At 30.2% G+C, this 144,179-nt stretch overlaps 12 protein-coding genes across 19 annotated transcripts in view; 8 read left to right on the top strand and 4 right to left on the bottom strand.

Moving 5' to 3' along the window:
* Positions 1-711, bottom strand: part of LOC114175274 (tubulin alpha-3 chain) — a 2,398-nt gene extending 1,687 nt beyond the window's left edge. Inside the window, exons 1-3 of the mRNA XM_028060055.1 lie at positions 439-711; positions 139-353; positions 1-65 (exon numbers count right to left, since the gene is read on the bottom strand). The exon at positions 1-65 is cut by the window's left edge and continues 644 nt beyond it. Coding sequence (XP_027915856.1) covers positions 1-65; positions 139-353; positions 439-551 — 393 coding nt within the window. The 5' untranslated portion in view covers positions 552-711. The remainder of the gene's footprint in view (positions 66-138; positions 354-438) is intronic.
* A 30,869-nt stretch (positions 712-31,580) lies between these two features.
* On the top strand, positions 31,581-35,076 carry LOC114178187 (mitogen-activated protein kinase 7). Of its 2 annotated transcripts, none has more exons than XM_028063946.1 (4): positions 31,581-31,810; positions 32,198-32,315; positions 32,807-33,232; positions 34,090-35,076. In XM_028063946.1, exons 3-4 carry the CDS (start codon positions 32,810-32,812, stop codon positions 34,771-34,773), a joined length of 1,107 nt encoding a protein of 368 aa, XP_027919747.1. In that variant the 5' UTR covers positions 31,581-31,810; positions 32,198-32,315; positions 32,807-32,809; the 3' UTR covers positions 34,774-35,076. The 2 variants fall into 2 exon arrangements, with proteins under 2 accessions (XP_027919747.1, XP_027919746.1); XM_028063945.1 differs by having other exon boundaries at positions 31,774-31,944.
* Positions 35,077-44,450: 9,374 nt separating this feature from the next.
* LOC114179085 (bZIP transcription factor 44-like) lies at positions 44,451-45,779 on the top strand. Its single transcript, XM_028065300.1, has one exon. The coding sequence runs from the start codon at positions 45,065-45,067 to the stop codon at positions 45,545-45,547; it is 483 nt and encodes a 160-aa protein (XP_027921101.1). The 5' UTR covers positions 44,451-45,064; the 3' UTR covers positions 45,548-45,779.
* A 6,938-nt stretch (positions 45,780-52,717) lies between these two features.
* Positions 52,718-55,474, bottom strand: LOC114176385 (pentatricopeptide repeat-containing protein At5g44230). Its single transcript, XM_028061424.1, has one exon. The coding sequence runs from the start codon at positions 55,403-55,405 to the stop codon at positions 53,552-53,554; it is 1,854 nt and encodes a 617-aa protein (XP_027917225.1). The 5' UTR covers positions 55,406-55,474; the 3' UTR covers positions 52,718-53,551.
* Positions 55,475-56,821: 1,347 nt separating this feature from the next.
* Positions 56,822-67,410, top strand: LOC114179364 (probable acyl-activating enzyme 18, peroxisomal). The gene is made up of 14 exons (XM_028065687.1): positions 56,822-57,349; positions 57,418-57,547; positions 57,636-57,895; positions 58,151-58,352; positions 59,014-59,054; positions 63,754-63,888; positions 64,060-64,133; positions 64,213-64,433; positions 64,694-64,788; positions 64,860-65,076; positions 65,245-65,370; positions 66,168-66,266; positions 66,699-66,905; positions 67,032-67,410. Exons 1-14 carry the CDS (start codon positions 57,081-57,083, stop codon positions 67,143-67,145), a joined length of 2,190 nt encoding a protein of 729 aa, XP_027921488.1. The 5' UTR covers positions 56,822-57,080; the 3' UTR covers positions 67,146-67,410.
* An 867-nt stretch (positions 67,411-68,277) lies between these two features.
* On the top strand, positions 68,278-71,273 carry LOC114176023 (thioredoxin-like fold domain-containing protein MRL7, chloroplastic). Its single transcript, XM_028060917.1, has 5 exons — positions 68,278-68,464; positions 68,633-69,508; positions 70,316-70,400; positions 70,627-70,738; positions 70,861-71,273. The coding sequence occupies exons 2-5, from the start codon at positions 68,697-68,699 to the stop codon at positions 70,962-70,964; spliced, it is 1,113 nt and encodes a 370-aa protein (XP_027916718.1). The 5' UTR covers positions 68,278-68,464; positions 68,633-68,696; the 3' UTR covers positions 70,965-71,273.
* A 3,575-nt stretch (positions 71,274-74,848) lies between these two features.
* Positions 74,849-78,442, top strand: LOC114178704 (mitochondrial dicarboxylate/tricarboxylate transporter DTC). Its single transcript, XM_028064758.1, has 6 exons — positions 74,849-75,150; positions 75,318-75,401; positions 75,678-75,739; positions 75,929-76,290; positions 77,733-77,947; positions 78,047-78,442. Exons 1-6 carry the CDS (start codon positions 75,025-75,027, stop codon positions 78,101-78,103), a joined length of 906 nt encoding a protein of 301 aa, XP_027920559.1. The 5' UTR covers positions 74,849-75,024; the 3' UTR covers positions 78,104-78,442.
* Positions 78,443-80,796: 2,354 nt separating this feature from the next.
* Positions 80,797-82,093, top strand: LOC114175161 (heavy metal-associated isoprenylated plant protein 28-like). Its single transcript, XM_028059931.1, has 3 exons — positions 80,797-80,876; positions 81,397-81,472; positions 81,676-82,093. Exons 1-3 carry the CDS (start codon positions 80,871-80,873, stop codon positions 81,981-81,983), a joined length of 390 nt encoding a protein of 129 aa, XP_027915732.1. The 5' UTR covers positions 80,797-80,870; the 3' UTR covers positions 81,984-82,093.
* A 5,043-nt stretch (positions 82,094-87,136) lies between these two features.
* LOC114178025 (putative lipase YDR444W) lies at positions 87,137-97,664 on the top strand. The gene is made up of 11 exons (XM_028063698.1): positions 87,137-87,596; positions 90,790-90,931; positions 91,295-91,362; positions 92,194-92,264; positions 92,381-92,644; positions 94,953-95,116; positions 95,200-95,255; positions 95,357-95,409; positions 96,891-97,059; positions 97,147-97,244; positions 97,335-97,664. The coding sequence occupies exons 1-11, from the start codon at positions 87,446-87,448 to the stop codon at positions 97,437-97,439; spliced, it is 1,341 nt and encodes a 446-aa protein (XP_027919499.1). The 5' UTR covers positions 87,137-87,445; the 3' UTR covers positions 97,440-97,664.
* A 3,858-nt stretch (positions 97,665-101,522) lies between these two features.
* Positions 101,523-105,092, top strand: LOC114177912 (14-3-3-like protein C). Of its 3 annotated transcripts, none has more exons than XM_028063512.1 (7): positions 101,523-101,787; positions 101,979-102,285; positions 102,367-102,454; positions 103,165-103,274; positions 103,396-103,544; positions 104,651-104,700; positions 104,785-105,092. In XM_028063512.1, exons 1-6 carry the CDS (start codon positions 101,715-101,717, stop codon positions 104,698-104,700), a joined length of 777 nt encoding a protein of 258 aa, XP_027919313.1. In that variant the 5' UTR covers positions 101,523-101,714; the 3' UTR covers positions 104,785-105,092. The 3 variants fall into 3 exon arrangements, with proteins under 3 accessions (XP_027919313.1, XP_027919312.1, XP_027919314.1); XM_028063511.1 differs by having other exon boundaries at positions 104,777-105,087; XM_028063513.1 differs by having other exon boundaries at positions 104,782-105,073.
* An 11,621-nt stretch (positions 105,093-116,713) lies between these two features.
* On the bottom strand, positions 116,714-118,206 carry LOC114176959 (cyclic dof factor 4-like). Its single transcript, XM_028062161.1, has 2 exons — positions 117,563-118,206; positions 116,714-117,045 (listed from the first exon to the last, which is right to left on the bottom strand). The coding sequence occupies exons 1-2, from the start codon at positions 118,023-118,025 to the stop codon at positions 116,945-116,947; spliced, it is 564 nt and encodes a 187-aa protein (XP_027917962.1). The 5' UTR covers positions 118,026-118,206; the 3' UTR covers positions 116,714-116,944.
* Positions 118,207-123,624: 5,418 nt separating this feature from the next.
* Positions 123,625-131,740, bottom strand: LOC114176704 (protein SCAR1). 5 transcript variants are annotated; one of them, XM_028061828.1, is made up of 10 exons: positions 131,209-131,740; positions 130,062-130,225; positions 128,813-128,936; positions 127,922-128,054; positions 127,748-127,812; positions 124,759-127,647; positions 124,560-124,674; positions 124,375-124,488; positions 123,989-124,096; positions 123,625-123,910 (listed from the first exon to the last, which is right to left on the bottom strand). In XM_028061828.1, exons 1-10 carry the CDS (start codon positions 131,361-131,363, stop codon positions 123,860-123,862), a joined length of 3,918 nt encoding a protein of 1,305 aa, XP_027917629.1. In that variant the 5' UTR covers positions 131,364-131,740; the 3' UTR covers positions 123,625-123,859. The 5 variants fall into 5 exon arrangements, with proteins under 5 accessions (XP_027917629.1, XP_027917630.1, XP_027917626.1 ...); XM_028061829.1 differs by having other exon boundaries at positions 124,375-124,458; positions 131,209-131,739; XM_028061825.1 differs by having other exon boundaries at positions 124,560-127,647.
* Between the last annotated feature and the right edge of the window lie 12,439 nt (positions 131,741-144,179).

The raw sequence follows: 144,179 nt of genomic DNA, 5'->3' as shown, positions 1-144,179 counted from the left end.
ACCGGTACAGTTGTCGGCGAGCTTGCGGACACGGTCGAGGCACAGATCTACGATCTCTTTGCCAACTGGAAGGGGGGAAATCGAAAATTAGGTTGGATTAAGTGAGTGAGAGTGTGAGAGAGAGTGAGAGATGGATACCGGTGTAGTGGCCTCTGGCGAAGTTGTTGGCGGCGTCTTCCTTGCCGGAGATGAGTTGTTCAGGGTGGAAGAGTTGGCGGTATGGTCCGCATCGGACTTCGTCGATGACAGTGGGTTCAAGATCGACAAAGACAGCGCGCGGGACATGCTTGCCGGATCCGGTTTCGCTGAAGAAGGTGTTGAAGGCGTCGTGTGCGACTCCGAAGGAGGAGTCACTGCGATGGCATAAACCGGAAAATTGTTAGAATGCGCGAAATGAAGAGAAGAAGAGAGAGAGAGAGAGAGAGAGAAGAGAAAAACCTTGGCATCATGCCATCGGGCTGAATGCCATGTTCGAGACAGTAGAGTTCCCAGCAGGAGTTTCCGACCTGGATCCCGGCCTGACCGATGTGAATGCTGATGATTTCTCTCATTTTGAGATTCGGAGCGGAAGAAAGGGGAGAAAGAAGAAAACGAGGGTTAGGGATTTGAGATTTGAGGAAAGCTTGTGTGTGTCTGTGTTTACAAATATGACCCTTAAAAATGGGATTTGATAAACGTTTAGAATCCGGGCCTCTTCACACTCCGTTTGGCGCCAGCCTATCCGACCCCACTAACCTCGCATCCCATCCTTTCCGCATCTCATACATCACTGTACATGCTCTGTCCCAACAAAATTTTTTCCCTCTTTTTTTCTAAATTTCACTTTTGCTATTAAATTTTAATTTTGCCTAATTATTAAACTTTTTTCGTTTCAATTTACCCTTTTTACTACACACTAAGTTGACTCCAGGTAACATGGAAACATTTCATCAAAATTTGTATACATCCCGGTCCAATCTAACTCGATTTATTATGGGTTTATTATTTAGTGAATTAATTTAATCTGGTTCACTTACTAGTAAATTAAAAAACTTTCAATCTGACTACTATGGGTGATAGGTTAAACGGGTTGGTTCACGAATTCATGTTACTAAAAAAATACAATTTTTTTTTTTAGTCAAAACTATATTATAATTCTAATTAAAATCTAAATAAACTTTAATACAATCCACATACAAATCAAAAATCACAAAAATACAAATTATCTATGGTTGATTAAAAAAAAACCTAACATGACTCAAATACAAACTCCAATTTAACAAAAAATACTTGTGTGACAATTTATTTACGGGTTAACGAGCCAATCCGGCTCACCACGGGTTCAACCCGGGTGAGTCGGGTCAAAAATCAACCATATTGAAATTTGTAAGAAAATTTCAACCCAACCCGGCCCAAACCGTGGTGAGTCGGTTGACTCGCAAGTTCCAATCCATTTTAACAACTCTAAAAAAGAAGATGATTTATTTTATTTATAGAATAATATTAATTATTTTTCTTTATTTTGAATTGTAGATAAGTAATTGCATAAGTACAATGTCGGAATGACAAACAATTCGAAATTAAATTGTCATTTTTTAAAGTTTCAAGTAAAATATGTATGATTAATTTACTTAATCGAAAATAATAGTGTATAAATCTAATAATGTGAGTAAAGAAAAGGAGAAGAGGAGGAACCAAATAGGTTGAACGAGGGATAAGGTTGGACAGAATATCTTAACTTCAGTTTATTGTTATCAGTGAGGGAAAAGAGTGTGAATAACCAATATTTTTTTTTTATTATAGTTAACCAGTGAAGTAATTTTAAAATGACGAACTGTAAAATTTATAATAATGTCTGATAATGAATTTATTTACAAATAATTTTAAAGTATTATATACGTATATTGTGATTTGAATTTATATTAAATAATTGATAGGTCATGTAAGGTCGTTTTATGTAGTGGTTAAAAGTAGGGATCACGTCAAAAATAGGCGTGCTAATTTGGTTATATATGTATTTGTTTCTAAAAGTAAATTTATGTCGATATTTGATGGTAATAAAATTTGATATCAAACATTAATGAATAATTTTTAAATAAGTAAAAAAAATATTATTATAAAATCAATATTAAAATAGTACCCATTTTGTCAGTATTATTCACAACCAAAATGTATAATAGCTAAAATTTCAAAATAAAATATTAAATACTACTTAATTAGAACAAATAAATATCACTCATTTTAATACTTATATTCTAAACATACATTTATTTATTATGATAACTTATTTAAGCATGGATTATTATTATTAGGAGTGTTTAAAAATTATTTTAATGGTAAAAACAATTGTTGTGTGCAACTTAAAGTATTCAAAAGCAAACAAATCAATACAATACAAAGAAAGTTTTTCTGATGGTGAAAAATTTTACACCAGTCAGGGATAAAATATTTTATAGGATATAAGTATAGTAAAAATTTCGCTTTATAAATTAATTTGGTAAGATTGAATTAGAGTTAAAGTCCAATACGAAAATCATCCAAAGTTTATCCTAACAATATCTATCGTTTGTTAGGCCTACTATGTTATTGTCTATTGGATCACTATCGAACTACAATCAATGTTGAGTCTTATTCACAACATGTGTATTCCTTAAACATGTTTATCTTAGTAAGATTTTTTATTTGTTGGGTCTATTATTAGTGATGATTTCACACTCAAAATGTCTATATATCAATATGATATTGCGTGTTGAAAATCTCAAATTAATTACAAATAAGATGATTTCACATTGGTGTAAATCTTACTTTACAATCAATTTTTTATAATAGAATTAGTTTCAAAGTCAATTACAATTGATCAATGTTTTCAATATACTTTGTTTGCTTACATTTTCTAAAATATTTAACTAGTTCTTAATTTTTTTTTTCTATTCAATGGATTCAAGATAATTTAATGCAACTTTTTCCTTAGTTGTCTAATTCCGAAAGTTTAATATATTTTGAATCTTCAAACTTTAAAAATGATTGGATATCATGCTTTTAAGCTAATTATTTTAAATTTTGTTAGTTGTGTCAAATGCGTTTCATGTTAGCATTTGAGTTGTTTACAATATGTGACATGTTACAATTTTAATATTAGCTAAAATATGTGTGGACACATAAAAATAATAATTTAGTTAAAATGACTATATATGTTTCTTTTAGAGTTTGTGGATGAAAATATATTGAAATTTTAAACAAAAACAAATTAAATTTCACGTCAAAGTTCATATATACACACTATATTTAATCTTTTTAGTTTTATGCAATTTTTGTTCACTTTAAGTTATTCTAAATGTTCGAACATTCCAATGTTATCAAAGTTCCATAATAACCTAAATTAAAATTGTTTTCATATGCATCATTTCGTGTTAACTTTTCATTTTAATCAACACGGACTAAACCTACCATGGATCACAAAACATTAGTGGATACTAATGATGAGTATTAAAGTGATAGAAAAAGAGAGAGCATGAAATGGCAATATATTTTGTATGCCATGTCATTGCTAAATAGTATCAACGAAGGCTTTGTTTATGGATATTTTCATAAAAGAATTACCACACTATTAATAATTCTTAATAAAAAGTTGTAGGACAAACTAAAAAGGAATATAAAGTGTTACTAAGGAGTTAAGAAAGTCACAACGAGTATCATGATATTTTTTAAATATGATGTTATTGATAACAACAACACCAAAAATGATATTATAAGACACTCGTATAAGATATTTAAAAAAAATAATTAAATTATTTAAGTTAAACTATACATAAAAATGGTTGAAATAAAATCCAAAATAATAAAAAATTTCGCTTAAAAAAGGGCTAGTAAAATAACCAAAATGTCTAAACAAATTTCTTAAAGAAACACCTGCACTCTTCTAATCTTTGACATCCCAATAGGTTATAATTTCAACGAGGTTTACTTACTACGAATTGAAAGAAAAAAAAAAGGTACAAAAGAAAAAGGGAAATGCAACATGATTTTCTGTTAATGTTGATTGACTATAATGCAAAATGCACAAAAGTCAAAAATTGTTGTTATAGCAAATTTGAAATGCGTCAAAGACGAATTGAACAGAAGTTTGAATTGAAAATCATCTTATATATTTTGAAAAGAGAGAAAATAATTGTCAGATAATGTAAGACGTAGTATAAGTTAATTAGACAAAGGTACACGAAACTATGTAACGAAATAGTTATACTTAAATTGATTATTACTCAAATTGGTAATTAATAAGCTATTTATTATTTAAATATGAGTTAAATTAATATGAATTTTAAAATTAGTCATTTTCAAAACTTTAGACAATTTAGTTCTTCATTTCTCAAAATACCTGAATTTAGTCATTTAATTAAAATTTATTAAATTTATTTAACATTTCAAACGTATTTCATAATAGTATTTAACTTAACATAAAAATATGTCAAACAGTATAAATAACTCAAATACAATCCTAAAATGCGTACAAAATATCAAATAAACCTAACAAAATTTGATTAAAAAGACTAAATTTACGTATTTCAAAAATAAAAAACTAAATTAATCTAAAATTTTGAAATAAATTAATTCTAAAATTTACTAAAAATTAAAGAAAAAAAACATATTTAATCTTAAATATATCGTTAGTCACAGTAGTCATTCAAATTAGTCGTTATAAATGTAGAGTAACTTGTTGGACTCCTTTATTATTTTATTTAAATAACATACTTACACAATTTGTTTTTAGTTTTAAATATATTACCAATAGCGGTTATTATTTTTTATATGAATATTCTTACGTTTTAAAGTTAACAGTATGCTTTTAAACATTATATTTAAAATAGTATTTTGATCTACAATTACAAGTTAGACTGATTGGAATATAACTGTTTATTATATAACAAAGAATAGTTTTTTTTTAAGACAAAAATAACAAAATCGTTGATGTGTTTTTCATTTTTTAAAATTAATATTATAATATTTAATTAATTCAAAAATATAAATATATTAAATATAATTCATGACTAAGTATTTTTTTATGTACAAAACAATAAATACATATAATTCTTTAAATATCAATTTACAAACAAAAAATTATTGTCCTTTTTAAAATGTACTAAAAGACTAACTGTTTATAACTATGGAAACTGCAAACAAAGATAAGAATAAATTATATGTAAATATTCAGTCTTAGAAATTAATAGACACATTACTTAATTAATTAAGTCATGCACGTGTCAATAAAATTAAATATATTTTTAGTTTCAAATTTTAATTTTAAAGTTAAAATTAATCTATTTTTTAAATTTTGATATATTTTATTCTAAATTTTAAAAATGAATTACAAATAATTAATATTCAAATTTTAACGTAATTAAATTAAAGAAATTAATTATTTCCATTATTTGTTAAATGTGGAAACCAAAATATATCTAAGGTTCATAAAAAAATTAAAACCATATTTATTCCTGTAAAATACTTTGCATTTTCCTTATTATTTTATTATACTTTTTTTTTATTTTTAGTTTATTAACTACTTATGTCTAAAGGATTAAAAAATAATTAAAAAATATTATATATCAAATTGAAAAAGAGAGAGAGGGAGAGAGAGTAAGTGAGAGAGATATAGATTTAACTGATTTTTTATTTTTTATATTTGAAGATAAGATTATTCTTTGATATACGTTAAAAATAAATGATAACCGCATAAGTAATTATTTTTATAAAAACATAGTTAATCATTAAAAATAAAAATGTTAAAAATCATAGAAATTACTAATAATAATAATAATAATATATTAGAAATCATAAATAAATGATTTTACCATCTTAATTTTTGTTAGAGTTAAGTTAATTATAATTAATGTTAAGAATAAAAAAAACAATAATAAAATATCAACAATGTATTGTGCGTTTATTTCGGTGATGGAAACTTTACAAGCGCATAAATAAAAAGAAAATTAGAAAATTGAGACAAAAAAAAATTACGAAAAGCAAGACAAAATTCTTTGTTTAATTTTATTCTCTCATATACGAAAATTGAGAGGAAAGTATGTTTTTTTTAACTTTTATAATAATTTATATTAAAAATCAATTTCATAATTATTAAATTAATAAGTTTAACCGATTAAAACCAAGTAAACTATAGTAAATCAAATAACAATAATGAAATAAATCAATAATAATAAATATTAATGAAATATATAATAATAAAAAATAATAAAAATTGTAAACAACAATAATAATAATAAAATAAATATAATAATATTTAAATTTATGAACTGAAACATTAGGAAGAAATAATGTGGTAATTAAGTTTATTGATAAAAAGAATGAAGAAATAAAATATCAGGAATTTGTCTGTATATTATATGGATGAATGAATTGGTGGAGCAGAGGGCCATGTGCTGCCACCCACTTCCCACAATTATTAGCAGACAACCAAACAAAATAACAACACACCACACTCTTCACTTCTCTTCTCTTCTCCTAATATTTTTTCATATTATCAATACATTATTTAACTAATTCAAAAACTAAACCAATCAAAATATTCCAAAATTTAATCAAGTGCATAATTATAAAATTCAAACAATTAAATTGCATCTTCTTTTTCCAAAAAACATCAAAGTTACAAATTACACTAACAAAAGAGTGTTTTGTATGATTTTATATATATAATTTTGAAGCCTAAATATTTTTGTCAAAATCACTTAAATGTGTAACCCATAACAACAAACGGCCCGTTAATTAATGTTGGGTTTGTAACCCCTGCATACATACCAAAAAAAAGTTCTCACGCTTTCTCTCTCACTAGAAAAACAAACTTTTTCTTTTCTTCTTTTTCTCTAACATTTCGTCTCTAATTTTCATCTCTTTTATAATTTAATCGCATATTCACATTAAGTGAGGAGTTAAAGAGCAATTATGTTTAATCAAAATTTCAAATAGAGTATATTTCTATTTATTTTATAAAGATTCATTCTTTCCTTATTTATAGTATGATTTTATCATCGATTTCAATGAATCAGTTGAGATAATTGTATTTCTCGACTAGTTTGACTATATATTACAATTTTCTTATATTTGGATACATTGTTTTAAATTCTTATATTGTGAGTAGTTTTATACTTGTATTTTTGAAACCTGCTTATAGGATAAACATTGCATGTAAGAAAGTTATTTATGTTTTGATAGAACCTTAAAGAGTGATGTAGTTATCTAACATGATAACAATTAAAAATATCGTTGTATATATAATTGAATTCGATAATTGATGGATGAGATTAATGGTTTATTTTGTACATGGTATAAATAACGAAAGGATATGTATTGTGGTGATGAGGTGACCACTTTATTTGATTTGAGAAATGTAGTATGTGTTGATGAAATTTGGATAGTTAATTTTCAATGAATTTTAAGTGTAGAGACTAATTGGATGTATGTTAAGTTTTACTCATCATGTGTTGTTTGGACTTGTTTTCGGATGTTTATGTTGATATTGTATAGTTGAATGAATGGTGTTTAAATCGGTTATGATTTGAGCTCATTCATATGAGATGACATGCAACATGAATTGTAATGAACTTACCTGATTTCATTATTTGTTTGTAAATTCACTTCTTAGACATACTCAATACTCAATGTAAATGATTTGATATTAAAAAAAACCATTAAATTTATGCTTTCATTTATATAAAGGAACAATAATTTAATGGCTAAAGAAATTATAAATTTAAAAAGAAATTTGGATTTTCTATTACAATACTCGACTTTTCATATGTGTTCTTTTTAGAGGATTGATTAGAGGGAAAGGGAGAGGAAGAGATCAGAAGGATTAAAAGGTGAAATTGATGTTGTTCTTTTGAAGAGATTAGGATGTGATTTTAGAGTGAATTAGAGAGTGAAGTCCTTGAAGATTTGTGATTGAATTGAGTGGCGTAACATATTAAAAAAACCTTTTAATAGATAAAAAAAGAATATTATCAAAATATCCTTAATGTTAAAAATAACATAAAATACTATATAAATGATTTAGAATAATTTATTTAATTTATATTGATTTTCTAAAATAATTAGAAACATATTTATAAAAAATGAATAATAAAATTGATTTGATATGAAATTAAATTTGACATTTACCAATTTAATATTTACATGGGAAATAATTTATTTATGTTTTATATTTTTTTAATAGTAGTTTTTGAAGTATAAAATTTCTAGTTTATTTGATATGAACATATTTTTTAATTTTATTGTATTTGTTAATAATATAGGTAAAATTTTAGTAAATTTGTTTTCTTTTTTCAAATTTTATAGAATTATATATTGTTTATATATTCTTAACTTTTAGATTTTTAGATGTTTATTAATAACAAATTTTTTATTTAATTTTATTAATAAATTAAAACTAAAATTACATATTTTTATTTGTTAAAAATTAAAATTGATAAATAATAATAAACTAAATTACCTAAAATTTTTAAAATAAATAATATTTTCACATAACACACAAAAAAGACATATCAAAATTTAAATACTAGAATAAATTAAAATTATTATTTTTAATTATTTCATTAAATAATGAACAAATATTTGAAAACAAAATTTATTAAGAAAATAGTTTAAGATTAAAAGATAAATATATGTACAAATTAAAAAATGAAACATACAAATAATAAGGAGAAAGTGGTAATTTCTTATTCATTACCTTCTAACCTCTTCAATAGTAGTGAGATGAATTTTTTTAACAATCACTCTAAAAAGAACACGGTGCTCACCCTCTATGTCTTGTTCTCCATACTCCTTAAACAGTAGATCCACTTTACTGATGCAGAGTTAGAAATATAAAATATTTTTCATGAAATATATATATATATATATATATATATATATATATATATATATATATATATGCAAAATATTGGTTGATTTGTCCTGTGTAAAGAGAGATGGTAAGAGGGATGGAGAGGTGATAAATGTACACTTTGTGGTTATAATTATTATAGTTAACTAGTAGAGTGACCTATGCGTACGCACATGTATTATTTTATTTTGTTTATTAAAATAAAGTAGTAAAAATATTAGGTAAAGAAATATCATGAAAATTAGGTTATATAAATGTAAATGTTGTTATTAAAGTAATGAAATAGTAATTGCAATAATAATTTCAGTTTTAAATATAATAAATAAAATTAATATTAGAATATAGTTCAATTAATTAATTTTACGAAATAATTATAATAGTATGTGACTCGTGTGTGTACACACTTTTTTTTATTTAAAATCTTTTTAGAATAATAATATAATTGCTATTATATTTATTTCACCATTAAAAATACCAATAATAATATTAGTATAAATTATAAATTTTTTAAAAGATTAAAAATCTATTTAGCAAAGTATTTAGTATAACATTTTTTATAATAAAAAAAACTTATAATAATAACACCCCTATGAATAGTAATAATAATATAAATGTTTATGGTATAGACATTAATGTCAATGTTAATACTAAGGCTAATGTTAAATATAATAATCTATAATTATATATAAAGATATACATAAAAACGGAACAAATAAAAATGAGAAATATCATCCCGTAGTAAATTAAATTAGGATATGTGTCTAACTATAATAATAATAATAATAATAATAATAATAATAATAATAACAATAATAATAAATTTGTCACCTCTCATCTTTTTAGGGAAAGCTAAAAGTATGAATACCCCAAATTAAATCTCAAAATCAAGACTCAATATTTTAAAAAAATTAACAACTTCTAAATGTTTAGCTTCCCTTACCGTAAAGTAGATCCCTAATATTGTTCTTCCCTTACATAACTTCAAAGTATAAAATAACTCTATTTAGGTTCGATCAACAATTAAAATATGATTTTATGATCTCTAATAGATAGAGATAAACCTAAAGCATAGAAAAGTCATATACAAGCACGAAAAGCATATTGCTTCAAAAGTAAAAAAGGGTAAAAAATAAACTTACTCAAAAGAAAAAATTGGTTGGTCCAACATGTTCCTTAACTTCTCAATTTTGTTGTGGTGCAATTTGATTTTGGAAATGATAAAAGATTGAGGGTGAAAATTGAGATAGAAAGAAAAAAAGAGAAAGAGATAGAGGTATGAAAGAGAGAAAAACCATATAAAGACGTAAAAGAAATTACAACAGAGTGGGAAAACGTGGGTTTGAAATTTAAAAAAAAAAAACTATTTTAAACTAAATTAATATAAATAAAGTAATAATATATAAATATGTTCCGGTACACTCAATCAGTCTCACATCGCTTAGGAGTTGAGGTCAAGTGCAATTTAAATACTCCTTTCTCGTTCGTTTCACCCTATGAGGCACGTTTTAAGGACAAAACCGTGACGGAGCTCCACGTTTCAGAGCAGACAATACCTAAAAAATATGGTGGTTGTTCCTAACGATGACTGTCAAACGGACTTGGGTTAGGTCGAAACAAAATATATTTTTGAAAAGTTTATAAAAAAAATATTGAGGGTCGTGACTCCTTGTCAAAGAGAAGGTCCGTCCCTAGTTGCAGGGGCGGATGTTAGAAGGGGCAGGCGGGGGCCACGACACCCCCTCCCCCAAATATTTTAATTTTTTTTTACATTTTTTACATTTTAATTTTTTTAAAATTGTATATATATATTTTTTAAATTAAATAATATTTATTAAAAATTAATGAAAATTAAATTATGTATTTTTTATTTATTTTATAAACTATAATAATAAATAATAAAACATAAAATTAAATATATAAAAAAAATCATTAAAATATTTTTTATTTTCTCTTCCATTGTCTTTTGAGTTTTTCGTATATTGTTTTCATCTCTCATGCTTTTTTTTGTTACTAAAAAAAGTTAGACAAAAACTCATCATTTTTGTCCTAATTTTTTCATATCTTCTCTTCCATTCTTAAATAAATAAAAAATATAACTTTCTCTTGTCTCAGTGAAATATTTGTTTAACATTTAGCATTATTTTTTATCTCATGACTTTTTTGTATATTCATTTTTTATTAATATAAAAGAAGAAGCAAAGTACTATGTGATTTTTCATAGTCGATTTTTAATTGTAACTTGATTATCATAGTTTTTTTAGTAATTATGTCTCTCAACTTTTGATTAGATTATGCTAAATTATTTTTTAATCTTAAACTTATTTTTTAAATAGGTATATTGATGAAAAATAAAAGAATAAATTTATTTTTTAAAATTGATAAATAAACTGTCAGTGAAGATGAAAACATGATAATATGGTTGCTCATCGCGTAACAATGAAATGAAAGCTTGTAAAGACTTTTTGAATCAAATGCATGTTAATAAATGGAAGATAATATTTTGCAGATAATATGGTTATTTACATCGAAAAATAAAAATCTTAATTATGATTCAATTACATGAGCTCAAAAATATGAAAAAACGATAAACATTCATTTTGATATGTGTAATTTCTTTTATAATTATAGATATACTAGATTATGTATTCATTTTTATTGAATTAGTCACATTAATATTAAATATATAAGTTTTAAGTATATTACTTTGACTCCCCCAAAAATTTTGGTGAAGATCTCCGTTGTCTAGTTGCAATTTAACTTGAAATAATAACTATCTTTGTGTTAGGACATGGTCCTCAATGAACTAATATTGTCAAATTGCATGGCAGATTTGGTGTTGCACTATACCAATACATAACATGTTCCTTCTTATAAAAAAAGTTTGTGTTAATAATACTGTAAGTGATTTTATGAGGTAAGCTTTACTACGTAAGAAGCTTAAGCAATTAGAGAAGATATGGAAGATATGTGGAACCAAGCTCTTACTACTAAATCAAGATTTATTGGATGTAACTGCTCTTCTTTGAGTATTTAATATTTTAATTAGGGTGGTAATGTGTATCCATCAATCTTGTTCTGTTTGGTATTTGGTTTGTCAAAAATAACTCGATAAACTAAGTAAAATTGGTAAGTAATTATGTATGGTATTAAATAAGTGTAGGCTTACATGTCACCTTACACAAATTGAAAAAACTGGACAAAGTCATTGGGAAATTTTTTTTATCCCAAATTAATGTATCTCATAAAGAAAAAAAAAACTACAAATACCACTATTAAAATAAAGATTTAAAGTTAAGAAAACATATTATGAGAAAAATATATTAAAATAAAACATGAAACCAAAATGTATATTTATATTTGTAAATATATAAAACTAATGGAATAATAAATTAATATATTTAGTGATGTTTAACACATAAACAATTGTTTATAATAATATAATATTAAAAAAATATTAATATAAGTTATGGGCTGCATTTACACACGTTTTTACTTACATAAATTATGAATTATACGAGATAAAACTATGTTTGAAATGATCAACTCATTCTATACTACTTTTATATGGAGAGTTATTACGTGACTCGTGCTCGCTTGCTTTATCCTCTTTGGTCCAAACATCATATTTTAAGCGGCTCAAAATTATAATTGTCAATATAGTCCATTTCACATGGTTTGACCCTCACTCATATGGATTGGAATTAAAAAAATGTACAAGGTGAACAAGTTTTCTATTAAAAAAATGTCATGGACTAGGGGCAACTCATTTTAGGGCTTTAGGAGCTGGGACTTTTGTTTGGCCCCCTCATTTGCCACCCATACTAAAAAGGGGCTTAATGAATAGTGGGTCAAGGTTGGTCCATGGGCTAGGGACTACATTGGCACGTCTAATCAAAATGACATGTCTCGAACTTGGGTTCGAAACAACCCGACTCAACCTTCGACTTGGGAAGACTTGTCTCAACCTTTGACACGAGATGAATCGTACTGACCTTCGGCCTGAGACAATCTGTCTTGACCTTTGGCTTAAGAAGGCTCAGGGTGACCTGTCTCTAACTTTGGTTTGGGATGACCCATTTCAACCTTTGATACGTAATGACCAGTCACAACCTTCGACATAGGCCTACCCACCTCGACCTTTGACCTAGGACGACCAATCTCGACCTCCGTCACGGGATAGCCTAGACTAGCTCATCTCAACTTTTGACCCGAGATAGCTATCTTGACCTTCGATCGGGACAACCCGTCCCGACTTTTGCCTTTAGATGACCATCTTTACCGTTAGTCCGGATTGACCCATCTCGACCTTTGACTTAAGACGACCTGTCTCAAATTTCGAGTTGGAACGACCCAATTTGACTCTCTACCCGGACAAACAAGTTTGGACCTTAGGATTCACACTTTCCATTTAGAAGCACAAAGTCTATACAAACATAAAATTCAATAATCTCCGTCTTTCCATCCCATTCCTTCACTTTCATACTCATAACACCATTCCACAAAACACAATTTCCTAATAAGTTTTTCTAAGTCCAAGTTTAAAATTCACCAATAAAAATTGACAAACTAGTGAAACCAATTTAATCACCTATTATTTAGTAGAGGTCCATTTAATTTTTTTAAAATTTATAAAAAAATTTAAACTTGATTAAATTTATAAATAAAGTATAATAATATAATAGAAAATACCAATTATTAGTGAATACATCATTAGTTGACAATAATAAAAAAATAATTATGAAATATCAATAACATTGTCTAGTAATAAAGATAGTCATAACAATATTCAGATTTTTTTTAATATATATATATATATATTATAATAATAATAATAATTTATTTTATTCAAAATAGATCAAATGTACTAAATTTATCAAGGTGGAAAGATGATAAAATGTCAAAATTTATACATAAAATAGAGTGTTTTCTTTTTTTAACCCAGATAGAAAAAAATTAAAAATGGGTTAGATGGACCTTGGTTTGAAATTAAAATCTTATATTGGAAGTAGGGATGATAATGTGAATTTTGCCCGACAGATCGATTTGCAGGTTTAAAAGAAAACGTAGGACAAGTTAAAATATTGAGTCTGTTAGTTTGCAGAAAGTCTAATAAGTGAGATGACCTACGACCCGTATAAACAAAATAAAATAAAACTCGCACTATTGTATATTATTATGAAATAGACCCATCACCCCTTGACAATTAATTTACCGTATTAAATAAGTTTTTCACACTTAACATGTTTAACCGTGTGAATTTTAAACAATTGATTAGTTGTAATATATAGTAATAATAAAAAAATACTACAACCAAATTTCATCACTAATTCATGATTACAGTATGTGAGATAAAGACGAAACAAAATTTGTTGGGAGGATAGAAGTAATAGAAAGAAACAAGTAGATTGGCAGCGTGGTGGGATTTAAGTAAATTTTTCATAAGTGAAAAAAAAATAAGTATTATGTATTTTTGAAGATATAAAATTTGAAAAATATATCGTGTATATCAAAATACAAATATGAATATGATGAAAATATTGAATTATTAATTTATCATTTAATTTTTCAAAATTTTATTTAATTTTGTAAATTTATTAAAATTCCTCAATTTCTTAAACATCAAAAGTTTTATCTAAGAACATTAAAAAAAGAAAAAAAACCGATCCACAATCCACATTTATGCAAAACAGACTAAGTACTAAGTTTGAGAGACGGACATAGATGAATCAAAGCGACCGGCATTGCCACACTAGTTGGGAGCATTATTGAGATTGAGACACATATTTATGAGTGATGACAAAACAATATCAATCGCATAATTCTTAGTTGGCACCCACGAGCCATATTCTTATCCATGTGCACAATGTGCACCCTTCCTTATTAATCACTACTATCTAGTGCATACTACATTCTTACATATATTCAATGCATGCAAATATTTTAATTAAAATATTAAGATTTATGTGTTATAATTTTTTTTATTCAAATACGTTAATATCATATATAATTGTAGTGAAATTAAGAATTTTATATTGTATAAGAGTAGGAGAACATAAATGAGTTAAATAATTGGTGAACTTTTCATACTCAAGTTGTTACTACTAATGTCCGAAAAAATTTACATTTAACTATACCAACAGAGTATATATAAACTTAAAAAATAATATTAGAAAAAATATAATATTTTTAGTTTTATTTTCTTTTTCTTCTACTATTTGTGAATTACATGTACTTTTTTTTTCCTTTTTTCTTTTATGTTCATTTCCATCTCATTTTTTTAAATTTTAATTTTTCACTCTCAATTTTTTTTTTTCATTTCATGCACTAATTCATAAAGTAGGCAATCCTACTCGATCCTAATTCAAATAAGAGGTAGGAGTGGGCATGGATTGGATATTTAATGATCCAATCCACATCCATTTTATATCCAAATAATTGGATTAGATTTTTGACCCAAATCCATTTTTTTAGCAAAAGTAGTTTGGATTTTTTTAGAATCCAGATCCAAATATTTGGATCAAGATTTAAATCCAATCCAAATATTGGATCAAGTTTAAAATCCAGAATCAATTTTTAATAAAAGAAATTTAAATTGAATTTCTTAAAACTTGTGTCATTAAGGCCCGAATGACTCGGATGAGATCGACGATCCGGACGGACCCGACCACCCGGACGATCAAGACCGGCCCGATGACCCGAACGAGCTCGACAACTCGAATGGGTCGGACAATCCGAACGGGTCCGAAAACACAAACAGGCTCGACGACGCGAACGGGCCGGACGACCCGAATGGGACCAACGACCCAGACGGGCCAGACGACCCGAACGGACAGGTCCAAATAGTCGGGCCCAATCGGGTAGTCGGGCACGTTCAAATCGTGGGGTCGTCTGGGTCGTCAGGTACGTCAAGGTCATTAGGCCCGTCTGAGTCGTCGGGCCCATCCGGGTCGTAGGGCCCGTCCGGGACGTCGAGCCCGTCTAAGTCGTAGGGCCCGTCCGGGTCGTAGGGCTCGTTCGTGTCATCGTGTCATCCAGGTCGTAAGGCCCGTGTAGGTCGTCAGGCTCATCCGGGTCGCCAGGCCCGTCAGGGTCGTCCAAGTTGTCATGTCCGTCCGGATCGTCGGGCCCATTCGGGTCGTAAGGCCCGTGTAGGTTGTTAGACCCATCCTGGTCGTCGAGCCCGTCCGGGTCATCGGGCCGTCTGGGTCGTCAGGCCCATTCGGGTTGTCCGGCCCGTTCGCGTCGTCGAGCCCGTTCGGGTCATCGGGTCATCTGGGTCGTCAGGCCCATCTGGGTCATCGGGCCCGTACGAGTCTTCGGGCCCGTCTGGGTCATCGGGCCGTCTGGGTCGTCAGGCCCATCCGGGTCGTCGTGCCCGTCCGGGTCGCCAGGTCGTCCGGCCCATCCGGGTCTTCGGGCCCGTTCAGGTTGTCAGGCCTGTTCAGGTTTTTGGGCCTGCCTGACTCGTTCGAGTCTTTGGGCTACCTGACCTGTTTTCGTCATTGGTTCTGCCTGGTCCGTTTGGGTTTTCGGTTCTGCGTGACTCATCAGGTCATTGGGCCTGATCGACTCGTCCGGTTTGTCGGGCCCGCCTATCTCGTTCATATCTTTAGGCCCGCGTAACCTCTTATGGTTGTCGGGCCTGTTCGATCCGTATAGGTCGTCGAGCAAGGTCTATCCAAGTCTGAATTTAGTATAGTTCCTCTCAACCTTTAGTCTAACCCAACTAAAAATTTAAATTGAAAATTTGGATTGGATTTTTTTGATTATCCATATTTAAAAATCTTGATTTATAAAATGGATATCCAATCCATAAGATATATAAAATGTAAATTAGATTGGAATCCATATCCATTAAATGGATTTTAAATGGATTAGATTTTTAATAAAATGGATTATAAATTGAGTGGATTGGAGCAAAAGTGGATTGGATCAAGAAAATTAAATTTTTTGCCCACTCCTAATAAGAGGGTTTTCTTGGTTTGTAAATATTTTAACTATCCTTTTTGCTATATGAACTCAATCTTGATTCTGATAATTGAAAAAAATATTATCTCAACGAGTTATGCTTATGTTTAGCATTTACTTGTTTTAGATCTTTAGAATTTTAAGCTATTTTCTCAATCACTTAAGGATTAAGTGTGCAAACTTAAACTTTAGAAAACTATCTTTTTAGTTTTTGTAAGTTAGAGAGCAAACTTAAGTTAGTCTTAGGAAGCGATAACTTTGTTCAAATTGTTTTGGAAATGTAGAATAGTTAGTTATGTAATGTTTGATTGTGAAATTTGAACTAAATGATAGATTATTAAGTTTAAGAATAGATTTTGAGATACTTGAACGATCATAAAGTTGAACTATACTTTTTTTGTTTGAAAACTTTGAACTCATAATGAATGAGACTAGGTTGGGAAACATTTTGATGAGATTTTTAAATTGTTTAACAAATATTTATGTGAAATAAATTACTTATGTTAGAGGGTGAGAATTGTGATTTAATTTGTTAGGAGTATTAGAATTGGATGAGTTTGGTATTGTATTATATCAGTTGAACCTTGATTTATAGGGTCATTGTAAGAAATTGATGTTTTGTTTGGAAGAAAGTTTCAGTTCAACGAAGTTAAGCATTTGAACATCTTTAGAATTGTAAGTTTTGGCACAATTTATTATTTTTTGAAAATTTGGATTTTGCCTAATAGTCGTTAAATAACTATTTGTTCTTTGAGTAAAATTCATTTGTTTGAAACCTTGATATGTTTGATTGTTGGTAGCCATACAATTGCTAGACGAAATTCATTTCAATGAAAATTTGTCACTTTTGTTTGATAGGCGAGTAAACCACTAGCAAACTGAGCAAAATTGGTGGATGAGTGAACATAATGTTTATACTTTAAGTAATTTACTTTTAAATGATATAATTATTTATATTTCGTAAAATTATATTTTATCAATATCTTTATATTTAAATATTATTATAAACTGATGAATATTGAATTCAAATTTATATGTATTATAAACTGATGAATATATATACACACACATGGTAGCTCCCTCGGCTCCCTCTATCATACTTAAAATCCGTCAGTGATCTCATCTTGAGTAAAACTCATTTAAATTTCTAAGGTCATACCTCTAACTACAATAATAAAATCTTTATTTGAACCAAGCAATATAATTTATTAAAAAAGTCATGACTAAAGATAAATATAATAAATAAATAAGATCAATGCGTAATTAGAGATAAATATAATTAAATACACGAAATCAATGCTTAACTAAAGATAAATATAATTTAAAATAAGTTTAAAGACACCTTACTTAATATAAACATATAAATAAAAATAATTATGAATAAATAATAAATAATAAAATAATAAGATAAAACAATAGATATTTCATTTTCTTACCTTAATTATTGCATTATTGCGGAGGATTTATCCTAATTATATTTAAAAGTTTTAAGATACTCTCTATATTTATTTGCTCTATGTTTTTTCACACACCTTACACTCCACAATGTTTTTTCCTCTATTAGTTTTAACTAGATTCCTTTATACATGGTTCTAATTACATTAGTTACGACTTTTCATTCTAGATTTTTTTTTTTTCTAATGACCGTAATAGGAGATAAGATCTGCTACTTACCATGTGCAATTTTATCTCATCCATTTTTTTTTAATTAACTATTACTTAATCATTATAATTATAATGCATTACAAGAAAAATTTTAATTAGAAATCAATTTTTGAAATAAAAAATAGTTAATCACAATAATAACAAATTTATATACTAATTTACAAAATTAAAAATTATTAGTTATTAAAATAGTTATTATTATAAATAAAAAATTATAATTGATACTAAATTAGTCACTAATTAATTAAAAATCAATTTAAAAAAAAAAACTAAGTTATTTTGGTAACCAAAATCTAGGTAGGTAATTTTTAGTAACCAATTTCATTTGGTAGTCAAAATCATGGTTGCTAAATTTAAGTCTAATTTAGTGACCAAGTATAATTTTTTATTCATAACTAGTCTCTAACCCGTGCATACGCACGGGTCTTTTGTTTTTGCTTTTTTTTTTTAAAATAATATAATTAATATTATATTTATTATTTATAGAAAAATGTGTAATTAATTTTTAAATAAAATTTTTAAGAGAAAAGTAATAAAAGATATACATTTTGTTAATAGTAAACTATGCATATTTTTTATTTAAATATAATATAAAATTATCTCATAAAAATATGATATTATATTTTTATAAATTTAATAATAATATTTATAGTTTATGGTCATTATAATTGAAATATTTAAATAAAATAAAAAAATATCAATTTTGATTAAATAAATATTTTTAAAATCCATGTTTAAAATATTTATGATTAAAAAATATTTATTTTGCCATGTATTAAAATATTGTTGATATTATAATATTGGTAAGAAATATAATTTATAGAAATATTTTAAAAGAATATAAATTTTTTGTTAGCTAAAACTTTGAATGAAATAAAATTAAATAATAAATAATTTTCTAATAATTTTTGCATGAAAATCATATGAAAAAATTAAAATGAAAATCAGCAGAAAATTTAGTAGTTTCCTGTCGAATTTTAAGATTTATTTAACATTTTTTACTAATTTAAATTTGTAAAAACATTTGCAACAAATATAAAATTTTTATGTGAAATTTTCTAAATTACATTTTTTGACCTTTGTCAAAGTTTGTTATTTTTTTTTTGTCAATAATAATAATGAATTTATGTTAAAAAGAATATTAATATGAATATTAATACTAATATTAGTGTTAAATACAATAATCTATAACTATATAAAGAGATACATCAACAACAAAACAAATAAAAAATTCAAATAATTAAATATGATCCTAGAGTAAATAAAAGTAAATTGTATGTCTAATTATAATAATAATAATAATAATAATACTCCAGATTATTATCCGGTAATGATACAAATAATAATAATAATAATAATAATAGGACAACTACATATATGAAAAGATACACATCTTTGGTGTCTTCTTTTGTTTTTACAATTTTATCATTTTAATTATTATTTTTTAAATTTATATGATTATTCATAATAAAAAAATTATTTTTTCAGTTTTATTATTTTACTAATTTTAGTAACTATTTTTTTATTTAATTACTCTGATGTAATGATAAATCAACAACAAAACGAATAAAAAATACAAGTAAAGGATAAAATTGTAATGAATAATTATTTAAATTTAATAAATAATAATTAAGAGGATAAAATTGTAAAAACAAAAAAATACATAAAAAATGTATATCTCTTTACATATTTAGTTAGAATATTATTATTATTATCACTACGGGATATTATTATAAAGTTATTATTATTATTATTATTAATATCACTATGGGATATTATTATTATAATGGCATTATTATTATTTATATTATTATTATTATTATTATTATAGTTAGACACGCATCCTAATTTTATTTACTACAAGATCATATTTCAATTAGTTGTCGTCCTTCTTAATTGTTTTGTTGCTGATGTATATATATATCTTTATATATAATTATAGATTATTAGTATGTCAATATTAGCCTTGGTATTTGCATTGACATTAATAATTATAACATAAACATTATTATTATTATCATTTGTTTGTTATTATTAATATCATTATTATTTTTATTTAATGGTTAAATAAATATAATAACAATTATATTATAATTCTAAACATATTTGAAATAAATAAAAAACGGACGCGCACGCACGGGTCATATACTATTATGATTATTTTGTAAAATCAATTAACTACACTATATTGTGATATTAATTTTATTTATTATATTTAAAACTGATTTTACAACTTCATTTCATTGATAATAACATTTACAACAAAATAATCTATAATTTTCATGATATTTATTATTTTATTTTTATATTATTGTTATTATTATCAATTATAACTCTAATTATCGTTGTTATTATTATTATTATTATTATCATTATCAGCTCTAATTATAATAATAATAATTATTATGATCAGTATTACTATCAACTATAAGTATTACTATTATTATTATTATTATTATTATTAACTACAATTATTTTTATTATTATATTACTATTATTATTATTATTAATTAGAATTATAATTATTATAATATTTATTATTACTATTATTATTATTGTTGTTGTTATTGTTATTGTTGTTTTTATTATTATAGTTACATACACATTTTACTTTTACTTACTATTTATGAATCATGTTTCAGTTACTTGACCCTTTTATTTGTTTTGTTGTTTATTTATTTTTACATTTGAATAATTATTTCAATTCAAAAAATAGTTACTAAAATTAGTAAAATAATAAAACTGAAAAATAATTTTTTTATTTTAAATAATTATTTAAGTTTAAAATATAACAATTGAAAAAACAAAAAAGGACACCAAAGATGTTTATCTTTATATATGTAGTTGTATTATTATTATTATTATTATTATTATTATTATTATTATTATTATTATTATCACTACGTGATATTATTTTAGTGTTATTATTATTATCTATTATTATTATTTTTATTATTATTATTATAGTTAAACACACAATTTAATTTATTTAATACGAGATCATATCTCAAATTACTTGCACTTTTTATTTGTTTTGTTGTTCTTTATTTTTATATTTGTGGAATTATTTGAATTTCAAAAATAGTTACTAAAATTATTAAAATGATAAAATGGACAAATAATTTTTATTCTGAATAATTATTTTAATTTAACAAATAATAATTAAGAGGATGAAATTGTATAAAAAAAAAGGACACAACAAATGTATATATCTTTATATATGTAGTTATTGTATTTTTTTTTATCACTACAAAATATTATTATAATGGTATTATTATTATTATTATTATTATTATTATTATTATCCTACATAGTAAGTAAAAGTAAATTTTGTATCTAACAATAATAATAAAAACAACAACAACAATAATAATAGTAATATAATAATAGAAATAATTATAATTATTAATAATGATAATAATATTTATAGTTGATAGTAATAATGATTATTAATTATAGTTGATAATAATAACCCGTGACAGATCTTGACCAATAATTTTGGATGAGCCAAAATAATTTATAGTAAAAAATTTTGAACTCATCAATAATTTATTCGGAATAAAAATCTCCAATTATTCCTTTTTGAAGTTAAATAACCATATTGTATTTAACAAATTCATCTTTCATATTATTCCGAATTTTGTTTTGATAATCTTCGTTATAGAAAATGAAACATTAAAAGTTAAATAAAATGAATTAGACAATCAATCAAGTAAAATATCTTTAATTTGTTTGTTTTTGTCAAAGATTGACATAATTCAATAATGGTCGACAAATCTTTCAAATTTGAATGGGCATGAACATCAACAATAAAATATGGGAGTGAAATTATAAACTAATCATATATTTATCAATATACATTTTTTTAAGTTTAAGACAAAAAAATAATTTATCACAATCTAATAAAAATTGAGATGTAATTACTAACAAAAATATATAATAGTAATAATATTATATATTACAAATAACAGTAATAACTTTACTACTAATAATGTTAATAATACTAATAGTAATAATATATAATAATAACATATAATAATAACAATTATTATTATTATAATACTAATATTTGTTACAATTTTACTATTATCACTATAAATAATATTTATAATAATAATATTATTAATAATTAGAAATACTAATACTTATAAAAATACTACAAATAGTAATATTATTTATAATTAATATTATAGTTGAAATCATAAGTAAATGAAAAAATAAAAACAAATTGACTTTTGTAGGATTTGAACCCGGATCCTTTTGTACCAGAGTTTTAAAATGACGAAAAAACTAATTTTTATAACACGTGTTAATAAAAGAAAACGGGTATTGTAGTAATTTTGATAGTATCTTCTTTTCTTGGTATTATTATTACAATAGGATCATATTTCCATTACTTGTCATTTTTATTTGTTTTGTTGTTAATGTATATCTTTATATATACTTATAAATTATTATAGTTGACATTAGTCTTAGTGTTAGCATTAATTATTATTACAACAGGATCATATTTCCATTACTTGTCATTTTTATTTGTTTTGTTGTTAATGTATATCTTTATATATAATTATAAATTATTATAGTTGATATTAGTCTTAGTGTTAGCATTAATATTAATATTTATATCATAAATATTATTATTATTATTGGTATTATTATTATTATTATTATTATTATTATTATTATTATTATTATTATTATTATTATTATTATTATTATTATTCATAATGGTGTTATTATTATAAGTGTGTTTTTTAATTATAGAAAATGTTGTTATACTAAATATTTTTGCAAAAGAGAGTTTTAATCTTTTAAATTTTTATAATTTATAATTTATATTAATATTATTATTAGTATTTTTAATGGTTAAATAAATATAATAACAATTATATTATTATACTAACAAAATTTAAAATAAAAAAAACAAAAAAAAATGTTCACATGGATCATAGACTATTATAATCATTTTGTAAATTCAATTAAATGTATTATATTATAATATCAATTCTATTTATTATATTTAAAACTGAAATTATTATTGCATCACTTAGATTTACTATTTCATTACTTTATTAACAACAATTAAAACAATATAACTTAATTTTTATAATATTTTATTACATAATACTTTCACTATTTTATTATTTTAATAATAATAAATTTTTGTAGTTTTTTGTTTTCATAATATATAAAAAGATTAATATATTATATATTGATATTATAAGTAATACTATACTAATATTTTTACTACTACTAATATTGTCAATAAATTTGATAATAGCAACAATCATTTATTAATATATAAATATGATTAATAATACTTATAATATTAATAAGAATAATAATAACAGTAATATTTTATTATTACTAATAATGTTAATAATTTTCATAATACAAAATATGATAGTAATAATACTATTAATTTTACTATTAATTTTCGTATATTATAGTTAATAATTTTTCTAATTACTTCTTTACTAATAATAATAATAATAATAATAATAATATATAATAATAATGTTAATAATACCAATAATAATAATATATAATAGTAACATATAACAATGATAATAATAATAATAATTATTATTATTATATTAATATTGATTATAATTTTACTACTATCACTATAAATAATATTTATAATAATAATATTATTAATAATTACAAATAATAATAATAATATTTATAAAAACATTACAAATAATAATATTATTAATAATTACAAATAATAATTATTATAAAAGTATCTATAACTATATATAAAGGGGATTCCCTCTTTTGTGTCCACATTTCATAATTCCAACTTTACCCTTTATAATTTAATTATTTATAAAATTAACGGTTACTTTTACAAGTTTTTATAAAATTATTTACTTATCTCCTTTTTCTTTTTTTCTCTTACTATTCATCAACAGTTATTTTTCTTTTATTTTCTCCGTACATTTTATTTTATTTTTTATAAATATACTTTTATTTTGTTTATTAAATTAATAACATTACAATATCATCAATTATTAATATAATTCAAAAAATGCGTACACACAGGCGCGATAGCGCCTGTGTTTACACTAGTTACAAATAATAATATTACTTATAATTAATATTATAGTTGAAATCATAAAAAAATGAAAAAATAAAAACAAATTGGTTTTTGTAGGATTTGAACCCGGATCCTTTTGTTACACAGTTTGAAAATGACGAAAAAACTAAACTTTATGACACTTGTCAATAAAAGAAGATGGGTAATGTAGTAATTTTGGTGGTATCTTCTTTTCGTAATAGATTGTGACTATTTTAGTAACAAATAATTTTTAATTTTGTAAATTGGTATATATATAAATTGGTCACTATAGTTACAAATAATTATTAGTCACTATTTAGAATTTTTCTTGCAGTGATAATATTTTTAATTTATTATTTCGTAAATTCTTTTTCTATCTATTTATCTATATATAACTTTATATATATATATATATATATATATATATATATATATATATATATAAATTTATAAACAATAATATTGTAAATTTAAAGGTTTTGTTTATACGTTATTGTGAATGGTAGAGTATAGGTCCATGGTTGGTATATGTTTAATGTATGATTGAAATGAGGTATTTTATTATAGTTTGAATTTCATGAATAAAAATGAATTTGATTTAGTGTGCATATATTCGTATATGTACATGACTAATTATTTTATTATTTAACTATAAATTTATACAAAAAATGTAACAATTCAAAATTTATTTCACAAAAGGTCATATTCCTAAAGCACTTTTTATCTACCTTTTTTTCTATATTTATGAAATAGTTGTTAATCCTTTTATAGATCTAAGTTCACTTTTGAGTAAGGTTTTTTTTTTTTTTTTCTTTTTCTAAAGTTGCTTTTATGGAAAGGGTCACATCCTTGGGTTAGGGCTATGCTGTGAAGTTTATGAGAGTAAAGATGAATTTTTATTAGTTCAGGAGTGTGATGACATGTATCAATTGTTGATTAAAGTATTTTACATACATGTTTAGCATTCTTGTAAGAAGAGTAAAGTTGAAAGCTTAAACAAGGTTAAACGAGTTGTACAGGTAAGAAAAACCAGTTAGAAGTAGATAAATCCTTAGAGTACATGATCCAAAGTGTGAATGTTACTTGATCATAATGTTTTGAGTTTTTATGTAGAAAATGTGTTTTGTTGGATAATATTCAGAATATTCCGAGTTTTGACATGAATAATATATGTGATTATTATCCGTCAAAGTTTTTAATCTGCTAGCTCGTTTTGGCATGGTTTGCCTACCTCGATAAACTGGTAGGCCAAATGTGAGGTGGGGAGGTTGGCTCACTCACTCACTTTTTTTTTAAAAAAAATAAAAATAAAAATAAAAATGATTTAAAAATTAACTTTTATATATTATATTCTTTTAAGGATATAAATATATAATAGTATTGTAACTTAAATCGTTAACACTTATAAATTAAGTTCCAAATATTAATTATAGTAGAGTGATTTAACTTGCAAATATAATAGTTATTTTAATTTATCTAATTAGAGGCATTATTTAGTCAATTAAAAAGTTAGAAAACGTTTATATGATTAAATATATTTTTAAGATTTATATATATGTTTATAAAAACAAAAATTAAAAATTAAAAAAATATAAAACTTTTTAAAAAACATCGGCGGGTCAGTCCATGTGCATGTTGGCCCACCTTTTGGTGGGACATTTCATGAATTTCAGCTTGTATTGCTATAACAAGTCATCTGACTCATCTTGTTTTTAGTGGGCCAATAGCAGGGTGAGCAAAATGGACTAGTTGACCCATTTTGCCACCTCTAATTTTAGGTTTGGAATATAATTAATGTCATGGACATATATTACTGGTTAATCCTTTGTTGTATGAATGAGATATTAAATTGTTGAAAGTAATAAAAATGGTGAATTGATATTGTTTGTGTTTGTGAAACTCTAAATGAGTTCTAATATGACATAATGTGTTGGTAAAATGAAGTTAAGGATGATTATGTGTGTTATTGCAAGTAAGACTATAATGATCCTTAAATTAGAAACATTCATTATTAGGACGTTTTGTATCATGTTCTTTTAAATTTAATTGAGTTAGATGGAATATGTTGCATATTGTAAAATGTTTCAAGTGAGTCAAACTGGTTCAAAATGTCTTATTTAGAAACAAACTACTAAAGTATATGTATGAAAAATGGGTTGTAACATTTTTTTTATTAATTTACCAATATGCCTAAATTCTACACCTCACATAGTGATTGGGTAACCAATCATTTATTTAAAAACTTGAAAGGTTTAGTTTATGAAAAAAAAATACTTTAGACTTATCAATTTCAGTGAGAAATAATTTCATTAAGAAGTTTAAATAGTTTCATAAGTAGACTTATCAATTTAATCATCGGTCTATGAATCGTTTTTTAAAAGAAAATCTTTGTATTATGAATGAATTGAAAAACTTCAAACCTTACATAAAGTGAACTAAAATTAAGATGAATGTGAGTTTGACCAACTATAATATTAAAATAAAGATTTTAGTAAAATAAATGAAGAAGAAAAAAGTAAAATATAGCCGTCATATTTAAAGTTGTTTTTTCAAAATATATGTTTTTTTTTCTTTAAATTTGTTCATTATTTTACGAGTTTATTAAAAAATTACCTCTAAAATTTAAGAAAATCACGCTTTTTTATTTAAATATGTATAATAAATATTTTATAGAGTTATATAAAAGTTAACACTCTTACTTTGACTAATACCAAAGTGCTAAAAGTTGAAAAAAGTGAATTTGTTTCAAAGAGTGTCAATTGGCATGAACGTCTAAGAGGCAAAGATATATATATTTCCATAGCCACCAAAATTTTCTCAAATTGGAATTTTGTTGCTCTATTCATGTCCAACACAATATAGAAACTTCAAAGTAAAAAAAAATACAACATTTCAATTTAGTATAATTTAGTATATGTACACTACTTGAACTATTACAAATTATGTATTAAGCAATACGCTATCACATAAACATATAACATCTATTTGGTTCTCCATGAATCTCAATGATACATCTTTCATAATATAAAGTTTTTCAACAAGGTAGGTTCTATAAAATTAAAAACTATATACTTATAGATCATTTATACTCCATCTGACAATCAAGTAGGCTCACTATTTCTCGACCTTCCTACCTGTAATATTATTTGCTTAGGTATAACATAGGATCATTGTAGGTAGATAAACCACAACCAAATACAAAAAATAGGGTAAACTATTATATTTAAAAGAGAAAAGACTTATAAATTGTCCAAAATGATTAAAACAAACAATCACTCACAAACACTAACTTTATTCACTCATACACCATTATCTAGATAAACTACAACGACTACCTCGAAAGGATTTCGTGTATTAAGCCTAATATAAAAGATTATGCATTTGTCATGAGGATCCCAATAGATTTTGGTTTACAAAACCATGGCTCTACCCAACCTTTTTACATGACAAGGTTAGTTCACATATGACATGCTAGAAAGGTTCTATTTCACACTAATTCATGTCATAGGAATTTCCATTAACTCTCACTAACTAAATACCTTGTTCTGCATAAGATAAAATATCTAGTAGAGTCTGAATAATCTCCTTTCGAATTGACTCAATACACCTAACACAAGAGTTAAATGCTTTCTCCCTCAAGAGTTATTCCATATTCATCACATCACAACCACATCTTATATTGAACAAATATTCATCTACAGTGTTGAGATGACAAATGCAACCCTTTAACCTCACACATGCATCACACAAACCAAAAAGATTTTAAAAAGAGCAAAAGCATAATTTACTCTATTCGACATATTGATCGAGTAGAAAGATAAACCTTACCATAAGAGTTCTATGACATACTCCTATCTTCAAACATGAATGATGAAGCCAAAGATGTAGAGAAAAGGTTGAGAAAAATTTTTAAAAAACAAAATTTATAGAGAGGGTAATTCTTATTAAATTAAACTAGATTAATAAAAATCTCTATTTATAATATGACTTTTATTAATAAAATAATAGAATATCATTTTTAAGGTCACTATTAGGGATGACAACGGGGCGGGACGGGGACGGGTTTCACTATCCCATACCCATCCCCGTAAAAAAAAATTCATCCCCATCCCCATACCCAAACCCAACGGGTATCAAACTTTTGTCCCATCCCCATCCCCACCGGGTAACGGGTATAATCTCGTACCCATACCCGTACCCGTTTACTTACTACTTTAATATTAATTTTAACAAATTTTTATAAAATAATAAAAATTACAGTAAAGGAAACATAATATTATCAAATATTCAATATTAGGAGTATGGTTGTTTCTTTGATATCAAATACTTTGAAATAAATTATAATTGTTTACATTTTAGATTAGAATACCAAATAAAATTTAATGAGAACACAAACATTTATTAAATTTGCAAACATTAATGAAACCTAGTTGATAAACTTTAAAAATATTTTTTAAAAAAACTATAAAAGGAAAAAATATTTTTAAAAAAATATAAAAGGAAAAAAATATTTAAATTAAAATATATTTTAAATGTTTGTTTACTTCAATTTTTTTAAATTATAATGAATCTATATTTTATACACTAATAAAAGTTATATCACTTGATCAAAATGATGCAAAGAACAAATAATAAACATAATAATTAAATTTTAACATAGATCTTGTATCTTTTGAACCACAATATATGTTGGATGGTGGTAAAAAAATATTTATGACAATTACATTAAATTTTTATATTATAGTAAATAAAAATTATTTATACAATTATATTGAAAAAATTAAAGTATGATTGTAATGAGTTAAAAAATAAAAAATAATTAGATAAAATTTATCAAAATAGTATTCTACATGATGAAAATAAACAAAAAATAAAAATATTAAGAAATTATCAAATGTGTGTCTTATAAACAATTTGGAGACTATTGGAAGTAATCACACAAAAAGAAACAAATATATAATTAAGGGTATGGTAAGATGAAAAATATCTTAGAGATCTAAGAAAACTTTTCAAATATCAACATATATACTCAATGGTTGATAAAGAAATGACGCAAAGAATAAATAATAAACATAATAAAATTTTATCATAGATCTTGTATCTTTTAAACTCCAATATATGTTGGATGGTGATAAAAAATATTCATGACAATTACATTAAATTTTTATATTGTAGTAAATAAAAATTATTTATACAATTATAGTGAAAAACTTAAAGTATGATTGTAATGAGTTAGAAAATAAAAAATAATTAGATAAAATTTATCGAAATAGTATTCTACATGATGAAAATAAACAAAAATAAAAATATTAAAAAATTAACAAATGTGTGTCTTATAAACAATTTGGAGACTATTGGAAAGAATTGCACAAAGAAAAAACAAATGTATAATTAAGGGTATGATAAGACGAAAAATATCTTAGAGATCTAAGAAAACTTTTCAAATATCAACATATATACTCAATGGTTGAAAAATAACAAAAATTGTTTTAGCGAAATAAAAGAGTTATTGAAATGAAATAAAAATTAATAATAATAAGAAAAGATTTTTTTTTTATATTACCAAGTAAATGAAATGTTTATGCTATTAAACACTTAAATTAAGAGTATTAAACATTCTCATGTGAAAGGAAAATATACAATAAATAAAAATATTAAAAAATAATAGAAATATTCAAATGTTAGACATAATTTTTTTTTAATTGACATACATCATTTTAACATAATTACATAAAGATTATGATAAGATAAAAAATATATTGGAGATGCGAATGAGTTTCATGACAAACCAAATATTTAGAAGAAATAAAAAATAAAAAGAATATATAGGGTTACTTAATTAATTGTGAATATTTTAATAATTTAAATGATGATGGAAATATGGCGGGGACCGGTATTATGGCGGGGATATATTCATCCCCATCCCCATCCCCATACCCAATTGAAAAAATCGGGGATTCCTCATACTCATACCCATACCCAGTCAATGCGGAGATTCCCGTCAAAGCGGGGACGGATTTGGACAATACCCACATGGACGAGTTTATTTGCCATCTCTAGTCACTATTACTCTTTGTTATTTTCTAAATCCTTAAAAAAAATAATTAATAACTAAACCCAATTAGGCTTAAAAAAAACAACCAACAATTTTACGGCTATAGTCAATATTAAATAAAAAATATGTCAATTATATCCTCCGAGAGTCAAAATCAAATACCTAAAAAATGCACTATCACAGCCTTAAAAAAAAAATGTATAAAAAGCTTGAACGTGACCTTTTGTTAAATGGGTAAGACTAAATCAAACCTTTAAACATCCTAATAGTAAAATTCCGGTAATCAATCCAACTTAATATTATTATTTTTTATATGAAACTCACATAAGATAGGTAAAAAAGTATTTTTCTTTTTGTAAGCAAATATTATCTCAAATTAGTTGTTGTTGCTCGATTTCCTTTAATTTTATTCGGTCAAAAACATTGTCTTACTTTAAAAAAGAATCTTTAAATACGAAACAAATATCTTTCAAATAACAAGATGGATTTTCTTGAAGACTTGTTATAAAATAATATAGATAATGGATGGTGAATTATATTAATCAAAATTATATTATTACACATTTATTTTTTCAATGTTGATAAGCAATTAATGCCCCAACTGCTTGTGAAATAATATATTTTGATTTTGACAATCGAGTCAGCGTTGTAGATCTTTTATAAAGAACCAAAAACGTAGAATCGGAATGAAGAAAGAAAAAAAAGAAGGAAGGAGGAGTAATGTATGGACAGAAATAGCTCTACGTAGCAGTGTGGGCCAAAAGAGACCGTAGAAGCGAACGAACGCAGTTAGGGTTCCTTTGGCGAGCGAGCATTGAATAGGTTTTGGTTGCACTTGCAGTTGTAGACGTAGGATTGGTACCTCACCTCGCTGCCTATACCAAATACTTTCCTTACATTTTTTCTACACATTAGTTGAAAGGAAACTTGCCAAGTTGTCTGCGCCTGAATCAAAATTAATACCAAACGGCTCAACCAAATTCGTGAATCTTAACGTTGGCGTGGAAAAGAAAAAGAAAAAAGAAAAAGCAAGACACGTTTTTTAATTTCGTATTTTAGTTCCGAAAGGCCAAACACACATACTTACGTTGTCGTATTTTGCATTCTCTCTTGCGGGAAAAGCAAAGCTAACAGTGATAATCCCACGAAACAAACCAATGCCGTGTGGGTTGGGGTCGTCGTCGTGACTCATGTGAGTCGCAGGATATGCTAAAATGTTTATGCTGTCTTTCACTTTCTTTTCTCCCATCTATACCATAACTAAATTGAACCAGACCCTCCTTTTTTATATTTGCGTAATATTTTATTATGTGCCTTTATGTTTAGGTAAGTATTATTGTTAGTATTAATATTATAATATGATATGGATACGTTATATTTATTTGTTTATTAATATGATGATGACTATGGCTATGGCTATGGCCTCTTTTTCCTCTTCTCTACCCTGATCTCGATGAAATTGAGACATTTATTTATTTTTTGTTTGATAAGATTTGAAATGAGATGATACCCACTTTCGTGAATCCAATCCACTATATTAGATTGTGGCTTCAACTGTGAAAATTTGTTTTTGGTACAGAACGTTTTGTTGAAGCTGCATCAATTGAGGGATTCTTCGTCTTTGGATTCGCTTTTGGGGCATCCGAGTCAGAGCTGCAAGGAAAGGGGAGATGCTGGGATGAAAGCTGAATTTTGTGGTATGAACGCTTTTCTCAGTCTTTTTGGAATCAAGATTTGGTTTCTTTGCTATTGGGGTGGGTGGGTAGAGATCAGGGGAAGAGGAAAGATAAAATTGAATCTTTGGTATTTCTTTTAACAAAAAAGATGTCCAAAAAGATGGGCTTGGAGAGAATAGGTTCTAAAAAGAGACAGGGTGACATCAAAAGATCAAAACCCAGATGTAGAAATAACAAGTAAGAATTGATTCGAACCTTCTCTAACATGGCATAAAAAAGTATCCAATGATTCACCTTTATCCTGCAACAATACCTCTGGATACATATACAATGCATTGTCTTTCTGATATTTGTTTGATGCCAGCTTTAACAGACTGTTGATTGCTTGTCACAGTTAGTAATGCATGATCCATGGCTATAATAATGAATTTACTGTTATAGTTGTGAGTTTATTACTAGTTCCTGTGTGTGTTTACTTGTTGAGAATATATTGTGGTGGTGTTAATTTGCAGGAGATGGCAACTCTAGTTGAACCACCAAACAGAATTAAGCCAAAGGGAAAGCATTATTATACAATATGGCAAACGTTGTTTGAGATTGATACGAAGTACGTTCCAATCAAGCCTATTGGCCGAGGAGCATATGGCGTGGTGTGCTCTTCCATCAATCGGGAGACCAATGAGAGAGTTGCAATTAAGAAGATTGGTAATATATTTGAGAATTCTATTGATGCTTTGAGAACTTTAAGGGAACTGAAGCTGCTTAGACACATTCGGCATGAGAATGTCATTGCTCTGAAAGATGTTATGATGCCAATCCAGAGGACAAGTTTTAAGGATGTCTACTTGGTCTACGAACTCATGGATACCGATCTTCACCAAATTATTAAGTCCTCGCAGCCACTTTCCAATGATCATTGCAAATATTTCTTGTTTCAGGTACTAAGTACTCTGTTATGGTATTTTTTACCATTCCTTCACCTCTTCTTTCTAGTTTCTAATTTCTAAACTTGTGGTTGTGAATTCTTTTGGGATCTGCATAAATGCATGACATATTCATTTTGAAAGAGATTTGGTTGGAGTTTGAAGTGTAGTTGCAAATGCATTCTTTCAGTGTATAACTGACATTGTCATGCTTCGAGGTGAATTCCCCGTTTTCTGTTATTAACACACAACATCAGTGAATCAACTATTAAACATCCTCTTTCGTGCATTCTTGTACAGTGTCATCAGGTTGTTTTAGAGAAGTTGGGGCAATTTGAGTTATGGCTTTACATTTCCTAGTTTGAATGAATGCTGCCTGAGGCAAAGAATTTAATGTTTCAATTCCATGATTTTTCAAGTAGGAAAGGGGGATTTCTGTTATTCTCTTCTTCTGGCTAGATATTAGCATGGCATTTTAATCCCACCAAATACTTTTGTTAAGTTAGAGGATTCAATCATACATATTTTATCTCTTTGTCCTTTCCTTTAGTAATTGATGACCGTGGTTATTGCTCTCAACCTTTTTTGTGTCTTCAGTGTTTGATCGTGTCCTATCATGAAAGTCATTGGCCTGATTTGGGGGATTGATGTAGCCTTAACATTGTTTGATTAAATGATTAAGCTTCTTAAGAAAACAACCTATTATTGATTATGCTTGTAACCCATCTTCTCCACATTTTGTTAAAGAGTTCTGCTGTAGAATGTTTATCAGCATTGACAATTAGAAACAGTTAACGGATTCTCTATGAATTAAATCTTTGCACATTTTAACTATTCTTGTGATTGGTACTAACCATGAACTTTTACTTTAGCTTCTTCGAGGTCTTAAATACCTTCATTCAGCAAATATTCTTCACCGAGATTTGAAGCCTGGGAATCTGCTCATAAATGCCAATTGTGATTTGAAGATATGTGACTTTGGGCTTGCGCGAACAAATGGAGTTGATGGTCAGTTTATGACAGAATATGTTGTCACACGTTGGTATCGTGCACCGGAGCTCTTGCTATGCTGTGACAACTACGGAACCTCCATTGATGTCTGGTCAGTAGGGTGCATCTTTGCTGAGATTCTTGGTAGAAAGCCAATTTTCCCTGGCACTGAGTGTCTCAACCAGCTGAAACTAATTATAAGCGTTCTCGGAAGCCAGCATGAATCTCATATTGAGTTTATTGATAATGCAAAAGCCAGGAGGTTTATCAAATCACTGCCCTATACTAGGGGAAGACACTTCTCTCAGCTATATCCACAAGCAGATCCATTAGCCATAGATTTGCTGCAAAAGATGCTTGTATTTGATCCAACCAAGAGAATTACTGTCTTAGAAGCTCTCCAACACCCATATATGTCTGGTCTGTATGATCCAAGGTGCAACCCTCCTGCTCAGGTTCCCATCAATCTTGACATAGATGAACATTGGGGAGAACAGATGATTAGGGAAATGATGTGGAATGAGATGCTACATTATCACCCTGAAGCTGCTTCTGCCAATGCATAGATGGTTAATTCTTCCAAGGCTTTCTATTCTAGCCCTGTTGTCTGTCTCTAGGAGTAGTAGTTCTGTTTTTCCCCCCTAGACAAACTGTAATCTTAAAGGACTTATAACTGCCAAGTTTTGTACTTTGCATGAGATTGCTTTGGTACTTTTTTTTAATTTGGCGTCTCCACAAGGACAATGGCGTCTCTTAATGACTTAACTTGTATATAGCCATGCATATCGTTTTGGTGTCTCGGCTAAACCCATTTGAACTATGTTGTTCATCAGTTGTTTTCTTAAATTTAATAGAAAAGAGTTAAATAACTTGTGCTTTCAAATGTATCCATGGTTATAATATGATGCTTTCCTCTCGTAACACGGCTATTCTCTCTAACTTGAATGTGGATCACTGTCTGCTTTTCAGTCACGGGATTAAGAATTTTCTGAGAGTTCATAAGATGTATGATCACGGGACAACAATTTGAACACAGCATATAACAGGTTGTTCTTGGTCTGAGATTAGAAATTAGAGATGGAGAGTAAAATGAGAATGTGGGTAGATGACAACTGGACATGGGGTTTCACATGGTTATGCTTAATGAGATCCAACAACAAAACGTTGCAAAAGGGGAGGAGGTTAGGTATAATTTCATTCAAAAAATCAGGTTCAGAACTCTTCCACAAGACCATGTGATCAAATCCGTGTGGACTAGTAAGATAGCATCAATGGTAAAGCTTTACATTTGGAGGTTGTTCTAGAACAAGCTACCAACTAAAGACAATTTGAGGAGGAGGGAAATTATCCAAAAACCAAAGGATTTTGTTTCTGCTTTTTGCAAACAGTTGCATGAATCTGCATAGCGTGTTATTTTCTCATGTTCTATCGCCTATAATATTTGTCAAACATCTTATAAGCGGGTGAACATTTGTCTAGACAAAACAATTTTAAGAAAACAGAACAAGATATATTATGGTATACTATCGCGTGGACATTGTGGATACAACATAATCGAAGCATCTTCCAAGTAGAAGAGGTTTGCGTAGACAAAGTCATGTAATTGTAGGGTGGACTCATGTAATTGTTCACTGTTTATATAATGGAACTGTTCTTCTAAATCTTGTTTCTTAATATATTGAGGCTGGGAACCAATTTGCATATTTTAGTTGTGGTTGTTGTAAGACTGCTTTGGTTACATGTTATTTATAGACTTGCAGTGTGCACAAACTGTAACCAAAATGAATTATTTATTGGATATGCATATAAACTAGCCATAATATCTTTTTTAAGCATATTTGCTATTTTTCTAAAGAAAATAATCCTCCTCCCAACTAAATCTATTTCAAATAGTTTTTTTACTAGGTAAGATGTCATCTTAAGTTGAAGACAAGTATTAGACATTACTCCACTTGAGTTTGAGATGAATTCAGGTGGAACATTGCTAGGTGTTTGTAAATAGACTTTGACGCTTAAGTTAGCAATGGTTAGAATTGTAATAGATATGATAATAAATTAACATTTGTTTTATATCGTGAATAACACATATTTATACTATTTTAGTGAATTTTTATCTAAATAAACCTAAATTAGGCAGGTCCATTGTTCTTAATTATTCGATTAACCATTCATTGTTGGTTAGTTAAGGTTAACCTTATTTTAGAGAAAATCTTAGATGATATCAGCCTACGTGGGATCATCTTAATTTCATAACGTACAATTTTCACTTTTTACAATTCAAAGGTGAATTTAACTCTCTAAATATTAAACCAAATACACAATTCGTCTTTAAAAATGATATATTTTGAGTTTGAACATTGTAATATTTATCAACTTTGAGCGGGACACTCCATACATTTATCGAGTGAACTTAAAAAAATAAAAGACAAGGACAAACAACTTTGTGTTCAATGCAGTAGTTCACTATACATGTTGGCGAGTTGGACGACTCAAATCACTTAATTTTTTAAAATTGTAATTTTCACTCTAATTTTATTTGTAATCTAATTTTTCTTAATATATGAGAACTAGAATCAAATTTTAAATTAATTGAACAAAAATGACAAAATATCACCATACAAATATATATATATATATATATATATATATATATATATATATAAAAGAATACTTGTAAATAATAATTATAAGCATTATTATATTAATGTATATACCAAATACAAAAGCTAAATGATAATTATAAATGGTGTGAGGGGTACTTTGTTATGTTTGATGTTAATTTGGAGTGAGGTGGCTATGTTGGAATTTTTTTAGTGTCATTGTAAGGATATGAGAAATAGTTTAAGAGTATAAATGGTTTTATAAATGATAGTAAAATATTTCATTAACAAGTTATATTGTAAATAGATCTTCTATTATTCAAGTTTCATTTTATAAGAACCACTACCTCTCTATAGGATTTTTAGCGTCGAGGTCTACAATTTTACTGAATCAAATTCTTGAATTGAGTATGTTTATCTTTTGTCATTATTTTTGTTTTTTTAAGAAATTTTTTGCATGTGGGGTGTTTGCAGTTTGCATGTGGCATATGAATCTATACTCAATTAGGATTACTAGGGTATGTTATGGTAGTTGATTAGAGTTTTCTATGTGAAGATAGAGCAACCAGTGTGAGGTATTGTCGGTGTGGAGAACTTTTTGAGTTTATAAGTGTCTATCTAGGTAAAGGGAGCTAGAATAATTTTGTAGATTGATTTCTGTTTGATGAATTCATTGCGATGATGAATTGAAATAGTTGGTAATTTTTAGATGTATGTTAAATTGAATTGATTGTCTGATTAGATGGAAATTGTGTCTCTGGGACTAATTTGTTACAGTAGGATTGTCCAATTAGCTAATATGAGGTTTATTTTAAACTAAAACATGGTGCTTTGAACTAAGGAAGAGATAGAATTTCATAGATAGACAAATTGGATAACATGTTGTAGTTAGTGGTATGGCGTTGAGCGGTACCACAAAGTCGTTGAGCGCTATATTTAAATATGAAGTTAATGAGTTCCTAGGCATTATCCATGACGTTGGGCGCTTACCTTGACAATGAGCTCCAGTGGGCGTAGGATGTCCAATGAATGTTGTTGGACACTTTACAATAGTGTTGGGTGCTAGGAGCTTTACATTAAGTGAGAGGAGCTTTAGGGAGCCATTTGGAATAAGATTCAAAGGAGCTTCAAGGGCTTAGGGCGTTCAACACCAAGGATTTGCCCCATGCGCTACCCTTTGTATTAGATAACTTGATTATTTTAGATTGTTCTAATTATGCATGTTGATTTCTTGATAATAATGAATGATTTAACATGATATGTGTGATGCTTGGTTGTATGGATGATGAGATTGTAATGACTTTAAAGGAGGAAGTACTACATTGATTTTGATTTTATTGCGTATTAAATGATGATGCTATAAAGAAATTATCCTACTGCATTGATAATTGGCATTAATATGTTTTTATTTTGTTTATTTTTATTATTATATTTTTAAATAATTAACGGTTTATTAACTAATTTTATAAAAGATAAGTTATTTTATCTTTTATTAGATAATTAATATTTTATTTAATAAATTGGGAAAGCTAAGTATTGGATTTATATTTTACAGATAAATGAAAATATCAGATATTTAAGAAGTTATCAACATAATCAATTATCAATAGAGCTAGTACTTCAATTACAAATTCAAGTACAAATTTCAAGTCCAATCCAATTCTGAAAGTCTTTAAATAGAAGGCTTTTCACAGATTAAAAAAGTAACCCATATTCACGGGGTTAGATGTAATGTATCTTAACTCTTGGAGTTAAATGACTAAATCTTGAGAGTTAATAGGTTGTGATTTAATATGTATGCTAATAAGGACTGATTTTATGTGGACATTTGATTCTTATTATACATGATTGACTGGTTAGGATGATAAGAACTTTTTTTACAATGAGATAGTTTATAAATCGTACGGTCTATTATAACTATGCTAGCTTACCTTGTTTCCTATATTCGATTGTGGTTTATCTGTCTACAATGATCACGCACGCGTGTGTGTGACTCGTACTTGAATTCCTAGCAGTCTCCCTCACAAGTGAGTTGGGTTTCACCACTACTTGTCCCATCCATTTATCTCTACACACTTCCACTGATTCTAATTGTGGTTGGATATCATAACGGGATACACTTGTTTATGCCTGAACTAAACACCAAAATAAACTAGGCTTTGATCTCATTATTGAAACTTGTTTACCGGGATCAACTGAGAAAATTGACCACTTTTAAGATATGAGTGTCCATATAAAAAATTTTATACTACATCCAACATAAAACTTCAAGACTTAATATATGTGGATCTTGTTTTTCTTACATACCATTTAACTTTTTTATTTTTACTTAATATAAGACTTTCAACTCATACTTAAATTACTAACATGTACGTACATGTGTAGTGACTCTAATAAAAAATAAAAAACCTTATACAATAGATAAATAAAATAATCCGTAGATTGAGAGATTTTGATTTGAAAGAAAAAAAGAGTACGGAGAAAGGGAGCTCTAGAGGAAAATGAGAACATGTGAGTCGATTATGTTTTCCTTCTCATTTTTTGTAATTCTGTTGAGCTGTAGGAGGGTTGCATTAGAATTTGTTTTTCATAGATTGATGAGTCACTGAGAATCACTAGGAGTTCGACTCAACTAAATTGGACTCTTACCTTTTTTTTTTTTAATTTTATCTTTATACCAAAATTTGTAATTCTTTTTGGTTCAATACAATTCAAATATTCAAATTCATGATGACAATATTGATTATCAAACTTTGTCTTACCTTAGCATATGTAAACAACACTACTCATAATTTAAGATATAATTTGTATTAGTGAGTATGAATTTATATATATATATATATATATATATATATATATATATATATATATATATATATATATATATATATATAATAAATTAACACAAGTTCAACATCTTGAACTTTTGATACGAAATTTGCTTTTTCCTTCCAACCCTTTTGCAGATTGCGTCTGAACTAAGATAACTCACTCTAATATTAAGATTGTATAAAGTTGGGTAAATGGGTATCTATTTACATGCACATTAACACTTTCTTTGGATATTGGTATTGTTAATTTTATTATAGTGAGAGTATTGTGTTTTTGTTTGGAATGTATGACCCCTGAATATTGTCCAAGGAAAGAATATGTGAGAGAATCTGTAGAATTTGTGAGTGAGTGTGAGTATGATTTGATGTTATTTGGCAATGAAAATGTTGATAAATAGATGCAAAAGCAATGAGTGAAAAGGAGAACTCAATTGCTCCACAATACTCACCTACATCGGAGAGTGCTCACTACATAAAGTAATAACATAATGCACATTTTTTAAGATGCTACTTTCTTTTAAGGAACCATCTAAAAGTTCTTCGCTTAAAAAAACCTAATTCCAATCAATTTTTAGGAATTAGATATATTTGAATTCTTCAAATTTGAAATTAGAAATTGTCTATTTATTAAATTTATATATATTTTTATTTATATAATTAAAAAATAATGAATATAATCTTTTTAATTTGATGACAACAAATTTAACTCAATTAAATTAAAATGACTATATTTTCTTTATTTTTTAAATTTTAAAACCAAGATAGAATAAAGTTTGAAGCGTATTTTAATTTTTCGTCTAAATTTAAATACTAATTAATACCTATTTGTGTTTTATATTATAGAAAAAAAATCAAGTAATTTTTTACTATTTGAATTCCAGTTCTAACTATCCAAACTAATATCTAATTTTTATTAAAATATTATAATAACATATTTGACATTTTTCATATTTAACTGTAAGCAAAAACCATCAAATAAATCATAATTGTTGATGGTTACCAATAGTAATATTGACTGGCACGCTTACTTGAAATAATTTGTGCTCTTACCATGATAAGAGAATACTGTATCATTATTTTTTTTATTGTAATATCTATCATTACTCTTAAGTGTCGCTTTAATTAAAAGCCAAGGAAAAATCGTTAGAAGTGTTTAATTGAATAAATTGTTACAAATGAAGACGTTATAGATACATAAATTCACATATAATATGATATGTACGGTAAAATAGCCGAAAATTAGAAAATCAATTGAAAACTATAAGGTTTAACTATAAGTTCGAAAGATTTTAAATTAGTTTATCAAGTTGTAAGTATTTCATAAAATTATGTCTTACATTGATAAATGTAAAATGAGAATACTATTATCAGTATACTTATTATGTATAAAAAGAGAAATCCTTAGTTTTATACCTATATATAAAAGAGAATTTATGTGTTCACATTTATTTTTTAATTTTATCAGAGATGACAAAACGAGATGGGTTACATAAGTCGTCATGCAAGCTCACACAAGAAAACACAAAACGAGTTAAGATTTTAGACCTATTAGTCTTCATAGGTTTAGCTTGCATTGGTCCACAGTCCGCACTGACCTGAGACTGGACGAAACAGGCCATCCCATGGCTCACATAAAAAAAAATCTTGTACTTGTATATGTTGATTATCTTTCTTTTGAACTTCTTGCATGAACGTTCTAAATCCTTATATAAGTGACAAAGATTAATCTCTGAATTCATCATAAAATTCTCAAAAATTCATCATGCATGTCAAATTATAGATATGAATATGATAAGAATATTGGATTATCAATTTATTATTGACCTCCCCAAATTTTTTACTTAATTTTGTGAATATGTTAAAGTTTTCCGATATATAAGACATTCAAAACTTTATCACAAGAAATTAAAAAAAAAAATAAAAAATCAACCCATGGACTAAGACCTATGTGAAGCAGACCAAACTATTGAACCCACAATTTCAAAGCAAGGACATGCCAACCTACTAAAAATACTTTTAAAAATAACTATGAGAAAACATTACAAGAAAAACTACAAACTACTAAAAACATACTCTTGTCAAACAATTTTTAACTAAAAAGTAAGTAAAAATTAAGTATTAATCAAGATAGCCAACCAACTAAAAGAGTTATCCTGGAGTTAAATAAAAAAAATTATCGACTACTAATGAATATTGTTATTGCCTATTTACAAATTATTATCGTTGATGAAAAAGTTCATCGATTCTAGTGACATGTTAAGTTGTTAATTATACAAATGTTAAATAATAGTCAGATGAAAGGCATGATTGTTTTACACACATAAAGAATTTCTCGACGCAGTATGCATACGTAGTTTCAATGTAAAAAATTGGTTATTTAAAACAAATGGGTATAGCACATTCAGATTAATTAAAATTAATTGTATCCAACTTTAAATCAAACAGATTTTCAATATTATTCCACTTTCTTATAACTCGTGAATTACGCATAAACAAATAAATAAATGAACTATCATAATTTTTACTAAGAAAATATATAGTATATATTATTTGGTCAAAGAAAATACGAACAGATGCAGCAGCCATCTATTTTTATTTTTTTTGTAATGAAATTATAACATTTTGTGGATAACTGAAACATTGAAACATTGAAGAACACTTGGTCAAAGTAAAAACGAAATATAGCAGCCATTCTAGTTTCTCTTTAAACTTATATTCTCCCACGTGGAAACCATTTACACATTTTCTGAAGCAGAAATCTTTTAACAATTAAAATAAGATTGAGTTGTTGGCTATGGTGATGTCATTGACTTAAGTGATAAGGTTTTGCTCATAGTTGTAACTTGTAACATGCATGAATGTACATGTTAACTTGAACCTTCTCAGAAACAACACAAAGATGAAAAATGAGTACCCTACACAAGTTGTTTAAGAAAAAGGTTGTTTTTCCAGACATAGCTTCTACCTATATTAAAACTCTGCATTCACATTAAAATATATTTGGATCTTCTACCAACATATAGACAGAGAAAGACTCAGAATTTAGCTCACAAATTGGTCCCTTCAATCTTTCATCATCTTTCTTCTTCTCTTACCTGCATCAAGTAACAGCTGGAATATACATGCATATATATATATATATATATATATATTTATTTATTTATTTTTCATTAATATTCTGATTCATGTTATTTTTATTTTCTACTGTAAACCCCCTATTAAGAAAAGATGTGAGAAATAGTTGGGTTGGCATGGGCACCCACTGGATTTTGGTCGGAAGCTTTTTATTTCTTTTCCAACAACTCATAACTGGAACCATGTGCTTGTAGAAGACTATGTATAAATATTTTAGTGGTGAATTAAATTAAAAGCTGGCTGTGTTGAAAAAAGCATCGATCACCTTCGGTAAATTAAATACCCCACTATCTCTGATGCATCATGTGACAATAATTGATTTTAAATTATTTGGGTAGTACATATACCTCAGAACCAAACGCACACAATAATGAATTTGTTTTTCGTCCATGTGAAAAAATATTCCTTGGTGATAGCATATTTTAGTTTTTTTTTTTTTAATTCTGGGTCATTTTTGAACATCAAATTATAAAATAGGATTGTATGACGGTTTATTACAAATTAAGATCATGTTGGACTGACTCGTGGTGATTTCAGAAGTGAAATTATTATGAATGAAAATGATTTCTGTGTGAATCATGAAAAAGGCAAAGTCTCAGCGATTTTTTTTTTCTAAACTAAAATCAGGTGAAATCGTCATAAGTTTTGACGACTTTTTTATTATCAAATTATAAAAATCATCATATATTATGACAATTTCACTTTTCCATAGAAAATTGTATCATTTTTTATGATTTTTTGTAAATATTATTCTGAATCCAACCAATTTCACTCAGTTTTATAATTTTTTGGTTAACCAACCTTGTTTTGTAATTTTTGAAAAAATCTTACTCACAATTATAAATGAACCCATATTTTAGCAATTAAATACGAATGCTATGGTGTGATTTCGAGACATTTTTGTTTTGATGGATAAAAATATAAATATAATACAACTAGTGACAGATAGATTTAAGCCTAGTGACAGATACACCGTCAAGGACTCTAAACAATGTGCTAGTATCATGAAACTCATTATTTGATTCGTTTTTATGTACTTGAACTGTTTTTGTTTATGTTTCGTAGCTTATAAATTATGTTTCGGTGGTATGGTTTGTGAAGAAGAATAAATAATAATCAGAAACTGAAATTTGAGTTTACAGTAAGAGGTCAATTGTAGCTCACTCAAACACCACAGACATATAATAATAATACAAATACTAACGGAGGAAGAAGAAAAAAAATAGGTAGAAAATTGATTATTAAAGTGAAGAACTGCTGCAACCACCATTGATGACCTAAGATTCCACCCCCACCATCCATTGATGAAATAAATATTTTAAACAGGTGGTGGTCCACCATCTATTCACGTTGCAGTTACCACTTGCTAAATATATAAACTTGTTTTGAAAATTTTTTTACAAAAATATCTTATACTGTGAATAGAAATTAAAGTAAAAACAAACATAAAATAAATCTCTGCGCGTGCACATGAATAGGAGCAGTGACCTTTTTCCCAGTACTTTCCCCCTTTCTTGCTTTTCACCTCTTTTATTTCTATTGACTTTTTAATTGTGCAGAACACTCCAAAAAACAAAAAGCCAGACACCAAAAACCCACTCTCTAATATTTCTGCTTTATTTTATTCTCTTCCATTATTACAATGGCTAATTGTTTTTCTATAAATTCAGCCCCTGAATCTCTTCAAAACCTCTTCCTCTTCTCTTCTTATCCTCCTCCTAAAACCTGGTCAAAATCTATCCAACCCAACCCAATCCCTTCTTCTTCTTCTTCTTCTTCATATTCCTTCTTATCATCATCATCTTCTTCGCTGCCTCTAGAATTCAAAAGTTCAGCCTTTCCAACCTCTATAATTATCTCCACCACCCACATCATCAATCACCATAAATCTTCTTCTTATTCTTCTTATTCCTCCCAAAACCTAATTGCACACACTGGTTTCGATCGTTGTTAACTTGTTCATACACATGCTATGCAGTTATGAATGATTGAGAGACAACACCAATGTCTTCTCCAGTAATCTGCGAGATTCTCCTCTCTGGCTTCACCATAAACTCTTCTCTCAGACGCAGGACACACCTGGTTCAATCTTTCTCGGTTGTTTTCCTCCACTGGTTCTACGTTTTCTCATGAACTAAATCAACCTCGTTCGAAAATAATAACAACAACATAGTATAGTTCCCGTTTTTTTTTTTTTTTCTTTTTTAATCAATACATAACATTCAATCATTAAACCTAGCTAGAGATAAGATAAGATTCATCAATCAATTATCGCGCAAATAGCAGCAGCGATGGGTTCTCCCGGTGGAGCCTGTTCGTCCGGTTCGAGTTCTCTGCAAAACTCTGGGTCCGAGGGCGAGCGAGAGATGGTGGATGAGAGGAAGAGGAAGAGAATGCAATCGAACCGGGAATCGGCACGCAGATCTCGGATGAGGAAACAGCAGCACCTGGAGGGTTTGAGTGCGCAATTGGATGAGCTGAAAAAGGAGAACAGTGAGATGAACAAGAACATAGGCATGACGACGCAGGTGTTCCTGAAGGTGGAAGCTGAGAACGCGATTCTGAGGGCGCAGATGGCGGAACTCAGCAACAGATTGAACTCTCTGAACGAAATCATCGGTTTCATAAACTCCACGAACTACTTGGTGTTGGATGAAGCACAGGAGACTCAGATGTTCAATGATTGTGGCTTCATGGATGCTTGGAATGGAATACCCTTCAACCAACAACCAATCATGGCTTCAGCTGACAATGACATCTTGATGATGTATTGATACCTGAATTTTGTGAATCGTGAATCGTGAGTCGTGGATCTTTCGTCGACTCATCCATTATTGTAACACCGCACTGTCGTGTTTTGATTTCTCTGATGTTAATTTCTTTTCGTTTTTCTTGTAATGTTCTATTGTTTTCCCAGTTTCTGTTCTGTTAAGCTTGTTTGTATTTCAAGAGGGGGGTTCTTTTTCTTCTTCAGAAATTAAAAATGGAGCCTTTAATTTCCATGTATATGTGATCTTGGAACTTCATTTCTCTCGTCTTCATGACAAAATTGTTTGATTAACTGATTAAACATCGATAACAAAATAATCCAGTAGTTTATATTTTAACACGTTTTAAAAGATATACTTCACATCAATCTTGATTTATGTAAAGGAAATATAAAATAAGTTTAAAACAATGTAAGTTTTTGTGTATAATATGAAAGACATTTTCAATCTAACAATAAATTAAAAACAAAACAGAGTCTAATAAAAAATATTGAAAGGTTGGCATGAATATTAAAAGTATTTAGTTATCATATTTCTAGGCATGTAAAATCTTAAAAAAAAAATTGTATTATTACAGCCTAATAAGACGGTGACACATTTGATTGATGTTTGCAAATAATTCAATTATGAGTCAAAATTTTACATTGATAAAAAATAAAAGTTAAGATGAAATATCATAAATTTATTGTTTAAATGTTTTGTATTAAAAAAGTGATGATAAAAAAAATTAAGAAAATGTATTTTGCAGCATACAAATTAAGAGATTTGGAAGAAGAAGACGAAGGGGTTGTTCATTTTGACTTTGATGTTGAAAGATTGTGTATGTTATTGAGAAATTATATGAGCATGTAAGAGAGATGAGGTTAACAAAAGTTTAATACCAATGATTATGAGTTAATGTGAAAGCTCTTTGGATTAATTGTAAAGGGAAAAGTATTAAAGTGGGTGGATGGGTGATGTTTTAACTTAGGTAAAGAGACATTTTGTTTAATATAAATGGTAGAATGATTGAAGCATTTCCCAAAATCCAAAGGGTTAATTTGTGCATAGGAATATAATATTTGCATTATTGGTTGTGCATGATGATTTCATTGTTGGACAGAATATCTGGGGAAGATATATAATTAGATAGTTCATCTTCCTCCAAACAAATGAAAAAGTGGAATCTATGGAATATTCTCTCTCCAAACTAAAATATATCATCATGTTTCAGACTCTCCATCCACACAAAGAACAAGAAATTTTGGTTCATGAGAGTATATATAAGAAAGAATATATTATTACATAAACAAAATATTAAATGATCCTCAATTACCATATTCTATGATTTCAACCAAAATATTACATGTTATATATAAATCATGTCATGATTTCTCTTAAACAAGCATATTTATTGAATTAGGTATACTTAATTATACTTAAGTGCCAAACAAAATTTTACTCTCCATTTGGATTATTCACATAATGAACTTTTTACGGCGTACAATATGCATCGGTTCAGCACAAACGAGACATATGAAGACGCGGTGATATTTTGTAATTTTTTTGAACTTTTATGTCTCATTTATATATAGAACCAAGGCATAAACCTCTTAAAATTTTTTATTTTTTGCTACTTTGATATTTTGAAGTAGGTGACAAAAATTTATGCCTCAGGTCACATCTAACCGAGGCAGATGACTGGAGCTGTCGTGAAGTTGTTCCGGCGTGATGCGGTGGTTGAAGATGGTGGTGACGGCACACTAGCGGCATCTAGGTTTTGAATGGTGGCACATTATGGTTGGTGCATATGCATGTACAAGGATCATGACCACGTGTCTTGCTGTTATTGGGTCAGAAAGTTTTTTTTTTTTTAATTCATGATACCCATTAGGCCTCGGTTTCCTCTAGAACCGAAACAGTAACCCTCGCATATGCCTCGGTTCATAACCGTGACATAAACAAATCCTTTTTTATCTCGTCAGTATATGCCTCGGGTGTAAAATCGAAACCAAAAGGTCAAAATAATCGCGGTCAAATCTCTCCCCTACACTAGTGATTAATGAAAGGCATACGAAACGAGAAAAAAGTGAAAGAAAAAATAAATAAGATTAGAAAACGTAACAACAAAGAAAAATAGGAAAATAAGAATATAATTAATATATTTTTATTTTTTATCTAAACAATTTTAATTTTTTTTTATTTTGTTAGTCCACTCATTTTTACTTCCCTTGTTTTTATCAAATGAAGCATTAATGACATCAAACAAAGCTAATTTACAATCTTAAAAAACAATATAAAACACATATTAATTAAACATGTCAAATTTGATCGAAGACATGAACCATTTACTCTCTTTTCGTTGTAAACTTATAATAATGTATATTATGAAACATAAAATGTTTTTCTCTTTTCAAAAGTTTAGTGGTTATTGGCTAGTTTGAGTCGTGACATGTTTTTATGTGGGGGAAACCATAATTTATTTTAATCGAAAGGCCCGTAAAAGAAATGAGTCTAAGATAAAGTCTTAACAATCATGCATTATTATACCATTTTCCAAAATATAAAAGTTTGGTTGTGCATTAAAATTTAATATTCGCATTATTGTTGTGCATGCCTTCATTGTTTGGATTTTCATTGTTGAACAAAACAAATGGATAAGTTTAAAATAATTGAGAGTTGATGAGTTGAAAACAATCTAAGCGGACAAATTATGAATCACATTAACTCATATATATGATTTTAATTTTCTAAAACTCATATATGTAGACCAAATTTTTTGTAGCAAAGACTTCTTTAATAAATGAATTTAAATTTAACACAATATTGTAATATTAGTTTATAAAATGAGATTTTCATCCATTTATAAATTATAATTTGGTTTGATTTTTTACACTAAGATATATACGTATCAAACGTGATATTAGGTATTAATAATGATTTTAACAAGCCTACAAACAATAATATTGATATGGTAGATTTCAAATGAATATAATACTATCTTAAAAAATAAATTTTAAATTTAACTGAATTGTATTCACTTATATTAATATTATTCATAAAATATTCTTTAATGTTAACGTATGGAAGGAAAGAAAAGAAATAGGGATAGTATATATATGAAAAAATTAAAAAAGGTAAAGTACGAAAAATATCTTAAAAAGAAACCATTAAAACATTTTTTTAAACTTATACAATCAGTTTGAATCATGATTTTGCTTGGTAGCAAAAGAGAAACCATAATTTTTAATCTTAATAAAGGCTCATAAAAAAGTCTACATTAAAGTATATCCATTTGTATGATACATCCTTCCTAGACAAGATGTCAAGTTCAATGACACACTTTTTCAAACGCAACCGACAAATGTTTTATGTTAAATGTAAATAAAATGTGAGATATGATTATTTTATCGACTTTGAGAAAGCTTTTAAGAAATTAATTTTATTTTTCTCTAAAATTAATATTAATAAATCATGAATTAATTATTTACAAGCACACAGCTCATTGTAGGCTTTTTTACACTTTATTTGGATTGGAAGTAAGAAGTGGTCTGCTGAAAATAGAAAAAATAAATAGGAATGGAGTAAAGAAAGCACGTTGATTGTATCTGGAAAAAATGACTACAAAAATTACAAAGTGTTTAAATTTTTCATGAATATTTAATGTGAATCTTAGAAACACTTATATTTTTCAACACTATCATCTTATTTTTATTACAATCTCAACATGAGAGGTCTTAACAAAAGATGAGTTTCATCTCGATTCAAGAAATAAAGCAGGTAAAACATTTTTTTAAAAAAAGTCTCAACTCTTTTTAGTATTAATATTTTTCGATTAAATTAGTTATGAAATTATGTTTAAGAAAAAAGGTATAAAAAAATAGTACTAGTATACTTCTAATAAATTAATTATAAAATTATGTTTAAGACAAAAAAAACTTACAAAATTTTATAATAGGTTAAATTACTCTTTTGGTCCTTCTATTTGTCATGAAATCTCAGTTTGGTGTTCAAGTTTCTCGTTGTCTTAATTTGGTACTCATTTTCTTAAAAATGACCAAATTTGGTCCTCACCGTTAACTTTGACCAGACGGTGTTAAAGTCAAGGTCACGTGTCAATTTATGATTTTTTTGAATTTCTTTTGAATTTTTTTTTAATTTTTTACACGCGTCACTTCATAGTTGTGCCACGTGTCAACTTTAACATCGTCTAGTCAAAGTTAACGGTGAGGACCAAATTGAGTCATTTTTAAGAAAATGAGGACCAAATTGAAACAACAAAAAACTTGAGGACCAAACTGAAATTTCATGACAAATAGAGGGATCAAAAGAGTAATTTAACCTTTATAATAATATACCTCTATTAAATTAATTATAAATTTATATTTGAAAATAAAATTTAATTAAATTATTATTACTGTATGCTAATTTTTTATTAGTATAAAAAGTGATATTTAATAAGTTAAAATATTTTTTCAATAAATTATAATTTTTTTAGGAAAAAAAAGATTAATTTTCATTATTTTCTTATACTCAATTTTAATTATATTTTCTTCTTTTATTTTTATGTGACTTCAATTTTTAATTCTATTTTATTTTTTATCTCTATGTGACTTTAATTTTGATTCTATTTTTTCTTTTATCTCGATGTAATATCAATTTGATTATATTTTATTCTTTTATTTTTATGTGACTTCAATTTTTGTTTTATTTTTTCTTGTATCTCTATGTGACTTCTCATCTAGTGATTATACTTCTTGTCTCTCATCGGTTTCTTCTAGTCTAGAGTTCTTATTTTGAGAATTTTGACAAATTCAATTCTTGAATCTTCTATTGTTTGTATGTACCAATTTTTTATTCTCATTTTTGGTTAGTATATTTTTATTTCTATTTGTCTTGTTGTTGTTTTTATTTTATTTATTGAATTTGTATTATGATTAGAAATGTGTTTCTTTTATCTGATTTTGTATAGGGATTAAGGTTTAAGATTCCAACCGAGAAAAACAATATTTTTTTATTGTTTTTATTAATGATTAATCTTAAAATGAACTTTACAAGTCTATTAAAAGCTTGAGACTTGAGAAAGAGAATAAGACTTGAGACTTCAAAATACTACAAGTCTATAATCGAGTTTACTTTCTTGACAACTACAATCAAGTTTTATTGTTTTAACTCATTTTTTTGTATACTTACTTTTAGTAGTGTTTTACATATTATAATTTTTTATTTCACATAATATATATATATATATATATATATATATATATATATATATATATATATATATATATATAGATAGGTCAACTATAAATTTTGAATCAAACTATTAAAAAATCCATAATTAGAAAAATTTTTAGGATTTAATTGCATCACAAAAATAATTAAAAAATACAAGTGAGTGCTCTTTAAATATACAAGATAATAAGAATATATACATAGGTGAAAGTAACAATAAAAAGTAGTTAGTGATAAGAATGAGTCTAATTTTTAAACTCAAGATAACGATTAAAAGTACATGAAAAAGACTAAACAAATTAGTTTTATTATCTATTGAAAAAGAACCGAACGAAATTAATTTCAACAATTTAAATAATTTTACACCAAAAAAAGTTTAAAAATAAATTTTAAATAGCAAACCTCATTTTTAAATTTGCTTTAAACTTTCCAAAGGCTGAAACCTCATTTCATCTGTCCATCTATTTCTTATACTCTCCTTCTGTCAAGAAGCAAACAATGCATAACAGATTGTCTTGAAAAATCAACCAAATTTTAACACTTTTTTTTTCTTATTTCTTTCCTTACATGACTGTGTAATGCAAATTAGGCAGTATTGTTTAAAAATAAATACATAACTCTCTTTGTCCAACCTTAATAAATGTAGCAGAAAGTGATAAACAATTAAAGTTGGAGTTCCTTTTGGAGGAGGGGAAAGGGTGTCTTCCCTTTTGGTGGGGGAGAAGGGGTATTCATAAGACAAGTAACAAAAATGAGTTTATTCTTAACAGGTATGAGTTAAATTAAAATATAAACAAGATTATAACTCAGTTCTCATCTACTAATATGTTTGAGATTAATTAGCATGCATAACAACATGGAAAGTTTAACTCTATACAATATAAATAATCTAAATTGCACATTGAAATCAAAGTTAAACATTTCTCGTTGGATTTAGTGCATTTCTCTTCTCTTCCACCACTACATCCACTTGTGATTCAAAGGGTGTTTTCAAATCATTTACAATGGTGGTGACAGGTTAATAAGATATGCTTTATTAAAACAAAAAGTTAAATACAATTTTTTTATTTTATTTTATGTAAAAATATCTTGAAATCCAATACAGATTAAAATATTGGATGTCCTTTAAATAATGAAAAACAAGGAAATTAAGAAATCAAATTTTCATGTGTATTTCTTCCTGCAAGAAATCAAATAGGACTGTAGTTATTAAAATAAAAGAAAATAAATTGTATGTGAATAAGTTACTAGATAATTATAATAATTTGTCTAACTGTATTTCAGTGTTCGTACCATACTAAGATAAAAAATATTTATTGTTTTTAAAACAATTTTATAACTACAAACAACAACTGATTTATAAATCCAATATTTCTAGTAAATTTCTATTTCACACGTTTTAATAAGCCAAAAAAAAGTAGAAAGGAAACCAAAAATAATTGCTATAGTTGTAGGAAAATGATAGTTTGAACTACCTATTTAGATAAAAAAAATATTTTATTACTTTATTTTGGTTAAAAAAAAAAATCTATTTAATTTTATTTATGGAAACTTTGTTAAATTTGTCAAAACAAAATTTTTCAAAAAATAATTTTCCATAGTTTTAAGACTTATTTGTCTTAGATTTCAACCACCCAAATAATCCTGTGTGCAAACGTTTCAAGAGGCAAGAGCTTTTAGTAAATTGAAAAAATGGAAAAAAAGAAAATCCTACCTGGTATCACTGAACAGACATTTGGTCTGAGAATACTTTTAAAATGCTAAGTCATTTTTGTAATGTACCTTTTTGGGTGATAAAGATAGAGAAGTATATTGGATTATTTTATTATTTTAAAAGTAATATAGTATAAGGTTAGATTTTTATTTTATTATTTTAAACAGCCCATTAGTTGAAAATAATCTTGAATTCAAGTTCAGGATTCATTTCAACAGAAAATTATGTAAAAGGAAGAATGGGAGCAATCATCATATCATTATTCATCCCATATTAATATCTTTATAACACAGAAGACAATTGTAACAGAAAGGAGTAGCATAAGGGAATAGTTAAACTCATTCACCAAATAGCACCTCAACACATTCTAACAATATCTATCAGCCGAGTGAATGTACTCATCCAAATTCTGAAGCAGCTAGATTTTTGGTAAGAAAATATAAAGAAATTTTCACCGGAGAGCAATCCATAATCATAGTATAGCTTCATGTAAAGAATCATCTCTCTAGGTATTCTGTAGTAGCCTGCTATAACTCTTCCAAACTAATTGGAGATAGATCTTTCAATAGACGAGACGAAATTAAAGACCAAAAATTATAAGGGCCGGCCTTAGTCTGTTTCTTCAGTATCTTGTTCCTTGCTTTCTACTATTAACCATTGCTTTATTCGTCATTGTCAATATATAAATTCAGGCCTTGATTAATGTAGAGCAATCCATCTGCCATAAAATCCTCCTCTTTACGTAACAACACTTGATGTTGCTACAGAACTGCATTGATCATGTATCTGTACAGACTTTTGCATTGCCGAGGTAAAAAATTTGTCTACTAACTACCTTCACCTGAATCGCTTGACTTCCTTCTACATTTTTAACACTCCTCAATGATGAATTGAACAACCTGTAAAATGAACAGGTGAGCAATTTATCTAAACTTTCAATATCCTTTTATAATGGATTAGTCTAGGCAGGCACAAAACAACTCTACACACGCCTCTAGTTTTCCAAAAATAAGAAAAGGTCACTATGTTATCCTTCCAGCACCGATTCGTCAGTATTCACCCGCATATTGCACTAGCCTCTGTCACCAAAAATTTCTACAAGAGCAGGCCCCATTAAAGAAGTGGTGGAATCTCGTGTTATCCCTCACAACAATTTTTCTTCCAGTAAGTCTTGATGCTCCACACATTACAATATGACAATCCTTACATATCCTAAGGTTCTTCATAATTTTTATGGTGGAACCGGCATCAGTACTCAGCAATCCAAATGCCAACGCTAGTTTTTCGCTGTGAGACATTAGTAGCAGCCTTTTTTCATAATCATTAACATCATAGAGCACCGAACTTAGGTTCGGCTGATATCCAATACCCTTGAGTCGTTCCAAAAGTTCATCTAATTCCTTCTTTATCTCATTAATTTGTGGATGTTTCACGTCACCAGCAGCGAACTTGTGAATCATTCCATTTTTTCCTTCAACCCAGCTACACCCTGGATCTTTTTTCAAATTTTTCTCTCTAATCCATTTCCTGACCCTAGACACATCATCCCATCTTCCAACTGATGCATAGGTATTAGAAAGCAACAAATAATTCCCCATGTTATCAGGTTCAAGCTCAAATAAATGCTTGGAAGCAATTTCCGCAACTTCAGGATTCCCATGGACGTATGATGCTCCAAGAAGTGCCCCCCACACAGCTCCATCAGGCTTCATAGGCATTCTCTCAACAAGCCGTATTACCTTTTCCAAGTATCCAGCTCGACCAAGAAGATCCGCCATGCAAGCATAAAGCTGTGGGGTTGGAGCAACACCATAATACTTTTCCATAGTAGCAAAGATCTGCTGCCCTAGGTCTACCAAGCTAGCATGACTGCACGCAGTAAGCACCCCTACAAAAGTAACATGGTTTGGTTTCACATCAGTCTCCAACATGTCATAAAACAACTTCATCGCTGCATGAACTTGGCCATGTATAGCAAACCCCACAATCATAGAACTGTAAGAAAAGACATTTCTCTCTCTCATTCCTTTGAAGATATTATATGCCTCCTCCACATTACCACATTTTGAGTACATGTCTATCAAGGCTGACCCCACAAGGACACTACTTCCATCCCCAAATCCAGAACTCTCAGCAATGTCCCTTATCCACTTAGCATAAACAGACGCACCCAATTGAGCACAAGCAGATATAACACCAACCAAGGTAACTTCATCAATCTCGACACCCTCATCTACCAACCGCCGGAAAATCTCCACCGCATTCTCCGGCATGCCATTCTGCGCATACCCGGTAACCATCGCAGTCCAAACAACCATATCCTTCACAGGCAACCCATCAAACAAGTCCTGTGCCGCCTTCATATCCCCCCTCCTCGCGTAAGCAACAATCAGCCCGGTCCAAGAAACGACATCCCGTTCAGGCATTTCATCGAACACCTTGCGCGCGCAACGCGTAAACCCACATTTCACATACATATCAATCATGGCGTTGTTGACGTACATATCAGAATGGAAGCCACCAACCAAGAGTGTCTGGGCGTGGAGCTGCGCCCCCAAAGTGATATCTTGAGCGGCGCCGGAAGCGGCAAAGAGAGCGACGAAGGTAAAGGAGACGGGAGTGATGCGTCGTTTGCGCATGGAGCAGAAGAGGCGAAGGGCTTGGGAGAGGGGTCCTCGGATGGCGTAGGCGCGAATGAGAGCGGTCCAGAGAAAGGGGTTTGGGGTGTGGACCTGTGCGAAGATAAGGCGAGGGTAGGAGTGGAGCGGCACATGGGTGAGCGAGGTGACGAGGCGTAAGAGCTTGGTGATTACGTAGGAACATTGGTGGAGGTTGTTGCGGTAGATATGGGCGTGAACTTGTTTCGCATGATTCAGGGTGCTGCATTTCTCCACAATTCTCACCACTTCTGACTCCAAAACCCTTTGCACTGCCATTGGAGACTAAACTTCTTTACTTCCATCACCCAACAACTCAGTCACCAAATTTTTTGAGACTTAATTATAAATAGGACATTGGTACCTTTACATCAATTATTTTTTCTTATAAATAATTAGATTTAACAAAATTATTTAATAAAACTTGTTGAATATATTTAAATTTATTATAAACTTACTTATTTTATAATATAATTTTTTTTGAACTATACCTTTTGTTTTGAGATTGTTATGTATTTTACAGTTTTTTTGTTTTGTTTAGGACATCTATGTATAAATATATTTCTATAATAATGTTTTCTTTAACAGATTGTTTTGCGATGTAATTATGAAGTATGATATTGTCTTTATTAATGTATTTGGAGAATATTTCGGGTGTTATATTTGTATACCAAATTGGATGACTTTTTTCGATGTTCAATGTTTTCTTTTATTCAGAAGTCAAATTTTTCATAGATTTCATAACATTATACAAGAAAAGGATATATAGCCTTATCATTAAATAACAAAATCCTACACCTTTGAACACATTTACTACATACCATGTTAATAACAAGTTCCAACTCATTTTCATTATCAAATAATATCTATGAACGATTTCACCCATATTTTAAATCTTAAAAGATTTTTTTAGATTATATATCTTTATATTTTTCTTACAATAGTATTCATTTCGTCACCGCTATTACGAATAGGTGTTACATCCAATTTCTTACATTTTTCGGTTTAAGTCAACTTGATTTGATTCTTTGAATGGGATTAACTGAACTGGATTATTTGACTTGAGCTACTTCAATCTTAGACCCGTGATGAGTTAATTATATCATTCTAATCAGATCAATTTGTTTTAATCTTTAACCCAAATCAATTTGAATTGACCATATTCTCTACTGTCTTAGCTCAATTTAAAAGCAAATTAATTTTGAAATTCCAAAATAAAAAAAGTTAAATATAAATTTAACTTTATTTAAATAACTTAAAGTATATAAATTTAAATTATCATGAATTCATTTCACAAATTCAATTTTTTTTGTCCACCTCTGTTTAATACTTTAACTTCGGCTTCCCAAACTCCACAACTAGAAAAACGACTCTTTAAGTTCCTACGAGGTCTCTGGATGGAAAGCTTATTCTCATGCCAAACAAATATTTGATACGAGAGTTTAAGTGATGATTAAATTGAAATTTGTGCTCAAAATATAATATTTTTATTTGAATAAAAAACATTTTATAATATATATTATATGTTGGTTTTGTTATTTTAATTTTTTTTAACATATATTGAGTCAATCAGTTTAATAAATCATTGAGCACTGACTTATTTACCTAGTACCAGTACATATCTACCCGCTAACTCACTCCATTGGTAGGTATAATAAACAGAGCACGCGGCAAATAAAGTTGGTGCCTCATCCCAATTTTAATTTTTCTCCCACAAACATCACCTCAAAAAAGAAAACCTTTCTCAGCGATAACGTCGATAATCCAAACCATTTTCTATTCGATAGTGGTCAAACATCTCAACGTTTTTTTTTTTTTTAATAATACTGAGTTGGAAGCGTTAGGTGGTGTGAAGATACTGCATGATCCACTTGAATCACCTCAAACTCAAAAACTCAACAACCCCTCTGCAACTTTTCATTCAAGTTCCAGATTTGATAGAGGAGGGAAGGAGATGGTGAAGAGTGTGAAGGAATTGCAAGTGGAAGACTTGCTCAATGCAGGGTTGACAGTAACAGAAGCCAATGAATTGTACCGTGTTTTGAGGGATATTCTGTCTCAATGTCCCTCCGACACCGACAACCACCGCTCACTCATATGGCGCCACCTTGTCACTCGAAAACTGCTCAAACCATCATTTCCACACTCCTTGCATCATCTTCTCTACCATTCTGTTTATCACTCTCAACACACTTCCCTTCCACTCTATTGGTTCCCTTCTCTGTAAGTCTTTCTCTGCTCATCACACTTATCACACTACAATCTCCACTCACTTCTCTTCTTCCTTTCAGGGACACCTCCAAACGCACCAACCTTGGCCGTTTCATGGAAACTCATGCCCCTCAACTTTTAGGACCTTCCTACAAAGACCCTATTTCCAGTTATCGCCTCTTTCACAACTTTTCCGTTCAACACCCTCAGGCAAGCAAAACCAAACACCTCTTTCTCTATTCAGATATAACATCTCTTCTTCTCTTTCTTTCTTTGTTAATTCTTATTGTGAATGCAGCTCTACTGGTCCCTTCTTCTGAAGGAACTTTCTGTCTCCTTTGTTGAACCTCCCAAGTCTATTTTAGATACTTCTGACCCTTCCAGACATGGAGGCACCTGGCTTCCCGGTTCTGTCCTCAACATTGCCGATTGCTGTCTGCAACCCAGTTCACATCCCTACAAACCAGATGACAGTATAGCCATCGTTTGGAGAGATGAAGGTTTTGATGATTCCGAGGTTAACCGTATCACGCTTAAACAACTCCGACAACAAGTAATGTAAGCTTTTCAACGCACACTCCTGTTTCTGAACCAAACTTGTGTTATTCAATACTTTGATTTTAGTTCAGTCTGTATTTTTCAGTTGCACCAGTACATTTAATTTTTGTACTTTTGATCTCTTAAATTTTGGTATTCTTTGTTTCCACTCTTTTTCTACTTCAGACTTTTCTGTCTTTGCTTCTTCTCCTTTTAGTATTTAAAATTAAAGTAATCATTTTTTTTTTCTTCATGTCTTGGCCATATTATTTCCAGGATGGTAGCTAAAGCAATAGATGGCACATTCTCAAAGGGAGATGCAATAGCAATTGACATGCAAATGACAGCAAATGCCGTAATCATCTATTTAGCCATTGTCCTAGCAGGATGCGCTGTAGTCTCAATTGCTGACAGTTTTGCACCAAAAGAGATTGCAACTCGCCTTCGTGTTTCCAAAGCAAAGGGTATCTTCACACAGGTGATGTTTCAATTATAAAGCTACTGTTGATTGAAATGAGGGTATTCAGTATTTGGAATTGTCTCTATTCTTTCTCACTTACCGATTTGTGCAAATTAGAATGTGTGAGGCAATGGTAACATTACCAAATCTTTATATGTTAGAGAATAAACGCTGTCCTTTCGAGTCCCCTTGGAAGCTTGACCTTCTATATTTATTTCCAAGTTGTGCAAATTCGTATGCGTGTACCAGTGCTAACATTAATGAATCTTTATGTTAGACAATAGACGCTGTCCTTTCGAGTCCCCTTGGAAGCTTAACCTTCTATATTGGGCATTTCTCCAAGGCTTCAAATTTTCAAACCAAATCTGTTAATGCCAACTGGATGTAAATACCATCTTTATAAAACTAACAACTAACATTTTGCTGATAAAAAAATCTTTAGAAACATGCATCTGTGTTTGTTAAAATCTTATATTGAATTTTTCGTTGAGTTATCGATATTTGACTAGTATTACATATTTTTTTATAAATGGAGACAGAAAAGAGCTGTTCTTGAATAATAAATTGCTGAAGTTTCCATACAGCAAACAAATTGAAGACTAATAATTTGTATATCTGGTTGAATTCCCATTATTTGTAACATATTAAGACTGTTTACTCAACTTTATTTTGTTCTCAGGATTTCATAGCCAGAGGTGGCAGGAAATTTCCTTTGTACAGGTAAAATACGTGTTGTCATTATATCCATAACTGCACTTTTATCAGTTTCAACTTCTAAATATAGAAATTATATTTTAAATAGTGAATGATTTCAAAGCTTAAATTCTTTAATAGTTGATAACACAGAACCTGTGGAGGTACAACCGTGAGATTCCAAGCAGAAGAAATTTTGTTCTTCACATGATGATAGGATAATTTCATGCTAACAAATTAGATGCTATTTCTACTAATCCATATTTCAGCAAGAATATGAATGACAGAAGATATGACTACAATGATTGCTAGATCACTCCAACTATTGGAGACTTGCATAATAGAACTCAGTAAACGGGCATCTCTATGTGTTTTCAGAACCCTGTTTTCTTTTTCTCATTTCTTCTTCACTTATTTTTTGGTATAGGTCATTGGCACGAGTAGTATCACAAATGAAAGTTTTCACCAATGAATTTATTCTTTAGTTATAAATTCAAAATTCAAATGAATCTAAGTTTTAATAATTCTTCTTCACATCTCGTATTCAGCATATGCTAACTCAAGATTCTATCACATAAATACTTTACTCCTTCCTCGCTTCATGAATGTGTACTATTACAGCTAATATCTTCCAAATCCTTCTTGAATTAGTTCAATATCTTGCAACATGTTCTCTGATAGTTGTCCTGGTGCTAGTTTAAATCACTAATTATATCTAAAAGACCTCTTTATTGGTAACAAAATTAGTTAGCACACTGGAGTGAAATGTGCCAAAGATAGAAGCCAAATCTCCCTTCATTTAGTTCGTATTAACATATAGAATATATTTTAACGACCAGCATTTTAAAAATAAATAACTTCCTCAGTATGTTAAAAAATGTTTAGAAATGAATGTACTACTGCTGCTCTTGGGGCAAAGTTTGCGCTGATTTTCTGACTTACACTGATTTTAATGATCCTTCTCATTTTACTTTACTGTCCTAACCTTGTAGGCAGTGTTCAAGTTTGTGTTGTAAATAACTGACAAATCACGAACAAAAGGTACTTCCTGAGGCGTGTAATTCACTGCCCTTAAGGACTTATTCGCAGTGTGTTGCGCAAGCTCCCAGGATACAACAGGAACTTCTCGGATCTTCCGAGGATCTCAGAACTAGCAAGTATTCTTGAAAGAGTATTTAACCTAGACAAAAGAAGAAAAAAGAAATATAAGAGAGAAGAGAGCTAGAAGAAAGAAGGAAAAGATTGAGAGATGGTGTGTTTTGGAGAGCACCAAAACCACCTATTTATAGGTGTGAAGGAGTGAATGGAATGGGCTTAAAATCCACATTGCTCACCTAACGTTCAAAAGCAGATTTGCAACGTACATGGGTAATATTAATCATAATCATTTGCAATAAATATGGAATCAAAACTGAAGAATCTTTGCACCACAAACAAAACTGCAGCAGCGGAAAAATAAATGTTGGAGGCAACGTTCAAAACTTTTGCAATAACTGGTAGTATTACAACAATCCCCCACATATTGCAAAAGATAAGGAAAAGTAAGAAAGAAAAAAAAAACTGGGTCTCATATAAGATGTAATGCGTCGAAGCTGGTATAGCAAGCTATATGAACCAGTCCTAGACAGATAAACTTAACACACAGTGTAGTTGGTATAACAAGCTATATGAACCAAAGACACTTGATGTGTGTTAGTGGTTTATCAATCACAATACACCCCCACAATCCTTGCTGTTAACGTTGTGTTGCGCTTACTAGGCCATGCGCGTGCCCGGTGTTCATGAGTGCTCTAGAGATCATGCCAAGATCTCATACAAGCGGTCCTACTTGACACTCATATAGGTGATTTCATCAAGTGTATGCTGCAAATCATACACTACCTATAAAGGATATGAAAATCATTAAAACTTTGTTTAAACTAAAATTCTTACACCACATAGAATTTTAATTTACAAAGTTTAACCTCTCAAAAATGCAGCTTTTAGCACTTTCATGCACACCATAGGAATGGACATAATTGATTTAAAAATCAATTTAGTGCTATCAGAACTAACAAGTGACTTGTTTTTACCCATATGAACCTTATTCATGGGATCTCCAATCACAAAGGTTGGGTTACCATCACTTGTTTGTTTGCAAGTGGCTTAAGTCCCATTCCCCTTGATGTTTCTAAAATCATATTTCTTCTCAGGGGTTTTGTCAGGGGATCTGCTAGATTCCGTTCTGACTTCACATAATCAATGGAAATAGTTCCACTCTTTAGCAACTGCTTAACCAGGTTATGTCTCAATTGTATATGTCTATTCTTTCCATTATAGTTTTTGTTTTTAGCTATAGTTATTGCTGATTGGCAATCGCAATGTATAGATACAAATGGGGTTGGTTTCATTCCTAAAGGAATGTTTGCTAAGAAGTTTTTCAACCACTCAGCCTCACTACCAGCCATCTCGAGAGCAACAAACTCAGATTCCATTGTTGATCTTGCAATAATTCTTTGTCTGGCTGATCTCCATGTAATCACACCACCCCCAAGTGTGAATACATAACCACTAGTGGACTTTGTCTCATCTGAATCAGAGATCCAGTTAGCATCACTGTACCCTTCTAGTACAGCGGGAAATCCACTATATTCAATGGCATAATCCATTGAACCTCTTAAGTATCCCATAAGCCTTCCAAGTGCATCCCAATGCTCTTGATTAGGACATTGATGTATCTACTCAGTCTACCTACTGCATAAGCAATATCAGGTCTTGAAAAGCTCATTAAGTGCAGTAAGCTCCCAATTATCTGGGCATACTGAGGTTGAGAAATAGATTCTCCTCTATTTTTCATTAATTTAGAGTTAGCATCATAAAGGGTACTCACAGGTTTAAAGTCATAATATCCAAACTTCCTAAGAAGTTTCTCAATGTATTGTTCCTGGGATAATAATATACTATCTCCCTTCCTTATGATTCTAACACCTAAAATCACATTGGCTTCACCCATGTCCTTCATTTCAAACTTAGATCCTATAAACAATTTAGTTCTAGAGACTATATCAATGCATGTATATTAATTAATCCTAGTCGTTGCAATTTCATAACATACGAGGAATTCACATGTCCTAATTTGATCACAATATCCCTTCCCCACAAAAACATTATTTTTTGTCATTACAATCTTGTCAGATTCGAATGACACTTTAACCCCCACTTTTCCCAGTAGTGCTACAAAGATTAGATTAACTCTGATAGAGGACACATGTAGCACATCACTCAAGGCCAGAGTCTTCCCAGATGTGAGTTTTAGAAGAACCTTTCCTTTTCCAATGACTGGAGTTTGTCCTGGAATCACCAAGATAAACATGTTCTTCTCCATCTCCTACATAGGAGGTAAAAGCACTCCTGTTTGCACAGATGTGCCTGGTAGCACCAGAGTCTACCACCCACTTGCTCACATTGGTAATCAGATTTATTTGAGAAACGACCGCAACTATAGTATCATCTTCCCCTTGGGCTATATTTGCCCAAGGAGCATTGTCGTTTCTTGCTCTGCGTCTGCACTGAGGTGCATGATGGCCTGGCTTCCCACATACGAAGCAATTACCCTTTTTCTTAAAGATGGGGTTAGATCCATTGGGACGGGAATTTCAAAAGTTATTTTTCCTTTTGTGATCAGGTTTGTTCTCGTACCTTTTTGAAGCAGGTTTGTCTTCTACCACATTTGCCTTTGCGGATAAAGCTTTGGCCCTTGCAGTAGTACTCTCCTTCCTGTTTGCGTCATTTGCTTGTGTCTATGTTTCAGCTGTTGTTTATAGTCAGTCCAGGATGACGGTAATTTCTCGATCAAAAGTTCTGAAGCTTCCTTATACGAGCAATACACATCGAACAAATCATTAGACAAGGCGCTAAGTAATGTTTCGGCATACCTTGTTTGCATAAGTCCAATCTTCAACTTGTTTGGCACTGGATTCGTCAGGTTTTGAAGTTGAGAGAGCCATAGCTACTCCATACATGTCTAGAAGAGTAGACACATGTTCTTGCCAGCGTCGGAAGTTCTGCCCAGAGAATACCTCAATTTTAGATACATCCGGAAATGGTTTCGCAAAGATAGTCGGAGTTCCGGAACTATTTTGATTCTCCATCAGCCATAAGTCCTTAAGATTGTTGTAAATAACTGACAAATCACGAACAAAAGGTACTTCCTGAGGCGTGTAATTCACTGCCCTTAAGGACTTATCCGCAGTGTGTTGCGCAAGCCCCCCAGGATACAACAGGAACTTCTCGGATCTTCCGAGGATCTCAGAACTAGCAAGTACAACAGACAAAAGAAGAAAAAAAGAAAAAAGAAATATGAGAGAGAAGAGAGCTAGAAGAAAGAAGGAAAAGATTGAGAGATAGTGTGTTTTGGAGAGCACCAAAACCACCTATTTATAGGTGTGAAGGAGTGAATGGAATGGGCTGAAAATCCACATTGCTCACCTAACGTTCAAAAGCAATTTGCAACGTACATGGGTAATATTAATCATAATCTTTTGCAATAAATATGGAATCAAAAGTGAAGAATCTTTGCACCACAAACAAAACTGCAGCAGCCGAAAAATAAATGTTGGAGGCAACGTTCAAAACTTTTGCAATAATTGGTAGTATTACAACAGTTTGAATGTCTGTTAAATAGATTTATGGAAGTTCTTTAAGCACATAAACACTGGAAACCTCATTCTAATATTTCCTCACGCAGTCGGGTCATTGAGGCAGCTGAATGTAAAGTTATTGTGCTACCTGTGGCGGGTGATGATGTAGGAGTTCAATTAAGAGAGCAAGACTTATCATGGAAAGGTTTTATCTCTTCTGCAAATCAGACTCAGAACTCCAGGTAATCCAAACTTCAATGTGTTCATTAAACAATATCAGAATCTAAGCAAATGATCATTCTTTTAACCAAAATTATTACTTCTAAAGGAGAGTGAGAAGAGAAAGAGAGTTTGAGAAGATGCATTTTTATTTTCATGTGGTTTATCTAACCTTAACATTTAACTCTTGGCAGGTCAGATTATTATTCTCCAAGCTATCAATCAGTTGATTCTGTCACTAATATACTATTCTCTTCTGGAACCACGGGTAAAGATCCTCCCTTAGAGTGTATCAGATAGAGACTACTACCGTTATAGTGATCTTGTTATATTTTGACTTTCATCAGGGGACCCAAAAGCTATTCCTTGGACTCAACTTGCACCAATACGAAGTGCTGCTGATGGATGGGCTGCCATTGATGTTCAAGCTGGAGATGTCTACTGCTGGCCTACAAACTTAGGATGGGTTATGGGACCAACAGTATTGTATCATTGTTTTCTACTTGGTGCAACTTTGGCTTTGTACCATGGCTCTCCTCAAGGCCGAAATTTTGGAAAATTTGTTCAGGTAACAAATGGATCTGAATGAGTGCTAGGTGAAATCTATACTACTTAAGTAAAAGGAAAGATTCTCACTGTTAGAATTTAGCTAAACCAAAAAAAGAGATGGATAAAATCAGAACATGCTTAGGTCAAATAATAGTACAGCAATGAAAGTGAAAGTGTCATCATAATTGCAACGGTAGATTCTGCATTGTTTTCTGCTTCAATAGAATGTGATACATTACATCAAAGAACAACCTTATTTATTGAACTACAATCGTCCAGGATGCAGGTGTAACCATTTTGGGAACCGTTCCAAGCTTAGTAAAAACTTGGAAGAATACAAAGTGTATGGAGGGCTTGGATTGGACAAAGATAAAGTAATATCTCTTGCTAGTGTAAATAATCAAGTTTTACTAAGAAAGATGAACTGAACTATGGTTGTATGCAGAACATTTTGTTCCACTGGAGAAACATCAAATGTTGATGATGATCTATGGCTTTCTTCAAAAGCTTATTACAGTCCAATTGTTGAATTGTGTGGAGGCACTGAGCTTGCGTCTAGCTATATTGCAGGAAGTCCCCTCCAACCTCAAGCTTTTGGAGCATTTAGCACAGCTTCAATGACAACTGGTTTTGTCATTTTTGACGAAAATGGAGTTCCATATGTAAGAAAATTTTCTGTCTTCAATTCTTTTGAAATTCCATATTCTTCTCAATTAGGCTGGTTGCATTTTCACTAGCACATGTCCAAACATAATAGCAAACCTATCTATGGCTTAGACAAATTATATTTTCGGTTTTCTTATATTTGATCTCTTTGACTAATATGACAGCCAGATGATGTTGCTTGTGTTGGGGAAGTGGGCTTATTTCCTCTCTCTCTGGGAGCATCTGACAGAATTCTTAATGCTGATCATGAGAAGGTTTACTTTAAGGGAATGCCCATTTATAAAGGAAAGGTAGAACTTCAATTAATATGCTTAGAATTATTTTCACGCATATACATCATCTATCTTCAAATATTAATTCTTTCATGTGTGGTTGCACATATGTTTATTACCTTGTTTCACAAGGACTTGTCTTCATTCACATTTAACAACTTACACCGAAAATCAAAACTAATTAAGATTGAAAATATAGAAAGCGTTAAATATGTTTTTGGTCATTTAACTTTCACTGAAAATTGGAACTAGTCCCAACTTTTGTCCAATTTAGTCCCTCAACTTTGGAAATACATGGAATCGGTCTTTTTAACCAAATTTTGTTAAATTTATTTAGTTTCAAACGCTTTTCATGGTAGCATTTGAGTTGTTTACACCACAAAAATGTGTCAAATGGTGTAAACAACTCAAATGATATCATGAAAAGCGTTTGAAACGTCAAATAAACTTAACAAAATTTGGTTAAAAAGACTAAATTCACGCATTTCTAAAGTCAAAGGACTAAATTGGACCAAAGTTGCAAAGAAGGACTAATTTTAATTTTCACTGAAATTTAAGGGATAAAAAATATATTTAACCCAAATAGAAATATCTTGCACTCTGAACTTCGGATGTTTTGTCAAATGCCAACAATACCCATGAAAGCTTTTGATTTCCAAAAATATTGTAGATCAGTAAACCCCCATTAAGTATTTTCAAATAACCCCTTTTATGTGAACTACATAATAATAGAATAAACTATATTTGTAATTTTAACTATCATGTTCTATTTTTATGGTATTGATGGAGATATATCGTTGTAAATTTATTCACAGGTTCTTAGGAGACATGGAGATATAATCAGGAGAACAGTTGATGGATATATTGTTGTACAAGGGAGGGCTGATGACACCATGAATCTTGGTGGAATAAAGGTACTTTTACATGGAGAAAGCTATCAAACGGAAAAAAAAAGAAAATTTTTCATTCCTTGAAGTGTGATATCTAATAAACTTTCCTTTTTCAAAAGGGTGCAGCAGAACAATAAAACGAAATACAAAGTGGTAAACCATAACTCTTGATAATGTACTGCAGTCCATCGAGCTCAATAATCCATTGCAGCAAATATAAAACATTCTGTAAAGAAAACAAAGTTTAACCATAGTTTACCTTGCATTATTCTTACACATATGGTGCAAGACTTCTGCCATGGTTTTGATGCACAAAATCTTCATTACTTAGTTAGAATGTGACACTCTCTGTCGGATTATAGATATATCAAATTCTTAAACTTGCATGATTTTTGCTATTTGCTATTGTTGGACTCACTGGTCTTTTAACTTGAAATTTATGCTTCTGACATGCAGACAAGTTCTGTAGAAATTGAGCGTGTCTGTGATGGGGCTGATGAATGCATTTTGGAGACAGCTGCAGTAGGTGTGGCAACTACAAATAGAGGACCAGAACAACTTGTTGTATTTGTTGTTTTAAAGAAAGGATACAATTCCACTGCAGAAACTCTAAAGATGAAATTCACTAAAGCTATTCAAAGCAACCTTAACCCTCTGTTTAAGGTATGACACTTTGTTAGTTACAAACAATTGTGAATTGATCGTGGTTTAGTAATCTGAAAACTGGCCTGAATTGAGGTCAAAAAGTTAACTGATTTAGCATACACAAACTTTTTCATTACATTACAGGTGACTCTCGTTAAAATTGTGCCAGAGTTTCCTCGAACATCTTCCAACAAGATCCTGAGGAGAGTGCTGAGGGATCAAATGAAGCATGAGCTATCAGTTCAGAGCAGACTTTAGTGAAACAATTTTCTCAGAAAACCAGAACAGACACCAACGTTCATGATAGACAGTTCTCGGAATTGGAAGCATGAAGAAATCACTTTAATATAGCGTAGACTAAGAAAATAAGTGCCAGTGATTGATGAAAATATAAAAGGTATATGAATATAGATATTTTATACAACCATTCAATAAGTAAATATGGTAGTAGAATTACAACCATTTAATGCTGTGTACACAATTCACCTTTATATGATAAAATAAAGTCTCTCATTAAGATGCATGACTTTACTATCATGAAATAATTTTCATTATCTTACATTATGCAATATTTCTACATTGATTTCTTGGATGCATGCTTTTATTAAAGGATACAGTTTTGATCGAATAATTGAAGAAAGATGTTACTCACAAACTATGTTACTGACAATGCCCAATATGTTACTTACAAACAAGGTAACTATAATAGATTAAGATATTAAAAGTTTTTTTTAACTATAAAATATCTATTTTATAATTTGGAAATGAATCTAATTCAAATTTACAAGATTGAACTGTTATAGTAATTGACATGTTAATGATAAAGCCATACACACAATATACTATTTCATGTTTACATTTATTTTGTAAATGTAATATTGAATTAATTTTCTATTGAAATCTAACGTGAATGGTTTTTATAATTCAAAACTTCTTCTCAATCCAAACAATTTAAAGCTTTATATTTGGATTAATTGCGAAAATTTGATTTATTTTCTTAATATTTAGTTGACATTGAAAATCATGATTGATTTTAAAAATCTAAAGAATTGAGAGAAATGTTAAAAAAGTAACTAAGGAAATATTAAATTATATCAAAAGATTTTATTATTTTTAAAAAATACATAGAATATTATTAACAATAGTTACTATTAAAAAAACTTTTCTAATATTAAAATTGTCTAAGATTGATCCAAAATCATATTATATATTGAAACTTAAATGTTGAAATTACTTAAACATATAAATCAGATTAATAATTTATACTATCTTAGTTATATTTTTCAAATTTTAAAAAAATTGTTTCATTTCAAGATCGCTTTTACAATTTAAAATAACATTTATTTATGTTTAATCGATTTACATTTATCTTTACTCTGTTCCAAACAACTTGATGTGTAGCTTTTGGGCCTTTTCCTCCTTTTCTGCATTCATAGACCAAAAGTTTGACGGGAAGTGACAGAGTGAAGAGGAGAGAAAAAAAAAAACTATCTTTCTTCGTTTCAGTGGATATCCCTTGCTCACAATTTCGAAGCTTTAATTCAATCAATTTCCCTCGTTTCGAACCCCAAACCAGAGTAAGTAAGGCATGGTTTACTTGAATTTTGGGTTATCATGTGTGTTTGGACTCTTGAACACCAACTATTTGATAAAAGAATCCAACCATTTCTTTGAATTTAATGCCACTGTTTATTTCTCAGCAATGATTCTGACACTTTTCTCCTTTGTGGCACTCTGCTAAACAGGGAAACACTCTTCATTCAAGATAGATAGATGTATTTCCATTGACAGTTTTGTCAAGTCACGAAAATGCTGCTTCTTCAAACTGTTGTTTCACCTAGACGCTTTTCACCTTTTTGTGAAGCCATTTTGCATCCATTATCATCACTTAGTATTAAGAATCCTATGTTGGAAGGTACTCACAGTTTTTCTCATTACTCCCCTGTATCTAACCATCGCATTGTAAAGTCTATTTCATGCTCTGGTTCTACAAAGTCTCATCCAAAACCCGAGTCTGAGCCCGAACGTGAAACTGGCTCGAACCAAAGAGCAAGGCCTAAGGCAAGAAGCAGAAGTGGACAACCTAAAGATGTGGTATCCAACAATGATGTTAAAAATTCTGCAGACACATTCCCCACAACGATTCCAAGGAAGCCAAGGCGTGGTCGCCGAAGTGAAGCTGTGGCAGTGGAAGATATGGTGCGTGATACGCTCGAGCGCACTTTTGCAACGATTCAGCAACAAAACGAGGATTCTTTGAAGAATTATGAGAATATAATGAAGGAGAGGGATGGTGACAATTCTGAAACTGAGAGTGGTGATAGTGACGATGATAATGATGAGAAAGAGGAAGATGGAGGTGAAGATACAGGAAAAAAGGTGGTGATTGAGGAAGAAAGTAAAAGCTGGCCATTGGATGCAGATGTTGGGTGGGGAGTAAGAGCTTCTGAGTATTTTGAGAAGCATCCAATTAAGAATGTGGTGGGAGAAGATGGGAGTCAAATAGACTGGGAAGGGGAGATTGAGGACAACTGGGTGCAGGAGATTAACTGTTTGGAGTGGGAGAGTTTTGCTTTCCATCCCAGCCCTTTAATTGTCCTTGTCTTTGAACGTTATAACAGGTAATTTTTACTGTTTGTGTTTCCTTTTGGGGACTCTACATGGATTTGCTGAACTAAAGAATAATAGTATTATTAGTTACTGGTAAATGTTAATACCTAAGGCAAGAGAGGGATGGAACAACTGGTGATACTTAATGAAATGGTTAAAACCTCTCAACTAGCAGTCATATGCCAAGAAAATAGGGAGAAAAATTAATCAAACTTCTTGCATAAGTTAGATTCCTTCTCTAACTTCTTTGTAAGTACTGATAAACCTACTAGAGCTCAGCGCCTTTACTTCCCATAGAAGAAAGCATGTGGGAACTAGCAAGTTGTTTGTTTGTTAACTTTGGATACTTCTTTTCATATGCTTTAGAATTAGGGCCAAAGAAACCTTCTCATCATATCATTTGATTTCTTTCTCCTCGTCTGCAAGTGTGAAAGTAAAATGAACTTTCTTTCGGAAGTGAGAAACTTGATATATCCATTATTAGTTTATAATTTTGGTTATCTTTGAAAGATTTTTTTTTTTTTCTGGAAATAGTGTGCTATACCTACTTCTTTTAACATGTCATTTCTTCATGTAAGATAATTGTCGGTTATATGGAAGCTCGTGATAACGCGCATGAGTGTGGGAATGTATAACAAAATTTATCAGAAAAGAATTCTGTTACAATTATTTCAATTAAATATTTCCTTTTGTATGTTAAAATTTCAATATATGAAAATATCACATCCCCATATATAATGAATGATATATTGGTAATGTTAGTTATTTATAGCTAAATGTAGCCTTTCAGATTAGCCTTTGAATTTGTTAATCAACAGGGCAAGTGATAACTGGAAAAACTTGAAAGAGCTGGAGAAAGCAGTAAAGGTATACTGGAAAGCGAAAAATCGGTTGCCTCCTCGGGTATGGTGTTTTCCTTTTGCGTTAAAACTTCATTTTCATCTTTTTATGCATGCATAAAATGAAAGATAATGATGTTACTTTTAATCAATTAAAATCTTCCTTTTGACTATCGACTTATTTGATTTATAGAATTATATTTTCGGCCATTTATCACTGTACAAATGTTACAAGTGATCACCTCACTTTTTTTGAATACCATATAATATATTGAATTTCCTTTTTATAGGCTGTTAAGATAGATATCAATATCGAGAGAGATTTGGCTTCCGCTCTGAAAGTTAAAGAATGTCCCCAAATTTTATTCTTACGTGGTAACAGGGTTGTGTACAGGGAGAAAGGTGAGACCATTGATCTCGCTCACTTTTTTTGTGTGAACCAGAGTTTTGTTTGGTTGGTACCAAGGTATTCACATTCTTTGTCTAGGTTCTTTTTCAATGATGCACTGTTTGTCCCTTTGCAGAACTCAGAACTGCAGATGAACTGGTTCAGATGATTGCATTTTTCTATTACAATGCAAAGAAGCCTGCGTGGATAGATGATAAGGTCTTGTTTTATCGTCATTAATCTTCATGAATGCCGGCCTGAAGATTGTGTCTTGGTAAGGAAACAAAAAAAAATTGTAGCAACTGTCTTTGTGTGTACAAAAATATAGAAGCATAAGACAATCGGGCACAACCAAATATAGAAATCTTATGTAGATCAGTAAGCATATATACTCATCCTTTAATCTTCTACGCATTAGCTACGGAGTTCAAATTGCATTAGAATCTTTTTTGTAGGGTTTTGTTGTGTGTGTAATTCTTTCAGAGTTCACTTTTGTTGACACTTCTTACAGTATCAAGTATTTTGCTACCCTTACGAGGTAGGGATGAATATTTTATTGTGCTATTATATATATATATATTAAGTAAATGCTGGACAAATGAAAGAATTTTATGGTTATTCACGAGAAATGTTGAACACTAGGTCAGACCCACTCAGTGGTCACAATCATTCTTATTCCTTTGTGTGTTGGTCCTCTTGGTTTCCAAGCTTAAAAAGCAACCAAACAAGGAGTGCCTCATTTGTTTGGATTCTATTCTAAGCAGCTTTTAAATAAACATAAAAAATTATTCTCTTTTCTTTTACGCCAATTTTCGTTAAAAACTAGTCTTAGACAGCAAGTTAAAAACGAAAAACAATTTGATATTTTTAGTACCTATTTTACATCTTCCAATTCATTAGCAACAAACTCTTAAATTTTCGGTTTCAATTAGTTAATAATATTATTAGTATGGTTATTAAAGAATATAAATCCAAACATAAAAAAGTATTGTTATGCTGCCATGCCATACTCGTTAACAGAGAAGTGCGGTTTAGAAGTTGTAACACCCGTCCCTCGAGATCCAAACACGGTGTTGCGTACAGCGAAGATTGAATCTCAATTGTCTTTAGAATAAGATAGCTTTTCATTCTTTTTAAACCTTAAACAAATGTATAAAAGGTTGTAACAAGGTAACGTCTTTTGTTGTCCTTAATTAAAGAGCAAGTTTTTCACATTTAAACAGAAAGGAGTGTGAAGGAGACAAAAGTTTGATGTGATAATGTTCATTGAAGGACAAACCCTGAGGAAGAGTTTCCACAAATTTTATATCCAGGGCAGCAACAACCGTTTCCACAAGTTGACACCTCTTATAGAATCACACGTCCTCGTGTGGAGCACCAACATTGCATAATAGATTCTTCGAATCTCGATTTTCATCTCTCTAAAATGCCCTTCTTTTATTTCTTATTTTACTCTTCTAATCCCTACCCTATTGCTGTTCACATGATTAGTGTACAAGTTAGTTTGAATTGGTTATTATAAAAAGTTAATTAAACTTAGCACGTGCAAATTGGGAAGCCGCATTGGCAATATTTAATCAATAATTGCTAATAAAAAATAGTCTAATAATGGATCGGGATATTACCCTAATATTAGGTTGAATTAGGGTTTTATGACAATCAAATGATAAGGATTTCACATCCATGGAGTATGGAGGGACATGTCCTCAAAGTGCTACTATGGTCCTTCATCACTTTTTCACACTTTCTGACCCATTTCTTTGCAATATTCCAAAGAAACCAACCACCCTCATTTCACAACCTTCCCTTTTCTCCCATTTTTTTTTAAAGGATGGAACAAAGATTACATCATGACAGTTGAACCGTTATACAAACTCTGTATAGGAAAGCTTATTTTTCGTCTGACAAATTGTTTTGTATCATGAAAATTAAGATTTGTAAACATTTAAAAACTGTATCGTATAAGACATAAAAACATGTAAAGATGTAATTAACAATAACAATCAAATTCAAAAAAAGTGATTGTAAGGTGAACATCTTAAATTAATGTTATAATGGTTGGATTGGACTCTATGACCCATTGTCAAATCTAGACTCAAAGAGAATAAGAATAAATATAGAAAATGTAATCCTTAAATAATAATTATGTTTACATAGAAAATATAATAAAAAATATTAAGAAATAAATATATACTAATTTAAATAATATTAAGAATTTTTGATAAAGAAAATGAAATAAAAAAACAACAAATAATTAATTTTACATATTATATATATATATATATATAATAACTAACACTTATATATTAATTTAAATAATAGTTTTTTTTCTTAAAACATAATATATTTTTTTACAGGAAAAAGAACAAAATAAAAGTTGATAAGATTAAAGTTGTCCATGCAAGAAGGGAAAAATAAATGAGAGGGCATCTTTTTTCAATTCATCTTTCTTTTTTTAGTCTATCTTTTGGTCTCTTCTTCTTCTTCTATTTATGTCATCTCCTAGGTTCATCTTCTCCCTTCTCATTAACACCATTCATTTTCTCCTATTTTCTTTATGATACGCTCAAATCACATAATCCAATCACAATACAAAAACAAAAATTATTAATTCTATAATTTTATATGGTGATGAATCACAATGTACCATACAATTCATCGCAAATCGTACAATATGAGGGTTAGGCTTATTAATAGTTACATTCAAATATATAAATAAACAATATTATATTTAGATTAAATACTTTTTAGTTCCTCAATTTAAAATGACTATTTTATAAATTTTTTCATTATAAAACATAATAATTTTTTTAGTCTTTTGATTTATACTCTTTTCACTATAAAACATAATAGATTTTTTAATCTTTTGATGTATAATAAGTTGAAATTGGTCATAAAAAATAAGTATTATTTTTTTAATCACCCGTTGGTATGCTTAGTAGAAAAATCAACAAAATTATTTAAAATCAATATGTAAAATGTAGTCTTTCAAAAGGCATAATTATTTTTCTTTTTGGTTTTTTGGAAAATAATTCGCAGAAATTAATTTTGAATATTGATTTTTTTTAACAGACACCTGATGGATGAATTTGCTGGAAATAAGACATTGATGACTTTTTGAATATGTCCGTTTTTATTTTTATATAAAATCCCTAATATCAAAGATAAAAAGGCTATAAATTTGTTTCTTCTTTGCAATAAATTTTGACGGGCGAGTGAGGGAATAGGAGAAAGAAAAATCATGTTTTTCACTTACTAGGTTAGGGCCCATACATTTTATTTTCTTTGAGGAATAAAATGAGAATACAGATTTTTTTTAAAGATCAATAGTTACTTAGAACAAATATAACCGTTTTTAAAAACTATTTTTTTATATTTTGAAAAGTTAATAAAAATTTGTATTAGATTGAGGGAACAATCATAAAACCATTAAGGGATAGTTTTAAAAATAATTATTGCTATATTAAGTTACAAAAGAAATTATTTTTAAAAAGGTAAATAATAAATATTGATATATTTTATTTTTAACATAATATAAAAGTTATCATTTCAATAAAAAATTTAATTTCTTTAAACTATTAATGATTAAGAAGTGTTTGATATTTAATATTGATTATATAAATCTTTAACTTTTTCATTAATAAATACGTATGATCATTATTACAATAAAATATATATTTATTTACTTTAGCTACTAATAAAAGTTAAACAAAATTAATGAAATTATTATTTATCCTTTTTAAAATCATTGATTTACCTTTTCTCTTTTCTTTCTTTTTGGGTTAATTTTGTATCTTATGTTCCTGTCATTGTTCCATTCCCACTGGACTCATCCTCCATTGTTAATGCGTTCTCTTTCTTTTGTGTATCATCTTGTATATAGTCATGCAAAACCTAATTGATATTTTAATATATAATTTTAACAGTGTAAAATAATTTACATTATTTATGCATATAGTTTATTTTCGTAGAAAAAAAACAAATAAGAAAAATCGATGGAAAACTAGTTTCGTAAATTAGAGGGAAGTTGAAGGTCAGTAACGTATTAACAGTGCAAGAAAAAAAGAGAGAAAGGAATACCACACAAACGTTGTTCTCTCAGTTTGTTGCGGAGAAAAATACTAAGAACGAAGTTTGCAAATTGGAATATATAAATATTTGCCCTCTCAACACTGTGATTTCTCTCTCTTGGACACGATCCATACCTAACCATTCAGCTCTCAGAGCACCACTCTCTCACTTCTTTCTCGTTCTCCCTTTTATTCTTCTTCTTCGCTGAACCACTTTTTTCCTAACAGCAATGGGAGACGAGAAGAAGCCCAAGGCTCCTGTTTCCGGCGTCTGGTCTACCGTCAAGCCTTTCGTTAATGGCGGAACTGCGGGCATGCTCGCCACCTGCGTCATTCAGCCCATCGATATGATCAAGGTGACGTCAAGTTTTCACCTTTCTGCGCTTTTGCACTTGATTTCCCCGAATGGTCTTCTGGGTCTCTCTGATTCTTGCTGTTTGATTCAGATCTGTGGCCTTTTTTGTGTACGATCCCTTTTTATGTGTTACGAGTTTTGATTGATTTGATGGGTTTGGTGGTGTAGGTGAGGATTCAACTGGGGCAAGGATCCGCTGCGCAGGTCACTTCCAACATGCTCAAGAATGAGGGAGTTGCTGCCTTCTATAAGGTTTTTGATTTTGTTCCCATGTTCTTGTTGTTGATGGGTTGTTTTTCCATTTTATCAAATTATGGGAATTTCTTCGATTGGTGGGATGATTTCGGCTTTGGGTTTGGACGGTGATTCCAATGTAGGATGCTTGTGTTGTTGATATTAGTATGGCTAAACGTCGTTTGTTGTGTTTCTTTCACTTTTTTTGTTTACATGCTATAGATCTGCTAGTGGAAGTGAATTTTGCATATGTGTTTGTTGTCTAATGGTGTCTAAACCGAATCACTTTTGTAGGGTCTATCCGCTGGATTACTCAGACAGGCTACATACACCACTGCTCGTCTTGGATCGTTTAAGTGAGTCGTTTGTGACTTTAAGATCTTAATGAAAAATGATAGTTTTTAGTTTTTGTTGTTGAGGTTTTCTTCTATTCTATTCCTTGAATTCTTTATACAATGATAGCTTTAATTGCTTAAAGGTGTGTAGCAATTTTGTGGTTTCAAAGGAAATACCGAGTCTAACTTGATGGTTTTAATGATGTTTAGAATCTTGACAAGCAAAGCAATTGAGGCTAATGAGGGAAAGCCTCTGCCTCTGTATCAGAAGGCTCTGTGTGGGCTGACTGCTGGTGCTATCGGAGCAACTGTTGGTAGTCCAGCAGATTTGGCACTCATTCGGATGCAGGCTGATGCAACTTTACCGGCTGCTCAGCGCCGTAACTACACAAATGCTTTCCAGGCACTCTATCGAATTGGTGCTGATGAAGGGGTTTTGGCCCTTTGGAAAGGTGCCGGACCTACTGTAGTTAGAGCCATGGCATTGAACATGGGGATGCTTGCATCCTATGATCAAAGTGTTGAATTCTTCAGAGATTCTGTTGGTCTTGGTGAAGCTGCTACTGTGCTTGGTAAGAAACCATATCTCTATTGTCATGTAATTTTGTTTGACTTTTTTGGCTTTAGCTTTATATCTTATTATAGAATATATGAGACACAGATAATCTTAAATGTACTTTGTAATAATGATATAAAGGTCAAATTACATTTAAAGGCGATTGTCTCCTGAGCACATTTCTGTTGTCAATAAGTTTGTCTCCCTTGAGCACCCACTTGAAGATAACAAAGAGGATGAGAAAACATTTTCCAGCTGGTTTTTTTTTTAACTCGATTTTGAAACGATTTTCATAACATGATCATGCTGTTACCTTGTTCTGTTTTCTATTATTTAGGAACTAAATTTGTTGACCACTCTTCTCGGATTTTTATTGTCAGCTTCTAGTATGCTTTAGAAGACAATATCAGTGCATATTTTTTATAAGTTCGTGCTATTCAGGCTAAGTAAGTAAAAAAGAGAGTAATTGCTATATTTCTGTATGTCGTTACCAAAGTAATTCACCCTTTTGAAACTAAACACTGTTTATGAATTAATTTAAGGTTTAATGCGTCAATATTTGTTTAGCTGTATGCAACTAAGCACACTATTCATCTGGGCAAACACTTCTACTTGATAACTGTAATTTACCCAAACATTGTATGATTCATAAATGTTTGTGTAACATCTCATCCTTAATTAGTTTATGTCTAGATTAAATAATCCCTACAATGTAAATAATATACATAATCATTAATCCATATATTATTAGTAGAATCATTGATTACTTGAAAATTATATCTCTTCAAAATAATTATTAAATTTATCTATTAGGAGAAGTGTTAGGTAGAGAGAAACGAGCAGTAACTGGGATTTATCTTAAGAACTCACATTATGATAACAACTATACTAATAGTAATAATAGATGCTGGACAGTAGCTCCTATCCTAAGAAGATCAACAACAGTACTCTGAATTTGCAGAAAGAAAACAGGAAATACTAAATGTGAATTGAAAACAGAAACTAAATAATGATAGGTTTCTAGACATCAGGCTCTCCCACTAACCAACTCATAATTTTTCTCACATTACCCTCATCTCTCTAGATGGTCCCCCTTTCTTTTGATTTCTCCCACTCCTACTGATTCTTAATATTTACGTCTTACAATCACTTTCTGCTAGCAACATTGAGCCTGGTTCTTATGTTTATACACAATACTTTGTGTCCATGATTTCTTATGTTTATACTTGGGACAGGGGGGATTGCATATTCAAATTTTCTGGCACTTGCATTTCTGTTGCCGTCCTTGCACAATGCCCAAGCTGATATTTTGCTTGTTTCTTCTTTCTGCATTGAATTTGTAATTTTGATACAAATTCTGAGTCTTGGTTGTTACTGTTGTAGGATATTGAAACAGGTTAAAATATCTGCCAAATATTTTATTCTCACTGTTGCCAACTAACATTTGTTCATCTGTAGGTGCAAGTTCCGTTTCTGGATTCTTTGCAGCAGCTTGCAGTTTGCCATTTGACTATGTGAAGACCCAGATTCAGAAGATGCAACCTGATGCTGATGGAAAATATCCATACACCGGGTCTCTTGATTGTGCTGCCAAAACCTTCAAAGCTGGAGGACCTTTCAAATTTTACACTGGATTCCCTGTCTATTGTATTAGGATTGCTCCTCATGTCATGGTAATGTTCTTTTCTGTCACATGTTATGCATTTGAATTAATGTTACATTTAAACGGTTCAACAAGTTTATGTTTGTGATATATGATTGTGGTTATGCAGATGACATGGATCTTCCTGAACCAGATTCAGAAATTGCAGAAAGGCTACGGGTTGTAGTTCTTCATGCATTTTGTGTTGAATTCAAGCTTTGAGCATTGAATAATTTGTTGGCTGTGCTAAACACCAATAGAGCTGATCATTTTTTTTAAGTTTATTTTATTAATCATGCGACCGAAGCGAGGGATTTGCATACAAAACATTGTATTAGTGATACATAGAATTGGATGCGGCTGGAGCAGAATAGTATAATTCCATTTTTAGCATTGAGAAAAACTTGTGGAGATATCTAAAACTAGAATAAGCACTCTATCTCAGACACCCTCTCAACGAAGTTTTGTAATTTTATTCCACTTGTGGAAGTATTATTTTCAACTACATTTTTTCTAATTTGTTGCAGATTTTTCCTTTATCATTTTTATTTATTACTGTCTTTCTTTGCCATAACTACTGGCTAAGGAATCAATAAATAATATTGTTTTTTAAACTAAACCCTGCTTAAAACGCATTGGAAATTGTAGTGAAAGCATAACAAGTGTTGTTTCTTGTGGGTTTTTTTTGATAAGATTGAGTTTGGTTAAGGTGAAGTTGTTGGACGTATATTTTGTGAGATTATTTCTAAATTTTATGTCTACTTATTGCCTTTTATCGTTTTTTAAATGGTTGAATTTCATCAGTAAGTTCTCCTAACGGTTAATTTTTAGTTGATTCTTATCGTTGGTCTTTATTTTTAAAGTGTATCTCTTCATTGTTTAATCCTTTTAATTGGTATTGTGTTTTTGTAGATGTTACCTTGATATTCTGTCAGATGTTTCTTTTTCTGTATTATCTTAATATTTGGTATGGTTTTGCAGTTGCATCTAATTTTTCAGCATTTTCATTTCGATTATTTGTACTGGGAAAACACCAACATTTTTCATGAAAATAATTTTCTTTGTTAAGTATTTTCAGGTTATTGCTTGGAAACAGCTTTAATAGATAAATCACTCTTCTTTTTTTCAATTAGTATTTTTTGATATATGCTTTAACTCGCTAGTTTTTGTTTTTCACCCGCTGTTTTGGTTAAACTGATGTACAAATTATCACGTGAAAAAAATAAATATTACAAATTTAAAGATTGTAATAACGCTTCTCTGCGTCGAGAAAACCGCGTGACACAAATCAAAATCACTTTATTACGAAAATAATCGCTCAAAAGGTTAAAGGTGCTTTAAAATTTGAAAACAAATCATAATTAATTTTAATATTTAAATGAAATCTAACCTAATCATAATTAATGTAATTTATTTTATTTAAAAGGCAAGAATTTATAACTATTATATAATTGTTATAATATTTTATTTAATATTTATCAATAAAAATAAAAAATAAAAAATAATAAAATTTTAATGTTATTAAAAATTAAAATATAATTAAACATAAAAAAATTTAAATTAATAAAAAAATCAACAAAAAATAGAATTAAACATTTAAAAAATATATAAAAATAAAAATATTAATTTGAGATTTAATTAAACTTTTTAAAATGTTTATTTTTATTATTTAGAGATTTTAAAAGATATTTTTATCTTTATAAATTAATTATTCTAACTTTTAATATAAAAATGATAAAATTAATACGTATTTATTATTTTTTAACCCGTGTTCTTAAGATACAAATTAGTATTATCTAAATATTTTTAAGAATATAGTGAGAATATATTCCATAACTGTATATAAGATATTTGTAGTGTGTTATGTATTTAAATACTATGTAATTATATCATTATTTTTATAATTTAGATTATTTATTTCTCTGTTTTTTAATTTTAAAGTATAATTAAAATAAAAATAAAAATGTATATAGCAAGGCAAACTCCTTTTCGTTGATCCATCTGATCTGATGGTCTTAATTTTGCCTTTTATCAAAGTGACGTTAAATGCAAGTCCAAATTTGAAACTTTTCACTACTTTTTAATTGTTTGTATTGATTATTCTAAATTTATCTGTCGAATTTGTTGATCCAATCTAATATTTAATTATATTTTCCTTAATTTCAATGATCGTTACTTTTTATGACTTAGTTGGAAATAGTGTTAAGGAAAACATAAAAGGAAATAAATTGTTATCACTGCTAAATTTAAAACATGACTAAATAGATAGAACATAAATAATGAAAGTGCCGAGACGGTGGAGAAATAGATTATATGTAAAATATTATATTACACTTCTACGTGTTTACTTTTTTTTTTTCATTTCCTTTAGGTATATTACATTATTTATATCTATATATATATTATTTTTATTATTAGCTTTTTAAACTTAAAAATTTTGGAGGTTTTCATTAAAGTATATGTTGTTGTTGCTTAGTCGGCACTTTCTACAAAATAGCACGGACGAGTGAATATATAATTTATATAATAAATTTTATAAGTAAGAGAGAAATATGACATACTATTAAAATAATAACATCTAATCATAATATTCCATTAACTTGTTAAATGTTATTATCATGCAATCATAGTTTATGACTTGGTAAGAGAAAACATTGTGATGGATAGTAACATAAATGTCTCTTTCGTTTTGTTGACTCCTCGCATTTGCTTTGCAAGTTCCAGTTTGTGTTTATGAGAGGCAAATTATCAAAAGAGAAGTCAAATCCCTTGAGGATTACGCGTTAAACAAGTATTATATTATTTTTTTCTCTTAATTATATGTCGTTTCTTAATCTTCTGGTTTTCGTGACTATATATATAGAGTTAAACATCCTTGAATCTTGCCACCAACAAAGAAGACATATATAAAATTTTGCTTTATAGTTGCAAGCTCATTGCAATATTTGGAAAGAATGACGGTGAGAAACATTATATGTTGTTTTTGTGTTCCTAATTTCTTCTTAATTAGTTCCTTGTTATTATCTTTGCACATCATCATGCACATAACGTCTATTTCTTTCGTTTCATCGTCAAAAGTTTAAGTATGTTATACATTAGATATTTTTGAAAATCATAATAATTATGCAAACTCAAAAAACTCATAAAGACTAGTGTAGAAAAGTCATTTATACAAATTAAAAAACTGAATTTGAAATCAATGCAGAATGTTTTTAGTTTCTATACCAGTTTTGTGCTGATATAGAATTTTTTATACAGATTCTAAAATTGGTATAAAAAGTCCATTTGAGAAGTAAAATTTTCGTAATGAAATTATGATTAAAGCATCTGATAAAGAAAAATAGTAGAGATGAAATTAAGATGACATCTCAGACAAAATCTCCATTACATTTAATGTTAACCTTGGACTAATCAATCATATGGTTTGTTTGTATATGTTTAACTTGTGTTCTTTGTTTCTGCTTTTCTTGTGTTCCTCAGATAGTGGAGATGTGTGTGCACATGGATTGTCCAGGTTGTGAGACCAAGATAAAGAAAGCTCTTAAAAAATTACGTGGTATATCTATATAAAACCTTAAACTTGTCAAGACTCTTTTATCACGTGGTATAGTTGTGTTTTACACATGAATTTTGGTTACATATAGAAGTTTATATTTGAGAGCTTTATATAAATTTGAGCTTATCACCACCTCACTAATCACTAATACGAGTGAAAATAAATTTGAGTTTATATAAACTGTGATTGAAAAAATTTTATAGGAGTTGATGATGTGGACATAGATATGAGGCTGCAAAAGGTAACTGTGATGGGTTGGGCAGAGGAAAAGAAGGTACTGAAAACAGTGAGGAAGACAGGTAGAAGAGCAGAGCTGTGGCCATATCCATACAACCCAGAATATCATTACAATCATTGTGGAAACAACTCTTACTTCGCTTCTTCTTACAGTTATTACAAGCATGGATATAGCTATGGTGAAAACTTTGGCTATTACCATAAGCCAATGATTGATGAGAAGCTCATTTCTATGTTCAGTGATGACAACCCTCACGCTTGTTCAATAATGTAAAACACACATTTCTCATTTCTTCATTCTATGTTAAACTTTTTCCCATCTATAGATGCATTTGGTAAGTTTGTAATGTATATAAACCAATATATGTTGTTGCTCTTTTATGAGAATTATTCTCTGAATTTTTTTTTTTCAATTTTCTCATATAATGTGTGTACTGTTCCGGTCGTCTAGAGTCTAACTTGATTTTTGAAAGATGAATGAAACATCTCAAAATTGGATCCAAAAATTAAACCTAGATTTGATTAGAAGACATTATTATATAGAAGAGATTATATATTTTGTTAGTCTATTATTATGTTTCTAATTACTTTATCTATAAATTAAATATTAGTTTTCAGGAACTGTTTTGACCTAAATACTTCTTACATGAAGTTGATATCAATATAGAGTTAAAGTTTATGGGTCAAGAAAATTGAATCTAAGTTTGTCTTGTAAATAAATGATATTTTATTAGAAGATATGATTGTATAGGAGAGATTATATTTTATTAATATGCTATTATTTTTGTGACTACCTTTTTATAAATTAAATATTAATTATCAGTATTAATGAACTAAACTATTTTAACCAAATACTCTTTACTTCACATTTGGTCAAGGTTAACAAAGTTATTCATACTATTTTTGTTCGAAATTTTTTACCGGAGACAATACGCTAATTAGAGCAATTCTTTTGTGATTACGCTTCTCAGATAATCTTTACCTTCTTCTTTGAGATTTTTTTTTTTCATTTTTGAAACTTTTTCTCCTTTTTTTTCCTATGACAATCATGGATAAATTCAACTTATACATTCATCCTTATAATCATGGATTGGAATTTATTTTTCACCCTTTGTCCAAAAATCATTATAATTTCGGAAAAAGTGATTAAAATGACACTAATTGGTAATAAAAATTAATCTTTTAATAAGTAAATAATAATAATATTAATAATAACAAATAATTTTATATAAATCATACAAATAAATGTAATTTAAAGCTGGTCTTTCTATAATAAATTATGTCTCTTTTAGGAATGATATAATCATATTAAATCTATACAACATGTGGAGATACAATAAAAAAATAAATCAATTTTTAAATATTTTCATGTAACTATTATTCAATTTGTTAATAATTATTGACAGAAAGAAGATGAACATCTTTCTCCAATAAGGAGTTTTGGTGATGATGATGACTTATGAAGAAGTATGGAAGACTTGATGATGATGCATGAAAAAATGTTAAAGACTTAAGAGAATGCTTTGATTCAAGAGATGCTTTGAAGACTTAAGGGTTTAGTTGTTTAGGTCTTTTAATATGTGTATGTTATTTAAAATAGTTAAATTAGTATGTCAAGAGTCAAAAGGCAAAACCCAATTAGTAGAGAAGAGAATTTTATTTATTTGCAAAACTCACTAAAACTCACTAGAATAATCGATTATTCTTAGTGATAATCGATTATCTTAGTTAAAACTGATTTTTGAGAAAAGTCTCTGTGATAATCGTTTATAACTGCTGATAATCGATTATTGATAATCGATTCGATTATCACAGCGAGAAAAAAGTTTTTAGAAAAGTTTTTGTGATAATCGATTATCTATGGTAGTTGTGACTTGAATTTTCATATTCTTAACCTAATTTCTAAATAGGTTTCTATAAATAGAGTGGTAGGCTTTCATTATCAAATACAAAAGTTAGATAAGTCTGAGTAGTTAAAAACTCTCTGTGGAAAGTCTTTGAAAAACCTAGTGTGGGTAAAGCGATAACTTTTATTAAGTGGGATCTTGAGTGATTGAGTGCTGCTGCTCTTGCTAGGAGAAGTCAGTCATCCTTTGTGTGATTCAAAGGAAATGTTCATTCCTTGTTGATTCAAGGAAGGTGTTTTCATCCCTTGTGGATTTCAAGGGAGGTGTTTTCATCTCTTGTGTGATTCAAGAGAGGACTTTTCTATACCTAATCTTTCTTATCATTGATTGTAAGTTTGGTTTATTTTAATGATTGAGTTAATCTCGTTTTTTAAAGATTAATAATTGGACATAGGGTCTTTTGATCCGAACCAGTATAAATACTTTGTGCAATTTTTGCTTCTGTACTCTCTTTATTTTATTGTGTTTATTAAAATAAAAGAACGAATTTTAATTGATCTTTGATATTAAAAGGGAAAATTTTAAAAGCACAATTTTTATTAAAAACTCAATTCACAATCCCTCTTGATTTTTGTCCAAACGCATAAACATTATGCTGTGCGATATCAACAATAATAACTTATTTTAAAATACTTAAGTTATATTTATAAATATTGTAAATATCTGAAACAAATTCATTTTTATCATGGATAACACGAATCACATTATTTGTAGGAAAAGAAATAAGTGACATGGGAACAACAACATAGTTTTCTCTAAAAGTAACCGATGGTGGTGCAATGCTCCTATTGTCCAAATCATCCTCAAAGAATATCGCATTGTGTGAGAAGGAAAATAAAACCTGCTACCATAAGAACCCACATCATAACCAATGAAGAAGCCACTAACAATCTTAGGATCAAGCTTTTTCAACTAAGGATTATAAGGTCTCACCTCTACCTTATAGTCTCACACATGGAAATGTCTCAAACTTGGCTTCTTCTCAAACATAAGCTCTTATGGAGTCTTTGGAATAAACTTACTAGGTACTTGATTAAGAATACATACAAGAATCCTTAAAGTGTCTCTCCAAAGGAAATCCGGTAGAGAGGAATGGCTCAACATACATCTCACCATTTCTAAAAGTGCGTGATTCCTTCTTTCTACAAATTCATTTTGCTGAGGAGTACCAATCATATTCATCAAGACATCTAGGGAAAGGTCCCAAATTTCTTCTCGTCTCATCATACTTGCCATATTACTCTCCACCTTTGTCAAACCTCACACATTTTATCTTCTTTCATGTTTTTAACTCAATAACAACTTTGAAAGACTTAAAGGAGATTTATCCATTCAAATATGGAATAGTTGTCTATAAACGTGATAAAATACCTATATCCACCCATGGAAGTGGGTGTAATAGGTCCACACATAATCTGCAACACATAATCACGTCTCTTTGCACCTGTATTTCTTACTTTTGCAATAAGTTTGCCCTTAATGCAATCAACACAATTATCAAAATCAGAAAAAATTCAAATCATGCAAAATACCCTTTATTATCAACCTCTAAATTTGAGGCTTTGAAATATGTCCTAGATGTCTATTTCAGTATGTATAACCCATCACATAAAAATTCTGAACCAACAATAATTGAATTGAAACAAACAATAAGTTTACCATGACCATATTCAAAAATGTAGTCACATTTATCAAAAATGAAACTAAAATCACATTCTTTCTCACATAAAGTATGTAAACATTTTTCAAAACAAAACATGGTCGGAAGATAAATTTAAAGACACTACTTCTATGTGATAATAAGTTACTTATAAAATGTTTATTTTTATAAAAAGTCTAGTAACATATTTTTTGATTTTCTTACCACGTACTCTATTTTATTTACTGAAACTTACTAAAAACTATAAAATTTGTCAATTTTGTTAAAAATAGTTCTGTCTAATACTCTTAACCACAAAGGGATCTGAATTGATTAATGAGTTTTTCACTTACTTAATGTGAATCTTGAAGGAGTCTTTAAGGTTTAAAACTCAATTAATCAATTTCGCAGTTCTGGGTTAATGGACTGTTTAAATCAATCAAGAAAGATTATGAGAGGGAAGAAGGAAGCAAGACACACAATTTATACTGGTTCGATTCAAAAAGAATCTACATCCAGTCTTCTCCTAAGTAACACACTTAGGAGGATTCCACTAAACAGAAAGGTTCCAAGAATTACAAGCACACCTATGTAATTCTAACCCCCAAAACCCAAGAACTTGATTCAACAATCAAGAACTCCCCCTAGGAGCAATGCATCCACACAATTGCACCTAGGTCCACACTTCAAACACTGAAGCTACTGTAATCAAAAGTACAGAAAACAAAACAAGAAACGAAAACACCTAAATGTGCAGATTTGACTTGATGCTCCTTGAATCAAGCAAGATCCATCATGGTAGAGTCAACCATCAATCATTCTTGGATCTGTGCTTGGGTTACTGCAGAATCTTCTGAAGCTCTTGTGTCTCTTAGATTGCTCTTTCCCAGATGCAGACTGTGTGATCTATCTCAAAATTCCAGCCAAAACAGATTCCAAAACAGCTTTTATACAAAGGTTTTTGTTGTCACTAATTTGATTAGCAAATTACCTAATCGATTATCGTGAGTACATTTTTACTCACTTTGTGCCAGACTTCACAGCTAATCCATTAGTTCAGAAACTAATCATGTGCAGGATTACACAGCAGGCCTGAAATACATTTGATAAAGAGAAGCTAATTGCCTAATGCATATCCTAACTGGACCAAGCTATATTTTATCCTAGATCAGTAGACATCATCAAAACTGTTCTTTATTTATGGATGAAAGGCTCCCCCTTCCAACAAATTTATTAAATAAAGAGTAAGTAAGATTCACAGAATTTTATAAATTTTTCAATAAGTAGTATTCGTATAATGTTTATTAAATAAAGAGTAAGAAAGAATCACATAATTTTATATAGTTTTTAATTAGTACTTTATTAAGTGTATTTTGATGATTTTCGATACCAAATCTATAAAAAAATTAAAGTTGATTTTAATTTCTAAACTTTGATACAAAATCAAATTTTTTTCATATTCTAAGTTTTAATACGGTTCGTTATTTAAATTTTAAAAATAAATAATATAATCATTATAATTCAATTGTGTTAAAGTTTTTATCTAATCAAACAACAATTTAGCATTTGAGTTGATTAAATCATTTAACATAAAAATATTAATAATATTTAATTAAAAGAATTATATTTATTTATTTTTAAAATTTAAAAACCAACATATACAAAATTCTAGAATTGAAATGAGTCAAAGTTAAAGTAGTACACTTAAATAAATCTCTATATTTTAACTGCTTAACCAATATTGACTGTGTTTTATTAATTTTAAACCATTGATAAAAAATAAATTACAAGCATTGAATTAATATCAAAAGGTAATTCTAGTATTTATTTATTTCCCACTTCAACTTTCTGTTTTGTTAATATGATTAGTTGGTGAAGAAAAAATTAGAGGCCGCCAAAACTGTGAATGGTGACGCTTCGCTGTCTGCGTCCATTGCCTTGCGTTGCATTGCGTGTCGTTTATGCCCTTCTTTTGTCGTTTTCATCCATCACAAATTCACAATTCGCTTGTTCCCATTCACCAATTAATCGTTCATTCCCACCCAAACAGAACAGAACCTTCAGATACAGAGAGAGAATCGTGATATGGGTAGTGTCGTTGTGATTTGGTGGAGAAGGGAATAACAACACGACACTTGTGCCTCCAAAATAGGATTTGATTTTCCTTCTCTCTCTCTAAAAATTATACTTATGGCAACGCCTTCCATGATTCACGCGCGCTGTGCTTACTCGCCAAGAATTTGCAATCGCAACAACAAACCCCCTTCGCAACAAGCTCCCGTAGCTTCTTCCTGCTCTTCTTCCTCCTCGGCTTCCAATTCTCCCTTTTCTTTCTCTTCTGGTAATTTTCATTCACTTCTCAATCCCAATCCCCAAAGTTTATTTTCTAACACCCATTTCATGTTGTTTTACTTACTGTTCCAACAATTAAGAGCTTTTGTTTCTTCTATCGCATGCCAATTATACATTCAGCCTTCGTCATTCTGGATTTTTCCTTATCATTTTAATTCTGGAGCATTGGTGAAGCTTTAATTTTAAGATCTGCATTTTATAAAAATCTATAATTCCCTTTAGAACCTGTCGAGGTCTTGTTTTAAGACACTTCTATAGGTTAAGAATAAAAAAAAATTAATTATATATTTTTAAGTTATAAAAAATTTAAATTTAAATAAAAGTTATAAAAATTTAATTCTTATGAAACCCTACCATTAAATAAGAATTAAGATAGTTTTAAAAATTATATGGACTTAAAGTAAAGTTGGACTTTGGGAGAAGAATGGGGTCCACCGTTCCACTTACGGGAAAAGAAGAAGAAGAAAGTGTAAAATTAAGGTAGTCATAACGGCCCAGTTTGTTATACTGGGCTAGAGGGTGGGGTGGGCCTGGTACTGGCCCGCGAGATGATCCACCTTCCTTGATTGCTTGGTATTGCATACTTTTCTACCAGGATTAATGGGAAATTGTGAAGTGACTAGATGACCAATTTTTTTGTGCTGATTTTATATTTTAGTACTTTACAGCTGGCTTGTTGGTAGTCTTGTATTGCATTGAATGTTTTTGTTGTTTATCTAATTCTACTGACTGTTAGAAATTTAAGTATCAATTGAAACGAATTGACAGAAACCCATTGATTGTCTTATGATTTGGATTGAAGTTTTTATCTTATAAATAACTCTTTGACAGAAGGAACCACGGAAACAATGCCCTTGCTAATACCAAAGTAGAGATTTTTCACTGAAACTAAAAACATGCGTGTGAAAATCTTAGTGATGAGACCATTAAAGCCCCTTGAGTTCCGTATGGTTATTGATAAAAAAACCTAATTAACCTTAAAACCCTGATCAACTAGAGGTATGCAATCATACCTATGTTCCTGTCAATCTCTAAACCCCACTGGCGTGGAGCTTACCGATAAACACTATCCTATACTATTTCCGTAGGTACCACTGCTTAATTGAGATACTTGTGTTTTGGCGTAACATTTTTTGAATGTTATCAAAATGGATGTGCACTAGACTTGGAAAATGCAATAGAGGCATTACTTGAAGGACCTAATCTCTTTTGTCTTGAGTTTCATTAGCTCCATTCAACCAAGCATTCCCTAGGTAGATAGTGTGGGTGATTTTCTGCAGTAGACCAGTTCAATTTAAATGCAACTATCAGCACTCTGAAAGTTGATATTATAGCCGTTGAAGCAGGTGTCGTCTCGGATTGTGGTGCAGAAATGCATCTTGGAACGAAATGAGTAAAAACCCTAGAACAAAAAATCAACGAAGGAAAAAATGGACGGCGTCGAATGGGAGATTTACAGTATGAGAAGAAGTCACATCACTTGGTGGAAATTTCAAGATAACTGAGAAAGATTTATTATTTTAAATCGAAGATTCAAAAATAAGAATTAATAGTTCAAAGGAAAAACTCGAGACTTAGAAAAGAAAAAACTCAAATTTTCATTTATTCAAATCTCAAGGTTTTTCTTCAAACCAATGATTCTTATTTTTAAATTTTCAATTCAAAGCAACGGATATTCCTCATTTGGAATCTCTTCCGAGTAGGGTGACTTCTTCCTCCTCCACAAATCCCCCATTTGACGCCCCCTATTTTCCTCTTCCCGCTCCGAAACGTATTTCTCCATCCACAATCCGAGACAAGACCTATAACACCAGTAGTCAACCAATGCAACGAATCTTCCCATTGCTTATGCTACTCATTAGGAAAATAGACTCTTAACACCTTATTTAGTTTTTCAGTTTGCTCATCTATTTTAGGGTGATGGTTTAGATCATTTGAATAGCTGTACCCTCCATTTAGGCAAAAGAAATTCAGATCAGAACTTACTTTTAAATGCTGGATCCCCATTTCTTACTAAGGAGCTTGGCACTCCATGAAAATGAACAAGCTCCTCAGCTAAACTAAGCCACCCTTTGAGATGAAGGGATATTTCAATAACTAGGTTGTCTTGTGATAAAATCCATCTCCACGTCATCCGTTAGAGCCTATGGTCCTGTATAGGTATAGGTAAAGCTTGAGTAGACCTGCTGGATAGGGTGTTCCACTACAAAATCAGCATTCATTGATTGCTGAATTTTATAAGCATCCGGTGAAATGGCCTGTGACAATTCTCTTTTTTTCATTCGTGATAATGCATCAATACCATCAATATTTTTTTCATTAGCGGGCTTACATAATCTATAAAATTTAAATGTTGTGTGCACTTAATGATTTGAATGTTGAGTTGGCAGGAGATCTGAGTATGTAGAACTTTCCAGAACTTTTATCTTCTTATGTGTCTGACATTCTGCTCAATAATTTTGCATTGCTAGAGTTTGGCCTTGATATTTTTTGTCTCTTCACTTTGGACTATAATGTTTTCAAAATGACATTATTTTCAAACCCACTGTTAGATGGTGAAATGATAATAGGACAATGAAGTCTCCGAACAGTTGTCAAGCATTGCCTTAGAGTGATCATCACAAGATTCCATATCTTTGAATTGAATCAGATATTTTGCCAATTTTTTAGTCCCTGAATGCTTAGAGAGAACAGGGAAGAACATACCATTCTTAATCACATTGTTTTGTTTGTTATCCATTAAAACTATAGAGCATCATGGACTTTTTCTCAACAAGATTCTTATATATGCTGTCTCAAGGTCCCTTAGGGGTGAAAACCTCATTTTTTACAATTATTCCTTGGCTTGTGTTCTCCGTCCTCTTTGGTTTTCACTCTTTATCAATTATTCTTTGTATAATTCTAGGTGTTGTTGGAATTGTAGAGTTTATCTGGGAAGGAGAGAAAAGAGAGAAAGATGGGTGTGCATATTTGTTTACTGGCTGAATATAAGTTTGATAGATGTATAGATGTGATAAAGGATTACAACCCAGTACTCCTATTACTAATGATTAGGGGACAAGTACTAGTAATAATGTAAGCTATAAACACCAAGATCAAGAACCCAATATTCTAACAACAGTGATAATATTGGTGCAAATATAGTTTACTTTTTATTAAGGCTGGTAGATGAACTTTTGCAGGTACAAATATTGGACAGAGACACCAGGGCCTTAGTGCTCATGCTATGAGTACCGTCACTCATGGAAATTCTATTTCTAGCATAGGAAATTTGAAGAACGACCCTGATCATCTCCTTGTTCTTGTCCATGGTATCTTGGCTAGGTATATAGTATATTTATATTATGAGAATTAAACCTTGTTCTTCAAAATATTTATGTTAAGATATGAATGAAGCTTGTCTTGAGCTATGGGTTAAAAGTGAAGTTAATGTGATCAATGCTTTTACAATTAATTACTATTCTAATGTTTAGCAGGAAAGGATTATTGTTTTCATCCTGTTTATGATCAATATATTGACAATCAACCTTAATGTGCCCTACATCCATAAATTTGAGAATGACAAGAAGTTGGATAATTGGTTGGTCTTATACAAAGTTGAACCAAAGATTTTATGCTGTTCTTTTGAATGTTGCTCAATTGGTTGGTCTTATACAAAGTTGTACTCATGTTTGTTTATTGATGCAGCACAGGGGACTGGACATATGCAGAAGCAGAGTTGAAAAAGCGTCTTGGAAAAAACTATTTAATATATGGTTTGTGCATCTTTTAACTTTGGTTCTCTATGTTATATTGCATAGTGTTCCTCTACTCCTATAAGTGGACTTTATTTGTTAAGTGTACAATGGTGTATCCCATTAAAAAATTAATGGGTTAAAGTTATTCAAATTAGTTTAGTGTGTTAAGATTGTCATGCAGTTGAAAGTAAATCAATGGTGGATACACCCTTAATTGTGCATTTCACATACAAGTTTACTTTACAAGAGCTTTTTCTTTCTCTTATTATGTAAAGTTTGATCATTGAACTATAGTGTACTTAGTCTCTTTAAATTCAATGTCACTTTTGGAATGTTTCTTTCTCTTTAACCATAATGTTTGATTAAGAAATTATTCTAACATGAGAACAATTGTGAAAATATTAATGATCTATGTTGGAGACAACTTAGATATGTTGGCCAACTAAAAAATGATATACTATACAAGTTTGAGTAAATTTGCAAATTAAACAAACACTACTAGACTGTTCTTTTTACACTTTGTCTAGCTAATGCTGGAAAAAAAGACTACTTCTATAATTTGGAAAGAAGTAAGCTTAAGCTTTTTGCGATAATAATGAACTTTTTATATGTTGTGAAGACTTTCTCAGGTATTGGATGATTGTCTCATTCATGAATTTAAAACTATTTGTCTGTTATTTATTACAGTACATACACTTACACACATCTCTCTCTCTCTCTCTCTCTCTCTATATATATATATATATATATATATATATATATATATATATATATATATATATATATATATATATATATATATATATATATTGTTTAGGACAGTTCTTACCGATTATTTGTTGTTTGCAGTCAGTTCATCAAATACTTACACTAAGACATTTACTGGGATTGACGGAGCTGGAAAGCGGTTAGCTGATGAAGTGAGTTCCGAGCTACGAAAATTTATCAAAGTTTGAAGGCTCCATTTAAGTTCTGATAGCTTTATTTTCTCTTGAATTGTTTCCTGTTGAATGATTATTGCCTATCATGAAAACAGGTATTGCAAGTTGTTAAAAAGACAAGGAGCCTTAAAAGAATCTCCTTTCTATCCCATTCTTTGGGAGGTTTGTTTGCTAGATATGCAATTGCTGTTCTTTATTCACCTGATACCTATAGCAGAGATCAACCAGGTGATCTAGAAAACATGACAGAATATCTCCAGGAAACAAACTTTTCCAAAGGAGGCTCAATAGCTGGGTTGGAGCCAATCAATTTTATAACTTTAGCAACTCCTCATCTTGGTGTAAGAGGAAAGAAGCAGGTTTGTTCAGGACAATATTAATTTTTTGTGATGTGTTCTCTTTTTTTGGTATATATTGACTTCTATTTGAAACTTGAAGACGGGTTTACATTTTCTTAAACTTGAAATTGTCTTGTTGCTCCCTTTGTTCAAATTACTAGTTTACTGAGAGGGAGGAAGAAAGATAAAAGACAATGAAACGCTGAATTGATATTAAGTATTAACTAAGATATTCATATTACATTGTAGTGATGTGTTTGATATGTTCATAGAACGTTAAGTACCAGTCTTATTTATACTAATCACAATCCTAGCTAATTTGCTGAACATATCATAATGAGATAAGGAAGTATGTTAACTATAAGATAATGAGAAAATGAGGAAGTTAATCTTTCGAAATAAAGTAATATATGATAGGATATAGTTTGATATTTTCAAATATTCTAACACTCTTCCTCAAGTTAAAGTTTATAAGTTTTAGGCTTAATATGAATAAATGTCTTTCTTTTCTTTCATTTTTATGGGCTTCACCAATAAAGACGACTGTGGAAACTCATAAAGAGAGGTTGGAGTCAGATTGTGATTGAGACAATAGCTAGGGCCTAATCACCTTAGGTCAAATTTGGAGAAAATTTGAGGTGAGATTGAGTGGGACAAGCTGACCGGGCAAGGGCAATATGGAGGAAACTGAATCTTTAGAACTATTATGGGGTCAAGAATGATTCATTGAGATTCTCATGAGGCCAAGGTACATTTGGGATAAAGTAAGTCTAACTGTGTATGAGAAAAGACAAGGTTGGACACCTTTCATCTTTCTATCATCAAAGCTAATATTCCTTGTTGAATGCAAATCAAGCACAGAACAACCACGGTAGGGTACACATAGATAAGAAAAAGGAAAAAGTCAACTAATGGTAAGATTTATTAGAATCCCTTTGCAACTGAGCTTGATGCATCAATTGTAAATGTAGTCATTGAAGCAAAATGAATCGCACTAGGATGCAAAATTCAATGATACCCTTATAAGGAAAAACCCAAGCTTTTACTTCTATTGCTTGTGGCTAGGGAAGAAAATGTAGTCTCTTTGAATGCCAAACACATAGCAAGATGCAATTGGTGACAGAAGATGGTAAGTGGACAATAGCGACTGGTTTTCTCTCTTAGAATTTTCCAATTTGGGGTTGGACCTAATTCAACCGTAAAAGTTAGCTCATGAGTTTGAGTTTCCTTCCACTTATATACATAAATATAACTAGTTGATGTACTATCTGCAATACACACCTTTAGCAACAAAGAGTGAGCGCTCTGGAGGTGAAAGTTGCACAAGTGGATGGTTGGTAGGTCCTCAACAATTGTTAAAATGAATATTTTGTTTGTTTTAGAATTTGAATATAGATCGAACTCAACCATACAAGTTAACAACTAGTGTTTTGGCAGGGACCTACTCTGTTTAAAATGCTCAAGAATATTTAAGTTTTATGTTTGAATATTCTATATTGTCTCTTGCAGTTTGAAGGTAGGATTACATTTAGCCACCCTTTTTTCTGCAGTACCATTTTCTATTCACCTGAATACTGTAAAAATTTTATATAAACATTAGTGGACAAAACTAATTTATTAGATGGATTTTCATTATTGATGCCCTATAATTTTCTCATTAACAAGTATATTACAAAAATTACTCTAATATATTTTTTCTGTTTTCATTATATACCCCTCTTTATCATTACGTTTATTTTCATTATTTTATCTATCAGTTTTTTATCATCAAGCATTGATACTCAAGACAACACCAACTACATTGTTTTCTAAATGATTTGACCCACGTTTTTATCCATCAAATAAATTTCTTTGCTATCCCTTCTATTGTCTCTTGGCTAATAATTGTCTTAACTATTCCCTTTAAAATAGTTTCCGGTAGATCTTACCTTCAATTATGCATGCCCGTATTTGTATTTTGAGATTTTATTTTTATTTTAATAAAGGGATGCAGCATTTGAAGAAATGTCGAAATCGAAAGAGGAGAAAGTGCATAACTTTTCTTCTAATAGAAATTCTGATGGAGAGAGTACTAGAATAAGATTTGCATAATTCATGAACACGCCCTACTAAAATTTCAATTCTACTAGAGAAACTCAAATATTACAGTCATGAAAAAATTATTAGAAAAAGATGCTTATAAACTGGAATTTTAAGTCAAATGGATGAAACTATGCATGAATTCGGGCCCTGTTTATATGTCTTGTCAATGCACGTGGGTATTACTCAATTTTGTACTGAAAATTTTCAGGACATAAGAGTTTGATTGTTTACTCTGCATATTTTTCAGCTCCCATTTCTGTTGGGAGTCCCAATCCTAGAAAAGCTAGCTGCTCCCATAGCTCCTTTTTTTGTTGGTAAAACAGGTAGTCAGTTGTTCCTTACTGATGGTAAACCTGATAAACCACCTCTTCTATTGAGAATGGCTTCTGATTGTGATGATGGAAAGTTTCTGTAAGTAAAGGAATCTATTTGTGCTACTTTATATTCCGCTTTTCCACTTAAGTAATCTAACACTAAATTTTATATTTATGTAGGTCTGCACTTGGAGCATTTAGATGTCGCATCATTTATGCTAATGTTTCATACGATCGTATCCTCTCAGTATGTTTTTTTGTTTTACTACCTTCTAGGCATATCAGTAACTCATGGTCCACTTCTCCCCATCTTGGTAATTTCTTCAACTTTATATAGATATGGTAGGGTGGCGCACTTCCTCTATAAGGAGGGAAACTGAGCTCAGTAAGGTGAATATTGATGATTTATCCTTTTAGGTTGTCTTATTTTGTTGGTTATTGATCTCTTAACATATGCAAGTTTAAAGATGAATAATTTATACTTAGATTACGACTAAATTAGAATCTTGTTGGATGCTTTTATACTTAACATCCTAAATGTCTTTATGTCTGGCATTTGTAATCTCTTTTCTTGTCTCAACTCTTAGATTTATCACTTAAATGTAATTTGTAATTTAAATTCTACAATTGCTAGTGCTAATAGGATAAAATTTTGTTTGTCAGAAATAAATAAGTAATGAAAATAATAGAACTATAGAGGTATAAAAGGGGGTTATTATTATTTGACTACTTTGTGAACTAGAACTGTTAGAGCATCAAATTTCCTTTCCCCTCTCCTATCAATAATAATAACAACAACAAAACTTAATAATAATAATAATAATAATAATAATAATAATAATAATAATAATAATGTATTATCTTTCAACAGAAAAATGTGGTTTAAAAGTGAGGTAGAGGCTACCACGGCGAAGTTTAATTGGCCAATTGTGGAAAAATAAATAAATATATAAAATTTGATCCCAACAGTTAAGTATCTCATCAGAATTGACATTTTTTTAATTTTTTAATTCTTTGAAAATTACTTGTGTACTACTATACTTCACTTGAAGAACTTCGCTCGTTTGACTATTGATTGACATATTCAGTTCTTCACATTTTCAATTATCGGGTGGTAATATACTTTGCACTGTATTAACTCAGATCATTTGTGGCTTAATTTATGCTGTCCCTTCATAATTTCTTAATAAGGAATTCCAATTGAGTCACAGCCTGTCAACAAATTATGAAAGCATGTATCCAAAAATTGGGATGTAGTACTGGTTCTTAGGGATCTGTTAGTTAATCCCTCTAAAACGAATAAAATTAAATTAAATGGATCAATATACTGCAGCTAAAATGTTGCAAGTGATGTTAATTCTGGCATCTAGTTTAGTGTTAACTTCCGTGCTGCAAACGTGGGAGAGAAACTATAGATGATACGATGCCTATCAGAAAGATGACAATCTTTCTGAATTTGAATAATTTCTGTAAAATAACAAAATATTTAGATGAGATAAATCAGAGTTTATAATTTTATAATTATAAAGAAAGCAGAATAAGACAAAGATGGAATGTGACACAATCTAACAGATTAATAAACATAGAAAGATTTTCCACAAATAAATCCTTTTTTATAAGAACCAAATAATATTTGACATCACAAAAATCTCAGTCATTGATAAAGATCCTCCTCAAATTCTGTTCAGAAGATAGTCCTCTATCAATAGATGTTGGATAAAGGAAAAAGTGCTGCAACATTAATTTTTCAGTAGGGGTTCTATTTTGAAAGTTGAAGGAGTAAATGTTTAATGTATGAAAGGGAAACGCCTGGATTGTGAAAAGATGTGAATATCTTTCTGTGGTACTAACATTTTCTATTGTATTGGCAGCCTCCTCGCCAATCTTTAGATGGATACAAGCACGTAGTTGATGTGGAATATTGTTCCCCAGTTCCTTCTGACGGCCCTAAATTTTCTTCAAAAGCAGTGCAAGCAAAGGAGGCGGCACAAAATTCTCCCAATACACAGAGTACTGTAGAATATCATGAAATTGTAGAAGGTGATCATTTTTTCCCAAAATTACTGAAGATGTATCAATTATCTTCAGCTATTGATATTCCTCTAAAGCCACTCATCTTTTTAACAGAGGAGATGATTCGGGGATTGCAGCTGTTGGGATGGAAAAAAGTTGATGTCAGCTTTCACTCAGCATTCTGGCCTTTCTTTGCTCATAACAACATTCATGTACTGCATCCCTTTAATACGTCTAATATGGCGGATGATGATGGTATCATTGATACAAAGTTTGTAACACGAGAGATTGTTTGATTTCAGGTGAAAAACGAATGGTTTCACAATGCTGGTGTAGGAGTAATTGCTCATGTGGCTGACAGCTTGAAACAGCAAGAAGCATCATCACTATTGTCTGCTAGCTTGTGACTGCTGTATGTAATTTCAGTTTTCTTGGGACATGTCTAACTTCACAATACTAGCTGAAAAAAATTCTTACTATAGTAGTTAGTCATCAATATAATTACAGTATTTTTTTACTCGCATATTTCATATAAAGATACAGTAGTTCTTACTTAACAGGGAGTATCATGTAACTTACAGAAAAATACATTATCATACCAATGAAAAAAAACAATATGGTTTGTGTAGCAAGGGTTATTATTACACATTTGACAATTTGAGTTTCTACTTATTGGGAAATGATGTACACTAATTGTTTTGTCCTTGTTATATGTTACAACTTACACTTGTCATTGACATGATTAAGCTAGGCTGGTGGCTTTTAAGCCGTGTCTCTTGCACCTATCATCGGGTGTTTTAGTTGTCTCTGATTTGAATTTCAACTTAAAATCTCGGCTTTATATTAAAACATTATTTTGGTTGGAAGAGCGAACGGTTGAGAGGGAAGAGATTTTTATAGAAATTACACTTTTTGTTAAGAGGGAACGGATGAGTGGGAATAACGGTTTCCATAGAAGTTGGATGTGATATTTTTAACTTGAACTGATATAAACAAGTTGGATTATGTTGTATCTTATTTACATTTGACAAATGCTAGTTGTTAGTATTTTGTTAGTAAATGGAGTTGAATTTACAACTTTTCCCGTCCTCCATTTCAAGTTCTTTAAATCAATCTTATAGTTTGCAAAAGTTAGTCTCTCATTTTTCTTTTTAACTCTTATCAGTAATTTAACCTTATAACTCTAATTGTTTTTGTTAAGTGGAAAAGTTCATCAAATCATATTTAAAAATGTATAAGCATATGTACAGAAGAAAATTTTACAATTAAGTTAAATCTCATTATCTCACTTAGTGTAGTTAGATGATTAGAAGCTTGAATGATGATTCTAACAATAAAATTATTTCTTGGATCACTTGCACCTTTTCTCCTCACTTTTTCTAGAGTATATTGTGTATTAATAATGTAAGGGAGTAGTTACATCTTGAAGAAAGATTTACTAAAGACAACCCTTTTGTAACTACGATATCCTTTAAAAAATTCATCCTATGCGACAACTTTTTACCGGCATAAAAAAGTTGAACAAAAAATTTACTATATCATTTTTATTCATATATTTCTGTATAAAGATGAACTATTATTATAATATTCTCTTCTTACAAATAATATATAAAGGAGTTTACAAATCACGATTAAATCAAATAAGTTCTAACTATACAATATTTTTGGTATACTATTGTAACTGCTATAATCTAATATTTTTATTTTAACGTCTTTTCTCAAGTTGGTAAATAAATATCATACGTTCTTAACTTGTGTAATAATTTCTCAAAAACGTTTCTTGTCAAAGTTTTGGTTAGAATATTTGTCAACCCATCTTTACATAGAATACTTGACAATTTCGAAATATTTTTATAGTTTTTCTTTTACGAGAAAACTATCGATCTCTATATTTTTCATACGATAGTGTTGGATAAGTTATGAACAATGTTACACACAAATTTATTATTACAATACAATTGAATGTGATGTGTATGTACATGTTCTAAATTATCAAAAAGTAGTATGAGCTACAAACCTCCTCAAAGTTAAGTTGCACCGGATATAGCTATAACTCTCTCTGCTTCTTACTTTTTCATATGAGAATATTATCTTTTACATATGATGTGAAATGTCCAAAAGTTGATCTTTTGTTATTAAGAGCACTTGTCCAATATGCATTAGCATAAACTATCACATTTTGTTGTTAGAGTTTTTTTTAACAACTTTTATTCCAAAAGTATCTTTTACAATCAGTATAACAACATCTATGTGTTTTTCTCCTATATTATGCATGAACTAACTAACCACACTAGAGTGTAAATATTGTCTCCTATATGAGAGATACATCAATCTTCCTAGACAAGTCTCTTATATATCTTCTTATTAGTTAGAATCTGATCTTCTTCAACACACAACTTGAATTCCAAGAAACAACTTCAAAGGATCAAGATCTTTCATCTTAAATTCTTTTGTCAAGTATTCTTTTAATATTTTGGTTTCCTCTATATTATTTCCATAACTATCATGTCATCCACATATCTAAAAACAAACATTGACTTGGTGAATCTACCAAACCATGTTTGTGATGATTATTTTAGTTCGTACAATGATTGTTTCAACTTATATGTCTTTTTATCATGTGTATATGAAATTTCACGTCTTTTTAATAACTCTATTGTAAAAAAAAATATTTTTTGCATTAAATTGTTGTAAAAACCAATTAAGATTTACCTTTAAAGATTTTGATGGAGTAAATATTTTAGTGTAATATATACATTTTGCCATTAATTTGACTTTGAATCTTTTAAGTGCACTGTCTATAGCATATTTTAGATTATTCATTCATCAATATTTTACAGATTTCTTTTCAATTGGACAATTTACCAACAATTCCCACATTTTATTTCTTTACAAAGTTGCATCATCTTATTCATTGCATTCTTCAACCTAAAGTCACCTAAAACTTCATCCATACGGTTAAGAATGGAAAAATTAAATAATTAACTTATAAAGCAATATTTGAGTTAGACATATTTGATAATTTAGGTGTTCTTACTCATTTTCTTCTTATTTTCTTACCAAAAATTTTCATTTATACGGGAACAATCCTTCTACTTGTATTATATGTGCTATTTTTATTTCTTTATTTTTTAATACTATGTTGTTTACAAATTTTTAGACGACATTAGTCCTCATAGTCATAAAAGTAATAGTCATGATATAGACAAGATAAATAATATTCTACCTCGACAATCCACATTTGAAAAATGTAAACACTGTTAATATTAAATGTCGTTATTATACATAAATTATATTAAAACTATTTTAAATCACTTCAAATTTAATTAGTATATCAAATTGATTGGTTGATTACTAAATTGAATACACTAATTAATCACTCAAACGATTTTTTTTTAATTTTTAAACAATACTAGAAATTGTGCAAGTTAATATTAAAATCACTTTTTATTAATTGAAATTTTGCTACTTAAAAATAATAGTATACAAGACTTGTCGGTGTTTGCACTATTTATCGCGTTTTATATCTTTATTTCATCAATTTTGTGATGTTTATACTAAATGCAACGCACTGCATTATATAGTTGTATCACTTTTTTTAGATAATAGCACTCCTATTACTTATTTACCCTTATGTGAGTCTTCAAAAGGTTGGATGCCAATTTAACTCATCAAATCCTACAATTTGAAAAATGTAGAAACCAAAAATTGAACGATAAAATATTGGGACTAATGTCAACTTATGACAATATTTTGTTAGCATACAAAGATCAACATTTTAGAGTCACTTTATCATCTTCATTAAATATTAATTAGATGTCTAATTAATTTAAAAACTATGATATGACAAAACAAATTGAAAACCAAAAAGGATAATCCGACATAATATTATGTTCTTCAAAACAATATTGCTAGCGCCTAACAAAGCCAAATCACACAAGACTCATTCTACAAGTGTACACACACATTGGTTTGATTTAGATTTGACCATACTAATTATTATATAAACCAAAATACTTCAATATGTTTGTGGGTTGGATTTTTGCACTTTGTATGTATTTTCGATTTAATTAGACACAATATAAATGAACTCGTCAATCATTGAATCAATTTATTTTTCGTTTAGTTGAAAAAAACATGTTTTTTAATCAAATATAGTATTAGCTCATTCAAATATATGATAGAGGTACCATTATGTAGCCGACTGTACAGTTGAAATTAATACATCAATCCATCCTGAGCGTTGGATTATTTTAGATTATATCGAAGGGTGAAGAAGGACGAAGTGGACCGAAATGAAGAATTCCATCATACACAGAAATATAGTATAATTTTTAATGTTTCCGTGTGAACAACAACCCCTCAATTTCAAAAAGACAAAAAAAGTGAATTTGAAATTTCAATGCCCACCAAACGCCAATCAATTTGCCTCCCTCTCAGTTCCACGCGCCTACCTCTCCCGTCACCATCACAGCCTCCCCCACTCTTCGCCTGAACACAAACGCGTGACAGACACTCTCCTTGATACGCGTGGGTACTCACCATCTCCCACGACCAACCCGTGCCGTCGTGCCCTGTCTCTCCACAACTAAACCCTGCGCTCATCAACTTGCAAACACTCACAACACACACAAATTTCTAGAGAGAGAAAGTGTGAGGAGAGAGAAAGTTGCAGATCCTCCATGGCCTCCACCAAGGAACGCGATAACTTCGTCTACGTTGCCAAGCTCGCCGAACAAGCCGAACGCTATGAAGGTGCTTTGTAGTAATCCATTCTCTTAAATGCTTCCACTCTGTCGTTTTTTTTGTCTACCGATTTTACTGCGTTGAGATTTGAGAGTCACCACTGTGCTGACCTAGATGTTTAATTTGGAAATCACTTTTTTCTGGTTTAATTTGAATTTCGTGGAGACGAATTCTGAGATTTAGAGTGTTTGGTGTGGTAGAAATGGTGGATGCAATGAAGAATGTGGCGAAGCTTAACGTGGAACTAACGGTTGAGGAGCGGAACCTTCTGTCGGTGGGGTACAAGAACGTGGTGGGTGCTCGTAGGGCTTCGTGGAGGATTCTTTCGTCGATTGAGCAGAAGGAAGAGGCGAAAGGGAACGATGTGAGTGTGAAGCGGATAAAGGAGTATAGGCAGAAGGTGGAGTCTGAGTTGTCCAATATCTGCAGTGATATCATGACTGTTATTGATGAGCACCTTATCCCCTCTAGCACTACTGGTGAACCTAGTGTCTTTTTCTACAAAATGTGAGTGCTGAGAGGTCTTTTTTGTCTCTCACTGTGGATTTAGAGATTCATGCATGTTGATGTCTCTGTTGTTGGCTGCAGGAAGGGGGACTATTACCGGTATCTCGCGGAGTTCAAGTCCGGTGATGAGAGAAAAGAGGCTGCTGATCATTCCATGAAAGCGTATGAGGTATGCTTGTATTTGGACCTCCTGCATCTGTTGTGGTTAAAATTTAAAATGTCTTGATGTTTGATGCCTGGTGATTCATGATGTATGTTGTTGGTTGCTTTGCTTCTTAGCATGTCTCCGGTAACCAAGGGCAGAGAGGAGAAACGTATATGTTTTTGCATTCCTTTATTATTAACTTCAAGTCTTGCTTATTGGTTTTTCCTTGTGCTAATCTGATGAAGCCAATGAGTCATTGACTAAAGTGCAAACACTATTGGACTTCTAAAAAAAAAATCCCTGAAGGTAATCGTCTAGTCAACCATCTATTATTGTAATATAAATCATATGACTTGAATACTGTCGACACTTTTCTTAATATGTATGTTTATGTTGATGTTATGTTCACTTGTTGATGGTTTATTTGCCATAGTCATTGGCCATGTAATATTGAAGTAGTGATTCTAGTGGTTCTTTACCATCAAGGTTGTAGCATACACGGTAATGAGGGAAAAATTAACTGAGGGAATGAGGGAGTGTGGATACAGTAGGTTAGGGTTTATTTTTCAGGCATAATTTCATCATATTGTGTTGTGACTTTTTATCAGCTTTACCAGTGTAGCACTTTTTGACATTTATTTAGATGTAGGCATTACTGATATGAATTTGGCTGCTAAGTTACCAAAGTATTTTCCACCTTTCATATTGATCTGAACAATTCTTAATTATTTCAGACAGCTTCCACTACTGCAGAGGCTGAGTTACCTCCTACGCATCCTATCCGACTGGGTCTGGCTTTGAACTTCTCTGTCTTTTATTATGAAATTTTGAACTCTCCTGAAAGGTATTGTTTTTATTTTGTTGTCCTGAAAGTATTATTGTTTGTTGACTCACCTCCTTGTTCATATACTATGTGTGTAAGTTGGCCTGTTTAACAAATTTAACACTTTACTCTTATATTTCAGGGCTTGTCACCTTGCTAAGCAGGCATTTGATGAAGCAATCTCTGAGTTGGATACTCTGAGTGAAGAGTCTTACAAAGACAGCACCCTAATTATGCAGCTTCTGAGGGACAACCTCACCTTGTGGACTTCTGACATCCCTGAAGATGGAGGTAGTGATTAATGGAATCCAATGCTCTCTATCACTTTGTTAGCTAGACTTTGTCTGCAATGTAAATTAAATAGATGATGTTTTTTAGTGTAAATTACACATTCTCCGAGGTTTAACAAAATTTCACTTGATATCCCTCCTTTTTTTGACCCTACGCAAACCACTGTTTATTCATACGACTTGTAACACCACATACCCTTACCATTAATACGGATATCCTATTTTTTATGTAGTTACATAGATTAAGGAATTACAAAGTAATGTCAAAAGAGGGAGGGGTATTATTGGGATGGGTTTAATAATTTCTTGAAATCTCGGGTGACAGTGTAACTTGTTCAATTTTTTTTTTTATTTGATATAGAAAGTCCATTTCAGGTATAGTAGACACTGTCATGATTTGTGGTTGATATGGTTATTTGTTTGTGGACCTCTGTGCATGTTATTATTAATGCACTACATTGTTCAGCTGAGTAAATATCGATTCTTACTTTGTTGTGTCTCCAAACAAGATTCAAAGCTTGAGATGGTAATAACTTGAACATAATTGGATATTGATATGTTCCGAGAAAAGTCGATTCTTCCCTTTGCAAATAATTGAATAATCCTGTGTTTATTAGAACTCCTGAGTATAGAAGAAAAGCCTGTACCTCGCAGTGTAACACTCTAAGTTGAAAATAAACTAGGGACGATTTGGGAAATCTGATCAAGATATTACTGTTAAATTGCTTTGTTGAAGCAACACATTTTAAAATGTTGACCTCGTTGAAAAGCTTTTACAAATGTTGAACTTCATCTTCCATGTGATCTTAATCCACCAAATTCTTGCAACCTAAAGACAACTTAAATTGTACGTAAGGTGATGTTTTCCTTGGTCTTTTTGTTTTGTTTTTCAATTCTTTATTTACATTAATGTATTCCTTCTACTGGTTATCATATTTGATGTTGATTTACTGTCAAATATACTTATTTTGCTGCTCTTTTAGACTTGGCTATTCCTTCTCATTTTGTTTTATAGTTATTTTCCTTTCGTTGTTCTATGATCCTGCCAACCCAGCACTAGTATATATGATTCCCTAGTTAATTAAATATTGTTCTTTTTTTTAACAGAAGAACAAAAGGTGGATTCTGCCCGAGCTGCTGGTGGTGAAGAGGCATAGGTAGGTTATCTACCCTCTTAGCAGATGGTATAGGGTTTTACCTTTTACCTTAACAAAGTTACATTTTGCAATGAAGTGAAGCAGGTATTGGCTAGGAATTGGTGTTCATACGAGAAGGCTAGCCTCTGTCGTGATAGTTTTACCTTTAGGATGTTGTAATAGAGCATGTTGTTGGTCTCTAGAAAATCATCATAGGGCTTTGTGATCCTTTTATTATATGCGTGTGCTTTCTGTTACTGGAGACGAGTTCATTTGCATGGTGTTTCGCTGTAATCTAGTGAATTGCTTCATTTTCTTGACTTCATCTTTCTAAGAGGATGCTACCTTGCATTCTTTTATCTGTTTACATAATATTTATTTAAAATTATGCGAATCATTGTTCCACAAGAAAATTTATCTATGGACTGTGATTTCCATCAAATTTCATGTTAAAATTTTCTTGGTGTTTGACCGGAGTTTCACCATTTACCACCACTATTGCAGTGTGATCATGATTGAATGGGCCATGTCAACAAATACTTTTACTAACGTAACTTCTTTTTCTATTTTTATAGGGGGCTTAATATAATGCTCATTCAGTAAATTCACAATAATACTGAAAAAAAAAAAGAAAAAAAAAAGTTATTTTGTAAACCAAATTATAGGAATAAATTGTACTTCAAATGTCAATAATTCGTGGTGTAATGTCTAATGGGCACTTTCTAGCCCTTATGGAAAGACATTCTTCACCATAGCCATTTCTGCTTTGTGAAAGAAAGAGATGCACTTTTGTTGTAAAACAGTTTTATGCAAACATTGGATAAAATGGGTTAAAAATTATTTTAATTCCTCAACTCAACATAACTGGTTTTTAGTCTTTTTTTAAAAAAATGTAGAAATGGGTTATAAAAAGGCGGAATTGGTGTATTTTCATTTACTCCATCAAAATATGTGATTATATGTTACATCACTGTTAAGAAACCTATTTTTAGTTTTGATTTAATGAAAGAAAATTTAAAATGACATAATCTCTATAAACATGACTTTTCACTCTATCTTAATCAACTTTTTATAGATTTTATGTTGTCATTTCATTATTAAGAATTATATCCATCTTTTAAACTCTTTAAAAACTTCAATTAAGTCTCACATTATTTAAAACTAATTGGCAATGACTAACTTAAAATTTTTATTTTTATTTAAGATAGATACGATATTTTACATGACAAGCTCTTATTCAGACATGTCATATGTGTTATTCATGATTATTTTATACTACAAAGATCTTTATTGTTCCCACAAATATCTTTCATGTGACTTTTTTTAACTTAATAAGTCTGCATGAGTGTTTTTCTTTATTGTAGTTTCAAGGGAAGAAAAATCAACGTTGTTTAAAGTGGTTTTTCTGTTCTTTTCCTTTACTCTTCCTTCTTGCAATATCTTTTATCTGTTGAATGAGGTTTATTGAAGTTTACATCTTTGTTAACAATAAAATTCACATAAATTACTCACCTGTAATTTGTCATCAATGATCCACTTACGATTTTAACATAAATTACTTGTGATTTATCACTATCATTCACCATGATTCATCGTACTTTTCCTTCTCATTTTTATACTTCATTTCACTTACAATGTAATATCTCAATGTTATAACCAAAAAGTGTGATCACCCTTTAGCTATTCAAGGTGTTATAAATTTTTCAATATTTTTCCCCTTTTTAGGTTGATCAACCTCTTATCTCTCCAACTGCCAGCCTTTTAGGTCTTTTAATTCCTTTTCCCTCTTTATGGTGAGCATTAAATCTACCAGCTCACTTAAATGCCTCCTAAATGTTGTTTTATCTACCAAATCTTTTGAGTTTCCTAGTATTCTCATTCTCAACGACTCACTCAACATTAAACAATCAATCAACCTAATCAATCAAAGATCCAATCAGCATTGGACCTAAGACCCGATCCACATTAAACCTACCATTACCTTATAAAACTAGTTAATTCAAATAAAATAAAAACAAATAAAAAAATTTATAAATATTGTGAAAACACAGGGAATAATTGTTAAAGATAATTTTTTTTTTCTAAAATAATTATTAAAAATAATTAAAAAAATTTAGAATAATTATTAAAAAAAACTATTTACAAAATAATTATTTTTTAAAATAATAATTAAGAGTAAAATTAAAAATACGAATAGACATAAAAGAAAAATTCTTTATATATTATAAATACAAATACGTATATACGTATTTGAGTGAGATATTCTTGTTTTAGTGTCATCTCTTTGTACAGGAAAATTATTTCAACCTCTTGATTATTTCAATAAAAGGAACAAACAACACAGATAAAATATTTTATTCTAATTAAACCAAAACAAGTGTTTTGTAATATAAATAATTTCTTCGTCGTATACTATTTATTATATTTATTTTAATTCAATTACGTTAAAAACACTCGATCGTTAAATATAAATTATCAAATATGAAAGTTAAATATCTCAAATATCAAAATCAAATCAAAATGACATTTGATAACTCAAAGTGCATTTCATAAAACTTTAAATAAATCTAAAATAATCATTTGTCACTTTTACATAAACAAATCCTTGTCGAAAATACTTCTAAATTTATCATCAAAATCAACAAAAACTATGCTCAAAATGTTACAGTTAAAAATCTATATAAATTGGAATATTTTTACATTAAATCAGTTTCTATAAAACCTTCAGATTCCATATAAATCTAAGAATTCAAAAATTGATATGGTTTTCAAAGAAGCATTTCAAAAACTCATGACAGTTAAATAAGTTATAACTTATCATTCAAAAGTTTAATTCACAAAACCAAAAACACCATTACAAATCTAGCGTAACAAACATTAATGTTTCCCATCATATTATCAGACATGAGTTACTTTAACCTCAACATGCAAGCAAAATAAAATCAAGGAACTTTATATTTGAGAAGAAAAACAATTACTCAAAACAAAACCAGATCAAATTATCTTCTATACCTTCTAATATTAATGCTCTAATAAGAACGAGAATGAAAAATTATTTTAGAAAGCTAAAAGGTAGTATAAAGAATTTATAAGTTAAGAACAGCGAAATATTTTAAATAAATAAATGATAATTTATTTTAAATAAAAAATATGTACGTATAAACATCAAATAAACTTAATAAAATTTAATTAAAAAAACTAAATTCACTTATTCAAAAAATAAAAAACTAAATTAGTTCAAAATTTTAAAATAAATTAATTCTAAAATATACTAAAAATTAAAAAATAAAAACATATTTAACCCTCCCTACAAAAGTGACAATAAGTTGGATTTATTATTTCCTTTAAGTCATTTCTCATTCATTTTCTATATACCATGATCCACTTTTTTTTTTTTATTCTAAAGAAGTGCTTGCAACAACGAGTAAATCTAAACAATGCTTGAATTTAGATGATGTTGGGTAGCTTATCTGACATGACAATCTTTTCTTGGCGATTTAAGTTATTACATGAGTGAAATATTATTGAGTTTAATTTGTATGCTCCATTCCTTTAAATGATGTTACATCTTTTCAAATGAAAATGAAGTTAATTATGAGAGGCCGACATTGTTACAGAGTTGATGAGTAGAGACCTTCGTTTAGGGTACAAAAATGTGATGTAAAGATGATCCACAGCACCACATTTCAAAAAAATCGGCTTCTTCATTTCATTAATTCATTCTGTCTCTTAAAAGTGGAAAATTCTAAGAATGTTAAATTAATGCGTCTTTTATATTCTGTCTCCCATCAATGTCAATGGCCATGGCACAATAAAAGGAGAGAGAGAGACCTCTGATTTTTAGTATTATGTATTGGCTCAAATTAAAATATGTATATACTAATATAAGACTTCATTTTGAAGTTTATAAAAAAATTGTGTATTTTTAATTTAATCCCTACTATATTCTTCTTATTCTGAGTATTTCAATTTTTATATTTTTTAATTAATTTTTTTATTTATTAGATAATATGATTGTTATATTCTTCCATTATCTTACTTATATATCTTCATGAGATGAGATTAATATGAGATGAATTGTTATTAATGTAAAGTTCCAAGTGACTTTTTTTTTTTTTCATTTAAAACATGTTTAATAACAATGGTGTTCCTAAAGATGGCGGTGACAAGATGATTCTTAGTCGTTGTAGGTCATGAAGTGAAAGTTACTGGAAAACATGAAGATCTTATTATTGATATCCAATATGTTCTCGATAAAAAACAATAAAAATAAGTGCATCATCATTTTTATATTAATCATATATGGAATCAAAACATTTTTTAACACGTGAAAATAAATAAGCAGAATAACAGGGTGAGATAACAACTATGTCATCTAGATAATGATGAAACAATTGAAAATATAAAATATTAAATATTTAATAGATAAAAATAAGAATTCAATTGAAAATATTTAAATTTACGAGGAAGTTGAAATTTAATTAAACTTTATGATGATAGTTATCTACAATTAACCACCATAATAGGCATTACATGGCTTAAGGTCGAAGGATTGAGTATTACATGCTTAAGAGTCTACATATTTTTGTATATACAGTTAATTAATATTCATGACAGCTTAAAGGATAAAGTTTATAAATATTACGCTGAAAAATTGAATGTGTTTTGGTATATACTAATATTTATACTTCATTTAGGAGTTCACGTTTAAGACAATTTTAAAACACTTTCTTCTTTTATTTTTTTAAAATATCAACGAAATTCTAATTTCCAAAACAAATTAGTACTTAATCCTAACAATGTTATTTTAATAAATTTCTATTTAGAACATTGATAATGACTATATGGAACAAAAATGAGGTTCCAAACACAAACTCTCCTTATCTAGAGAATTGTAACCCTTGTTCTGTTCGCAAGGAAAATGGAAAAATTGTTCCAAAGTCAAACTTTCATTCTGTTATGAATGGCGCGGGTAATGAGCATATGAAGGACATGGGACCCATGGGACACATGGCAAAGGGGGAGGAAAACAAAGGCAAACGAAAAAGTGGAAGGAAACGAATAATCAATTCTGCACTGAAGGATTTCGTATGGAGTACGACGTGATTATAAAAACAACTTTTGCTATAGGAGAAAGGGGGGATGTGAATTGTCTTTTTCTCTCTCTTGGCCCTTTGGGATATTTCTCTGTCATTTCTGTTATCTTTTTCTTCTGTCATGAACGTTGTACTGCTGTGACAGCTTGCACTTTTCATCATTTTCTGCTGATATGACTTTTTCATACTAGAATTCACACCCATACAGACCATTCTACTTTCACAGTTGCTATATTGTTTTGTTTACTAACCAAACACATTACATTTTGGTGCTTTCATCGACACCACCATGGCCGAAAACACACGTCTCAAGGATCTTGATGCTAACGTGAAGAAAATCCTTGACCTCATGGAGAAGCGTGATCTTAGTTATACAGAACGTTTTGAAAAGCTCGAGCTAGCCATCCATAACGTTTCCAAACAACAAGCCTTTGGTGGTTCGAACTCAACATCCAGCTCGTCGTTTCAGGTTCGGAATATTAAGATTGATTTTCCTAAGTTTGATGGTACTAATATTTTACAATGGATCTTTAAAGCGGAGCAATTTTTTGAGTATTATAATACTCCTGAGCTCCATCGTTTCACTATTGTTGCTATCTATTTGGAGAAAGATGTGGTGTCGTGGTTTCAGATGATGCAAAAGAACAACCCCTTCCAGTCATGGGATGGTTTTACTAAGGCATTAACCCTGGAATTTGGCCCTTCACCCTACGAATGCCCACGATCTGCTTTCTTCAAACTCTCCCAGTTGGGATCTGTCAATGATTACTACGTTGAATTCACGGCCTTGGCTAATCGCATTACGGGCGTTACCGCTGACGCCATCCTCGACTGTTTTTTAAGTGGCCTTAAACTGGAAATTAGACGTGACGTGTTGGCACAATCCCCAAACTCCATTCTCAAAGTTGTATCATTAGCTAAACTTTTTGAAGACAAATATAACCCTAATTCCAAACCTCACTTTTCTTCTAGCTACCCCAAAACGTATTCCACCAAAACCACAACCCACCCACACCTAAACCCAAATACCTTACCACCCTTGTTACCCCCACCAAACATGAAACCATTTAGCCAACCTTTCAAACCATCCACTGTCAAACACATTACCCCGGCGGAAATGCAAATTCGGAGAGAGAAAGGATTATGTTATACTTTGTGATGCCAAATTCACCCCAACCCATAACTGCCCTAATAAACAGTACCTATTACTTCAATACGAAGAACCCGAGGACCCTCCCGATCCAACACAACCAACTGCCACCCCTACTCATACCACCACCGACCATAACTTGGATCATCATCTTTCCCTCAATGCCCTTACAGGATCTCACGGAGTGGGTACCATGCGCTTCCAAGGCTCCATTCAGGGTGCCCCTATTCAGATTTTGTTAGACAGTGGTAGTTCTCATAGTTTTCTCCAACCTCGACTTGCAACTCACTTACAATTACCCATTGAACCCATTTTCACTTTTAACGTGATGGTGGGAAATGGCAACTCGTTGAAGGTTGAAGGTCTGATAAAGGACCTCACGGTGGCAATACAAGGTCATATCCTTACTCTTCCCGTGTATTTATTACCGATTGCTGGCGCAGATTTGGTGTTGGGTGCATCGTGGTTGGCTATGTTAGGCCCTCATATTTCAGATTATAGTACATTGACTCTAAAATTTTACTTGAATGGTGAATTTATTACTCTCCGGGGTGATAACTCTAAGCTTCCCACTCCAGTGCAATTTCATCATATCCGGCGAATGTCTCACACCCGTGCTATTGATGAATGTTATGCATTACAACTTTAACTTCCTACGGAGCCAAAGGATAACTGGGTTGACTGTCATGTTGACTTACACCTAGAGCTAGCTCTTCTCCTACATCAATATCGCTCTGTTTTTGCTGAACCTTCGGGTTTACCACCAGTTCGATCTCATAATCACCATATTCCCTTGCTGCCTGGTACGCAACCGGTGAAAGTTCGACATATAGATATCCTCACAGCCATAAGGAGCAGATCGAAACCATGATTGTTGCCATGTTGAAGGAAGGCATTATTTCTCCTAGCAACAGCCCATTCTCTTCACCCATACTCTTAGTCAAGAAAAAAGATGGTACATGGCGGTTTTGTACTGATTACAGGGCTCTAAACGCCATCACAGTTAAGGATAGCTTTCCCATCCCTACGGTTGATGAATTACTAGATGAACTATGCGGCGCTCAATACTTCTCCAAACTAGATCTTCGTTCCGGTTATCATCAAATTTTGATGGAACCAGAGGATCGATTCAAAACAGCCTTCCGCACTCATCAAGGTCATTATGAATGGCTCGTGATGCCCTTTGGGCTTACAAATGCCCCCGCTACTTTCCAAAGCTTGATGAATTCTATATTTCAAGGGTTGTTACAAAAATCAGTGTTAGTTTTTTTTGATGACATATTGATCTACAGTACTTCTTGGTCCCTTCACTTACACCACTTGGAAGTTGTCCTTCAGATTTTACAACAACACCGTCTCTTTGCCAAATTATCCAAGTGTCATTTTGGTGTACAAGAAGTGGAATACCTTGGTCATGTTGTCTCGAGTAAGGGTGTTTCGATGGATCACAACAAGGTGACAACCATATTGAATTGGCCCATTCCAACCACAGTGAAACAATTACGTGGGTTTTTGGGATTAACCGGGTACTATCGCCGATTTATTAAAGGGTATGCTTCCATAGCTACTCCCTTAACCAATTTGCTAAAAAAGGATAAGTTCCATTGGGATTCGCATGCCAAGATTGCTTTTGATACCCTCAAGACAGCCATCACCACGGCTCCTGTTTTGGCACTGCCAGACTTCTCCAAACCGTTTATTTTGGAAACGGATGCATCAGGGACTGGCATTGGAGCGGTTCTTAGCCAATCACAACATCCCATTGCATTCTTTTCTAAGAAATTGTCACCACAAATGCAAAAACAATCTGCCTATACCAGGGAATCCATGCAATCACCGAGGCTATTGCGAAATTTCGGCACTACTTACTTGGCCATAAATTCACCATCCGAATTGACCAAAAAAGTTTAAAATGTCTCATGGAACAAGCTATTCATACTCCGGAGCAACAAGCTTGGCTGCACAAGTTTTTGGGGTATGATTTTACCATCGAGTATAAGCCCAGCAAGGAGAACCAGACTGCAGATGCCCTGTCTCGATCTTATTTCATGGCTTTGTCTCAGCCTACCTAGGATCTCATGATACACTTACGTGATGCGATTGCTGCTGATTCTAAACTCTCAGATATTGTCAAACTCTGCGACGCAGGCACTCCCCCAAGTCCGCATTATACTGTTCAAAACAAGTTGTTGTTCTGGAAGCAACGACTAGTGGTACCGACCCAACACCCCTTGATTCAAACTATTTTGCAGGAGTTGCATAGTTCTCCCATCGGTGGCCACTCCGGTATTGCACGCACTTTAGCAAGAGTTTCATCCCAGTTCTACTGGCTGGGTATGGCCCAAGATGTTAAAGCTTATGTCCAACACTGCTTGATATGCCAACAAGCCAAATCATCCACTACATCACCAGCGGGACTATTACAGCCCCTCCCTATTCTGCAACAAATTTGGGAAGACTTGGCCATGGATTTTATTGTTGGCCTTCCCCCATCATATGGCTTTTCCGTAATTATGGTTGTCATCGATCGTCTCTCAAAGTATGCGCACTTTTGCACCCTTAAGGCAGATTATTCAAGCAAGCACGTGGCTGAGGCGTTCATGCAATCTATTGTGAAGTTACATGGGATGCCCAAATCAATCGTTTCAGATAGTGATCGCGTCTTTACAAGTAATTTTTGGCAACAACTTTGTAAGCTAAGTGGCACTACCTTAGCTATGAGTACCGCCTACCACCCACAATTCGATGGTCAGTCGGAAGCTCTTAATCGATGCTTAGAAATGTATTTACGATGCTTCACAGTGGATGAACCGAAAGGCTGGCGTAAGATGTTATCATGGGCTGAATACTGGTATAATACTACCTTCCAAACCAGTATTGGCATGACACCATTCAAGGCAGTTTTTGGGAGAGACCCCCTACTCTTCCGAAGTATGAACAAAATGCCACCGAGCCCCCTTCCTTACAAGAAATGATGTTGCACCGTGATCAAACCCTTTTATGTCTTAAGCAGAATTTAATCAAAGCCGAGACTCTGATGAAGAAATATTCAGATCAGAAGCGCGTCCATGTGGAGTTCAAAGTGGGAGAATTAGTGTTTGTAAAACTCGAACCATATAAGCAACATTCGGTGGCTCTTCGCAAAAATCAGAAGCTTGGCCTTCGTTATTTTGGTCCATTTCCGGTGATACAACGCATTGGCCCTGTGGCTTATAAATTATCCTTGCCTCCTACAGCGAAGATTCACCCAGTTTTCCATGTGTCTTTATTGAAACCGTGCAAAGGAGAACATCAACAACCATATCTGCCTCTGCCTTTGCTCACGCATGAACTTGGCCTTGTTATTCAACCGCTCAAGGTGTTACAATCCAGAGTCATTTTACGAGCAGATCAACATATTCCTCAAGTACTGGTCCAATGGGAAGCGTTGGATATCTCGGAAGCTACTTGGGAAGACGTGAGTACTACGCAACTGGAGTATCCTCACTTCAACCTTGAGGACAAGGTTGACTTTCATGGGGGAAGAAATGTTATGAATGGCGCGGGTAATGAGCAGATGAAGGACATGGGACCCATGGGACACATGGCAAAGGGGGAGGAAAACAAAGGCAAACGAAAAAGTGGAAGGAAACGAATAATCAATTCTGCACTGAAGGATTTCGTGTGGAGTACGACGTGATTATAAAAACAGCTTTTGCTATAGGAGAAAGGGGGGATGTGAATTGTCTTTTTCTCTCTCTTGGCCCTTTGGGATATTTCTCTGTCATTTCTGTTATCTTTTTCTTCTGTCATGAACGTTGTACTGCTGTGACAGCTTGCACTTTTCATCATTTTCTGCTGATATGACTTTTTCATACTAGAATTCACACCCATACAGACCATTCTGCTTTCACAGTTGCTATATTGTTTTGTTTACTAACCAAACACATTACACATTCCCTTTAATTAGATCTTGATAGAGGAGTATGTTCTTGATATATCCAATATTCTCACATCTTTTACAAGTTAAAACCAAAGACAACTTAAATACATCTTCTTTCATTACCTTCTTATATGTCTTTTTAAAAACAAAATCATAACAAAAAATCGAGTTCCAAAACTATTAGTCATAAAATACAATAATTAACTCTAGCGATAATGTTACAAATATAAACAGGTAAAATAATGATTAGTTTAATTTTTTCTTCTCTTTATATATATATATATATATATATATATATATATATATATATATATATATATATATATATATATTCAAAGTTCTTTATTATGTTTGGTTTGTGGAATTATTTTCACTATTAAGAAAATACATATTTTTTGTCAATTTTTTTTTGAATTTTTTTCTTAGAAAACATTGCAAATTTTGTTATGAATAATGGTTTGCAATAATTTGCTACCAATATTTTTGTAAAATGTTTTGCAAAAAATGTTTTTTTTTAAATTTTGTAAAAAATACTTACGAATTTTATAATTTTTTAAAAAACAATTATTCACTAAGAAATTATCTACCAATTAAAATTCATAGAAAAAAGAGTAAAAAAAGTATTTTCCTGTAAAATTTTATAACAAATTTACAAGAAAAACTCTACAAAATATGAAAAATTTTGTAGTGTTTCTTTCCTTTAATATGTAAATTCATTATTTTATTATTTGTCCAAACTTATAAGTGTGAAAAAGCATAAGTCATGAAATAAATGTAGAATATAGTCACACCAGGACATACAAGAAAAAAATATTTAATTTTCTATATTTTTAGGTTTTAGTATATTATATTTTTTTTTCTTAGGTCATTGAAAAATATGTGATTTATATATATAATTTGACTTTTGTGTGCTTTTAGTGAATTGTTCACACACATATTTCTGACTTAATACTAAAGTAAATTAAATTATGTACTAAGGAATGATAATTGAATATACTAAAAAATATTATGAATATGAATAGGTGAAAAAGAAGGAAATATAAGGAAAGAAATAGACTACACAGAGTCAAGAGTCAGAGGAGAGAAAATTGTTATATTTGTTTATGCTTGAATTTTTCTTGCTTTCATATTTTCTTCCCTTTTTAACAAATAATATATATTTATATTAACCAATTAATACTAATTGATTTGAGTTGTTAACTTATATATATATATATATATATATATATATATATATATATATATTATTCTTCGACATGACATGTTACAATGTTACAATAGAATGAACTTATAATGAGTGAGATAATTTTATTTTTATTACACAATTTACATTAATTGAAGCAAGGCAAAGAACTAGTAGCATATATATTTTTTTGACTTCTGCCTCAAACGGGTTATCATATTGTACGTAATATCCTTATGACACAAAAGGAATTTAATTTAATTGATAAAAGAAGGAAAATAGATTACTCATGAGACTACTTTTTCACAATTTGACCGCATTTAATTACATATCATTATTCTAATAATCTTACCCAACTAATTGTACAACATAGTTTACAAATCTTATCCAATTATCTACATATAATTATTACCATAATAATAATAATAAAATAAAAGAACAATTTGACCACATTACTCCTTATAAAACAAGAAATAAGAATATTCATTATATTTTAACTAGAAATTATTTTGCTACATAGATACCGTGGATTGAACGTTTTGGCCGGCATCTAAACCAAGTTGTGAACAAAAGACGGATAAATTCCTTAATTTTCAAAGAAGAGAGGAAATAAATAATAATAAAAGTGCAATTTGCCTAAAATTTTGGTATTTTCTTTTATAAACTTCTCTCTTTCTTTCTCATTGACCATTTCTTCCGCGTTCACGTTTACATCAATCAACGTCTGGCTTTTGCGGATCGCACGTCAAAGCAAACCAATTAATGTACTTCAATTAATTCTATATATATAGATTTTGTGCAAATTCTAGAACATCTTGCTAACTCACAAATCATCTCAACCGTTCACGTCCCTAATAATTAGAACACGATTTGTTCCTTTGACGTGTCTTTTTTCGAGCATTCAAACTTGTTGTTCAGATAAGCTTTACACTGTCCCTGCCTTTTAAACCCTCTTTCGTTTCTATCTCATTCCTATGTTCTGTGATAACAAACTCTTTTTGACTTTCATGCTCACCTGCAATAACAACCATTTCCATAAGACATTTTCCTCCATTTCATATATAATATACAATGACTACCACAAATTAATCCTATTTTTCCACACAGAAATCAAATAATTGGATCACGACCACTTCACTTGGGTCATCAGTATTCCAGAAAAATGAAAAATTTCCGAGTTCCGTGTTCATATTTAAGGATGTCTTTTTCAAAAACAAACTCTTTCACTTGGTGCATGGAACATGTTTTTCTTTTGACGTTAATCGCTTTAGATGAGTATACGAGTGAGACTAAATATGCATGTAATATTATAATTTTTGGGGTTTTTCAATAAATTAAAAATACAATATGTGCAAATTACAAGCGTTATATTTCTATCAATTATTACCTTTTACATGTACGTTGTGTTTTTATTGAGAAGCAGTACTTACATAAAAAAGTTGAACGAAAATGGTCCGTGTATTATACAAGAAAATAAATAAGGAAAAACAATGGAAGATGATATATAGTTTAACAAGGTTGACGTTGACCACCTGAGTTTATCCTCCGCCTTTTAGTCGGAAAAAACTGCCGGAAATCGCCGTGAGCGATGGTGGCAACATGCCATTGATCCAAGATCAACCTCTCTTCCAAACCAAATTGTTGCTGAACCGTGGACGCGAGTCCACCGTCGAGAAACCCTGCAGGGTCATGGCACGGCGGTTTGGCCTTCCGGCGACCGGCGCCTATGGGTACGTTGCGGAGGGCTCCGCCGGCGGTCCAGTACCTCTGGCAGCCCTTGCAGAAATGCCTTGGCTGATTAACGTTGTAGTTGTTGAAGTAACAAAACTTGGTTTCCATGCTCTTGCATCTTGGACATGGTATGATCCTATCAGCTCTCTTTTCTTCTGTTCCTTCTTCACTCACTTTACTATCTTCTCTTCTTTCTCTGCCATGCAAGGTAATCGTTGTTCCAAACAGCTTAATCCCTTCACTGGCTTGGCCTACTTGGGCCATTTTCAGAGACAGAAAAAGAGAGAGAGAAAAAAGGATTATTGTTAGTGAAGAAGGTTTTGGTTGGGGTTGAGGAGGAAAAATCTGAAGGTATTTTTATATATGCAGAGAGGAATAAAGGTAAAAAGGTATATAATAGTTAGTAGAACGATAAAGCTTGGGTGTTTTGGCAGAAAGTTGATGTGAAAAACGCCAAAACGTAGGTGGAATATAAAGTGCGTTGCGAAATTAAAATAAATAAAAGAGGAAAAGAGAAAAAGAAGAAAAGTTAAAAGGGTTTTTTGGAAGAGTAGAAATTGGAAAAGCTGTGGATGAACTTTTTGTACACATGAATAATAGTGTACGTCATGAGCATGCAGTGCTAAAATGTATACATACACCGGCCCAATCCAGGTGTGTAAGAGATAGAAGGAAAAGTAATCGTAGTTATCTTGAAAAGGACAATGATATTTTGACTACTAAATTTTAGTTTTAAGATATTGAGAATGAGAAAATAAAAAAATAAAAAATTACTTAAAAGATGCCACCTAAAATTGTAAGAGAAAGTTGTCAAAATTTAGTAATAAAAAATCATTTTCCATTTGATAAGTGGATGCAAAGAAAAGCAAAAGAATTGTTGAAAAAGTCATCAAAGTTTTATTATATATACACTTATATTCTATTTTCATATGTAGGCCAGCTCGAAAATATTATGTTAGCCAAAAGAGGGTTTGTATTCTGTGTTATTAATATTATAGCTTCTTTAAAAAAAGTTGAGAAGGAGAAGCAAAGGAATAATATTGTATATGATTAATTTTGTTTGGGAAACTTGGCATTGAAGTTTGGAGAATAAGGATGTTTGGTAGGTGATGATGATTATGAATAATTAAGTTATGGATTATGCTGCTGAGTATGATAATCATGATTCGGTAATTGTTTAGATAAGTTATTGATTGTGGTGTGAGCCATATACATAGCACAAAATGTAAATATTGCATCATCTTCTGTACTCTCTCGCAAGTGTTTTAATATTAATGATTCAAATTATTTCTTAATTATTCAAGTTAATTTTTAATATTTTATTACTAAATAATAATCCATTATTCTAAGAATTAAAATGTCATAATATATATTCTTACACAAAAAGGTTAAGTCTTCTTTAAGTGTAGCTTAAATTAAACAATATTGAATAAATGTAAGATTATTTTTTACTAATATTGATCACAGTTGTTTTAGTTCCCATTAGTCAAGTTTATCTTTCTTTTTGTTTTTTAACAGTCTTGTCTTCATATGGTTTTTGACCAATTGTTAGCTAAAAATTTCTCATTATTGACCATAATTATTTTAGCTTACCTTAGTCAATGCTATTTTGTTGACAACAGTGGGTGGGTTCTTTTCCAACTTCAGGATCAATATACATTGAAAATGTTGTCTTCCTACCATTGTTAAAAAAATCTTACTCAACGATGATGACGGAAAATTTCCACAACCAACATTAGGAAAAAATTTATGACCAACTTTGAAAGAAAAAATAACACTACTAATATGGATAAAAAAAAATAACTTTTGCAAACATGAAAAGAAAATTTAATAGACTGTCAAACGCAAAAAATACCACGACCCATATCAATTAAAAATTAAACCTAGTGGATATTAACTAAAAGAAATTGTTTTTAGTATTAGTAAAAAATTGTTAATGTTGATTAAAAAAAATCTTAACTAACATTGATCAAAATGACATCATCCAACATTGATAAAAAATAATCATGAATCGATTTTGGTTAGAAGATTTCCACAATTTGAAAAAATGATATCGAGTAAATAATGCTATAACATCAATTAATTGATTTAATAATGTAAAATTTCAAAGTTAAGTGTTAAGTTATATAAATTTTTATATGAATTATGGTTATAGTTATTGAGATTGTGGATCTAGATATATAATATTAGTTTTACATATATAAAATATTTGACACAATTTTTATCTCAAAATCTTAAGATAATGGTGTTATGAATCTTTATTCTTATACAGTATTTAACTTTGTCTATTATATCCAATGTCAGACTTTTTGATTCACATTTAAATTATTTCCGACATTAATATATATAAAACATTTGTCTCAAGGAAATTAATGTAAAAAAAAAAGAAGTTGCATAACAAAGAAGGAAATTAATTTAAGAAGCTCCACTTCCTTGAAGTGGTGTTGTTACAAAAGCAGAGGGATACATATTCTACACGTGAGTTGAATGATCTGATCTAGGCTTCACTTTTTGTGTCTTTTAAAAGGATAGTATTACAACTATCGTAGTTCATTGACCAATCATATTCTAATACACATCGTGCAATTTTTTTATCTGTATTTAGATATATTGATTGTTAAAGTCACATCCTTTAATGCCATTTGGTATAACTTTTCACACAAAAAGCCAACTTTTCAGGTACCAATAGATTTTTCCAAAACTTTAATGTATTTCTTTATTTAAAAAATGCTTTGTCAATAAAAAAAATTGAATTAATTTCTTATTAATAGAAAATCTCGCAAAATATTCTCCAAGAATTTTCTACACACTATACAAGTGTGTAATAAATTTAAAAATATTCTTTTAAAAGGTTAACTTTATGAAATAAAATTTAGTTGTGGGTCGGGTTCCCTTTTAGTACGCCAACAACGTTTTCTGTCTTAAGATACTTTTATATGTCTTTTTTTAACTAAAGGGGTTTTCATATTATTTATTTGAAAAGTGACCCCATTTCCAACTCATTACTCTGTTTTATAATGAAGATTAGGAAGCATCAATTACCTTTCTTTATCGATAAAGGATACACTTTTTTCCTGGGAATTATTTTAAAGTCAATCACCACGTATAAAGTTATATCGGAGCAAAACATCATAGTCATAGATTTTCATTAAAATAAGGGAAAAGTTGAATGTTGTTTATCTAATCTGATCACAGAATTCGAACTCCTTGTTCATTGCTACTTTTTTCTTTTCCACTTTCCTTCTTCCTTTACGCAAGAAAAAGTTAAATCAAATAAAATTGGGCAATTAATAAAATATTAGATTCACTAATATTATATGCGCAAGCTTAGGCAATTATCAAGTTTTTCAATATCAACTTGTTGGATACATTTGTTGAAGAATGCACATGTTCTAGGCTTCGAAATTCTTTCATAATGTTTAGTTATATTGAGAAAATCAAATACTAGTTATTTTAGGTATTTGAAATAATTAACTTACGATGCAATCTAATGATTAATAGACCAAGGTGTTAAAAATGAACTTATAAAATTGACTTGTAAGGTGATGTTTAGATCCACTTATGTATTGTGAATTGATTTTATTTCTAATCATATGTGGTCCGATATAATAAAACCCAACAATAACAAATTTATCGATAGCGGATGACACAATAGATCTAACAAATAATAAATATCACTGAGATAGATTATAACTTATGACTATGATGTCATGTTAAGATTTTAAGTCTAACTCAACTCTAAAAAACTGATTTATAAAATAAAGTTTATACAGATTTATATATTATAAATTAGTTTTATCGTTGATGTGAAAATTCTAACCCCACACAAAATGATTTAGATTTTTTTGGTGTAATCCATTCATTATATACGTATTGTGTTATTTGTTGTAAGGGTTTAAAAGGGAAGGGGTGTAGTTAGTGGAAATGTTTTAAGAGTTTGGGTAGTATTTTAGTTTACTTGTAATTATGGGCTGAAATAAAAAAACAAAAGGATGGTGGGTGTAAATGACTAGTGTGAATGATGTCATTAGAAAATGTTTGAAGGAGAAGTCATTAACTATTGCATCTTCCATTCTTCTCTTTCTTCCTCAATTGACTTCAATTCCTTTTCTCTCCTTTTAAGCTTTCGTTGATCACAAGTTATTAAAACCACTCAACAGGAAAATCAAATAGAATTTTGCTTATCAATTTTTTTTTTCGCTCAACAATTCTTCCAGTGGGAAATTAGAAAAAAAAATGAAAAAGAAAAAGTTGTTTATACTTACTGTATTTTGGTTAGCGGAATTTAATTTTTCCTGAATGGATTTCTAAAAACACTTGAATTTTATTATTTACTTATATAGGTTAAATAATTTATATTTATAATTCTAATTCTTTTTAATAATTACATCTATAAATGTTACAATAATGTTTATTATGCGATTAGATTGGTAGTAATATATGGATTAAATTACCATGATTTGATAATCCTAGTGATAGTTATGTTGTGAAATGTGAATTTCTTATTTTTAAATGAATTGGATTAATGAGAATAATATTTTTTTTTTAACAATTGACCACTTGATTAAGTACCTTTAGAAAGAAGATGCTAAAATTTTATTAATATTTAAGTTACATAGACGAAAATATTAGAGGTGAAAAACCGATGAAAATTGTTATGTTATTACTTGATATAGTAAATATAAGAAAAGCATTTTGATTTATTGTTACTATTTATTATTATATTGTAAATGTTAGGAATTACTTTAATTTGTTTTAAGTTTTCTTACGAGTAGATTCTGATTTTGAATTATTATATGTATATTAGATTTTTTAATATTACAAACAGTTTAGTTATTCGTAAAAATTGTTTTACACATTGCTACTATTCTTTGAAGTTTAAGGTTTCACTGAGTTCACATTAATGATCTTTTTAGATAAATGAGAGAGTAAATACATGTTGGTATACATTAGTTTAACATTTAACAAGTTAAATGCAACTTAATTGTTATTGAATTGATATTAATAAAATAATAATAATAATAACATATAAAATAATATAAAATACACTATAATACAAAATTAAAATAACACTTATTTTGAGGTTTGACATTCAACAAACATAAAAAATCAAATATATATGAGCCGGCAATTTTAGTCTACCTTCAAATATCTTAAAAATCTGAAGTGATAGACAAAATATTAGCTGTAAAATGAGAGTATCTCTATAAACAAAATATTTTGGCCATGTGAATTGTATCTATGTTTCTGTCCCTTCTACGATACATATCTTACCCAAATCAGTTTATTATCAGGAATGCATGGTTTGGATAATAAGTATATATATATATATATATATATATATATATATATATATATATATATATATATATATATATATATATATATGGTCACAATTCACATCAACTAACTACCAATAAAAAGAGAAGATAAATAAAGTGTTGAATCATTAAATAACACCTGCACTTCAAATATTTATACATAAAAAAGAATTAAAGATTGACAAAATTCAATTTCATAATTTCTACGCTTAAAACTAAAATTAGTTTCTAACTATCAGTTAAAAACATTAAAATATTACTAGAACAATATGATGACTACTATCATGCACTCACGTGGTTCAAGATTCAAATTCTTGTAATATCATTTTTAAGTATGAAATAAAGTATATTAGAAATAGAAGATATCATAATCTCCAATGGAATCTATCATTGTTTCCAACGATAAATAAAAGATATAAATACCATGATAGAGAAATGTAATCACTAGAGCTACCTAGACATTTTCAAAATTAGTAGCACCAACAGAAAATTTGTTCAAGAACATGTTTTCCGTTGAAAGAACCATTTGAAATAAAGCTGTATGATATGAACAACCACTAGGATTTGTAATTTCACAGCCCAAAGATTCAAAAGTAAAAACTAATGAAAACACATTCATCATAGGAATACGATAATAAAAGAAACTGCACTAAAATTAATAACAAATAGACAAGATTTATTCACACATGCGTACATACAACAAAGCCTCATGCAACTTCACTTCAGGAGGCTAAAAAACATAAGGGGCAGCTCATGTATGAAACAAAAACAAAAATGTCATGTATCACTCCAGTTATCATCATCTTCACCATCATCACTTGCAACGACCTGAAAGTGGATACTAATTAGATACAAAAATGATGAACCAATTACAGTAATAGATAACAAGAGTATAGTGACATATACCTGACGAATTGCATTTGCCTTCTCTAATATTGCTGTAACTTTGACGTTGGCAGTGGGACCAGTTGCATCATTTGACTTTCCTGTTACTGTGGGCCTCAGGTTGAAGGCCTGAACCAACAATGCAAAGGTTAACAACAACAAACATTGTTACTTTGTTTACAGATAAATTTGCAAGATCATGTTCTGGATTGATATGATATAGACTCCAGAGTAAACTTTTGTCATTTTGAGAACTAATTTGATGTGAAAAATTCAAGTACTTAATTACCATTTTGATGTATTTATAGTGAAGGACAAACTTGATGACACTTATATTATATCAATGTGGATGACCAAAATGCTTATTTTTACCATTAAATAGTTGAGATAATAACATGATTACATACTTTTGTCCTGATTTGATATAGGAAATCTTCTCTTTCATCTGTCTCCTTTCCCATTCTCAACTGGTTTGTTTCTTTCTGATCCGGCTGCAGGAAACGCCGAATGAGATGAATCCGCTGTTAGATTCCAATGTTCATCACTGATGCATAAACTAAATGTTCAAGAAAAAGGTAAGAACAAATGTTACCTTGTTCTTCAACTTATATATAATGTTCTCATAAGACTCATGATCATCGTGATTAATTTGTATTTGCTCAAGCTTGGTGAACCTAGGTTGCTGGAAGACAGTGGAATCTGGAAGACTGTGATCATTAACAAGTTCAACATCTTCAGATATAAAATGCAGTGTCTCATTTGTCATATCCAACTGTGGTTTTGAGACCCACCATTGGTTTGGAGGAAGTGGAGGTGGTGGTGGAGGTGCTGTAGGCTCTGCATGCCCATGTAGCATAACAGCATTATTGAATTTGGAATGCTTTTTACTTTCTTTCTCAAGTGCAGGATTAACATTATCATAACTCGGAAAATCAAGTAAAGGCCTGGATAAAGAATGTTCCACGCCATTAGCAGTACATGTACCGTTCCCACTTTTAACATTGGTATCATCATTGGACACAGACTTGGTTGATGACTTTCTGCGAGGAGAATCATGTACCTCATGGTCACTGCTTCCAGGAGTTTCATCAGATTCCCACTGATCAGAGTTATAGTCAGAGCGAGGGCTTCGACAATCATCGGATATATACGGAGATGATCTACAGAAAGTGTCGTCGTCGTCAGAGTGAGAAACTGAGCCATCCAGAGGAATGGAAGATTCAGGGACCAACTGGAAAGAAGGAAATATATCGTTTACGCTTTCATGACGATTACTGCCATCAGGAAATTTAAGTTTTAGTTTGGAGGTCTCTAGTCCAATGATAGGATGGAAAGATATTTTCATATGTTCAAGTGGAGGTGAAGGAGGAAGTAACTTCATAGGATATACAGAACCAGCTTTCTCTTTGAAAGTGTTTGTCTCAGGAAATGACTGTTCCACAATACCATTTTGTCCACTCTGTTCCAATAAAACTTGTTTCAGAGAATTATAATGTTCAGATTTTTCATCAAATGAAACTTTCCGTTGAAAACTATTTATTAGTAATCTACGACTAAGTCCAAACACTCGTGATGAGTTTTCACCATTTCCTTGGTCGGGTTCAGTGCTGTCCTTTGTATCAGGGGCCGCTGGGAGACCACTTCCAGGAGCAATTGCTCTGATTTCCCCTGACCCGTTCCTTTCGGTCTGACCAAACCCATTGCTCTGCAGAGAATTGACATTTGTTTTTTCAGAGGTACAAGCTTGGTCATCAACATGGCCTGATGTTATGAATCTAGAAGTTGGCCCCTTTAGAATCTTTTCTGCAACCTCTGCTAACGTTGATTCCTGTTCCTCTTTATAAACATCGCTCTTTTGCATTGCATTGTGACCTGAAGCACCATCTGGTTCACCTTTTGTGCTCAAAGGCCCTTGACTTGTAGAATTTGACTTGTTAAAATCAGGAGGTTTCGATGGCTCAAGTCCTAATAATCCACCATTGGTCCAGAATCTAACTGAGTGATCAGCCAAAGACTCTTTCCGTGTCTCTTCATATTTGCAGATATTGGAGCTGATCTTACCTGCTTCCTCATCTGGCAAAGTAGTGCTATTAGAACCAAAAGATGATACATTGGTTTCAATTGGTGTTGACACAGCATCATTAACAGAAGTCGGACCAATATAGGTGGTATTCGCGCATACTGAGTGATCCAAAACAGAATTTTCATGTGTGTGAGGAACCAGTTCACGGGCAGGAGTTCTAGAAGGATGTGATTCAGTTATGGTATTGGCTATTTCTTTGCTAACAGAACCATCTGATGGAGTCACAGATGACAAATCAGATGCATGTGGGCCTGATGTGCAAAGAGGAACTTCTTCCATAAACTCAGGTAAATTACTGAACATTTCTTTGTTTAGGGAAACTGTGTCTTGGGTGGTTTCTTCATTGCAAGTAAAATCTAATGGACTCCCAGATCCCAAATTAAAAGCATGTGGCTCAGATGTGAGAGGGGTAATTTCTTGCAATGAGTCGGGGATGAACGTTTCTTTGTTGAAGGAAACAGTGTCTCTGGCAATTTCTTCACTATAAAGAACATCTGATGGACTCCCCGGTCCCAAATCAGATGCATTTGATTTTGATGTGAGAGGAAGGATTTCTTGTAATGAATCAGGCAAGTTACCAAAGGTTTCTTTGTTGAAGGAAACTGGATCTCTGGTCATTTCTTCACTATCGGAAACATCTGATGGACTAACAGGTCCTAAATTAGATGCATGCGGCTCTGATGTAAGAGAAGGAGTATCTTGCAGTGACTCGGGCAAATCCCTGAAAGCTTCTCTGTTGACAGATGTGGCGTCTCTTGTTAAGTTTTCGCTGTCTGATGGACTTACAGATACCAAATTAGATGCATTTGGCTTTGATACAAGATCGAGAACATGATTATCTTTAAGTGGTTCCGCTAAATCCTTGGCTGTTTCTTCATTTATGGGAGCAGTATATTCAGTCTGGGAAATGACATCAGATAAATTATTGTCCAGTAAATTAGGAGGAGCTTCAGTGTTTCCGTGAGTGTCATTTGAAGTGAATTGTTGAACCTCTCGTTTTGTTATATAATCAATATCGTTTTCAGACTCTGATTCAATAGTGTTGAGAGCATCCTCGTAATTATCAGGTTCACTGTCAATATCACCAGTTTGAACCCTGTTGGAGACTAGTTTCGGGTTGCTTTCTTCATTAAATAGGATATGATTGTGGTCAATATTTGTCATGGTAACATCCTCATTCACATTCATATCTGAGTCATGTTTTTCCACATGCCGCTCTGGAGTTTTATCTCTATCACAAGCTTGACTTTTAGATTCCACTATCTCTTCCTTTTCATCCCAAGTAACACCAGATGTACTAGAGGCAACTCGTTTTTCCAACAAATCATGTGAAATCCTATCCTCTATATGAGAAGATACCGATGGAAGAGTATCAGTTTTCTGTGTCAGCCTACTAGAGGATGGTTCTTTATAATCTGGCTCATCAGATCGCACAGAATCACTCGGATGGAAAACACATTCAATGTAGCCAGCACCAGACTTTGAATCAAACGAATTTGAATAGTGTTCTAGATCTGACTTCGTTCTCATATCTATGGTGGAGGCTGTCTGGGAGAAAGAAGTCCGCCCATTGATAGCAGAAGAAACAGATTGCATTCTGGGTAGTCATACAATATATAAGTGTTGCTTTTGAATGAATAACTAGTATGCCAACAATAACTTTGCAATAGACATTTATAGATGTAGATATATAATACCTGCCACTGCTGCTAAGCCTTTGTTCACCCCTCAAAATTTCTCCATTCCTTCGCGACCTTTTCTTCTGTCCAACAGTTTTTGTTAAGCTCCAAGGAATTGTTTGCAAAGAAATCAATGAATGCATATGACTGGAAAGAAACTGGGTCACCGAAAGGCTAGGATCATCGTAGTACCTTGCTTTTATGAGATTTCCTTGCTTTCTCAGTCTTCTCAGTGTAAGATTCATCTGAATCAGCGGATATTCTTTTAAAGAAGGTTGGATCCGAGTATCTCCTGAAACAAGATCCTGGGCCACCAGTATCGAATCTGATTGACACACGGAATGTTTCATTAGCCAGTCCAGAACACTTGATTTAATTTAAGCAAGATTAGTTGACATAACTCAACTCTTTCAAAACCGAACAGAGATGGCAAATAGGACTGTATTTTCTGTTATCATCTTGACCTTGAAAATTTAGTCTAAGAAAAAGTATCAACTAATCTTGCTCATAGTTTTTCATGGTGTTATATAGTGGCATAGTGGTGCAGAGTGGCCCTTGCTTGCTACAGGAACTACCACAGTGGAGCAATTTAGTGTAGCAGTTGTAGCAGACTAAATTGCAGCACTATAGGGGAGGTACATGTTCACGCAACAAAAAACTCAGAACAGAGGCATTAAAGGCTTTTCAGGGGGCTAATTTTGGAATTGTAATTCCAAAAGTGAAATCTATAAATGTCATAGCAGTGAAAATTGTAAAGAAGACTTGGATTTAGAAGATGTTGATCATGATTCTTATTTAAGAAATTTCTATTCGACTGTATTTCTATGTTTTGTTTAAGAAAACTATGATATGATGTTGTATTGTTAAGTATGAATGTCATTAATTTTGAGTAAATTTATCTTTTTTTCAGACTTTATATGTATATAGTATACATTATATAAACAACATAAAAAATTAAAAATAGTTAGCAAGTTCAGGTATGCACCACTAATTTGAACAAGATTGTAAATTTTTATTTCAGTACCTAATTAATATTGTTATTCTCAAACAAAAAAGACAATGGGGGAAGGAAATTTAACTTACTTATCAAGCAAGTGTACACGTGGAGGTTCACGACATTCTTCATATGAATCCATAATAAAGTGAGGCAAGTCATTGTAAATGAAATGATTTTGAGCAGGTTTTATGCGTTGATGCCATTCACAACCTGAAAGGAAACTTCTGTAATAAGGACAACCATAATCTTTGAACATTGAAACCATGGTAAAAAATAATGTAGTATTTCACAATTTAAAATAAAAATATATGGATATATGCTATCTAAAAAGTTCATACATCTAGCCTAGTACCACTTGATTGTAATCAGATTAAAAATAATCTAAAATAAACTTTACTTTCAAAATTATATTCATTACAAGTTTGAGTTTTAGCACCTTTCGCAGAGCAGCTGGCATGCCAAACAAATCACAATTCACATACAAAATTGATATATACTATACATAATCTACATTATATGTACATTTAATAACAATCACCAGCCTCCATTTAATAACAAAAAAATGACTCATTGAATATACTAAAGGCATGAATCCTAAACTAACCATGGCATCTTCCGCTTTCTTAAAGTTTTGGTTTTTTAACAAATTAAGGGCTTGCATACTAACAAAGATCTATATTTTAACAGTGGCTCACTCAGACAAATGAAATTTCTCAAAGAAATTTCCCTTTGACAAATGCAAAAGAAAGAGAAAACCAAACTAAAGTGGATATCATGAACCATGTAAAGAAATAGAAAGAAAATTCATATCAAACAACATAACTTCAATATGATTCAGCTGCCTGATCAGTACAATACTAGACAAACCCGTGAAAGCTCTTCACATTACTTCATTGATACAGATTATAGTATGTCAGACTGTCAGTTAGTCGTCTTTGGTGATGATTGATATATCAAAAGATTCTATTAAAGGAAACAAATCTAAGAAGCTTGTTAAATGCTCCAATATATAAGATGGGAACAGCCATCTCAAATGCTACTCTTGTTTATTAACTCAGGGCATAGATAAGCTTGTCAGAACTTGTAAAACCGGTAGTAATTTGCATTCTACAAAATTATTTAGGTTGTATTAATTTAAAACATAACACATTTTCTTTGTCCAAATTTATTTGAAGATATGTTCTAGAGGGACATTGGTTCAAATCTTAGGAAAAATACCAAAACTCTATTTTCTAAAGCAATAACTTTCAGAATTCAAAATAACATATTAAGAGTAAAGAAAACAGACTCTCCAGTAAGCACATAGTTTGAGATCATTGCCTAGAATAACCATACCAGCAGTGTAAGCTAGATGTATGTGACTTGTTTGTGCCAAAACAGCCTTCTCCAAGGCAGGTAGTGAAGCTTCAATGTTTTGAACACGAACCATCAATCTATGACTCCTGGAAGCTGTTGTCAATACTTGCTCCTGCAGACCATGAAAAACCTCTGCCGCAAAACTACATTTAAAAAAAACTGTGACTTATGAACATCATACAATTAAATAAAAAAGGAAAACTAGAATTACTTCGACTAAAATCACATAGGTATTGAACAAGGTTTCAACAATTATAGAGTAAATGTCACAGTTATCAGCAAGGATAAGTTTTGAGAAATAACACACAAGACAGCCACATTCGTTCCGCTCTTTAAATAAAATAAAAAATATAATCAAATTGCTTTGTTGTCCAACTTTGCCATCAAGCTTAACACAAACATGGCAACTTAAAATCAAACTCTTCTAGAACCAACCATAGTCCCATTTCATTGAAACCTAAATACAAATACAAGTTTTTTGGATCAAAACAAGTAATGAAGGTCTAAAAAACTAAAATTTTCACAATGGCAATCAAATTCCTTCTACTGTGGACTGTACCTACAGCTGTTTAGCTTAAGGATGACAGTATAAGTTCAGTTAAAAGAGAAAACAGCAAGAAGAAATGGAAGAAAGAATCAAGAGTTAGTTCACGAGAAGGAGCAAGAAAGCATTTTTTTGACAGATTCATTCCATGAAAGCATTGCAGCTCGTGAACCACCAAACTCTAAAAGGCGAAATGAGTTTGAGGGATTATCCAGAGAGCAACCAAGGTTGAGCTGTACACACTACACAACCTATAAGATTCTGCACAAAGCTCAACCGAAAACAAAAGTCAAAGAGTATTTTAGCTACTTACCAATTGGAATTTGGCCCAAATACAGAAAAAGGCCGACCTCAATTCCAACGGCTAATTACCTTTCAACCTAAATGAAATCCAACCTTATTCTGTCACATCTAAAACCAACATTCTCAGCAACCTCCAACCCTGTACCCCATTATAGACTGGTACTACAGAAATTAAGCAACCCCATTTCGCAAACAACTCGCATAAGCATAAAAATTTCAAATTTCACCTATTTAAACAAACCCAGGTAGGAAAAAAAGTGATATTGAAAGAAAACATACTCAGCAAGATCACCGAGTTGCCTCAAGATCCCAACAAGACCAGCCACAGCCACACCATCCAACACAGCTTTAGGGTCCTCTCTGCTGGCCTCTCTGTACAACTCAGGCTGCCCCAAACTGAACTCATTCCTCACCTGCAACCTCACCAGAGGCATCTTCCTCACACTAAAACAGTGAAAACCCAAAACAAGTTACTTTCTTTCCACTTTTATTTCCCCCCTTCTGCCTGATAACTCTCCTGCCGAAACCAATGAATGTGCGCGTGGGCCGGGAAGCATTAAATGAACGAATTATGAGAGAAACCAGTAGCAAAAAATAATGGAGATTGTTAGAGTAGTATTTGTTTACTTTTTGGGAGGTATTAGAATTTAGAGAAAGAAATTAGGTGGGTGTGTGGATTGGAGCAGCTTAACTGCCAAAGGGAAGAGACAAAGAGTGAGAAATCAGGTTAAGTGTACGGATCGGTGAGGTAAGGGAGAAGAAGGACATTGCCAACTCTGCAAGCCATTCTTGAACGGAAATCATTGTCTGAGAAAACATAAGGGAACAACAAAACTACCAAAACACCCTCCCTCTTTCTCTAAATGCCTTACGTGTCCGGAAAGTGTTGTGTGTTGAAATGACCGGTTTGGGTATGCGAAGTGTCACAAAATTGTGTCTTTCTGTGGCTCCGAACCTTCGACGTGGGTACCACATTCTTTTCCAGGGTTGGTCAAAATGGTAAAACACAGAGCTGGACATGAATCCGAACATGTTCAATTTTGTTTCCGAACTTTTATCGAGCTCAACTTGAAAAATTATCATAAAAAAACAAGCTTGTGAAAATAAAAAAACACCAAAATTTGATAACAGTGAGAATTACTAGAACTCTACTTATGTGGATAATATAAGACAGTGATGTTTATGAACGTGAAAATACGGTGCTTGGAGTGACAACAATTACGGATGAATGAAGATGTTTCAATTTCAAGGATTTAATGCTAAGATCTACAATTTGTTTTGTTTTATGTGGTGCGATGTGCATATCTAGAATGCTAGAGCCTTAGTTAGATGAAGATTGAATGCTAAAACCTGATTAGTCAGCAAAAGATGGTATTAAGAATTTTGTTTGAATTGAATTATAAAGGGAAATTGATGGATTTGAAGAACAGTGAGTAGTGCATAGAGCCTAGATACCCCATTCATAAATGAATAATAGGAAAACAGGTGAAGTTATTTACTTCAGCTGCTAAGCAATGGTACTCTCTGTAATCTTTTTTTGTATGCTAATTAATTCTGTACTAATAAGGAGGGACAGAGAAAGAGGTAATGGAGGGAAAAAGAAAGTGACAGAAAGAAAGAGATTGGTCATTAATAACAGTGAGGGAAGGAGCAAACAAATTCTCATGTCCTTTGCATTACATCATAAATGCAGATAACAAGAGCAGGTTTTGCTTTCTTTCTGGAGTTGTTAAGAACCTAAAAAAGTGAAATCCACTTCTCTCAAAACTATCTGTCTCCACTTGAAACGTAGTTTTAAATTGTGTGGCGTGATGTACCAAAAACTAGATATTTTGGTATGTGATAGTGTGAGTTAGTTTTTGTGGCTTTAATTGGACATTGTGGTCAAAATGTGCATTCCAAAAATGAATGATTGGTGAAGCAGTTAACAGTAATAAGAAAAAACAGGGAAATTCTCACCAAATTCTTTAGGCACAAAAAAATGAGCTTCAGTCTCTGTCGCTGAGTCCTAAAGAGTTGACGAAGAAATTTGGAAGAGAGGTTTAAGAGTTTGGTGAAAGGTTTGACTTGGAACAGTTACCAAGAATCTTTATTGGCTTTCACTTCACCCAACAACAGGTGCCATTTCATTCTAACTTATCATTAGTACCAAAATTATCATCATATTAGACTATTCCTATTTCATGTTCATCACGGAGTCACTTAAATATAATTAATTTGTGTTCCATGATTCTGTTTATATAGTTTCTAGACAGACCCCCAAATCCTGTAAATTCAAACTCATCATAATATTTTTTTTTTATTGCATGAAATACATGGTGTACAATATATATACATTATTTCCTCTAAAAAGTTAAATAGCTTTTAAATTTTTATTTTTTACATTTTTATATAAAAAAATGTTTTAAGCTGTTCATGTTTGTTCATAAATAGTACATAATAAAAAGCTATCCTATAACAAATTCAACGGTGACTATTCTGCTAGCGGAACTTAATTTAACTTAAATTTTTTTTCTGACATTTTTAAGAAAATTACTTCAATCCATTTACTATTTTCAAAATTTAAGATGGTTTCAAATACTATATTGTTTGAATTTATCTACGTCTTAGAAAAAAAATAAATATTAATTATTATTTTAATTAGTAAAAGGTATGTTTATAAAGAGTGCATAAAATAAATTAAGAATATATGAGATCATTTGAAAACACTAGTAACATGTGATACTTAAACTAAGTATAACACCACAGTAAAATAAATAAAATAGTAAAAAATAATAGTATATATTAGATTTTTTCTAATAATAAAATATCTTTTAAGAGTTTATTGTCCAAAAATTAGGAAGGTATGATTTGAAAATATAAGGGTTAATTACTTTTTTGTCATGTTCTTGTTCAAAAGTGTCAAATTGGCTCTCTAATTTTTTTAAGTTTTAATCTAGTCTTGATTTTTAAAAAATTGATGCAATTTGGTTTTTTTTTTTTTAAATTTCTTGAAACATATCAATAATTTTTTAACAAAATTTAAGTTGTTAATAATGATGATTTGCATGTAAGTAACATAATCATAGTGTCAATCTTGAAAAATCTTTGATCCGTTTCAAGAAAGTTAACGAAAATGACCACATTGCATCATTTTTTTTCAAAAATCGGGTCCAACTTGAAACTTAAAAAAACTCGAAGACCAATTTGACATTTTTGGACAAAATGAGGAACCGAAAGAGTAATTAAACCAAAATATAAGCTTAAAATAATAAGTTATATTATCATCCACAAAAGTTCATTGTCAATCACTGTACATTTGAGGTATTATTTTTTTAATGATGTTTTTCGTCACAATTTTATCCTAAAAATGCACCTCGGCCAAATGAAAGAAAAAAAATGATATTTAAACCGTCTTAGACTTTGACTTCTCAATGATGTAGGACTACTGGACATAGTAAGAACATAATCTTAAATTGACAATTATCCCTATAGATAATATAATAAGATAAGTTTCTAACAATAACATTATTATGTTATGATGATTGTGACTTATTATATTTACCTCAAATAGAAGTGATGGAATAAGTACATTCATTTGAACTAATTTCAACCATTAAATAAACAAGATTTTGGGAATTTAATTGAGTCTAACTTTAATAGGTTAGAAACAAGAAAATTGAGTACTATATAAGAATTAGAACTCATAAACTCGTTATTTTAATGAGATTTTGGATTAGAAATGATATTAATCCCTTATAACGATTGGGTTCGGGTTTCATTGATGTTGTGTCTTTCCAATAAATTATTTCCTTCATAGACCAGCCAGTTGTATCAGAGTCGATGTTTAGTTTTGGTGATCATCTCATATGAGTACATTATGATCATGCATCGAAAGTCATCATGACAAAGGATTTCAAGTAAATGTGTCTTTTTAAGATGAAAGACAGTACGAACATAGTACTCGTGATTGTGAATGATTTCATTCAAGAACGAGTGCACCAATGTGGAAGAGGAGACTTACCAATGTGGAAGAGGAGACTCACCACTGAAGATAAAATTGTTGGAAATTCAAGCGTGAGTTTAAGTCTTTCACAAATTAAAAATAAAAAAGTTAAATAAAATATAAGATAGAACATAAACTTACATCTTAAGAGTTTAGATAAAGAATCATGCGAAATTCTTTTTATAAATGGACATCAGATCTTATTAATATTGTATTTAAGTAAAATTGGTATTTGTAAAGACTCGTTACAAGATAAAACAAATTGCATCAACATGAAAAGAAAAAACTATTATATCATGAGTATCCGGTGTTTTGTATGACAATATGACAAGAAAATATGATGAAAGTAGTAAACCAAAGCATAGATGTATATGAGAGGAAACTCAAAATGGAGATAGTTAATTGTGTGGTTTGTCCAAGTATATTTTATTATATATACAAGGGCACTCTACCCTGCCATGCCACTAGCCCATAGTGGAAAGTTCACGCTGTTGCGTCACATTAATCAATGCCCTTAACATAATGACTCCTTCAATCTATCTGTTAGGTTTCACAATATTCAAAACGATAGAACTCATATATTAATCACTTTCTTAATTTATCATAAATCAGATCCATCTTCAAGTCATTGGACTCTGAAAAAAGTATCTGAAATCAAATATAATAATGTGTGGCAGTATAGAGAAGTAAAGCCAAGGTGTTAACATGTCTTTAGGCATCTTTGCCCATAATTAAAGGGTTCATCACTGCTCCATGCAATTAATTATCTAATTACTCCATTTAATTATGCTCATAAGTACATAGATGGAGAATTTCAATTTTTCATTTCTATTCCTTTTGGGTTTCTTTTATCTTTTCTTTCTGCTCTTTAATTAATGTGTCATTGCTTTGATGTTTATTTTTGTTCAAATATAGCCCACACAAAGAAACATCATTGTGCTGTCTCATTTATTTAAAGTATACGCATCCCAAACCAGAATCATATTTACTAATTCATATTGCAACTGGGTTAGTTTTGTTTTTTTAATGTCGATTTTAAAACTAGTCAAATCGTAAATAGTGAATAATTAGGTGTGTTTAAGCGTTACTTAACAAACGGTAGAATGAATTTAATAGAAAAACCTTTCTACTCCGTTTAATTATACTTTCGATCATCATTATGTATAATAGTATTGATTATATCGGTTTAAATATTTTTTAAATCTTATACAATAAAAGAAAATTAAAAACAAGTTTTATTAAAAAAAAATGTCTTATTAACAACTAATTTTAGTCACAAAAAATTATTAGTCAGTGACCAATTTAGATATAAATTTACAAAATAAAAAATTATTGACTACTAAAATAGTCATTAGGATGAAAACAAAATTATAATTGGTCTCCAAATTGGTTTCTAAAATTTAGTTATCAAGGTTTTAGCTACCAAAGGAAATTGCATTAGCTACCAAAGTTTTTAGTTTTTGATACCAAAGGTATTGGTTTCTAAATTAGTCTCTAATTAATTAGTGATCAGTTTAGCAACTAATTTTTTTTTTCATACTATTGACTATTTTAGTAACCAATAATTTTTTATTTTGTAAATTGATATCTAAATTGGTCACTATAGTGACTAATAACTTTTGATCATTAAAATTGGTTGTTAATGAGACATTTTCTTGTAATGTTTGTTCTTTATTTTCTAAATCATCTTTAAACAAATTCGTTATAAAATTCTAAAAAATAATTTAGAATTGATTGTGGTTTAAAAATAGTGAGACTCGATTATTTTATTATTAAAAGGTTTTAATATGAATAGAATTGTTATAAACGAGTTTTATTATTTTAAAACACAACACCTCTCTAGAAATCACTCTTCTAGAGTTTTTGACTTTTCCTTAGAAGTTCTCTTCCTTTGTTCATCTAATTGAAGATCTAGGATTGTAAGAGTGATCTTCGCGACGAGCTCTTCAATTTGGACAAATCAGTTTCTCTATTCGTGTAAGTTAAGTTTCAGTCATTTTTCGTAGTCCTCTTCTATTTTCTGTTGTATATGAGTCTTGTTTCCACTTGCATGTATCTTTTAAGTCTTTTGTATAAGTCTCTACAAATCAATGATCATAACAGTAGGACCTGATTGTTTTGGTGAAATTTCTATGTGTAGATAGATCATCCTGTGTGATTAGAGGTGGTTTGAGGTTCTTAGAGCTATTTGGTCCTGTTGAGCCGCTTTATCGGATAAGGGAAGTTAATTGTTTTTTGTGTGCATGAGTTTGATAAATTTGATGTTTTGCATGTTGATGAATATGATTTTATGTGCATGTTTTGATTTGAATTGATATGTTATATATGTGAATTCATGCTTGAATAGTTTGATGGGATTTTATATTGGTTGAAAAACTTAGAATCTGATCAATTGAACGAATTGATATTCCCTTTCATGTGCTAAACTTGTTTTGAGCCAAAGCATTAAGAGAGGAAAACCATTTGAGCAATTAATTAGGTATAAGTTCACTTAAATGCATAAAATTCATCTACTGTGAACTAATGTGGCGATGAGCGGTAGTTTCCACCGATGAGCGCCACTTTTTGTGAACTATTGGGTGTTGAGCGCCACTTTTTGTGAACTAATGTAGCGATGAGCGGTAGTTTCCACTCAAATGCGTCAGCTTTTCTGAATGGTCTAATGCTGAGTTATGACGTGATGCCATTGAGCGTCAAATGTCATGTTTTGCATACTTTGTCTGTTTGATTATTTTTGAACGTTTTGTGACTTATATGAAGCATAATTTATGGTTTCATTATTATAAATTAAATTGAATATACTCTGGTAAGCATGTATAATAGCGTTGAAGGAATTTCAAGGAGAAAATCTATTAGTAATAATTGTAATGGATGCATTAACATATGTATTCAATATAGAAGTATCATGTACTTCAGTAACTATTCACACCCAAATAGAATATAATAGGTTATGTGATGAGTGTTCAAGGATGTTTATAAGAACAAAAAGGGGAATTAAATGTAGTTATCCAAACAAAATTGTGGATTATTTCATTTAAATAAGATATTTTAAATAAATACATTTCAATGTATTTTAATTTTTTTAAAAAGATTCTCCACTAATTGTAAATATATTAGTACATATCTACTGACCCAGATTATATATATCATTTTAAATTAAAACGATCATATATCAATTTATTCAATTGTCTATGATAATTTCTATCTACATTAATCAAGAATATATTCTACCTACTGTGTTGTGCTATTTTGAACAGCCCGAACTCGCAAACTATTGGAAAATCGAATTTTATCAAAATCGAAAATTACTGTGGTTGTATTATTCGTATGTAGGTATTATAAGGCTTCCATAAAGCATATGATAAATCATTATTAAAATAAGTTTCAATATTTCTTGATTTTGTTTGTTAGTTTGTGTCCTCAAATAAGATTCGAAGTGAAGTAGGTCAAAAGTTAAATATTTTTTTTTTAAATTAAATAAAGTGATAAACTATAGACAAATTAAATAAAGGGCAGACAGAAATAACAGATTCACATGATATCCACGTGAGCTACATACTCATCCCACCAATAAAGATAATACATCTTCATTTCTATTAAATAAATTAATGTGGAGGTTTCCAAAGAGATTTTTTCTTTTTAAATTACATACTGATAAAATTAATAACCCACCAAAATTTATATGAGAGTGTGGTTGGCTTCCCAGACATGGTAGATTTAAACGAAAAGGAAAGAAGATTTTCTGCTAAACTTAAATTTTATATTACATTGAATTTAAACATTTAAAACAAATTAATTTTTTCTATTTAATACAAAAATTCAAAGTTCACAATTTTATTTAGGATCCAACTTTTATCTGTGATATTTCATTAATATGCAGATGTTAGTTATAAGTGATGATATAATTAATCATATACAATAAATAGAATTTAGTCCTTTCAAATTTCACCTCCACACATTACCATAAGAAATTAATTAAATTTTTTAAATAATGATTAAAACAACTCTCGTAAGAGTGTACAAATTGATGCACTCGGGGCTAACTACGTGGTTGAACGACAGTAAAATGAATAAACGCACTAAATGATGCCAACACAAAGTTTAAATATGCAATTATTTAACCATATGTTACAACTCAAAGACAAAGTAGTTGTTTAAGATATTTTACTGGCATGCATTTAATGTGCATGAGTTATCGTAAACTTTGATATTCATAAATAATTTCTATCAATAAAAACAAAACGTTATGGAATAACTAATGGAAAAACGAATGATACATCCAAGACATGAGATTTTATTTTCTTCTATGGGTACATATATAATTACAAGTAGAAGTAACAACTTTTTTTTTTTGTTTTTATAGAGTTCAGTTATTTTTTTATGTTTGAAATTAAGTCTATGGTTGCGGTAATGTATATAGGAAGGATTTTACATTTATATTTATTTATCAACCTTTGTATATTTGATCATGATCAATTATAAGAAGAGTTATTTGTTTATGTAGAAAACACATACATATTATAGCGTTTCACATAAAAATGTACATAAGGATGAACTAGTTTTAAAAATAAATATTACATAATAGGATATACATAATACATGCATCAATCATATATACTATGAGTATAACATATACATATACACATGATAAATTACAATTGAATAACTTTCGACCAATATACAAAAATTGTCAACTACATATTAATGAAATAGTGTAATTTGTCATACTCATCGTTTTCTAGAAAATTTGTAATAAGTATGTCTCACCATAAAGTAATATCAAACTCAACATAAATATCATATGAAAAAATCAATCCCAATTTGTTCCGTTAGGGTGATTGCTGGTATTTGCTTCAAAAAGTAGTGATATAAGAATTTTATTTAGCTTGTCCTAACATAAAATTTTATTGAAGTGATTAGATTATTAGTAAAGATATGATATCTCATTTCTTTAATGAATTTTGTGTTAGTATTATATTAGATATCCTCACCACACATTCATAAATTGTAACACACTCACAAGAAACAACATATCAATAAAGGTTCATACTCGTGCTATTAAAATATCATTATATAATTAATTAATTTAACATATAAATAAAAAATATCATTATCATCATCGACTAAATGTCACTTGAACGGATTTCTTACACTTGTGGATTTAATTTCGACAACACGAGAAAGTTTTTCTCACTTGAGTGATCTTACACTACTTCAACAAGATAAATTCAAAGAAAATAATTAATTTTGTTTGCCACTCGCTCAACTAATCACTTTATGCTTAAACGTTCGTTACTTGAGCATCTTTGGCACGCTTGAGAATGTATTTGTTGCCTCATGTACAACAAGTTTCAAAAGGATAAAATACACCACTTCACAAACACTTGAGTAATAATATTATCTCTTGAGAGTTAACACATAGTTGTATGCCTCACATATTCTAGAAAGTCGTACACCATTAAGACTTAACGTTTGAACAATTATGTTATTCTTTGAGTGTCATTTGTTCTAGAGGGGATAAAATTATCCTGGTCTTTCTCGCTCAAACTTAAAGTTATCACTTAAATATATACCATGTTACTCGAGCATATTCATGTTATCTCACTCAAGTGACAATAAGCCATGAATCATAATTCATCATTTAGACGCCGTTTAAATGACAAGTCACTACTTGAACAATATCAATTTATAAAACATATATTTAAGAACAAAGTATGTGATTTCTACTTCAAATACTTCACACTATATAGAACACTCAAAAAAACAAAACAAAATTCAATCTAACAATTTTTAATCTTTAAACAACCATTTACATCAATATATAATCTATTTTTTCATTCACAACCATACAATATCTTTAACACATTATTTTTACATCTAGACAGTATTTAATTGAATACTCTAAAGTTTAACCTCCCTAACTCGAAAGGAGCGTACTTACTACCATATATTTCATTTATCTTCTGTAATTGTACGGTTAATAATATTCAAACATTAAACCTTATCAATATCACATCTCTTTACAGAATACTACCAAAATAAATAAATAAATAATTTTTTATTAAAAAGTAAACTACTAATTTAAATAAAAAAAAATCAAATAATCTAATCATAATCATCACTTTGATATTTTCCTAAAAATATATTATATAATAACATAACTATACTTAAATTATCTTTATCATTTAATGGGAATTCAAAAATAATACTTATAAACTCATATATATTGTTAATAATACTTAACGAGAAATTGAATCTTCCATGTATTTAGATAAAACCGTTTAACAACTATAAAAATATTAATATAGGAAATTAACTAAAACCCGTTCATTCTATTTTTAACAAGTGAATCTCATTATTAAATTTTTATACATTTTTTATATATATTTCTCGTACACATAAACTAGCGTCCAACACACTGATATTTTATAAAAATATTATAATATAGGACAAGATTGTGATTCATTGTGTCAAATTATTTATTTAAAAAAGAGCAAGTATTATGCAACGCATAAATAAGTTTCATGCATGTATGGAATGGAATATATATAATATATTGGGAAGTGAAACAAAAAATAAAAGAAAATTAAATTAATATTATTATAAATAAATAAACTATTTTTCTTCACTAATTTAAATTTGATACTATATTTAAATTGATTCAGCTAAAACTGTACTTTACTTTTAGAATATGATATATTGATACTCAATTTTATCTATACAATTATTTATAAATTGTTTCTTTAACTATTTATTAAAAATAATTGGTTAATTCAAATGTTATTACTATTATAAAGGAATTCTCAATTTGATGAAAGGTAATTTTAAAATTAAAGTGAGTGTATATTACAATATCTTGGTAACTTTTTTGTGACATCTATTTGTAGGCCCAATTTCTACCAGTGGTCCAACCAAAATCATTAGCAATTGGCAGAGTAACTGACACAAATGGTCCAAAAGCCCTTATACATTTTCATCCCTTAGCTTCGGATGAGAACATTGTAAACATTTGATTCCCATTACAACATAAAATAATTGACTATCCAAGTTTAGGATTCATCCAATTATGGAAAGGAAATTAGGATTCGAGAAAAAAAAAAAAAACCCTATAAATCCATGAATCTTAAAATTTTGAATTAGAAGGAGTATGATATGGATTTAGACTCGTATCTCATTTAGTGTGGTGTTATTCATGAATTCTCACTCGAAACACTCTAATATTTTACCTAAAACCAAACCATTCCATGGTTATACTAAAGTAAAAACATTAGCAATCTAATAAGAATCGTGATTGTGTTATTAACATGTTGATTAATTGGAGAGGCTTAGATTGAGAGGTCGCATTCAAACTTTTTGAGATAGCTCTCTGTCCCTGCCAAGTGGTAGTTATGAGGACAAGAGTTGGAATCTTTGGAATATCACAAATGATTGTGTTTGAATTTTTATCTTCAATGAGGAACATGTTTTGCTTCTTAATTGCAGTAGAACATAGTCACCAACAACCCCCAAAAACATCATCATATATAACATAAGCACACTCTCTTATCATCCCAAAATCAATCTCACACTCTGATTACTGGTGCTAGTGAATTCACTTTCATCACCAAATAAAAGGCCTACAGTGTCACCAGTAATATGCTTTTTGAATTTTGTCTGAACCTGATTCTCTTGATTCTGTGGAATGTGGTGTTCCCACATTACCAAGCCCACAGAATCTAATTATGTTAGCTTATATATGGTTTGGTCAGAATCTCCATAATTGTGATGAAATTTGAGATCCTTAAGTCGACCCACATGTAGTTGTAGCAGGGAATGGTTGGTTGTCTTCTTTTGAGCATTACAACATGAAACTCTGTCAAGTTTTCCATCATCATTTCTTTTCAGCCATTGCCTTGCTGAACTCCTCTTTGCTTTATTGCTTGGTCACACCATATTTGAACATGATCTGACAAAGATGTGGGAACACCAACATTTGGTGTTTAGTATCTTATGTTAGCATAAATCAATTTTGAAGATTGTTGTTTAATCCTTTAGGAAGTACTGTTTAAATGTTAGACCTGTATTGTGGTTTATAGTTCGTGAATATCAAAACTTTCATTTTACCTTTTCTGAATTGTTCAATCGGGAAGGTAAAAACAACTTCAACTTTTGGATATACAATTTGGAAATCAAAAATGATTTTTGAATTACATAATACAGATAAAAAAATCTTAAACTTTTTTCAGTTTACACAATTTAAAAGCAAAAAATTATTTGGATTGTGTAATTGAGAAGTAAAAAATGGTTTATAAATTGTACAATCAGAAAATTAATTTTTTCTTAACCTTCTTCAACTTTCGAAAGTCATTTTTTGTCTTCTGAATTTTTCGATCTCAAAGATTTTTTTTTTTTAAAAAATCACTTTTAAATTGTACGATCTAAAAATAAAAAATGCCTTTCAAATTATATAATGTGATAATTGAAAATAATTTTTAATTATGCAATCCGAAAGTTTTCTATATTATACAATTCCAAAGTTATTTTCTATATATTATTTAGATTCCACAATTCATAAAAGATAAACGAGAATTTTCATATTCATTTGGAATGGAGGAGGAAAAATATAGAGGGAGTAGAAAAAATTTGCCTAAGACTAATGGGTTGTTACCAATGGGCCTTCTATAGTTGTTTAGACTAGCCCAAATGCTGAATCAAGAGACCGTATTAGCCTATGAGGAAACTATAGTACCTCTGAACTCATTTTCAAAAAATAATTATTTTTTTATCAAATTCTCTTGTGAATTTTTGAAAAAAAAAATGGAGAGAATGTCTCATTAAATTTATTGTAAAGCAATTGCAAGCTTGAAGTAAGAGTGTTTTGAAGGGATGAAAAGAGCATCTTCTTAGTTGTCACGTTGACTCATAAGAATGCCCTATCCCTATATGTTCTGTCTTTATAATGAAATGATTTTACATTATTTTCGATCTCTTTCTCACACTTTTTCTTAATGATCATTTTGGCGACTTCTTTATGTGTGAATTTGAATAGGATGATCGAGATATTAAATATTGTAATATACGATGATTGAATACATCTTATTTTTTCAAGTTTTTTTTTTTTCTTTCGTGAGATATTAGAATTGTGGTATATCAAAGTGTAAATCTAAGTTTACTATTGAATAGAAATAAAACAATTGAATAATATATAAAGAATAAGATCATAAATTTATTGTTTCAAAATTTTAAATTTGAGGTAATATCGATTTTTTATGGAGATTGAATTCAT

Source organism: Vigna unguiculata, chromosome 3 (assembly GCF_004118075.2).
Source record: "Vigna unguiculata cultivar IT97K-499-35 chromosome 3, ASM411807v1, whole genome shotgun sequence".
Taxonomy (NCBI): domain Eukaryota; kingdom Viridiplantae; phylum Streptophyta; class Magnoliopsida; order Fabales; family Fabaceae; genus Vigna; species Vigna unguiculata.
The sequence above is the reverse complement of the archived record's forward strand: the minus strand, read 5'-3'. Positions and strand labels throughout refer to the sequence as shown.

Excerpts from the sequence above, each read along its gene's own strand:
- LOC114178704 (XM_028064758.1), top strand. The coding sequence starts at position 75,025 with ATGGGAGACGAGAAGAAGCCCAAGGCTCCTGTTTCCGGCGTCTGGTCT. Across the intron at positions 75,402-75,677 it reads GAGTTGCTGCCTTCTATAAG|GGTCTATCCGCTGGATTACT; the intron begins GTTTTTGATTTT and ends TCACTTTTGTAG. Across the intron at positions 75,740-75,928 it reads GCTCGTCTTGGATCGTTTAA|AATCTTGACAAGCAAAGCAA; the intron begins GTGAGTCGTTTG and ends AATGATGTTTAG.
- LOC114176704 (XM_028061825.1), bottom strand. The coding sequence starts at position 131,363 with ATGCCTCTGGTGAGGTTGCAGGTGAGGAATGAGTTCAGTTTGGGGCAG. Across the intron at positions 130,226-131,208 it reads CAACTCGGTGATCTTGCTGA|TTTTGCGGCAGAGGTTTTTC; the intron begins GTATGTTTTCTT and ends TTTTAAATGTAG. Across the intron at positions 128,055-128,812 it reads CGTGTACACTTGCTTGATAA|ATTCGATACTGGTGGCCCAG; the intron begins GTAAGTTAAATT and ends TGTGTCAATCAG.
- LOC114175161 (XM_028059931.1), top strand. Across the intron at positions 81,473-81,675 it reads AGCTCTTAAAAAATTACGTG|GAGTTGATGATGTGGACATA; the intron begins GTATATCTATAT and ends AAAATTTTATAG.
- LOC114179364 (XM_028065687.1), top strand. The coding sequence starts at position 57,081 with ATGGTGAAGAGTGTGAAGGAATTGCAAGTGGAAGACTTGCTCAATGCA. Across the intron at positions 65,371-66,167 it reads TGCCCATTTATAAAGGAAAG|GTTCTTAGGAGACATGGAGA; the intron begins GTAGAACTTCAA and ends ATTTATTCACAG. Across the intron at positions 66,906-67,031 it reads ACCTTAACCCTCTGTTTAAG|GTGACTCTCGTTAAAATTGT; the intron begins GTATGACACTTT and ends ATTACATTACAG.
- LOC114177912 (XM_028063512.1), top strand. The coding sequence starts at position 101,715 with ATGGCCTCCACCAAGGAACGCGATAACTTCGTCTACGTTGCCAAGCTC. Across the intron at positions 101,788-101,978 it reads ACAAGCCGAACGCTATGAAG|AAATGGTGGATGCAATGAAG; the intron begins GTGCTTTGTAGT and ends TTGGTGTGGTAG. Across the intron at positions 103,275-103,395 it reads ATTTTGAACTCTCCTGAAAG|GGCTTGTCACCTTGCTAAGC; the intron begins GTATTGTTTTTA and ends CTTATATTTCAG.
- LOC114179085 (XM_028065300.1), top strand. The coding sequence starts at position 45,065 with ATGGGTTCTCCCGGTGGAGCCTGTTCGTCCGGTTCGAGTTCTCTGCAA.
- LOC114176959 (XM_028062161.1), bottom strand. The coding sequence starts at position 118,025 with ATGGCCCAAGTAGGCCAAGCCAGTGAAGGGATTAAGCTGTTTGGAACA. Across the intron at positions 117,046-117,562 it reads AAGGCGGAGGATAAACTCAG|GTGAGCATGAAAGTCAAAAA; the intron begins GTGGTCAACGTC and ends TTGTTATTGCAG.
- LOC114178187 (XM_028063946.1), top strand. The coding sequence starts at position 32,810 with ATGGCAACTCTAGTTGAACCACCAAACAGAATTAAGCCAAAGGGAAAG. Across the intron at positions 33,233-34,089 it reads GCAAATATTTCTTGTTTCAG|CTTCTTCGAGGTCTTAAATA; the intron begins GTACTAAGTACT and ends CTTTTACTTTAG.
- LOC114176385 (XM_028061424.1), bottom strand. The coding sequence starts at position 55,405 with ATGGCAGTGCAAAGGGTTTTGGAGTCAGAAGTGGTGAGAATTGTGGAG.
- LOC114178025 (XM_028063698.1), top strand. The coding sequence starts at position 87,446 with ATGGCAACGCCTTCCATGATTCACGCGCGCTGTGCTTACTCGCCAAGA. Across the intron at positions 97,060-97,146 it reads ATATCATGAAATTGTAGAAG|AGGAGATGATTCGGGGATTG; the intron begins GTGATCATTTTT and ends TCTTTTTAACAG. Across the intron at positions 97,245-97,334 it reads TTGCTCATAACAACATTCAT|GTGAAAAACGAATGGTTTCA; the intron begins GTACTGCATCCC and ends GTTTGATTTCAG.
- LOC114176023 (XM_028060917.1), top strand. The coding sequence starts at position 68,697 with ATGCTGCTTCTTCAAACTGTTGTTTCACCTAGACGCTTTTCACCTTTT. Across the intron at positions 69,509-70,315 it reads GTCTTTGAACGTTATAACAG|GGCAAGTGATAACTGGAAAA; the intron begins GTAATTTTTACT and ends GTTAATCAACAG. Across the intron at positions 70,401-70,626 it reads AAAATCGGTTGCCTCCTCGG|GCTGTTAAGATAGATATCAA; the intron begins GTATGGTGTTTT and ends TCCTTTTTATAG.